At 39.4% G+C, this 124934-nt stretch overlaps 7 protein-coding genes and 2 long non-coding RNA genes across 12 annotated transcripts in view; 4 read left to right on the forward strand and 5 right to left on the reverse strand.

Annotated features, from left to right (window-relative positions):
* Nucleotides 1–241, forward strand: part of LOC122975450 — a 1632-nt gene extending 1391 nt beyond the window's left edge. Inside the window, exon 3 of the long non-coding RNA XR_006400672.1 lies at nt 1–241. This exon is cut by the window's left edge and continues 836 nt beyond it. This is a non-coding gene — a long non-coding RNA (uncharacterized LOC122975450).
* A 21119-nt stretch (nt 242–21360) lies between these two features.
* LOC122974773 lies at nt 21361–34595 on the reverse strand. 2 transcript variants are annotated; one of them, XR_006400437.1, is made up of 3 exons: nt 34519–34595; nt 28846–29130; nt 21361–21885 (listed from the first exon to the last, which is right to left on the reverse strand). It is a non-coding gene; the product is annotated as an uncharacterized LOC122974773 (long non-coding RNA). The 2 variants fall into 2 exon arrangements; XR_006400436.1 differs by lacking the exon at nt 34519–34595 and adding an exon at nt 29225–29331 and having other exon boundaries at nt 21362–21885.
* A 7240-nt stretch (nt 34596–41835) lies between these two features.
* Nucleotides 41836–43842, reverse strand: LOC122974826 (histone-lysine N-methyltransferase EHMT2-like). The gene has a single exon (XM_044342814.1). It carries the CDS (start codon nt 43781–43783, stop codon nt 43130–43132), a length of 654 nt encoding a protein of 217 aa, XP_044198749.1. The 5' UTR covers nt 43784–43842; the 3' UTR covers nt 41836–43129.
* Nucleotides 42045–59301, reverse strand: LOC122974825 (ATP-dependent DNA helicase Q1-like). Of its 3 annotated transcripts, none has more exons than XM_044342811.1 (16): nt 59184–59301; nt 58488–58575; nt 56441–56680; nt 56182–56361; nt 55950–56056; nt 54380–54578; nt 54092–54258; nt 53255–53336; nt 53006–53154; nt 52676–52793; nt 52440–52578; nt 52244–52335; nt 51163–51379; nt 49478–49607; nt 45497–45636; nt 42045–43843 (listed from the first exon to the last, which is right to left on the reverse strand). In XM_044342811.1, exons 2-15 carry the CDS (start codon nt 58510–58512, stop codon nt 45532–45534), a joined length of 1950 nt encoding a protein of 649 aa, XP_044198746.1. In that variant the 5' UTR covers nt 58513–58575; nt 59184–59301; the 3' UTR covers nt 42045–43843; nt 45497–45531. The 3 variants fall into 3 exon arrangements, with proteins under 3 accessions (XP_044198746.1, XP_044198747.1, XP_044198748.1); XM_044342812.1 differs by having other exon boundaries at nt 59102–59189; XM_044342813.1 differs by lacking the exon at nt 59184–59301 and adding an exon at nt 58840–58849.
* Nucleotides 59302–59773: 472 nt separating this feature from the next.
* On the forward strand, nt 59774–67239 carry golt1ba (golgi transport 1Ba). Its single transcript, XM_044342815.1, has 5 exons — nt 59774–59937; nt 61066–61157; nt 61800–61978; nt 62782–62863; nt 64547–67239. The coding sequence occupies exons 1-5, from the start codon at nt 59913–59915 to the stop codon at nt 64583–64585; spliced, it is 417 nt and encodes a 138-aa protein (XP_044198750.1). The 5' UTR covers nt 59774–59912; the 3' UTR covers nt 64586–67239.
* Nucleotides 67240–69298: 2059 nt separating this feature from the next.
* On the forward strand, nt 69299–72475 carry spx (spexin hormone). The gene is made up of 6 exons (XM_044343626.1): nt 69299–69605; nt 70150–70233; nt 70403–70460; nt 70566–70628; nt 71132–71218; nt 72255–72475. Exons 1-6 carry the CDS (start codon nt 69600–69602, stop codon nt 72317–72319), a joined length of 363 nt encoding a protein of 120 aa, XP_044199561.1. The 5' UTR covers nt 69299–69599; the 3' UTR covers nt 72320–72475.
* A 1403-nt stretch (nt 72476–73878) lies between these two features.
* On the reverse strand, nt 73879–100739 carry gys2 (glycogen synthase 2). The gene is made up of 16 exons (XM_044344147.1): nt 100108–100739; nt 96565–96746; nt 93693–93884; nt 90623–90808; nt 86484–86628; nt 86106–86223; nt 85787–85907; nt 85496–85602; nt 83910–83969; nt 83684–83762; nt 77046–77159; nt 76571–76697; nt 76391–76486; nt 76118–76281; nt 75594–75674; nt 73879–74274 (listed from the first exon to the last, which is right to left on the reverse strand). The coding sequence occupies exons 1-16, from the start codon at nt 100229–100231 to the stop codon at nt 74056–74058; spliced, it is 2115 nt and encodes a 704-aa protein (XP_044200082.1). The 5' UTR covers nt 100232–100739; the 3' UTR covers nt 73879–74055.
* A 4148-nt stretch (nt 100740–104887) lies between these two features.
* kiss2 (kisspeptin 2) lies at nt 104888–106734 on the forward strand. The gene is made up of 2 exons (XM_044343644.1): nt 104888–105093; nt 106400–106734. The coding sequence occupies exons 1-2, from the start codon at nt 104961–104963 to the stop codon at nt 106660–106662; spliced, it is 396 nt and encodes a 131-aa protein (XP_044199579.1). The 5' UTR covers nt 104888–104960; the 3' UTR covers nt 106663–106734.
* A 1140-nt stretch (nt 106735–107874) lies between these two features.
* Nucleotides 107875–118839, reverse strand: ldhba (lactate dehydrogenase Ba). The gene is made up of 8 exons (XM_044343172.1): nt 118703–118839; nt 112388–112524; nt 112033–112150; nt 111756–111929; nt 111468–111641; nt 111228–111345; nt 109543–109666; nt 107875–108833 (listed from the first exon to the last, which is right to left on the reverse strand). Exons 2-8 carry the CDS (start codon nt 112514–112516, stop codon nt 108666–108668), a joined length of 1005 nt encoding a protein of 334 aa, XP_044199107.1. The 5' UTR covers nt 112517–112524; nt 118703–118839; the 3' UTR covers nt 107875–108665.
* Nucleotides 118840–124934: the final 6095 nt, after the last annotated feature.

The raw sequence follows: 124934 nt of genomic DNA on the forward strand, positions 1-124934 counted from the left end.
TGATTATATGTGACAAATAAACTTGATTGATTGATTTGATGTGGCATTTCTGTGTGGAGATGCCACAGATTTATTTTTTTTAACATGTTTTAACTATGCATAAGAAAAACATTTTCAGTCAATCACTTTTAGAAGTAATACTACATTTTAATAAGTTAACCACTGTTGTAGAACTATGAAGATGTTGTATGACATACAGTACAGTATAAGTGAATATGTTATATGTTGTCACTTATACAAATAAATTGTTAGCCACTGTATTTGTCTTTGTGTGGCATTGAACTGGTATAATGATATATACATTAGCAGACTTCAAGCAATGCTGGAATCTTCAAAAGTGTACATTTACAGGTACATCAAGTGTTGTGCTTGACTAATTTGTCTCCTCACCTCTTGCTCTTGAGCCGCGAATATCTTAAAAAGACAGAGAAGATAGAATTGAGTAATTTACAGCACAGGAGGTCCAGCCATCACCCTAATCCATCCCAAAGCTAATTTTTTGGTTTTCCACCATACCAGCCCTTTAACATTACAGCATATTAAGAGGTTGTCTAATAGATTTATTTGTAAGTTGGTAATCGAGTAGTTAATTGTTAAATGGGAAGATGCGACACCACTAATCAAAACAGAAATAAGAAGCATCACAACTTTAAGTAGGATGACCATGATTATTACTGCGCCTTTGCATGTCAAAGTTCAACAAAGGTGAACCTGCTGTAGCTCGCACCAATACAGGAAACACAGAGTTGAATCTGTCAGATAGGGCTGCGATAGAAGTGACCTGGAATTGGAACAAATATTCATATGTCACAAGTAACATGGCAATGAGTGATCACAGAGAAAGTTTGATACGACAGAAAGCCCTACTTAACTTCTTAACTGGGAAGCAAACGTCAAAGTTTTGCAAAAGCTCTGTTTACCCTGTACACACTGAAACACAAGGCTGGCTTTTTAAGATTTACACACTCTACAGGCTGTTTTGGAAAAGCTTCATTTTGGAGGGAGAAAAACACTGTTCTTGTCTGGAGAAAAAAGATGCGTTTACAAATTTAACCTATAAGGTGTGGATGTACTCTAAGACCATGTGTTTGCTGGCAGTGCCTTTTTACACCAACCACAGAATATTTGTCATTTTACCACCAGCTGCAAGTGACACATTCAACAAGTGGCAAAAATAACAAAGTTTGTGTGTCACACACACACTGAGAGAGACAGGAAGACAAACAAATAGAGACAGAGAGGTTTTCAGTTTATCACTTTGAAAATATGAGGTTTAATACCACAATAACACAACACATTATTATTATTATTATTATTATTAGTTTGACACTTTTTAAAATATAGTTCCTAGTATAATATCGTACTTAGTTTCACATTTAAACACAGTCTAGGCTGCAGCTCCCAGAGGGTGAGTAACACCTGACTACTGTATTCTGGGCAGATAAAACTTGACTTTGTGTGTTGTAGAGTGAAAACAGGTCAGCCCCTCAAAGTGCCTGTTTCACTCAAGGATGTTCTGCTCCAGTTCTCTGAGTCAGTGAAAGCTGTATCCAGAACTGTTGGAAAATGCATGAAGCATTCAGCAGTACTACTACTATCATTACTGCTACTTCCACCATTCAGCATGAGTGAGCTGGAAAAGTTTTTTTTTTAAAAGCTGGAGTAGGCAACTTTGTAAATGGAAGCTTAAGGTAACCATTTGAAGTTTGAAGACTTCAAAGACTCCACGATAAAGTCCTATTAACACTGGACTAGAATCACCTGCAGTAAGAATGTAACTTCCACATTTGAGTTTCATGTAGCACATTAAGAGAAGACAAAAGTTGAGATGTCACAGCAACACTTCACTTATTCTCTTCACTGTTTCTCAATTAAATTAAAACCACAGGCTGTAGAGGAAATAACCATGTTGGAGGTGATTTTGCTCCATCTGCCACAGCAACAAACTCAGACGCTTCTATGTTTATACATGAAGAACAGCAGCTCTCCTCCTTTTCCTGCCATCAAATTATCCAGAAGAATCCCCTGAAACGGCTGGCTGCCGGAGTCGGCTGGTTGGGCAACACGGTCACACCAGATTGTGAAGTGGGGGGTTCAGATTGGGCTCTTATGGAGGTCATGGTGACCGTTGGAGTCCCGCTCATCATATGTCCTCCATGTTCACCCAAGTTTTCTTGTTTTTTTGGTTTTGTGTTATCTGGGAGGATTTGCTGCCCAACCGAGCCGGTCCGGCCACCAGTGCAATCTGGTCCTGTTAGGGTTAGGGTTAGGGTTTGGGTTACACATTCTCCTGGGCAAAAAATGCTTGGCACCACGCTCACAGCTGTTGTGTTCACTGTTGCTGTCGACATGAACACAAACGAGACACCCAGGAGGTTTTCTGCGAATGAAAGTGTTTCTATGGATGAAAGTGTTTTGGAGTGGGAACAAATGAAAGACACTTTATAAATGGTATTCACCCTCAATTTGGTCCATTATAGTCAGGCTACAGAGAAAAACAATTATTAATTTACCAACCCCTGCAATATGAATGATTGAAAAAACACAAACCAAATTAAATTAGTAAACTCAGGGGCATTGCTAGGCCTATTGTAGGGGGGCTTTAAGGGGGGGCAAAATAAATGTACATTATTAGTTTAAATCATCAATAGTTCTTTCTTCATTCATTTTTCATTAAAGTCGATCGAATTGTGCCATTGCATTTCCAAATTCACAATGTATCTAAAACGCCAGGGACTAGGACCTGGGAGAGGCTGCTGCTGCTCTAATGCAGCGTTTCCATTGGCTGTGCTGTCCACTCAGAACCCACAGAAGAGACTGTAATGGCAGTTGGAAACTACTGAAGTTGTGACAAGATGTTGGCTAAGACTTTACCAGGATAAACATAATATACAGAGTGAAATAGTAAGTAGTTAGGGAGTGAAGATACCAAACTCTAATATGAATTTGAGGCAAATGATGGTCAATGTAGTGAGCTATCAAGTTGTTACTCGTTTGTTACTTGCTTAACACTAGCGAACTGAGGAAAAGACAAAAGGATAGGCTATACAACACTAATGTTATACAGTGGAAACCGCTGATATGGATCAAAAAGCTCAGGACAGAATCAGTCCTATACAAATGCTGTTTAAATAATTTGCTAATAGTAATCAATAGTCCGCTTACAGTGTTCATTTTGGGTCTTTTCATACATGAAATGGGGGAAAAATTAAAATAAAATTACGGTAGCTATTTTTATTTTTCATCTTACTCCCATGATACACATATGATATTGTAATTAGCAGCTGCGGCACCATTATCAGGGGTGTGGGGTTTGGGTGTGTTTATTTGTAACCACCGTGAAACAATCAGAAAATAATGTTTTCTTCCTTTAGTCAATGGCTTTCACGCTACCACTGCTCGCTCTCCTCATCCACTCTCTAGCTCACTCAACCACTTCTTTTTTCTCTCTCTCATCTTAAAATGAGTCAGGAAGGTGTGAGCAGCGAAACAGCTGTATTTTGAAACAGCTACAGTAAATAGCAAAGGTGGCCATTTCATTACTTTTTTATTCATGTAATAAATATACAAATGTCAATTAGATGGTTATAATAATCATCCGCTCATAGTGATTGACCCAGACGGACGTGATCAGTGTAAGTGGTTTCCACTGTACTAACTAGCTGACGAGCCAGCCAGAACGAGCAAAAGAGATATAAATAATGTTATTGACAGCTCTTTACATACTTTGCTTTTATATGCCTCTCAAGTATTTGGAAACAATCATATCAGAAGGCATAGATTATAATCAGTTAATGTCAGTGAAGGTCACATTGTGTTGATCATAATGCAATTTTATATCCCTCAATTCTTTAATCTGTAGATGAATGTACGACATTTCTTCAAAAAAGGCGGCAGCTCCGCCCTAGGCCAGTCAGGTGAGAAGATTTTACCAGTTCAGACAAATGCAAATTTAAACTGGTTGATCACTCATTAAGCCTTGAGTTCTTCTAAATCTGAGTTTAATAAAATAACATGTTACTGAAAACAGGTGAAGAGAGGGAGAGGAGGAAGATGGAGACTGACAGGGCTGAAGGAGCAGGTCTGATGGAGGTTAGTGATCAGAAGAAAGTGAGTGGGAGTTGTTTAAGCTTTCAGTTAAAATTAATACTGAATTTTATGACATAAGCTTATTACTCATACTAGGCATAAACTAGCCTAAATGATTTTATGACATTTTTAGTTTTAGAGGTTCACACATCAAACATCAGTCTGTGTATCAATAACATATTTAAGACCTGCAACTTATCTAAGAGAGAAGAGATAGCATTCCTTGACTTCAATCCGTGCCAAATACAAACTATGAAGAGACAGATCTATGGTGTTGATTTTACGCCTATTACCACTCTAAAAATTCATGACAAACAGACATTTTGGGGCCATTTAAAAAAAAAAAAATCCTCCCCTCAGCCCCCCTGGTAAAGGCTTAGGCCCCTAACCATAAATCTCTAGTGATGCCCCTGAGTAAACTTGACTTTTGGTTTTCCACATTTGAAATATTTGGAGCTCCTAAATGTAGAACAGGAATCATAGTTCCCCTACTACTTTAACTGGCTGGTTTGCATTTGTATAGCTTACAGCATTATCATTTCCATGTGAAAGCTGACTTCTCTAACTGTGGTAGTGGGGGGTCGTTAGAGGAGGGGGTCTAAGCTGTTTTTCCACTAACTGGTACTGGCTCGACTCAACTCTTTCCTGGATTTCGTTTTCCACTGCAGATAGTAACCCCTCAAAGTAGGGCGGTTGTTTATAGTAAAGAGAAGAACATGAGATGAGTCTGAGACTTTCATCAGACAAATCTGAGAAGTATGATCCCTAAGAGATCTTATCATTGTTTCCTCCTTGTCTGATTTTTCTCTTAAATGTCCAACTGAAGCTATATATGAGAAGGTAGCAAGAGCCATATTTGAGAAATATGAGAAACAATTAAGAATTTAATTAACTGTAGTAATTAGAATCAGAATCAGAAATACTTTATTGATCCTGAGGGGAAATAAGGTTATGTTACAGTTTCTTACATTCTAGAGGAGAAATGTATAAGCATAGAAAAATTATAAGAAAAATAGACCACAGTGAATGCGCAAAGTGATGGATATCCATCTTCCACAAGCAGCCAAAACCTGTCTGTTAAGCTGTTAGCTGAGGAGTTTGTTGGTCGGCTCAGATTCAGTTGTCTCTGTGTGGAGAGCTGAGATGTTTCAGCATTTATTTGAGCTGTTTACCATCTCAAATCTTTACATCGCTGCTGACGCTCACTTTTTCTCTGACTGTTGATCTCCTGCAAAACTCCCAAGCCGGAAAGCGTGTTGTGTTACTATGACAACCCACAACCGTGATTTGTCATCTCAGCTGTGATTACCTGCATATTAAACAGAGTTTTTAATATGGAGATTTTGATATTTATTCCTTATGTATGGGAACCAAGTGGGTGTCCTACAGCTCAGGATTCATCCATATGGGCTGCTTTATTACAAACAATTCCACTGTATAAAGCTGGAATCTGTGCGTAACAGCTGACCTGTGTAGATGTGTAGCAGAACACAGAATATTCGTTCCTGACCAATCTGGTGTTAATCAAGCTGCCACTGCTGTGCCACGTGCATAAATGCACACATCGCTCTCAATTTAAAGATGCACTTATCATTATTAACTCTGGAAACAGCTGCAGAAACAACTCCACACACTGTAAAAATAACCCACAGGACCTACAAAGCTATGGCACCGCACTCACAGCTGCTTTTCACTGTTGCTGAACATGAACATAAACCAGACGCAGCAGGTCATACGCCAGGTTAGTCAGATTAACTCTAAATATTGAGGAGAACAAATCAGATTTCTTTCAGCTTCTAGGGGCATTTGATGTCCAGTCAGTTACAAATATTGGGGGAGACAAATTTCTGCTTGCTGAGCATGGTCGCCATTTTGTATTGACTACCCTAGAGAAAGACTGACAGACAGACACTGCATCTGGACTGCTCACATGTGCCACCTAGTGGTTGTTGGTGCACACTGCATGGCCTCGTACCAAGAAACTAGTTTTCTTCCAAATACGCTGATATTTTAAAGTATTTAGTAGTATAATATTTAGTATCTGCTTTTCCCTATCGCTAGCGTAGCATGGGATGGCAGTGTTTTTAGGAGAACCACATTTTACCATCCTTGAAGGCACCACTACTGAAAATGAGGAAACTTAGTTCGTAGTTTAAGGCAGATGTCCATTGTCCACTGCATGACGTTTTGTGTCACCCAGGAAATGAGCGGGGAGCTCTGGGTACCGACAACATGGGGGGAAGTTGGACATTGTTCATTTGCATATATACTACCCACATTGTAATGATACAATGCTGGTTGAAAATCGGCAAAGTTCCCTTAAACGTCTCACAAGGAATATGACAATTAAAACAAAGATAAAATTTCAGGTAGAGCAACACCTTTCAATTACTGAGAGGAAGTTTGAAGCAGATGTGAGTCAGCAGACAGTCAGGTGGAAATCAGCATTGTCACCAACACAACAAACAGAAGCACAGATGATGGGAGAGCACACAGTTTATTTTACTGGTTTCTGGTGCCAAAGCTAACTTTGAAGAAGCAACACAAACACATTCCTTGGCTGGGCTCCTCTGTTTCCTCAGTGCTGGTGTCTCACAACTCTTGACTTTTCTCTAGCAGCCATCCATCACACACTGATGCAGACCATGAAGCAAAGAATTAACAAACTCTTCGGCTCTGTGGATTCTTTTAGCATCTTTTAGCTCATTGTCTTGGATTTTACACATCATTCTGTCTGTGCTATAATGGCGTACTGATTATTTACTGTCAATTCTGTTACTAACATTAGAAGGCTTCTTCTGCTAGGTTGTAGTTTTGACACATGGAGGTGGAAGTGTAACTTATCATTTAATATATGCCAGTTTTTGAGTTTTGGATGCCACAACTACATCAACTTGTCTTTCACTCTGTGATATTGGAGTGTCAGAAACCACAGTGGAACCATGTGAAGTCTTTCCCTAAACAACTGTTTATCAAAGTAGGCCAGAATTTAGAAGACTACTTAAGTGCCCCAACCGTGCAGTAATTCTGCATGGTATTATTTTCATGTTTGAACAGCTGGTCAAGGAGGTAATCAGCCAACTGGTACAATGACTTAATGATTCATACAGAGACGTCATGAAAGGACAAAATCCTGCTCTTACTTTGCATATTAAACATCTACAGTACACGCAGAAGAGCTATGATATGACTCAGGAGGGAAAAAATGTAAATATTCCCACAAAAAGAGCACAATAACACAACAAAGGAAACACAATTTAATATGATGTTGATGATAATTTGACTTTTCTGTTAAAAAAAAATCTGGTATTATGGCCTTTTTTGACTCATTTTGATAAACACTGAGTCTATTTAAAACATATCTGTGACTTTTTATTTATTTTACTGATACTTTGTCTCCTGTACCAATTCATGTCAATGAGGAGCAGGTGTTTGCAGTAAATTATTGCAATATGACTTCTTCAGTCTCTTCAATAATAAAATTGTGTTTATATTGCTCTATTCTGATCAAAGTAATAGTGGTTCAATGTGTAAGAACTGATCCACACAAATGGGGGGCAGCATATCACCCCTTACCCCCAAACGCATCACCCCACCAATATTATCACTCACTGAATGTGTAACGACTCAGAACCTCGGAATCCAAAAGCACGACCTCAGAGACAGGAGCAGAGTCCAATATTCTTTAATCAGTCCAAAAAACAAGCAGGGATCACAAACCAGGCAGATTAGGCAAACAAACCCAAGGGACTAGGCAAATCTCAAGACTGGGAAACAGGCAGGATATCAGGTAACAGGTGAGGGGACAGATAGATAAAGAAATGCTGGAAAGCTAGGCAAACACACTAGACAATCTGGCAAGGAGCATGAGAATGTGGACCAGTATATGAGGAGTGACTGATGAGCCTAATGGGATCCAGGTGAGGAGATGGGTGGGGAAACTCAGGTGAGGGGAATGAGGTGAATGCAGGGCAGATGGGTGTGGCAGGATCTGCAATGACAGGAGAGTTAGTGATCAGGCAGGTGAACTAAGATGGTGAACCTGTGACAGAATGTAGTGTAAAGCTTATTGTTGTGAAGTGTTGTCAAGATATCAAAATGCTACAGAGACATTACAGACAGTGGTAAATTACAAAAGAGCTGCACAGATCAGACAGTGGTTTCACCTCGCAGATAAGTTACAACATAACTCTAAGTAACAACTAAATAGTTACACACATGCCTGTAAGGTAGGTGTAAATCATAAAATGTCACAGAACTCACTAATAGTAAAACAGCAGTTTTACTGCCACACAGCATCATTTTTTTATTAATTTCTGCCAATTTGCAACACAGTAATCCAGTAGAGACCTATTTTATTGATATGATATTTCAATATAGATCCAGCTTACAACAATGTGCTATGATGGCAAATGGCCAGCTTTCACACAGCTGGTGCAACCCAGTGCAGTTCATTGGATCACACAACCAGCTGATGTCTCCCCAGCCAGTGTCTGCAGCAGCAGCAGCAGCCAGCTGCTCTGACAATGACGGTGCAACTTTCCAAATAGGCATTAGTTGGATAAACTGACCACATATTGGGAATCTACATGGTTACTTTCTCGCCTGAAAAATTTTAAAACTTAATTAAGTGACATTAACAGTCCTACGCAAAAAAATTCAACAGCATTCAGCCTTGCTCTGCCATTGCTGCCGATGGCTCTGGGCAGTACCACTTCTTCTTCCTCTCATGTTGGACTGAGGGTAGACTCAACGTCAAAACTGTTGTTTCTTCACATTCTGTTGATAATTTTTGTTAATTTTGGGATGTTTTAAAATAAAATTCTGGCCAGGTCTTACACATTGAACCTTTAAAACACAGAAAAAAAAACACAATGTCAAATAAAGTTTGTTAATATCAACTGATGCTCATTCTCACAACCATGCAATGCATGCTGGGTAGTATGCGTGGCTTCAGTTTATGGTTTCGTCCAAAATCACTCCCTATTTACTATATAGAGCACTGTATTTACTGCCTCCATTTCATTTGAATTTCTGAATTCTGAATTTGTGAGTGTTTAACTGTATCCACTATAAAGTGGCAAAAATTCCATAAAAGTACAGCTGACATTTAATGCACTGCGGCGCATTTTATAGATGCAAAAATGACTGTTGTACGATTCTAAAGCTGATGCTCACTAGTGACTATTACACAGGGAACAGTGAACATGGGAGTGATTTCAGACCACATCTATCAATACTTGTTTTCATTAGAATAGCGATGTGAGCCTTTTTTCCTCCTTTGTCACCCCCCAAGCTCTTGATTCAGTATCCATTCTCTGTATCCTAATTTACATAAATGATTACTAGTGCTCCTCAACAGTATGTATAAACACAGGTCCAGTTCAAGCATTTAAGATAGTCATCATCATCATCATCTAATCTGGAAATGACATTCAGAGAAGTTAACTTTTTTGGGGAAATGCAATCATCTTGATATAACAAAAAACAAAAAAACAGGCTCAGCTGCAGATAAATGTGCTTTTCAGCAGTTGCACTGTGTACATTCTTCAGTGTAAGACCTTCAGTGAATCTCCTTCAAGTTGATCTGAAAAGTTTATAGCGAACTCCTTAAACAGCTCTTGATCCCCTAGGCTTTGTGCTGCTCCGCTTGGCGCATAGCAAGTAGTTTCACTGCTTGTAAAGAGTCTTAACACTCCTGCAAAAGAATTGCTGTGTTTAAATATAAATGTGTTTGTTCTTTTTGGAAGTAAGATGTTAGGTTGAACAGTCTCTGGAGTCAGCAGATTAAAACACATCCACGAGCAGAGCCACACACCAAATCTCCGCTCAGTGCTTGGCAACCAAAAAGCTTTTTAATGAAAACTCGCTCTTGACGGCCAAGGTCAGTGAGATAGTCGCAACGTGCACTACGGAAACCTGGAGCATTCAGCTGGTTTTGGAACCGCTCCCATGGATGAGGGACAAAGACATCAAGAAATCAACTGGCCAATGTGAAAATCCGTTCTTTTCTTCCTGCTGAGGAACAGAAGGATCCGATAGAGAGCCGAGAATAGTGGAATGAATGTCAGAGCAGAGAATATTAGCTGTCGGTCAGCCTGCCACCACTGTGAGCCAGAGAGGAGGCCATGTAATTAACGGAGGAAGGAGAGATGGAACAAAGAAAGGATAAAACCTGTTTGTCTGACAAGAGCAGAGGCACAGAGAACCTGATGTGTCCAGTCCCTGAATGCTGGTAAAAGAAGACAGGAAATGAGAACACAGACTGTTTTGGAAAGCAGGCCAGAGCAACTTTTACCCTCCTATAGACACACTCACGCACTTTCACCAGTCTTTCTACTGACTGCAATCACACCAGGGGCTTTGTTTATTTCATTCAACACTAATGCTCGTTCTCAAAAATATCCGCACTAATAAAACTATTAGTTTCTGTTCTGTATGTCCAGTAGGGGTGGGCCCAAATACAAAAATATTATTTGGCAAAGCACAAATAGTGGATTTTTTACAAATATTTTTAAAATTATTTGTTTTCAGCGCACGCAGGACGGTTACATCGCTATCTCAGTCTCTCTCCTCTGCTCCACTGTTACGTCTATCAGCAGGTCTCAACGAGGGGAGTCACATCCACCTGCTACATGATGCACATTTCCTCATTTGGACATCACTCCCGGAATTGGGGTTGTTCCCCAGAGATAAAGCTGAGCTACTGACACACAAAGTGCTCCCAAGGGACTCTCCATAACCTGTTGTCCCCCTTCTCCTTTCCACAAAGTTAGGTTGTAAAAAATAGGATATAAATGAAAAGTGCAAAGCAAGAATCACCTTTGAAGTTCTTCACTACACATTACACACTGTGCTGTCTCTGTGTTATGGGTGTGTAAATAAGTAGAGGTCTGTCTGCCCATTTGCGATGCACTTGGTTTTAGCTCAGTAGATCTGGAGAGACCCAGTGTGGGGACCTCCTTCATAAGATACTTTATTCATAAACACTTATTTTAACACTTTAATATCCTAAAATTAAAAGCGTAATAAAAATAAAAACTGTATTTTTACATCTATTTCCACTTTTATTTGAATAAAAGTATAAATAATTTTGCTGCCTCAACAAATATAGATACAAATACAAATGCTGGGCCCTCTGCACATCCCTAGTGTCCAGTGGTCATTCTTTTACAGGTGTAAAAAATGTAACCATCCACACACTGATCAAGATATAGCCAATCATGCCATTACCTTCAACAAAATGCATGTTTTGCATTTGTTGCCCTTGTTGTTTGGACTATATATGTGGGTCAAACATCACGTACCTCACACACCCTCATCAGCCATGCATAATCCTGTGGCTGCTCACTTAAAACATGCAGGGCATAGTGTAAGTGCACTTAGATATAGTGGTATTGAAAAAGTGGAGAAGCCAAAAAGAGAAAAAAAACTCCTCCAAACTGAGATATTTGGATTTATTTTCATTTATTTTTGTGCTGTATCTCCTTCTCTCAATAATGTATGTATTACAACAATAATTATACTTAAACAATTAAATAAATGAAGATATTTTGAATATATTTTGAGGGAACTGTGACTGTTCTTTGTGCTTCTTTCAGGCACTGATAATGTATTTTACCGTGATTATGTACAGGACTGCGTTTTGTAAATAATTCGGTGTCTCTATACTGTATACCTTGCTCTTTGTTGTTTCACATATTTAAGCAGCATTATTAGCAAGGACAGCAGGACACAAAAGGGCATAAACCAACCAATAAACCAATAAAGCCAACTACACATGAAAGTGAATGATGTCAACTCACAAAAAATAGAAAGAACTTAAGTGACGCTGAACCGGAGTTCGTAACTATGGACATACTCAAAGAAATGCTGGATCAACAAAAGACTCTCTATGAGGAGGTATTAACAGGGTGCTTCACATAAATGAACCTAGATTCGATCAACAAAAGGATTGATGGAATTGTGAGAGACTTCCAGGACTTGAGTAACAGTCTAAAATACTCTCATAAGGACAAATATGAAAATAAAAGCAAGACAGACCATGGATAAAATTGCTTTTAAGGAATTAAACAAACTCGTAAAACAACTTCACTCCAATTCAGTCTAATATGCTCCTTGAACATCTCGACTATTTTGAGAACCAAAGCCAAAGGAACAACATTATAATTGATGGAATAACTTCGGATCATGCTGAGAAATCGTGGGCTGAGACTGAGAACAGGGTGCATGAACTGTTAACCACCAAGCTGAAAATGGAGGCCAACTCAATTCAAATCAAGCAAACCCATAGATGGGGAAAATTCAGACAAGACGTTGAAAGACCCTGAGGCATAGTAGTGAAGCTCCTGCGTTTTAAGGATAAGGAACTCATTATGTAAAGAGCACACCTAAAAAATACCTTGATGTACATAAATGAGGACTTTTTTGAACAGCTGAGGAAAAAGAGTGCTGAACTTCTGTCTGCAATGAGAGAAGCCAGAGCAAAGGGTAATTATGCCATAATCACTTATGACCGGCTCATTGTGAGACCAAAGAGAAACACTGATGGGTCATCCTAGTTTTAATGGACATCAAATGACTGTAGTTGAGACTGTGCCATAAGCTGCTCGATGTCTATTAAACTACCAAAGAAAGGACTAAGAATTGCCCATCTGAATATAGAGAGCCTCAAAAATAAGGTGCAAGAACTGAGTTCTGTGCTGTTCGAAAATGCTTCACATATCACTGCCATTTCTGAGACACATTTTGATGCATCTATAGAAGACACTGAGGTGGCAACTGTTGCTACAGACCACCTAATACACAGTACCTTGAGGATAGTGACAGAGAAATATATTGTGTTGGAGACTTTAACATTGATTTGTTCTCCAATACAGGTACACTGAAAGAGAAGTTAAGTGATGTAGCTATTATATGTAATTTAACATTGATTGTGAATTTACAACAATTCATATCAGGTGTTCAGGTAACTACAAGTGAATGGTTTGTATTACAGGCTCTGCTGGGAATACTGCAAGTTAAAATGATACTGTTCAGATCAGAGCATTGTGACTGTCAGGTCCAGCTGATAATGACTGTGCAAGTGTGTGTCCCCAATGTTTTGTGCTGTCATCTTGCTTTGAAAAAAGGAGTTCTATTGTTGTTTTTACTGTTTTATTAGAATCTCCATTAGCTGCCAATTTAATGGCCGCTAGTCTTCCTGGGGTCCTTGCAAGAAAATGATTACAACAGAACACAATACAGAGTGTTATTGATAATAGATTAAAATAAAAAGAGAAGCTATTAACAATAATGATACGGTCACCACTCCAACCCGCCTTGCCCTCTCCTGGTGTTGAACAACCTGATGAAGGAGGTGAGGTGTTCCTGGGGCTCCCCTCACAAGATGCAGAGTAAGGGTTTCTGGCACAATTTCATCTACTTCCAAGGTGCACAGAGAAGGGACAGAAGTCTAAAGAGGTAAGAAACTCCAGCAACACTTGTTGCAACTCGTGCCTGAAGAAGCTTCAGCTTCTTTGTTAGAGATACAGATTTTTTTTGTTTTTTTTGTTCAAATCAAATAAAATATTTTGAATACTGTGATCACTCTTTAGCCTGATTAGATTTGTAGTTTGATCTTCTTGCTGTCTTGCGCTTATATATCTGTGGGAGTAAGTACAAGTTCAAGTTGGAGTTTCCACATTTACGGGGCCTTTTGGATGCAGAAGAAAAGTGCCCAAAAGGCTGAAGTCAGAGGTGGAAGGACTGTCGGCGGAGAGCTGTGCAAAAGTAAAGTCACAGTAAGTTTTAAATAAAATGATAAATATGTCTTTCTGCTGGCAATTGGTATACTTAACTATTCTCAGTTGCATGTTATGCTGTTATATTAGTTAACTAATGATGAGTCAGCAAATTGTTAGCTAGTGAACACATTAGTTTTCTATTTAAAGAGAAATTTCAGCAGCTCAAGGGCAAATCTTGCCATCTCTGGCATTTCAGGGAAAATGTTCAGTGTTTCTGCAGAGAAATTGGTTGCATAAAACTTGCTAGTAACCCTTCTGGACTACTATAAAAACATGGTGGTGCAACATGGCGGGCTCCGTGGACGAGGACCTGCTCCCTATGTAGATGTAAAGGTCTCATTTTAAGGTAACGAAAACACAACGATTCTTATTTTCATGGGATCATACACTAATTAAACATACTTATGAATATTATATTCCATTTCTGCCAAGTCCGTTCCACTAGATGCCACTAAATTGCTGCACCTGCACTGCACCTTAAATCTTTTGAAATGCGCTGTGGTGTGTCTGGTGGGATTGACTAGACTGGAATCAAGCCGTGACACTAACCATTAGTGATGCCCCCCTGAATACTGGCTCTGAATTGGAACCGGTTCTATAATTCTGAGAACCCGGTGTGTTTTTAAGGTTGATTCTTTTATCGGTTCATTTTTACGTTTTGGTGTAATATATTATCACACTGCAGCCTGTCCTCTCTGTCTTCTCCACTGCTCTCTGTGTCAGGGCTCAGGGGCCTGTTTCACAAAGATATTTTAGACTGGTCTGTAGTGTCAGGGCAGTCTTAATTTTGATCATAGGTTAGTCTAACGCAAGTTAGACTGTTTCACAAAAATAAAGACTGACTAATTTTAAGCCAAAAAAATTAAACCTTACCCCCAGGTTAACACAAGCCTAAGACCTATGTTACCATGGTAACAGTCAGTGACACCAACTGACCAGTAGCACCTAACAACAAAGAAGAGGAAAACATGGCTCATAGTTTGTGGCTTGCTAATATTGTTATGGAGAGAGCAATGAGAAGGGAAAGAGTTTTTAGAGACCACAGTAACCCCCTGGAAATATACAGCGGTGAGGACATCATCATTCGTTTTCATTTGCCCAAGGAAACTGTCCCGAGCCTGACTGAGGAATTAAAAGAAGTACTGAGCCCTGCCACATTAAGAAGCCACAGCATTCCAGCTCTGCTACGGGTTTGCAGGTTTGAGACTCTTGTCTCCCTTTCCTCCATCCTCTCTCCTGTCTGATCACCTGGGTCCGTTTCTCCTGCTCCCTGCCTCTCCTCTGCTGTCTCATCCATACCGCTCCAAGACAGGGTCACTAGGAACCGCTGTTGACCCTACATACTGCACTTTCCAGTCCACTTTCACTGCAATTTTTTTCCATATCAAATTTTTTATTTATCTATTTATTTTTTATTATACTCTTCGCTGAATTTTGCAAGTAAAATGTCCTTGTAATTCTTCCAAGGACAAACATTTTCTGATGGGGTAAACGGAGCTGTTGACTCCACATACTGCACTATCCAGTCCACTGTTGCTGCAAGTTTTTTTCCATATCAGAATTTTTATTGATTTATTTTTTGTTATACTTTTGGCTGAATTTTCCAACCAGTTGTTTGAATCTTTTAATGATGAGGATAATGGTGCTGAGAATAATATGATTGCCTTGTATTTATTATATTTGTCATACTGATTATATTTATTATCTTACACTGATGGCTTCTTATGTATTGTGTTGTTTTATGTAGTGTAATTGTTGTTCTGTGGTTGTTTTTTTGTCTACCTGCCCAGGTACAACAGATGTAAATTAGCTATTAGCTAACTCAAGGGCAATTACTTTTAATTGTGCACTGTCCCTGTAAATATAAACAGTAAAAAATAGAAAACATGAACATGGAGCAATCACTTCAAGCTCTGATTTGCCACCAAACTGGATCAGAGAGTTATGGGGAAAGTGAATTAGCCTAATTAGTGATGAGGATAGCCATATTGATGAAAGGGGGGATTTCCTAAAGACTATTTAGCGGGTTGTTTAAGAGACTGGGCAATACATTTTGGTGTTTCATTGATTGCTTTGTCTTCCCTTTTGTTTATTCTGAAAGCCCATCGCCCATCTTTCTCACAAGAACATTACTTAAAACACAGGTTTGCCATAGTGTTGCTTCCTTGGCAGGTGGCTCATTCCATTATTTTGGTATACAGAATATGTTCTGCTGAACATTTCAGAAGCTTACATCAGTTGTTCTGAGTCAGTTTCAAATTACAATTAAACATTGAAGGTCTTCCAATTTTTAAAAGTTCAGCTGTACAGTCCTGGCCCATTTTGGGAATACTCCAGGGGTGTAGTAGAAAACCTGTGCTGATTGCTCTTTTCTGTGGGAACTCAAAGCCTCAGTCATTGTCAGAATATCTGAAGGATCCGGTCTGTGAGTTGAAATCAATGAGCAGTGGATTTGTTGTTAATAGTAAGACCTTCTTGACTATGTGCTCAGTAATCGGTGAAGCTCCTGCAAGAGCCTTTTATTAAGGGTATTAAGTCACACAATGGATACAGTGGCTGTGATAAATGTGTACAGTCAGGCTTTTACATTTAATAATCACATGACATCCACAGAAGTTAATGCTAGAGCAAGAACCAATGTATCTTTTTCAAATGCAGAGGATGAAGACCACCACGTAAAACATTCCCCATTTTCTGAAACATCTGTTCATATTGTCAGTGGATTTCCACACGACTATATGCATTTGCTTTGGTGTGGTGCATCATCTGCTTGATTTGTGGATGGGCACTTACGGCAAGTTGCATTCCCGTTTTTCATCCAGTCTCTTTCATTTCAGGCAAACTGCTTGCTCTCAGAAGCCCTTGATGAGAGGTTATGATGGAAGGCAACAGAACATGGGCAGTTCTTATTTCACACTGGTCCAGTAGTCTTGAGGGATGTGCTGACGACTGAGGTTTATTAAAATTTCATGCTGTTGTCAGTGAGTACATACATTTTAGCAAGTCCAACATATTGTTTGCTGTTAAATAACTTTGCAAACACACTACTTATATCATTTAATAAGCATTTTGGTGAACTCTATGGTCAGGGTTTTTTTAGTGTACAACATACATGGTTTGAGTACTTAAACACTTGATTCAACAAGTTTAAAGATTAGGAAACTTTGAAAACCCACAAAAAATTTGAAATGCTGCGCTCAGATGGACCTGTTCCACAAGGCTTTACAGGAATCGTCTCCCAGCTTAAAGAGCTGTCAATAGATGAATTTGTCATCAACTCATCAGAGGGAACAGACGTATCAAGATGAAAAATAAGATATTCTTGGCTCAGAACTGTCTTTAAGGGTGAGGAATAACTTAGACATATCACAAATTGGTTTGACTATCCCATTGACTCCACAGATTTGGGAATTTGTTTTGTATCAGATCTGTCACCAAATCTGATGTGCTTAGAGTTAGATACCAACGTCCAGAAGTGTGCCCAGTTACCTTTGGAGGCTGTTTTTGTTGTTCTTCCACTTCTTCATGCAGACCCATCCTAAATTGCAGTCTTAACATATCTGGTGTGGTAACAGTCATTGGGGCTGCTGAATTTTGGATATGCCAAGCTTTTTATCTTGAGGAAAACGATCGACCATTTATGTGCAGATCAGCATTGACTATAGCGGTGACAGTGTCCAGCCTGCTTTCACTCATCTCTCTAGGTGTGTATCCCATATTTATACTACTAATATCTTGGGTTTGGAACATGTATTAATGAATATGCACTTAAATGAACAATATGTAATTTTCTGCCGCAGTGGTCTCTCAATCAGAACAATAAGAAGTGAAGTGGCGTGGGATCATGAGAGTTGTTGTCTTCATTGTTAAACAACCACCACTGCCATCATTGCAGTCACCTTCTCTTAGGATTCTTTCAGTGTTTATTGTTCAGATGGTTTTTACCAGAGCTGAATTATCCGCAGAGGTCTCCTCCTCTCCAGAACAAACACCTGGTGATTAATACCAATAAAAACACTGAATAAAGCAGTTCCACATTAAAAATCAGTGTTTCCCCCACACTGCTTGGCAGACACATGATGTAGGTTTGAAAATTGTTGGAAACATTTGGGATAATGTAAGTACACAACTCAACAAAATATATAGCAGAGGTCTGGTCGTTTTTTAAACATTTTAATGCAAAGTTACATATTGAGCCTTTAAGCCATCATTGACTTTTTAAAGCACTTAGGGTGATCATAAAAATAGACTTCTAATTATATGAATTTGTTTTCAGTTAAAAAAAAGAGTAAAGGTTACTGTGTTCATACTCTTGAAACTAGTAACTTTATGCCTCTTTCTGATCAAGGTCATTTTTCACATTGTTTAGTTTCTGGAAACCCAAGAGGTGGAAGTAGTACCAGCACAGTGGGTTGCAGATGAAATCTGTCAATGGCCAGCTCACTACAAATCTGATGAATTAGTAAAGGCCATACGAAATGAGGAACAGCCTGGACACATGTGGGATGCGTTTAGTATCTGGATTTTATATACAGCTGGTGCGCACATCACATATTTACTGTTGGGATTCAGTGATTTAAAAATTCATAATCCAATGATATTTGTAGCAAACGACAAAACCGCTCATCTAATACCTTCTCAAGCGGAAACCCACTCTGATCTTTAAACAGCAGAGGAAGAAGATGAGGATGACATCCCCAAGAAAAAGTGAAAAAAGGCAGTAAGTATTAAAGTATTACTACTGTTGTTGTAAATAACTTAAGTATTTGAACAAATATGTTAAAAAAATACTATTCAAAAAAAGATGCACAGAAGACTGGTTTTATTATAAAAGGTTAGTTTAACCAAGACAAGATAAGTCAACAGTTGAGTTTCTGGGAGGTGTCATGCGTTAATGTACAAAACAAGGAACATGGTACCAGCCAGGCCAGAAGCATTTCATTTTATACTAGCAAGGTAAATGTAATACTTTAAGACCTTTTAATGCAACAGTTTAATTAAATTTAAGGCAAATTTTTCAATAAAAATAAGCAATAAATGTGATAATGTAGATGGTTTCAATTTGACAACATAAACATTCTAAATGGACGCAAGTTAATTGATCGTTGCTGTGCTGCTAATATCAGTAACTGAAAGGAAATAAACTTGGGCTCAAGCTGTTCCTTAGCAACACAATTTCAGTGAAATCACTGCATATGCATCAGAGCTGAACAATTAATTGAAATTTTATCAAAATCGCTATAATATAATCGTTATAATAGCATTTTAAATTCAATATTTGCATGCTGCAGAGATGTCCTGGCCTAAACACCATATTCTACAGACTTAAGAAAACATCTTTGTTTGGTACAGATCCTCACAAAAATCACAATCAGTAACTCACAGGCAGTAACTCACCCTCACGACACTTGGCGCTGCACCAAGACCAATCGTACTCTTTTCTCTATACTCACACTTTTGTACACTGCCAGTTGTGTGTCACGCCATAGTTCACAGCATGACATCACAACACCACAGCTCCATCCCAGAACTTCAGAGGGCCTTAATAAGTAAAAAATCCACATCAGCTTGATGTGCAGATATAAGGAAGATGGTTCTGCAACAACATCAGCGCCAACAAAATGCAGGATGGCCCGCTACCTTGTCCCATCCTTTCCAGTATTGATGACAATACATATATGATGTAATATGTGTTTGATTTTGTTTTTAAAGATGACTTTTGGTTTTTGCAGTCCTTTGGCGAGATGTTTTGAAACCTATAAAAGTGATACAATTTACAGAACAATTACAACAAGGTGCCATAAAAACAGCAACTACAACAAAACAAGAATTCTCAAGACATCACACAAGCCATGCAGGGCAACAGGAAATAGCAAAGGATCAGTACAATAATACAGCACTAAAATGTATAGAATGAAGACAACAAGACCATCCGTTAAGGAAAACCAATAGGCGAGAAAAAAAACATGTTTGTGCCTTTTGTAAATGCCTTTTTGATAGAAGAGGAGACCTGGATTGTTTCTGTATTCCAAAGGGTTCAAGAACAGTAAGAACTTCAGGGTTTATAAATGGCTGAGCACGAAAACTGGGTGCTTTTTTAGGGATGAGTGATGGACAGGCCTTTTTCCAAACTTAAAAAAAAATGTTTTGATGCCTAATCTCTTTGAAATGAGTTATATGCTAGGGATATTTACACATGCTGTCTCATTGCTTTCACATAAAAACTTTCATTGAATAAAAAAGGTCAGCTTTAGCTGCTCCTGCAGCTTTAACACAGATACACACTGATGTCACTGCTCCTGATCAGTTTAGGATGGTTGAAACAGTAACAGTAAAACAGAAGAGAGGCCTGTCCCCTGCAGGATGAAATGAAATCCTGAGGCAGCCAACTTGACAGCTGAATCATTTGAAAAATAGCAGGAGGGCAACGACTCTACAGTCCCTGTGGGAGTTTAGACTGTGGGAGTGCTTTAAATCTCTCCCTTTTTCTATATCTCTCTTTGCTTCCTCTTGCAGATTGGAGATGAAATCACAGATTCTGCTCACTCCCATAAAGCTCACTGTCTGACTGCAGAGAGCGCCTGCCTCCTCTGTCCACCTGCAGCATCCACACAAACACACACACACACACACACACACACGACTCTGCCAGCCTTGCAGTCAAAGTCTTTGTGACCAAAAATAAAAAGCCTGTAATCATTTGAGTGTGTTCTCAGCCACAGCCTCAGCCTCTCCACAGTCGATAATAATCCTCTGTGAATGCTGCAAACATAATCAATATTTTTTACACCGACACGGTTCAATTAATCTCCTGCCTTATTGCACGCTCTGCTTCTGGGAAATAATAATATCCTGAGGAGAAACTTGTAGGCTGCGTGTGTAGATAGATTCAAAGAATCACAGTGAGAAGCATCGTTCGCTGGCACGATAAACTCACAACTGTTGCCCACTCTCTCATTCAGAAAAGATGCCCCGCTGATTCAGTGAGAGCCTTGTGGGCAGATGTGCTCCACATTGGATGATGCCAAGCACATTTGGCTCTCCGCAAAACAATCATGTAAAGTCTTTTGGCATGTGGGACCACGGGGTGTTTTTTTTCCCCATATTCTGCATACACATTTAGCTGGAGTTTACCAAATTGGTTTAGAATACAAGTAAATAGCTGTGGTTTAATTACTGTAGCTTTGTATATTCAAACTGTAAAGTATAAGGCGGCTGAAATAAATGTTTAACAAGGCATTCAGTTTCTTTCCCACAGTCACAATCAGCATGGCTTTATTGGTGGAACAGGTGAGACTGTCTTCACTAGGAAAACAACAGCAGTAGTTGTGTGTACTAATGATTAAAATGAAGACTTTGAACAAGGAAACTTTGGATATAACTTTTATCTGAACCAAAAAAATCCTAAAATAAAAGTTCTTTCTTAGTGTTTTATTGGTGGTTTCCAACCCATCTTACAGGTGCATTACCACCACCTACTGGATTGGAGCAGTAGATTAGCAGGGGAAAAAAACAGGCTTAAATTCTGTTATACTGGTTTCTTTTAAGTGGTTGATGTTATATTTAAACGTCAATAATACTGGACCAAAGAGTAGAGCTCAGACATGGAGGCGTTGTAAAAGTTCAGACAAAGGCAGTTTATTGTGGATGTAACAGATTCTGATTGGGAAGCGGGGCAGGCATTGATCAGTACCTGAGCCAGGGCAGGTAGTGGAATGCAGGTGGTGAACAGAGTCTTTGGCAGACCAGGAGTCAAACAAGGCACAGAGCTGAGCAGGCAGACTAGGGGGACTGGAGGCGATGACTCGGAGGCACAGGTAAACAGAGGATTAGCCAGAGTAACACTACGGAAGAGAGTAACTTCTTATCTAGGAAAGTCGGCCAATGTGTCTATACCATGTAGTACATGGAACAATCTGGCGGAGAGTGGAGTGAAGGACTTGGGTTTAAATACTGCAGGCCTCTGATGAGTGGATGAGCAGCAGGTGAGCTGTATCACCACACCCCCAGGCTGAAACACACACACACACACAGAAACAGAGACCAACAGGGGACAAACAAGAATCAAGCAGAAAACTGTGGGAGACAATAGAAATGAGTGAGAGATCCTGCCTAACCATAACACTTGGATTAAAAGAGTGTGTACTTTTGACAATGCCTTTCCTAGCAGACTCCTTAATGCAGTTTTTGATTGACCAAGATAAAGTTATCAACGGTATTACAGTCTTAAGTGGCAGGAGACCTCTCACAGTTTTAAATGTTGCTGTTGGGTGTTCCAATTTAGGTATTAGAAAGTATAATTCAACCCCTCATCTGAGATACCCGAGAGATAGAAAATACTCTCTCCTGCCCAAAATGAATTACCGACCTACTTTTCTGAGGTGTTTTAATACAGTGTCTCTTTGTAATCTTTGCAGTGTTCCTTTTGAATAATTATCCATACAACATATTTTTAAATGATAGTTCCCCCATAAAACAAAATAAAAAAATAGTAACAACAAGCATCTAAACCAATATTTATGTCTCCACAGACACAGGAATGAGTGCAAAAATATTAGCATCCTTCCAGCCATTTGTCAGTGAGAGGCAGATTAATGGCATCATACAGTGTTGGTCAGCAAGGAGAAAATGTTGTACTTAATCAGGGTTGTATTGATACCTTCCCCACTCCACTTTATCTAGCAAGTGGCTCTCCCTCAAACACTGAAACATATACTGTACATATACAACTGTCTCTTTCAGGTGACTAAAACCTACAGAAGATGGTGACACACAGACTCTTCTTCCTCTTCTTTCTCTCTCAAACACACTTACTCATGGTAACAAGCAAAGGTCACCTTTACTGCTATCAAAATGGACTCTATTCAACAACTCCAAATAATATCCAAGTATTTGAGAATATCTGTGAATCACTCTTGAATGCAAAACTTGACCTCTTGAATGCAAGACTCTTACTATTGTCTGCACCTATTATAGCTTATCCTTTAACACATTTCAGTTTAACTCTTGTATCTGTAATGATTCCTTAAGTGTGGAAAGCAGCACATGTACTGCCTCCGAATAAAGGCAGTGACACCAGTGATCCAAATAACTAGTGCCCAATCTCCAAACTGTCATGTTTACTTAAAAACTTAGAACTGGTCATCAGTAATCAAATGTGTCACTTTCTATCTGAGCATTGGATTTTAAACTCCCATCAGTCTGGTTTCAGACCTGGACATAGCACTTCGACAGCAGCATGTAAGGTAGTAAATGATATAATCTGTTCTCTGGATAAGGAGCGTTGCATTGCCTTTTTCATTGATTTATCTAAAGCATTTGACACAGTGGACCATACTCTTTTAGATAAACTTAGATCAACTGTTTTTGACACAAATGCATGTAACTGGTTTCACAGTTATCTTACTGGCAGAACTCAAGCAATAGTTGTAGACGGTCATCAATCTGACCTCCTTGAAGTTACAAAAGGGACGCCACAGGGCTCAATACTAGGTCTTATCCTGTTTACATTGTACATAAATGACCTGGGCTCATTGATTAGTAACAGCTCTATTCATTATTATGCTGATGACATAATAATTTACTCATCATCACCCTCTATTGACAAAGCTAATTATAAAGTCTAAGTTAGTCAGGTTTTTTAGCTATTCAAAAGGCCCTTTTACTGAGTCCAGATTAATTACATGCTCTTCACCAGATCCCAAATGAAAAATCCTCTAAATTTTACTATTAGTACAATATCTGTAACTCAAATTAGGTCTCAAAGTCTCATGTTATAAGTAACTGGGTATCTGGTTAGATGAAAATATGTTTTAAAACTCTTCTTGAGGAACTGACAAAGAAGCTTAAATTTCAATTGGGTTTCTTTTTTAGAAATAAGCAGTGCCTCTCAGCAATAGGTTGCAGATTGTACAGGGAACATTTTTATCAGTGTTTGACTATGCTGATGTAATTTACATGCATGCTGCTGCCCATACCCTCAAGCCCATAATCCTGCTGTGTATCACAGTTATCTTAGATTTATTACAGGTGACAGTTTTAGAACCCATCATTATATCCGCCATGAGAAAGTGGAGTGGACATTACTTTCCACTCGAAGGGAACAACACTGTCTTTTTTATTTATAAAGCAATCTTAAATAAGCTACCATTTTATTTATCATCACTTTTAAGACTAGAAGACAAGAATGCATTACCTTTGATATCCCATATATGAATACAAAACTGGGAAAAACTGCATTCACCTACTATGCTTCTCATGGGTGGAATAAGCTTCAGGACTCACATTTTTTAACCCTAGAACATTTCAATATGTTTTATATAATGAATATGTCTGTTTTATCCCTGTGTAATTGTACTTACATTACTGTCTTTTACTGTGTTCTTTTTGTATTTTATAAGCCATTTGTCTTGTGTTTGTGTTGTATTCATGTTTGGTATATATTTTATTAAGTTATTTATTTATTTATATTCATAATAGTAATAACCATCAAATTCTACAAATAGTACAGATAAATAATATTGTCATCATCATGATTCTATTATTATGTATAATACTGACAACAATAATGATAATAATAGGTTCATCATCTTTGAATAATAATGCATGCAATAATTGATAGTCCATTATTACATAAATTATTCACAGCAATCAAAATCATAATCATCATTCTATAAACGTGTAGTAATTAATAATAGTAGTCTATATAATAATATTAATATACAACATCATCCTTCTGATGTCAATAATGGCCTATGTAATAGCTTTCATGATAACTATTTCTATAATAACAATAGAAAGTGATAATGACAATAACAATGCTCATCATCATCGTGATAGATAATACATATGTAAATATAAATAATATAGATAAACAACTTATCAATACATCCTGATATACTATTTATCAGGATGCCAGGGCTGACCCTGGAGGGACAGTGGACCGCCACGTCATCCACCACTCCTCCCCAGCCAGCCCCAGCACCCTGACAAACAACACAGATAGATATAGTAATAATTATCATAATGACAGACAGTAATAATATAACAATATAGTAAAACTAGTATACTATATAGTATAAGTAATAATAATACAATCAAAACATACAAATAAAACCAAAACAACAAAAAAGAATAATAAAAGAAAACTTTGAGTAAGTCTAAAGCTAATTGACAAACAATCCAGTTTTGATGGCGGTAATGACTGAAAAACGATGGTTAACCTAGTTGTGTTGGGTAATGAAGTATTAATATGGGGGGAGGTGGAGAGAAAGAGAGAGAAAAAAAGAAGATACACACATATAATAAATAAAAGAAAGGACTTAGGGAAGGAAGGGGGAAGTAGATAATTAGCTTTGTAAATGAGTGTTAATGGTTGAGGTGTTGAGGGATTAAATGTGAGACAGTTTGGCAGTGAAATGTTGAGTGTATGTCATGTATATGCCTGCATGTGTATGTATGGGTAAGTCTGAGTATGGAGATGTGGCTGGTTTAGTGGCATTTGCTAACAGGCAAAATGGAAATCAAGATTGAGATTGGTGATAAATGGAGTCCAAGTTTTCAAAAAGTGTGACATTTCTGTGTGACACGTTTTCTTAGAAAGGCAGTTATTTTCTTTCATTGATATATCTTCTGTGAGAAGATTTAACCAATGATTGATGTTTACTGTTTGTTTGGTTTTCCAGTTTGTAAGGATGACTTTCTTGGTGATAGCTGTGTGTATTTTGTGTGTTTTGGTGGAAGTTCACCTGAGGATAAATCACCAAGTATGCATCATGAGGGAGAGTGAGGAAAGCTGCAGCACAGGATTGAGGAGAGCTTTTGTGTTACCTTAAGGAGTGGAGTGCACTAGAGTGCATTGTGAATATTCGTCTTTGTTGGAGACCCATTTTAAGCATTTTGTTTTCAGTGACATGTGTTCTATGGATTAAATGTAGATTTGTATTATTTGTCATTTCAAATACATTTCTGCAGAGCTGTGTCCAGAGGTTGGTGTCAGAGGGGAGAGATAAATCTCTTTCCCATTTAGCAGTTGGCAGGTGGATGTTGTTATCTATACTAGAAATTCATTTATATAAATTTGAAAGAATTTTGATGGATGTAGAATATTTCATGATCTGTTCTGCTGGTTGGGGTGGTTGGAGTGGATTACTTATTATTTATTATCTATTTTATTTTTAATGACTGATTGGATTTTTAGATATTGGAGACAGTTTCCCCCTCTGAGCCCATACCTCTGGATCAAGTCTTTAAATGAGATAAATGAGTTGTCTTGTAATAGATGGTGGAGATGTGTGATTCCTTTTTGCTCCCATTTGTTGAAGTGAAGTGGAGATTTCTCTGCAGAGAGGGGTGTACATGCAAGGAGTCAGTTGGGATGTTTGGTATAAGATTGATGGTTTTACACTTTTGTTATATGACTTGTTTTGGTCATGTTTTTGCAGGGCACCAGTGTAAATGAGAATGTTGCTCTCAGTTGGTTTCCCCTGAGTAAATAAAGGTTATCTTTCCTCATGTGTTTCGATCTATCCACACACACACACACACACACACACACACACACACACACACGTTGTGCTTCTGCAGGGGTTTAGCAGCCAGTCTAAGTGTACTGTTTGTTAGGAGGCTTTTAAAGCCTCCCCAGGTGGCTGTTCCCTGCTGTCTGTCTAAAAGGTTCTATCATCGCCACACAACCTGACCTCCACCATCAGCTCTTACAGTAGGCTGTAGTATTGTATATCTGTCAGCCCTGGAACATACTGCCTGTGTCCAATACAAAGAAGCATGTTTGTGTAATGACACAGCCACACAGCTTGATTTCCTACCTTCCAGACAGCAATTGCTGGTGATTGTCAAAGTTGTATTCTAGTTCAGACTAAAAATCTCTTTTGTTGGTACTGGGATTTGAAAGTCAGCTGCTGAGAAGCATTTATATAGAGACAAGAAAGGTCACAGTGGAAAAGATTTTGTCTGAATTTTCTGACCTCTCTATCCGGAGGAAGCTCCAACAGTAGCTGCAGACACTGGCTATGACCACAGTGAGAATATTGTGGTCTTTAATGTAGTTGGCTGTGTTATGGTCATGGTGTGTAACTCAGCTAGTTAGTTCTCTACACTGTGTTATGACTGGCTGCTGTTGTTATTGTGATTGTGACAGTGTAACAGTTGCTATTACAGAGCTTATGGCTATGGTTAAAGGTTGTGGAAGATATTCATTGAAGATTCCCTCCAGATATGTTTTAAGACATATAAACATACTCTGCCTGGAATAATAAAAAGTTCAGTTAACTAATTACTCATTCTCATTAGAAATTCTGAACCTGAATATGCCAATACTTTTTCATTTCAAAAGTTGAACTGCTGGACACAAGATGTCTCCTACTTCACTGTAAAGTCCCTTCTCAGTGTTTGTGCACTAGGCTTCAAATTTCCACATCACACTTGTGTAAGTTGCATACTGGATCTCAATGGCTCCAAACCTGTTGTGATGTCACAAATCATGCTTGTAGGTACACACCTTAAACTTCATCCAAGTGAAGTAACAATAAGCAAAACACATTTTTGAGTGGAAGGGGACTTTGAAGTTGCAGGAAACCTGAGCATTTTATGTTACTGAAAGCATCAAATAACAACTAAAATTCACTATTGTTTTGATTTTTCTCACAGAAGTCCAGATGCCAGGACAGTAATTCATGTGGGATGGAAATAAAATCCATGAAATAACAAGCACAGAAACAACTAATCCAGGTCGCTATGTCAACACACAAACAACACGGGACACAGTGTAAAGGTCACGCAGAAATCTCACAGTCATAAACCATATTTGAGTTCAACCCGACAAGAAACCAAATGAAAATTTGTGCTGAACACTGATGGAGTGTCAATAACCTGAGTATCAATACACAGATCCTCTCAACAACCCCAAGAATGACAAAACAAGCTCTGCGTTGCACTCTGTACCAGTGTGGCACAGAGAGACAGGGGACGAATTACCGATGCAACAAGCAGTTAAACATTAAATGTGCACTCCTACAGCCTCAGAAGTACAATTGGTGTAGGTGACATACATTGCTGCCGTGTCACAACTAATTAGAACAAAAACCCACCCATTGCTCAGTCCCACAAGTTTGTTTTGTATCCAGTTCTGCTGCACATAAATCTTTTTTCCCCTCATCAGTTGGAATAAAATCTCTGGAAGTTTTATGGTGAAAAATTTGCCAAATATAAGGTAATGGTTCTGTACTTCACTGAACTCAGGAAGTCACTCCTGTCAACACTAATCATAGTAATGACTGTCAATCGCACATCAAAGGAGATGCTCAAATGGAGCAGAGTTCCATATCTGAACTTGTTTTTCTGTGGCTTAATATCCAATGACTGAGCCAGGAAATAAAGATAATATAATTTAAGTAAAGACAATAAAACACTGAAGCAATTTACAGCATTTGATGACATATACAATAGTTTATGGTGAGCCCATTAGGATACAAATTCCAGTTTTGAGTTTCCTGTAGCATCTGGCACAAGTACCAGGTTCAAATCCTGGCAGAAGTAGCTTTACAATGCCTTCATTGCCACAGTCTTAGCTGCCAGCCAGTCTGCTGGCCACTGTAATTACCATAACAATCCCTCTGTTACAGCCCCAGCTATAACTTCACTTACAGCTGTCAACATTGCCGCAAGTCGTGTTTTAGAGTCCAACCATGGCTGCAGCGGCTGCAAAGAGCACGCCCACTTCAGCTATGGTTGCAGAAAAAGTTTCAAAAGCAATTTAGGTTTTCAGAAATTTTCACTGTGACAGTTCTCACTTTTGTTGTCAGAAAATTGAAACCCAACTGGCAAACAATAACCCATCACTGATTTTGTAGGAAGAATACTGTAAATGTGTTCTTGCTTTAAATTTCACCATTCAGCAACTGGAACACAGGTGTCACATTTTAGAGCTCAGCAATAAGGAGTGTTTTATCCTTACCTCCTGGAGACAACATCTGCAAGTTGCTTTTTGTGACAGACTCAGGAGGGACCCAAACGCAGGACAAGGACAGAGTGGTGTTGGTTAAGAAAAGGTTCAATGGAGGGGAGTTACTGGACTTGGAGCTGATGATGGAGAAGGGGATCCGTTGGCAGCATGAGAGAGAGAGAGAGTGTAATGGAGGTGTGTGGCGGGGATGAGCGTGGAATGAGAAGAAGCATGGCTGTCTGGGGTTAGCTTAGAGGCAAGGAGGCAGCTGGCAGACAGGCAGGCAGGAATGAGATCCTGGGATGGGAGACAAACAGGTTAGAATACACAATGCATCTGAAAACTTTACACAAGGAATTCACTAACTAATTGGCCTGGAAACGTTTACTACCACTGAGTTGAGACAACAATCTGGCCAAGAGTGAGTGAAAAACCGAGGTTGATATACTGGAGAGGAGATGAGCTAATTGAAGGCAGGTGTGCAGGGAGAGCTAGGAGCTTGAGGAAGGGAAAGCACACCAACACACAGACACAGACAAATAGGGACAGACAGGGTAGCACTGGAAACACAGAGGAGGGGAAAAACACAAGAAACACAAGAATCTGCTGGTGTACAGCTACAGCCATAACAATTTCTTCGAGGAACACTGAAATGAATGGGACAAGTGCCTGGAAAGCAGGAAATCACTCTCAACACTGAGGAAAACGCTTTGGAAAATATGGTAAAATAGTAAAATATAGTTCATTAATGAGCTAAGATTTACAAAGATATTATAATTGTCCCTTAAAAGTCTAACTGTGAACTTCATTTGAGGCAGTGTGCAGTTTCTCTACCATTTATCATTAAGGACACAAATATTACAGTATGTTTTTTGTTAGATGACTAACTGCCCAGTTGACAGCCACTGCTAATCTGTCTAACCAGTCATGCCTAATTAGCATGCCTTGTCATATTTAGTGACAGCCACGCTAATCCTTTTCCCCTGTTGGCTGCCGCTCCCTCAGGCAGGTCTGATCAAGGTCTGTCTCATCTTCCCATCAGCCCACTCTGCGCTGGATGTTATTGATTGGTTTGCCTGGTCAGGGAGGCATCAGGCGTTATGTATGAGCTCAGCAACAGGCCTCCGACTCTGAGGTCATTCAGGACATAGAGATAAACTATTGTATCTGTGTGTGTGTGTATGTGTGTAGACAGTATCCATACAGTGCAGAGCTGCAGTGTCCGGTGAGTCAGTCGTGTCCTGAGCAGTCACAGTGATTAATGACTTTTACTCTGTTGCCACACTCTTCTGTATTTCTCTTCTCTTCCTCTCCTGCTAACTCACTTTAATCACTGAATGGTGCACCTCTCTCTCTCTCTCTCTCTCTCTCTCTCTCTCTCTCTCTCTCTCTCTCTCTCTCTCTCTGCATGATCCTAATTTAACCTAACACAATAATAAACTAGAGATGTACTGTAAAATGGGTTTACTATACACTGTGATGAAACATACTGATATTAACAACGCTGTCTTCAATTTCTATTACTCTCATTTTCGTAATCACCAACATTTTAAGAGAGCACTATGAACACAGCTTCCTAAGCACTTTTATTTAGTTTAATCACAAGGAAGCACCCTTCAACTGGTTAGCAGGGGCAGAGCAAAGCTCCCAGGAACAGTCACAGATGCATTAAAGGTGCCCCCTTTTTACAAGGTGTTTTCTTGTAAACAAACATGTTTCCCATCAAAACTCATTGTGTGTATCATTGTGTGTCTAACAAACGAGTCAAACACATTTCCTCCCTCATAAAACATTTGCAAAGCTGGTATTGACTGAAGTTTGAATCCTGCATTATTTACGCCCATGTTTATTGGCTTCTTCTTCATCCCTGCCTTTGTTGACATATTGCTAAATTTCTTGCATTACAGCCACCTGTAGATGATCTGAATAGTGTGAAACCATGGACTGGAATGTGTGTCACATCATCTGCATGTATGCACACATGAATGTGCATCCTCATGTGCATGCACAAAACAAACAAAACGGAGACCCATTCATAATAAAAATGCTCCATAACGCTCCAGTCCACAGGATACCTTAAGAGAGCTGGATCCCAAGATGGTGCATCTGTAATTCTACTGAAAATCGTTCACCAGGTGCACACAGCATTCCAGGCTTCTGCGGGAATTTTGTGAAGGGAACAGTGGTACCCAGGGCCCCAACATGGCGAGGGCCCTAAAAAAGCCTGGAATTATAAGATTTTTTATCTGCATTTTTAAATTTTTTTTTTTTTTTTTTTTTTTTGCAATTTTACTCTTTCTGTTGGCTGAATAAATGGTTTGACACACTGTCTCTTGTGTGACAAATCCAAGGCCTGAATAACTTGTTTGATAGTTTGATGTGTCAGATATTTTGCACATCTTTTAATTAGAAACAAACTCTTTCCTATTTTAGTAACCATTCTCTGTACTTGATAATTAATTGATAATTCCCAAAAGTTTGTCTTCTTCGACTTGAATTATTAACATGTTATTTCTGCTAAGATCAAGCTTTGGTTTTGAACTTAAAGAACTATTTGTTCCTATTACAATAGTGGTTGTTTTAGAAACATTCAAAATAGGTTTAGTACTATTAATCCAGTCTACAACTAATTTCAATTCCCGATTGTATTTAAATCATTAACTGCTGTTCTGCCAAATATATTGTGGAATCATCAGCATACATTGAGACGTGTCTTTTTTAACACTAGAGGAAGATCATTTGTAAAAATTGTGTACAGGACAAATTTTTCTCTATATACGTGTTGGAAATTAGTAATTAATTTGCTATTGGAAAAATAGGACTGAATCTGTTCATACACAATTCTTTCCGTAATTTTACTCAAAACAGGTAATAAATTTAAAGGTGGACTGTTGGATTCAGGAAACAGTAACTTTTTATTTTTTTATATTGGCACTACTTTGGATTTTTCTATGTTTGGACACATAAATTACATAGATTAATAATATGTGTGACCGTAAATCATTCTTCTTATAAATCATTAACATTAACTGTACTTAAGTGACACCAACCTTCTTAAATTCAAAGCTACACTCTTTTCCTTCCATAGTGTGATCTATTAATATGTGTGTGTGTGTGTGTGTGTGTGTGTGTGTGTGTGTGTGTGTGTTTATATATATATGATAAGTCAGTACACCTTGACTGCATAGTGTTTTTTTACTTGTTTAACTTGGTTGTGAAATAACTATTTAGATGATTTGGTATGTCTTTTGGTTTAATGAAAAATTCCCCTCCAATTTCTAAACAAGATGGGATGGGCTTAGTATTTCCTCTCAATAAGTAATTCAAAGTATTCCATAATTGTTTACTATCATGTCTAATTCATTCATTCAATTTTCATAAAACAATTTCTTTTTCTTCTTATTTAATTTAGTAACAAAATTCCTTAGGTTACAATATATTTGCCAGTCAGATATAAGACCTTGTGAATTTGCTTGATTCCTTTCCATCATATGTTCTTTTAATTCCTTATCAAACCATTGCTGATGAGGTATTGATATTTCTAACAGTAAATTTCTTTAATGGTACATGATTGACCTACAGGTGGCACTAGAAAAGCCTGAAATGCTTCCTCTGGGTCTTTTTCCAAGAATACCTCTGACCAATTAGCATTATTAACATCTTCAACATATCTGTCCTGATTAAAATTCCAAAATGATCTTTTCATTATCACTTTTGGACCAGACTAAGGAACTTTTGTTTTCCTCACATTTGCGATGAGAATATGGTCACAACAGCATATTGGCACCGATATGGAGTTAGAGCAGAACTCTGGTGTATTTATAAAAATGTGGTCAATACAAGTAGCTACACTACTGCTATCACTCTTCAAGCATATTCTAGTTAGTTTGTTAATGACCTGTGAAGCACTGATTAGCTTCACTTTCACTGGACAACAAAGGGAATTTCAGTCAATGTTAAAGTTACCCATACAATATATTTCATGATTAGTACAAACATGTTCCAACATGTCACAATTTTTTTCAAAATACCAACTGTTAGCTATAGGGGTTTGTAACAACATCCTATCAGTGTTGGCTTCAGATTTGCCAATTCAGTTATTTGTACAGGTGCGGCCTATGGGAGACAGTGTGTGTCACGTCATGCTGCAATACAGACTATGGCCCCTATGCCAAAATTGCCTACAGTGGGAAAACCTTTATTCAACTTTCTCTGGTGTCTGATAGTATAAGTCCCCCAAATGATGTCAGAACCCATTAAAATACAGTCCTGAGGTAGTTCCCCTGGTTGTGGGTCACATAGAGATGAATCACACAAAATATACAACAGTAAAACACTCATCATCCAGACACCTCATGTTTACGTTCTTCCCCTTTGACCATATCCTTGGCTGACAAAATTCAGAAGGCAGGCATGGGTGAGTTATATATGCAACGTCTCCATCTATTGGATAAATCCAGTACTGAGCAGGATAACTCAGCATTTGATGCTTTGTGCTGAATGACCACAGCTAAGTGCTGCAACATCAGCATCAGACACACCATTTACTGACCATATGACGCTTGTGTAACACAATTACAGATGTGCAGAGAGAGTAAAACTGTGCAAGGTTCACACAGAGAGGACAGAATCACACATACACGTGACTACATAATATATACTGTATATATAATGTATACTGTAAGTTTTGTTTAAGTATTTCCTTGTTTTTAATCATGTAGCCACTATAATAAAGACTTTTAAATTTACTAGCTTCTTCAACATAGCAGTGAGCCTTGATTTTGGGGGGAATCAATCCCTTTCCTCTGTCATTCATCATTACAAACAAATATCAGTGTAAACATGTGTGTCATACATATAGATGTTTCATCTAAAAGCTGCTGTGACTAATATTTTATATTAACAATGACAATGTATAATGTGAAAGGTGTTGACAACCTACAGAGAATTTTCAGCACCTCTGCAGTTCTCTGCAGCTCTCCAGAGCTTTTTAGCCTCTTTTAGCTTGTTTTGGTTACAAGGCCTACAACTTTACTGTTTTGATTCAGTCTCATGGCTTTCATCAACCTGGTTTCCAGCAGCAGCAGGCAGATATTCTCAGAGAAAAATCTCCTCTGTACACTACATGCCCAGCACCAAACAGCAGACAGACGCAGTTAGAGACTAGCTGGTGAACATAATGGAGCATTTAGCAGCTTAAGAGACAAATATTTCCCTCAGGAGTTGGTGGAAATCAAATGAGAGCTAAAAGGAGAGTGAATATTGGACTATTCATCAGGTGGATACAAATGAATGCTCTCAAATTAATGTTACTCTTGGTCTGCTGGATGTGTGTACAGACAACTGTTTGCTAACAGGTTCGCCAACTTTGTAAAGTGATAATATTTCAGAAGTTGTGTTTTCAGTTTGTTCTTCTGCCCCCATGTGGCCAAAAATCAGTTACTGCAGGTTTAAAGAATGAGATAATAGATTAATTCAGGTGTGTGGACAATGACTGGATCTGCTGTTTTATCTGCACATGATGTGTACATAAGGATTTGTTATCTTAGCCTATGGATTTATTTATCTCAGTAACAACTGCTGACAAGGGAAGTGTACACAGGGTGAGTACATATGCTGTGTGAGTGTGTGTCAGTGTGTATGTACGTATGATTTGCCTCATATCAACACAGCGGCTTCATCTACCTTTAAGGGAGTTTATGGTCTTGACAGTTCTAGCGTTCAGCTGCCAGGAGTCTCCTGAGGCAGCGAGGATAAATACTGGGGGAAGAAATGGGAGACGGCACAAAAACAAAAAGAATTTAAATACAGCAGATCAAAAACTGAAGAAATACTCTTAAGCAGCAAGATACCAGAGGATGAAATGTAAAACGGAGATCAAGGATTGTCAGACTGTGAAACTGGGAATTATCTCTGCATGGTTTTCACCTCCTGGGGACTGCTGATCTGTGTGGATACTGATGCTGTTGGAGCTGTCAGAAGGTGAAACAGAGCGCAGATCTGAGCAGATGACGAAAGCCAAGGCCTCGGCGGCTCTGTTGCACTCCACAGACAAGATCCTGGGGCAGGGAGGAGCGGAGGGGTAGGCACAGAGGGGGAAACACCAAGAAGGAGAAGGAATCATTGTGTGATGGCATCACAGCCGAGAGGACGAGGTCTAAACAAACAAAAGGTGAGTGCTGAATCAGATGCTGATTTGTCTACATGTCACATCTGTATGATCTGTCAAACTGTGAAACTCAATTTCTTCTTACTTGTGAGAGATTCAGCATAAGGGAGACAGGAGTTTTGTTGTACTGGGGAAATATTTCATCAAAACGTTATTTTAAACATTATTTTTTGTATTAGAGCAGAAGTCAGTCGCATTCCTCTACATGATATCATGAATTAATTCTATGAATTAATATTTTTATTTTTGCATGATGAGTAAAATTATTTGTGATTATTACAGTGCTTAGTTTCACTATCAATTCAATTTAAGTTTTAATTCAATGGGCTTTTATTGGCATGAAAGTTTCAAGAACAATATCATCAAAGCATCAAAATACAATTTGTCCAAATATTTGGACAGTACAAAATAACAATAATATGAACATTAAAACAAGATTGATATATATTAATTATATTACATGTATATATTATACCACCTGCTGCAGGTTACAAGACTGTGGTGACTTCACATGGCTTGCTGTCTCTGGATATTTCGTAGTGAATTTAACAGTCGCATCTATGCAGGGAAAATCACTCTGCAAACGTATCTGAGATCTGTTATGTCAGTTGATGAGGTATGATCTCTGGTTACAGAGTTGAAGTGCTGGGAGTTGACTGAACAGTTTCAAGATTCTACATTGTTCAGTTTGACCTACCTGCCAGGTAGCTAATGCTAGCTAGCAGCAGATTAATTGGTGTTTGGACCTTTCTGCTCTGTGCTGAAACTGATTATTAAACTGGATGTGATTTACTTAGTTGAAGCATCTGGCATTGACAGAAAATAAAATATAATGTTTAAATCCTGATCCTTGAGTTCCTCGCAAAATGGATGATCACATACACTTTGCGCACTGACCGTACATGCAAACACATAACACACCTGTGTATAGTATGCAGGCCTAGACACCCAATGTAGTACAAACAGAACTGTCTGCATACTACCATATTGGCCTGAATGTAAGACTATATATATATATATATATATATATTTGTGGAGATTACGTTTGAAAAAGTGGGCCTCATCTTATATTCGAAGACAATCCAAGGAAGCATCCAAGGAAGTTGATCTCTTTTGGAATGGAGAGTGTGCCAGTGTAACACCGGCCCTTATAGAGTGTTGCATTCTGGGTTGTTTGTAGTTTTAATGTTGCTCAGCTAGCACATGTCTTCAAGTCTGTTTATAGTGTGTCTTTTAAGGTTAGGCAGCCCTAAACGTGTTCGGTTAGCTCAGTTTAACTAACAGGAGTTTCTGAAGGCTCGTGTAACGCGTCTGAAATAATCCGACAAGAGTTATCCCCTACATACAACCACCTGTTATCACATGACTGAAGATCCATAATGTCACATGATTGCAACTGAAGAGGGCTGTGAGATATGGTCAAAAGCACTGGAAAGAGCTTGTCCTTAAGCTTGGAATATTCTTTGCTAACTTCAAAATACTCAGTCACTTTACAGCAGGATTAAATATGATTTACTGAATTACTTGATTGGAACTCATACATACTTTTAGTCCCTTCTGGCAGGAATGATGCAACAACACAGACATAAACTAAGAAAGAGAAGTTTTTTCCGACAGGCAGAGATGAATTGTGTAATCAGGTGTTCTTAAACCAGTTATTAAACACACTCTGGGGAGTGTGTTTGCATCTGCCCTCTAGATGATTCTCTTTGAAGCTGAATCCAAAATCTATCTCATTAGTTATTCATTGGAAGCTCCATGCTGAATGCACCATCTACTCTAAATACAGTTTGGGGAATTGCATTGTGTGCTGTTGTATGTGAATGAATATGAGCAAGAAAGAGGCATGAAAAGCAATTAGAAAAGAAACGTGTGCAAGAGAAGGAAGTTAGCTATGCATGCACTGACTAATGCACAGTGATTATGTATATTTATGTAGATCATGGTTGGGTAAATGAAATTAAAGTGGCTGAACTTACATGTGAGTGTGTGTTTATGAGTGCGTTTGTAGCTGACAGCAGCCATCATCAGAGGGTAAGAACAACTTTCATTCCTGATTTCTTAGAGGAGCTGGAAACATTCTTGAAATACAACAGAATAAATAAATGTAATAAATAAATGTACCAGGATCCTCCCCCAGGTCTGGATCCAGGTGCGCTCTGTTTGTTGCTTTCGCCCCATGCACAATTCTCCACTGGAGGTCTGGACGTCCGGACCAAAAAACTCAGTCCACCTTGACGCCTTCATCCTTGCCAAAGAGCACAGGTTCAAAACCTTAACACAGATTTGATAGACTGCTTCTTTCCCTACAGCCTGAAGCTTGTCCAGGCGAGTGGCTGTAAAAGACAGCAGCTGACCTCCTCCTCCCTGCCACCCTCCCACAGCTGGGGTGATAGACAGCGAGGGGAAACTGTACTCATATTCATCATTCCACTGGTCAGACAGAATATGCTTTTCTGCTAACGCTCTCAGGGATTATGGCAGGGCGGCACAGACTTCCTCTACAACTCTGTTTATCAGCCTGATAGATGTGATGTTGCTGTTCATCTTCATCTGATGGCCCAGTTTGGTTCAGCAGGCCTCTCTGTGACTGGCTTACAGGATGGCAGAATGCAGTGTTTGGGTCCTTATAAAGCTGCTTATAAAGGTTCCTCAAACAACCAGTCCAGCAAGGTCCACTTCCTCAGCTTGTAAGAGGAAAAGCTGTTTGTCATAGCCCAAGCACCCAGCTCTACTCAGCAGCAGTCACGCAGTGTTAGACAGCTTGGACTGTCGCCATACAGCAGCTTCTGCTTACGCCGCAGATCAGCTGTTTGGGTCAGAAGTGCTATTGCAGCATAATACAGTGTGCAGTATGCAAAAATTCAGGCCCTCTAATAAGTGTGATGGTGGCCATTTTGGAAATTATTGCTCCATTAATAAGATTTGAAGACTTATAGTAGCTTTGATGTCTGTCGTGTGGACGTTGATTGACAGCTGTGATTGACAGTTGGTTCACCTCCTGCTCTCCCCTGCTCCAGGACTCACACTGAGTCAGACTGTTGTCACAATATTTCACTGTGACAGCTGTGGCTCAGGAGGTAAAGCAGGTCATCCACTAATCGGATGATCAGCGGTTCGATTCCCAGCTCCTCCAGTCTGCATGTTGAAGTGTCTCTTGGCAAGACACTGAATCCCAAATTGCTCCTGGTGGCTGTGCCATCAGTGTGTGAATGATTAGATTCCTTCTGATGTGCAGGTTGGGACCTTGCATGGTAACCCTTGCCATCAGTGTGTGAATGGGGAATGTGACTTGTGGTGTAAAAAGTGCTTTGAGTGGTCAGAAGACTAGAAAAGTGCTATATAAGTACAGTCCATTCATTTACTCAGTTTAACATTATGTGATTATGATACCTGCCCTGTTAGCAGAATTTAGCTAAAGTAGCTAATGTTAGCCCATGCGTGCAGCGCTCAGTGCTCCTTGTAAGCTACTGTTAGCTTGGGTCCCAGGTAGCAGGGCGTGTTTCCAGAGCATGAAAGGCAACACCCTGCACTCCTTATTTAGAAGGTCCTGGCTCCAAATAGAAAATATGGTGCTGACCATAAGCTGCAACTCTGGGCTTCAAACCAGCTCCAATGCAAAACAACAGGTGACATAACACTGCACTACATCCAGCTGTATATACAGTCTGTACTACACAGAATACTTGTTAGTAGATCAATTCATTGTTGGTTTGGCTCTGCACATTTGTTGACAATAAGAAAAATACAGAAAATTGCCAGAAATATCCTTTAATTCATGTTAATACTTAAATATATCATATATTTGCTCTTTGGCTAAATAGCGACTTGAATGTTTTGTGAATGTCTCTTTGCTAATTAAAATAAAATGGTAGAAGATAAAAGATTTGAAAAGATATTTGGTATAATTTATCTGGGCTTAATTCATCCAGGTATTTTACCAACTCGAAATCTGATCCAAAATGGAACTGGCCATTGGAACCCAACCCTATTCAAGACTTCTTTCAATGTGGCGTAGTGATATAGTAAATTAATCTACAACAACAGTGTCAGTGAGGTTTATAGCTACATGGAAGACATCCTGCAAAGCCCTCAGACCTTTCAAAACCTTGTAATGATTTGTTTTTGACACTTAATGGATTATTGGTCTGATATTCTTTATGTGTCTGTACAACCACAGCTGCCAATGTGTTGCAGTTTTACATGTCGCACACCGTTTCTTGACTCCTTCCACTTCCATGAGTCGAACTCTTGACTCCGACTCTTATCAGTGTTTTGGAGCCAGTTAGCCTCACGATGAACCCATAGTTAACAGGGTCTTATCAAGATGTGCTGAGCTGCTCTTCAAACAGAGTAGCAGCAGCACGTCTGTGTCAGTATTATATCACATAACCATATGTGGGGCCAGTTAAATGAACTCTGATACTAAGTGCTTATTTTAGCAGTGGAGGGGTTCAGGAAAAATTATCATTAACTAAAGAAATGAAGTATAAAGTAGGACAAGGTGTCATTTTACCAACAAAGTCAACAACTTCATATCTATAGTACTGTTCTATTGTGGTGTAATACAATAAACCACATACAGTAATATTCAATCAGTAAACTTTCAGGCAATGGATTTATGTTCACATAAAAAAGAGATACTGCACATATAGATACCTGACTTGCACACAGTGCTCATGTATTTTCTTAACATATGAAAATATACAGTACTACAAAGCTAATACTGTAATACAGGTACAGATCAGTACTGAACTGTAAAAAAAAAGATCAGTAAAAACATTCACAAATCTAAGTTTATTTATCAATGCATGTATCAAATACATGGTTTACATACTCTTTTCTATTTGCATGACATACAAAATGTAGCTTACAGAGCCTACAATGTTGTAGTAACTATGTGCTCGTTACTCATTATACAACACACCTTCAAAACAAACATGCAACTAGGAGCAGACCTCCTGCAAAGACTCATTCACAAATCACACACAGTCAGCAGGTGACTGAACAACCAAGAAATGAAAACTGAAAAAATTTCAAATGACATTCCAAAAGCCCTGCAGGCTCTGTCCCTGCAGCCAGCCAGCAGAATTAATACAACAGCTTCAGTGTCCAGAGGCCTGTGACAAAAATTGACGCTAGTAGGTAAGCAGCTTTCTTTGGGCCTCACTCAGGTTTTCCAGTATTACAAAGCTGGCTCACTTTTAACTAGGGTAGATCACCATGGTAACCTATGTAGAGCAGCTAACCTGCTCTGGAGCAGAGGATCAACAGCACAACCAGTGACCCATCAGATCACTGAATGATTCCTTTAGGATTCCCACATGGACAAAAGTCCTGAGTTCACAATAGAGTGACAAGTGAAAAAGATCAATATATATTTTTATAGATCAGTAGAATCATTTGATCAATCTAAGCTTCCATTTCCACTCTGGTTTTAAAACAGAGCTACTAAGAAACAGAGAGATCATTTATGACACTAAACACATAATGATGATTTTAACTACAATTTAACTTTGTTTCTTCCAGTGAGTGATCACTGACAGTGCCAATGTTTTTACACTCTTATTCCATCACTGCAGCTCAGGATGACATCAGACAGCAGTGTGATAATATTTGGAAATAAAACTTTCTATTGTTGGTTATTGGGCCAGATTGTGATTGGCTTCACAATTTGCTTCAGAGGTTCCTTTTCAGAGACCTCTCCATTCATGGATACGTAGAGATATGACAGTGACCGCATCTGATTGCCAAATTTTTGTAGAAGGATGACAACTGTCTTACCTGCAGTAGACTTCGGTAAGGCTGCAACACCATGTTTGACCACAGACACTGGCTAACGTTTACCAGCAGTCACAACCCAGTCCTTTTATTAAAATGAAAGTGACAGTTATTTTGTATATTGAGGGAGTCTTGGCTTTCAGTGGTTCCTCAGAGAAGGGGGGCAAGGCTTGTTACTGGCCAAGAACTGCAACAGGTTGTATTGAACATGAAAAAATGGAAGTTTTTTTCTGCATTCTTTTGGTCTGTGTATGAAATGGCTGCATTTGGAAGCCAGCGAGTACACAGGCCTGTTCCTGTTACTGTTACTGTTAGGAGACAGACATCCCTGCAGTCGATGAGAAGGTTACATCACCCTGACAGGAGATGGCGCTGCAGACCAACTGCAGGGAAAAAAATTCTAAAGTTTCAACTGCACTTGGTTACTAACTTCTATGGTTTGGTGTTATTTCAGTTTTCTTACTGCCATCAAATCACATGAAAAGACCAAAACAACACGCTGCACTGTAATTTATCAACACGTGAATTGATCCTACTACCAGCTATTGTTTGTGGATCCTAAGTTTGATGGAGGGAAGCCATGGGAAAAAAATCACTATGAAGTGAAGCCATGTTTTTGAAATGTTTGGGAACCATTGCTTTAATATCTTTATTTCATTTTAAAGATGTTAGAAATGTAACAAACTTTTCAAATTGTGTGGTCATTTTGGTGGCTCAATCAGTGGTCTAAGATGCCCAACCGGGTATCAAGTGGTCACAAGATAAATCTGTTTTCACCCAGGCTTGTTAGACGGACAGAAAGGCTAAAAAAAAATATCCAAAAAAATAAAATAAACATTTAAATTCTGTTCAAAATATACATTTAAATGTCCCTGGTAATGTAAGAAAACAATGGCTAAATTGATTTTTTATTAAATGCATTCATTCTTAGAGCTGAATTTTCACTATTCTACATTTACAATATGCTTTCCTTTGGGAATGATTCAAGCACAGAAATGGAAGTGAAACTGTCAGCTGATAACTTTTTAACAAAAAAGCAAAAACAAGAGATATTTTATGACAAATGATTGTGACTTTATTCCTTCATTTTGAGCCAATAGAAAAACATTCAGAGAATACAGTTTGAACAGTTCTGTTAACATGACGTTAACAAACAACATTTAACAAAAAATATTGCAGTGACATTGAATTTCCACCAGGGAAACTTACTATTTTGCAAATAACCAGAGAGAAGAAAGAAACTCCTGTGGCCAGTCAGTACAACTGAAATAATCCATAAACAACCTTTATTCTTCATATGATGACAGAAAACATTTACTTTTAACAAATCGGAAATAATTGGAATAAGTGGAATAATTACTACAAAGCCCTGTCTTTACTGTCCCCTGGTTGTCCCAGTAAATAAGGCATCTCTGCACTGACCTCTACGAGCTGAAAGATACTCCTCTGTTGTTTCTCTGACATCCAGCAGTGACCAGTGTGAAACTTTAACCACAAGATGGTAGCAAAAGCAGAGTTTATAAACTGTTCCTTCAACTGTAACTTCAGTTAAAGAGACATCTGAAGCTCACATTGCTGTTAGAAGTGAAATATTACATAAATGGCGTGACATCATCACCTCTAAACACAGATCATGACATGTGGAGTTACTAGATTGCCAGTTGGTGACGGGCGCATTCATGAAACCAATAAACATAAAATATACAGTTCTCCCTTTTGGTAATGACTTTTTCAAAATATAACACAAGTCATGTGACTTACAGAGGTGATATATATGCTGCAGCAGAAAAAAAAACAAAACAAGGAAATGTATTTGCAGTAGGACTGGTTATACATATACTGGTTCATCAATAATAATTAAATGCATATATGTAAATTCCTCCACTTCATTTAAATCAATCTCAATCTGTAATGAAAACCTTTCCCTTCACACATCTATACATACAGTATATCCATTACAACATTTATTATGTGGTAACATAATGAGACAGCAGCTGACGTAGGAAACATGGAATATTTCTATTTCTATGAGCCCATTAAGGGCATTTAAGGCCACTTTGTGTGACTTAAAATAAAATCTATTACAGTATATCTCAAATTATTCTCATGGCATCCATTTTTGCTGGTAGAAATTTTTTTTTAAGTGTTATATGTTGCTTTTAGTCCATAAGTTCAATACGACCACCGGGTGACTCCAAAATTTTTAAAATACTACACTTTAACTGTGACTGTAGATGAAACAGTAGTGATCACAATATAACAGTAGACGTACATTTTTCTTCACAGTGCACTTGGACACGTTGGTGAGTGGTTTTCAGTCTAATTGCAGCAGACAGGACCCTGATGTCACCGCTGGACCAGCTTCCTCCGCCCACTGACTCGTGTCCAAAGGCTACGGGCCGTCTGGGCGATGGTCACCCTGCTGGGCAGCCGGAGGCTCCTTAGCGGCTCCCTGATGCATGTTAGCACCCCTGGCTCTGCAGGCTGCCCTAGGTATTCATGGGAAATGTAGTTTATTCTCCTCAGCTGCTTGCTGTAGTAGTTTCTCAGGTTGCAGAGCTCCTCAGCTGCAGTATCAGAGATGATGGAGGCCTGGGACGGAGAGCTGGGTACGCCTGGGGACGGAGAGGGAACATCTGCTGCTGCTGCTGCTGCTGCTGCATTAGCACGGGGTTTCCTCCTCACTCTCTGAGGGGTGGTGGATTTCCGTTTAGAACAAGGTTTAACTGGATGTGGTGGTGTTTTCTGACCATCACAGATACCAACGTTATCTACTATGTTAATTTCAACATCCACCTCAACTACATGTTGGGGCATGATGGGTCTCCTCTTCCTTTCCTCCTCCTCCTCCTCCTCCTCCTCCTCCTCCTCTCCATGTCTGTCTGTCAGTTGTTTCTTTGCCCTCTCTGTCCGTTTATCTGTCTCACCGTCATGTTTCCTGGACAAGTTCCTCTGTTCTTTAACGTTCTGTTTGGGTTTTGGGGGACAACTGTTGTCCATGACAATGGGGTCAAAGGTTATATCAACCTCTTCCTCATTGGCTTTGACAGCAGATGTTTCCTGTAACCATGAAAACCAGTGTTAGCGAACAACAGTGGTAAGAAAGCATCATCACATTATCCTGGAATAAGCAGAGGCCAGTTCAATAGCAACCATACTGTTCTTTTCTTATTGGCCTTCTAAAGATAAATGTAGCTCAATGAGATCCAGTAACAGAGAGGTGAAAGTGATCCTTTATGTACTCAGTGAGAATAAATCAACCATGTTAGCAGAGCCAGTGTGATGAAATGTTAGTGACAGTTAGTTGAAGCATGCTCCTGAGCGTGAGTATGGACATTGGCACCAGAGACCATGAGTTATAGGCTTGGGCGATACTGAAATTTTATAGCTGTCAATAATGATAAACACACACATTTTGCTACAGAACTAATGTCCAGTGAACTGTGGAGGAAAGTCCAAAAGTTTCATTTGAGTTGTTTCTATTTTCTAGGATAAATCTGGTGGCGTTCTATGATTTTCTCCTTGTCAACAAATCTCATGTCCAGATCCAAACCAACAATAAATTGATCTACTAACTGTTGTGGCAATTTTGCAATTCCCCTCTGACAAAGAGGTACGAGACAAAAATCTCTACAACACTATCACACTTTAATAAAGCTCAAAGCATTACGTGTGCACACGGACTCAGTGTCTGTGTTGGACAAAGAGTGAAAAGGCAAAGTGAATCACAGATATATATATAGTCACCTGTCATGAAAGCTACAAACATTCTATCACTCCTAGAAGCAATTCAAATTTAACAGTTAACCCATTGTTTGTTACTTATCAGTGTTTCTTTCCTGAGGCACTTCTGCCTCCGCACACCTGCTGAGTTGACCACTTTCTCACACTTCTTTATCTGCACCTCAGCCTTGGCTTTTCTGAACCGTTAACAGTTTGCAAACTCCCTGCTCACACTCCAAAAGACTGAGACATCTTTGTCTGCTCACACTCCATGAACCCTTCTGTTACATGAATAGTACTTAGTAGTACTAGTATATAATCAGGCTAACATTCTTCCAGTTAGTGTTACATGGTTTACACGTTTAAACCTGTCTTTTTAGAGCCACAGATGGAAGGAAAGAACGAAAGGAAATAAGGAAGTCAATAATACTGCACATGGAATTTGTTGACAAGAAAAATATGAATTATCCAAATAGACTGACTAGCATGCTATGAGCTAATGGTAAATTTCAAATGTTTTTTTGTTTTTTTTCAAAACCAGGTTTTTGAAGGTTTTCTGAATGCATCAGTTTTGTGTCTGTAGAGTAAGCAATTTTAGCAGCCATTGACTTCCTGTTGCACAACATCTCAAGTTTTCCAACTTTAACAACAAACGGCAGCAATAATTCTGACAGCAGCTAGCTAGCTAGCTAGTGAGCTTCCACCACCCTGCATCCAGGGTACGCCTCGAGAAGCAGATTAGCTAACCTTCAATTTCCTGGAAATTAGCGTGCCAATAATGTCCTGTTATCGCCCAAGCCTGCTGGTTAGGAACAATCATGATAATATCATGTTTATTATTTTAAAATGATAAAAGCATTTAAAGTGAAATCAGTCCAGCTCCAGCACAGACAGACAGACTGATTCAGATGTGAAGCGTTGAGTAAAAGTCTGGACAGAGCCATGCTAACAGACGCAGTGATGAACAGAATAAAGAATGAAGGACTGTACTTTGTCAGCTTGTCTTCTGGGTGGGGTGGGGGGGACTAGGGGCGGTCTTTCTTGACTTTCTTGGACACAGGGGCGTCTCCAGCACTTTGAACTGATCTCTTTCCCTCTTTGGTTTTGCCCTGGCCACTCGCAGCTTTTACCTGCAGGTCATTGACAACAGCCTTTACCTGAGAGGGTTCAAAGACCTACATGAAGTGGACGAGGGGATTCTAGAGGGGAGGACATGGGACACTCAAGTCTGGACAAGTCAGGACGTACACAACAGAATCCTGCATTTATCTGGGGAGAACAAGAATCCCAGATGATTGGTAGGTTCCTTGCTCAGTTCCTTCCAGAACTACATGGAACATCTTCAGTTTTTCAATGAATAAGTAAATACAACATCATGTCTTGATTTTCTGTCCAATTACTTTACTGTCTAATCACTTCAGTGACAATTTAAGCATGGCAGGTTGCACAGTAATCATGATATATTAGTAAGGACATTTGCTAAGATCAATGCAATAAAGGTCATGTGTGAAAGGACTTTGAGCTATTTTTGTTCAGATGGACACTGTGTTCTCTGCAAAGACTCCTCAAAGATCATAAGATAGAAAAACACACTGGCATGGACATAGGTGTGAATGATTACTAAAGTGAACGTATGGTTCATTAAACCTTTCAAGTAATGGCCAGGTTAAGTGTTGATAGCTGTTCCAAACAGCCACACTTGAACTGTTTACATATTGGATAACAGAGGAGGACATTCCTAGTGTTGCATTTTTTGTTAACACAAACAGAATGAAAACGCAAAAGAAAGAAGTTCAAACTAGAGCTGCAACAATTAGTCAATTAGTCGATCAACAGAAAATGAATTGGCAACTATTTTGATAATTGAATAATAATTTTAATCTTTTTTTTAAAGCAAAAATTCTAAAAATTTGCTGGTTGCAGCTTCTCGAATGTGCAGATTTGAAGCTTTTCTGTGTCATGATAGTAAACTGAATATCTTTAGATTTTGGACTGTTGATCAGATAAAACAAGACATTTGAAGACATTTTATTGACATATTTTTATGACATTATTGTGATTATTAATCTGCTCTTTCATTGAGTGGATATATCACTATCTGAGACCCATCCTGTTTATTCCGAAGCTCAGAGGTTCACATCACAAGTCTTATTGTTGTAGCAACTTGATTTTCCCCTTTATTATGTTTATTGATGTAGCAATATGTGAGCTCAGTTTATGAATCAGTTCGCTCAGTTTAGTGATCCTTTTGCATTTCTACATCAATATATCGTCTTCTATCATATGGCTGAGGGAATCAGTAACATTTGTTGGGTAAAGTTGAATACAAATCAGAAGGTGTGGTGATTATTATCCTCTAACACAGCAGGCCCTGATCCAGTAACATAGCTCACCTCATACCTTTAAATCAGCTGTACCGATCACAGTGAAACAATGAGGTGATAAATAAGAAAAAACAGCAGTGGAATCTATAAACTACAGTGATTTCCTCTATGATTAATGAAGTTAGAGTACTAATGATCGTTATCAGAAGTTGAATGGTGGTGTGGAGGGGATTTTCTTTCACAGATTGTAAAATCTTACAAATAAAAACAAAGATCCAGTCATCACTACGTAGACAAACAAGGATTTTGCAGAGACTGCAGGATTATCAGCACACAGTGCAAAACATTCAACTTGAAATCAAATATGACTTACCTCTGTGGATATTTTGAGACATTTAGAAAATGAAATGTGTGACAACATTTGAAAGTGACATGGAGGAAAGACACATCAGCCAACACATAGGATGGAGGAAGACACTGATTACCCAAACTTCACAGAGAGAAGAGAGAGGACTAGAAAAAAATATCACGTTAAAATTTCATATCACAAACACAACACAGGAGAGAGAGAAAAAATGTTAAAAGATAGAGCCTGACATCTACTGGAGAATGAATAGGAGGCACTTGAGCTAATTCAGGAGGTTTGTTTACAGCAGCATGTGAGCTGGCAGGAGGACAGTTCATTATGTTGTTCATTATGTACAAATCCAGTATCAGTCATACTCTACCTAAGATTTCACATCACTACGCTAAAGTACACATGTGAACTCCCAAACTGGATCAAATTCTCAGCACTAGCAGCTGTCACACTGCAGGTCAGGTCAGTTTACTACTTCCTTTGTGATTGACAAAATATCTGAACTGTCTGGATATAGTTAGTAAAGAGCAACTTGTAGGTTTTTTGGAAATGACGTATTGAAAAGTTTATATGTGATTTCATATGTTTGTGAGCCATAATAGCAGGAAGTCAGAGAAAGTAGGAATGTCCTGAAAAACAAAACATCAGATGACTGTATGTTGAGTCTGTGCAGCTTTCATACAGTCAGTAATCAAACTTTTGACTGGTACTGTATATTTTCAACTTCTGTGTCAAAACTTACATAGGAATTTTATTTTTATTATTGTTAGACTTGACAGCTTTCTTTTATGTGACGTCCAGTTTCTCAGTTTTCAAGACATGAGTCTAGATTTCACTGTAAATGATGTAGGTTTTTATTTTGATTGTTTTAGTTTCTGCACCTTTTTCTGACACATTCATTTCATGAGGATGCCAACCTACAAGTTGCTCTTTAAAACTAAACACTAAGGGCCCTATTTTTGTGGAGGTGCAGCGACCAGAGCAACTGTTTGGTGTTTCCTGACCTTGAAGCTGGCTTTGCCCGTCTGTTTGGTATTTTGGTTGCCAGTTGGATCTTAGACATTGTGCTGAGAACAGACACCTCAGAGCTACTTCTACTTCTGGCGCAAAGACACTCAAGTCTGCTGCCAGTTTGTAATATAAATAAACTGTCTTCATTAAACACTTTCCAACCATAAATCAGCATCAAAGCAGTTGAATGTGGTTAAAGCAGGAACGTCAGTTAAGCAGACAGCTGTTATCTATAATAAATGAATGTGGGTGATTCTTACATTATCTGTTGTCTACAACTGCTTTATGTATTGTACTTTATGAGAAGCTTCTTGTATGAGACTGCATGAGAAGCTTGGTGTGAGCAGCAGCAGCGAGTGCTCCATATGTGTGTCTACACTGGAGGCGTTCAGGTACAGGTCACCTGTGTTTTGGATACTCAACACACAATGACTGTAGTTACAGGGGGAAAACACAGGAAAATAGTCTTGAAGCTGATTTGAGTCGCAGTTACATGCATATAGCGCAAGTAACACACAAACAGTACGGAGGCTGTGTACACAGCTGTACTGATTAACATTATTATTGATTATTGTGTATTTGTTCCGTCAGACACGCGTGAGACAGACGACTGAAAAACACGACTGTGATGCTTTCTGTGTAGACGTGTGAGACCATCATGCTGCGCTGGTCACTGCACCTGCACAGTTAAAATAAGACCCTAAGAATGATCTGCTAAAGCTATTTGAAGCAGGTCAGGAGTTCACTTCATAGTATTTGACTTTATACAGTACAGAGTAGAGTAGGGCTGTGCAATATGAAGACTATTACTGTCTATTTTTAATGGTGAAATCAAGACAGAAATACCTGAGAATGCAGCTGAAAATGATACTTCCAGTGTGATCATCACCTGGAACATTTAACTGTTGATTCTACTAAACATTTGAAGAAGGTCTCGTGGTTATCATCATATTTTTTCATGTTGCCCAACCCTAACTAAAGAGAGATTTTTCAAAACTCACTCACAGCACTATGAACAGTTCTTCAAAATGAGAACATCCAAGTAGGGAGATTTAGAGAAGTTTAGTAAAGTCACTTGTTGAAAAGGGGAGGGAAAGAAATTCTAAAAAAACTGAATATTTCAATAAAATCTTTGCTTTGATTTTGATTTGAGTTTTAAAAAAGCCCTCCTAATAACTGAACACATTCATACGTACAATAGAGAACAGACTAACTAGACGCAGTAGAACATCTGTTGGACTGTTCTGTGATATATCTCAGTAGACAGTGTTTACTCACCGTAGCAGATCCGCTCCCTGTCGTCCTCATCTTCATGCTGAGCGTGTGAGTCTGGCTTTTCAGCAGAGGAGCTTTGCGGCCCAGCTTCATGTAGAAGTAGGTGGTGTATGGAGTGAAGCTGAAATCCTCTCTGAAGTCCACACATAAAAGCCAAAAGAGCAGGCGAGTTAGAATCACAAACCTGTTATTAGTATGTACAGCTCATCTAAAGCAGATTCAGCTAAGAACAGTCCAAAATGTGTTCTTATCATCAAATAAACACGATGTAATGTTTGAAACATGTCACACATGGTTTTCTACATTATAGCTTTTCATATCTACTCAGAGTTGTCCAATTACCAATTCACCAATTTCATTAATAATTGTTATATTGGATCTGAATGTCTGGAGCGTTCCGTAGTCTTTCAAATCAGAAGAATGCTGGTTTTTGATGCAGTAGGTGATTATTTTGTCGACTTGGGGGGAGTGGAAACAAGTAGTGAACACAACACTGACATATTATAATCTTTGAAGCTGATATGTTGAACTCGTCAGCAAACAGTTGCTTATTTCCACATCCAGCAGTTATGGAACAACGTTATCATTCATGTGGAGTCGTGTTTCTGTCCACCTGCTGAATGTGAGTCCAATAGTCACTCTCTTTTAGCTGTTTCTGCTCTCTACCAACTCCTGAGGGAAATATGTGGCCCTTCAGGTGCTAAATACTCCACTATGTTCACCAGCTAGTCTACAGCTAACAGTGTCTGCTTGCTGTTTGGTGCTGAGAGGTAGAGGTACAGGTACAGTGGCTTTTTACAGCTTCTTCTCTGAAACCAGCTGCCTGTTGTGGCTGAAAACGATGCTATGAGAGCACTGAGAGTGAACCAAAACAGTAAAGTTGCAGCTAAACAATGATAACTTTGATAATTCATCCATTCATCCCTACTAGCAACACCTCTTATATTATTATTTCATACATTAGTATTATAAAAATATTGATTATAGCTGCTCTGTTGTATAAGTATCTTAATTGGTCATACCATCCTAATCTTTCATTTAAGAGACATTGTTGGAATTACAGATACTGCTCTCAAGTGTTTATCTCTCTGCCCCTCTGAACTGTGGAGTACCTCAAAGCCCTGTTGTAGGTCCCCTCCTATTGGAATCTACAGTATACTATAGTATAGCAGGGTTTCCCATACATTCATTTATTTGTGGCGGTCCGACACAATATCAACATTTACCGCCACACATTGATTTTCTACTTTTTTTTTACTATTTAAAATGGGTAAAATCTTATTTCATAGTAGAGCTGTGTACAGTGCATTGATTCGCTCAGCCCTCTCGTCCCGCTCTCAATCTCTCACTCTCTCTCTCTCTCTCTCTCTCTCTCACAAACACATTGACAACGGACCCGTTTTTGATTAGCCCCTCCTCTCTGTGTGCACTCTGAATCAAAACACGATCATGCGCAGGAGAAAGGATTGTTGTGTTATTATAGTCAGTGGAGGAACAGGAGTAGGAGGTAGGAGTAGTCAACCACTACGGACGACGTCCAAAAGAAAACCATTGCTCACAAAACTGCAAGATTAAACTTTCAATAGGTCTTGTCAGAAAAAACCACAATGTCAAGCCAAGTATGTAATCCAAATAATAAATTCAAATGTGTGAAAATCCTAACAAAATGAACAAAAACACAAACAAACCCGAGGTATCCCTTCAGCAGCAGGTAGACAATCACAGCTTCAGCCTGCGGCCGAGACAGCGTGGTGGTCTCAATCATCTTCCTGCGCTTGGCGGGGCCTTTCCCCATCCACGCCTCCACCAGCTTCAGAGGGGTCAATTTCTCATCCATGGATGCAGCCACCTCAACGATCTGCACCACCTGCCTGGCATGCTGGGTAATGTCCATGGTGGTGAAGTCTGGAGGGGCAGAGATCAGATGATTACCAACAGCCAACGTGCACAACATCCGATTCCCGTGGCTGCCGGAGATGATCCTCTGTCATTGTAGCTGGTGTGTGTGTGTCCACCGGCTCCACTATCTTTAAGCAGTGGGTCCTACATTTGACCTTTTGATCAATTGACCTCAAATGTATTTGTTTCTGACTGTCTTCACACATACAGCAAAACTATTTTTTCCTCTTTGTATATAGCAAAAGAAAAATGAGTGATCACAGAGAAAGTTAGAAGCAACAAAAGCTTGTCATATTAAATAAAATACAGCCACAAAGCATCTGTTACCACATTCAAATGAGCTGCAAATGTTGATTTATGCTTGCGATCCCCATCTGGTATCTCTGTAGTCGCTGTAGACCTGCTGTGTGTGGTTACATTTTTGAGGAGGCACACGTCAGCTACGTATCTTTGAAGCCTACGCACATTGACTCCTTAACGCAGAAGTAAAGATCCAGCTTATTAACCTCACACATAGTCTTGTTTGTGTCATTCCACTCATCAGTATTGAATGATTCATTTGGTAACTGAGCCATAACTTATCTTGGATTCTAATTTTAGTTTTGACTATCATGTTGATACAGTAGTGTAGTCCTGGTTTTATCAGTTGATTGTTTAAAAAATATATATTGTTCTGATCATTCCCTGACTATGCTTTCATCCTTTCCAGAATTGATAACTGTAACTCTGGTTACTGCCTTCCTCTTAACCAGAACAAATAATACAGACCACATATCCTACATTTTAGTCTCTTTGAATTGGCTTCCAGTTGGTTTTAGTTGAGCTGCAGCACAACCTGTGTACAGTACATTCAATCTAACTCACACACACCTTTCCTATGGCGGCAAATATCACACATCTTGTTGCATCCTTCATCGTCCCACACCTCATCAAAATGAACAGCCATGAGGGAGCGCCGACACCTTCAGACAGCAGACATAAAGAGACATTCAGGTTTATAAGGCAATATCTACTATACAGTATGAAGTATTGAGAATGTGTGTGTGTGTGTGTGTGTGTGTGCTACCTGTCAACATTCTGGCAGTAGTCAACCATTTGCAGCAGCTTCTGTTGGCCAACGTTCTCCATCACCACCATGGTGCTGATCCTGAAGATGTCAGAGAAGCCGTAGTAGACGATGCAGTCTGCAGGGCGGTCGTCTCGGCCTGGAGACAGAACAGGATTATAATGAGTTATACTTGCAGAGACACCGGAGCGGTATAAACCAGCATGCTGTCCTGATAGAAGCGACAGTGTTTCTACCTGCCCGTCCACTCTCTTGGTAGTAGTTCTCGATGGACTTGCTCATGGTGTGATGGATGACAAACCTGACGTCGGGCTTGTCGATGCCCATTCCAAACGCCACGGTCGCTACCACCACCTGGAGGCCGATGCAGTGATACAGGTTATAACGGTTTCAGCTGACTGATTCTTACACTTTCCTAAAAATTGCAGAGCCAACAACTGTGCTCAGATGATGAAGACATTATGTTCTTTTTTATTGTGATCATTACAATCGCCATAAAACAAAAGACAAATCAAATCTTGCTCCAGTGCAGCAGCAGCAGCAGCAGGTGCGTCACGTCCAAATACCTGGATTTTACCAGTGGTCCATTTGCGGTGAACACGGGACTTGTCGTCAGGCTCCATGTGTGCGTGGTACGGATGGGCCAGGATGTCTCTCTTCTGGAGTTCAGACGCCACTGACTCTGCATCCTTCTGAGAGAACACATACACGATTCCTGCGGGCATACAAATCACACAAAAACAGCTGTCATATGTGAAATCCCTTTTTTAAAAGCTTCTGATTTTGAGTCTAATCACTCTTGTTTGCTGCAGTACCTGACTGGTCCTTGTATCGGTTTTTAATCATGGAGGCAATGTCATTTATTGTTGCGTCATTGTCAGAATCTTTAATATGAACCTGAAAAACAAGAAGATTGTTAGTTTCACATCAAGTTTCACACAGTATTTGTAAAAAGACAACATTGCTGGTGATCACCATGTTTCTGCATGTTTTAACTCATTAACTAAAAGTAGTAGATTTGTGGCACAGCAATTGGTTTCAATTAATAACATGAAACTAACTTGTAGCAACTTCTTTGACATCAAAGAAGTGAACATTGTAGAGTAACTTGACACTAAATTCACTTTTTTGAGTTAGTAAATTAAATGTACAGTCACTCAATCATACCATCAACTGATTCTAGTTCTAGTCTTTAATGTTCTCTGTAACTTCTGCTGGAAATCATCGCATTCACAAGTTACAAAAATGAAAAATAAATTGCAGATGGTGGTGAGACAGCTACAGAAAACAAAATAAAACATCTTGCTTTCTCTGTGTGATGCTTCAAAGTTGCAGTTTGATTGACATCCATTGGCGCGTGTATTTTATCCTTTCCTGTTAGTGTAAAACAGTGTGAATGAAGCATGTTTTATGTTTTTGTACAATAATGACAAAAACTGCACAATATGATGATTTAATAATGGTATAATATTCAAAACACCAGTCTGCTCCTTTAACTTCTATGTCTTGTAAGCAGATGCAAAGCAGCTGAATTTAAAAGGTCAGACAGGTGTGTTAGCAGGTGGGAGCATTCGGTGTGTGTGTTCATGTACTAAGCATGTGGTTGAAAGGTGTGTGTGTGTGACAGAGAGCGCAGATGTCATGGTTACCACCTCGTAGTAGAGATTGGTTCGGTTGAAGGAGGCGGTGAGTGTGATTGGCTGTGACACACACAGGATCTTCTCACAGTCCTTGAGGACGCTGCTGGTTGCCGTGGCTGTGAGTCCAAGCAGCGGGACCTTGGGGAACTGCCTCTTCAGGATGCCCAACAGCTTATAATCTACACAGAAGATAAACCTATATGAAGCACATCAGTCTGACAAGCTTTACAGGCAACTGTTTTACTTCAAAGAATCTGATGTGAAGGGTATTAGATTTAGCTTATGGATGGAACTCCTCACCTGGTCTGAAGTCATGCCCCCACTGGCTGCAGCAGTGCACCTCGTCCACAGCGATACGACTCAGCAGGTTTGCGTTGTAGGCTTTCTCCAGACGAGACATCAGCAGCTTGCTCTTGGCGACTTTCTCTGGAGTCACGTACAATAGCTTGAAGGAGGCCTTTGGATCCGTCAATCCAGCCATGACTGTCTTAGCGTGTTCCTGTCAACACATTAAAAATACTCCTTTGAAAACGTAAAAATTCAGTCCACAAAAAACTTTTCACACCACATGAAAGCTGGCTTTCCACACCTGAGCATTCTTTTTAACCACACAGATGAAGAGAAATGTAAAAAACATGGTTTTTATATCCCTGGAGATTCTACCCACACATTTTCACTTACTTTTCTAAAAGTTTGACATCCACATTGACAATGAAGCGATAGAAAAACACATACAAACAAATAAAAATGTCACCATATCATCTTCTAGAAAGCAGAAAAGGAGCAACTTGTCTTTCATTGATAGTTGATACAAGACAATTTGTCAGATGACTCAACAAAATAGTGATTTCATGAGGGTTGAGGATGCTTTTGCTAACCAAGACTAACAAGATTATGTCATTATTTCATATGTTTGTTACTGTCAAATAATCCTCAAACCAACAATGTGTTAGTTCATCTCTCAAAACTTTCTGACTGTCTGTGGCTCTCAGCTCCAAGCACACCGGTTACTACTGAAGATGTAAATCTTTAAAAACAGCTCACAAATATATTGTTTCATTTATAAAAAAGAACAGTAATCTGGTCACTGTAGTTTTTAACATGTGTTACTCAAACATGAGGAAATAGTGTATTTGTTGTGGACTATTTTCAGTGGTGGATGAATCCACATTTGGTTCTGGCAGCAGGATGGTGTGTGAGTCAAAATAAACTACAGTGTGTGTGTTCATGGTAATGAAGGAACACTTATGTGTTTTGAATATTCATTAGTGTTTGGACAGTAATGGATCTCTACGGCACAGAGCAATAAGATATATCAGGCTTTGCAGGATGAGGTCATTGTTGGTTTGGTTAGCATATGAGATTTGTTGAAAATCACCAAACTTCTCCTTTAACAACACCTGACATACAAAATATGGCATCAAAGAGAGACTTGAGGATGGAAAGTTTAAACATCTACAGCTGTGTAACAAATGAGCGCACAAAGCTAATAAAAGACTGATGTAGCTGAAAGCTCCTGAACAAGCTAGTAAGTGAACCTTGAGATTAAATTGTCAAACTTCCCTCTAGTGGGATCTGGTCATGGAGATGTATTTTTATTTGTCCAGGTTTTGAGATATCCGTCTCTGAGATTTCTGTGTCTACCAGAAATAATGTCCTGGTTGTTCTGGATCACTGGTATACCTCACTGTCAAATAGTTTTTATTGGAACTACTTTCTACCGAGGAAATAATCCATCTGAAAACTATGACACTGACAGACAGTAGACTCAGAGGTTGGAGCAGTTTGTCTGCATGACTAGCAAAAGATCAACAGACTGAAGGCGAGCTGAAGTGAATTAAATAAGTAGGATGCTGATAAAAGGTGTTACCTTACTACTGGAAGCATTCAGCATGACTGCTGGTACATCAATGGACTTCAGGTACATGACCTGATCCTCCATCAGGGACAGCAAGGGAGTGACAACGAGTGTGAAACCTGCCACACACACACACACACACACACACACACACACATACATGTGACTAGAGTATGACAGATGGCTCGGTAGGCCTGTGTGTACTCACAGGACAAACAGAATCACAGTATCTGATGAACTGTACCCTTGGAGCAGACAGCAGGCAGCTGGTAGCAGAGACTTTTTCCTCGGCCTGTAGGCATCACCAGGAACAGATCTCTGCCTGCCAGCGTCAGGTTGATGGCTCTCAGCTGCAGTGGCCTGAACTTGGAGAGCTGGAAGGAATCCTTCAGATGCTGCTTCACATCTCCAGACCACGGAAAATCTACCAAACAGCAAAAGTTGAACACAGGTCAACACACAAACCTAATGACTCTAACTGTGTAGCCATGTGTGTGAAGTACCTGCTCCATCATAGCGCTGCATCTCCTGCTTGCTCATCACAGGAACATCTCCAGATGCTTTCGAAGAAGAGGATGAAGAGGATGATGCAGATGGCCGCGCAGCGTCACAGGCCTCCTCCAGGTGACACAGCAGTGCATTCTTGCGGGATGTCAGTTCAGTCTGCTTCTGCAGGAGCTCTGTGATCTGCAGCTCCACCAACTCCAGCTCTGCCTCCACTGAGTCCAGCTCTGCCTGCACATCTGAACAGCAACAAACACACCAGGAAGACTGTCAGCAGGATAAACTGAAGCAGTCTGCTGTGTCTCATGGGACACCCTTTAGTAAACACACTCTTAGCTAAGAGATAAACAGTCTAAATTCTCAAAGGCCCACATGTTCCCTGCCATATCATTTCCATCTATCCATTTCCAAATGGATACATGTTATGAGGTTGAATCACACTTTGAATTTCAGTGTAATATCAGGGTAAAAGGGAGATTTAAAAAGGTAAAAATTGAGGTTTGAAGTTTCAAACAAATGTCTGGGCTGCAATCATAATTGGATTCCTTCATTAAAACTGATCAGTCATTGGAAACAGGTAAGCTAAGGTCACCTGGCCAGTATACAGACAGGCTGTGAGTGCACTGCAGTGTGGACACAAGTGTCCAGCACCACATATATAAATAGAAACAATTGTATCATATGTGTTACCATTTAAAGAAACACATTTAGTTGATTTTCCAGTGTGTACATACCGCATGCTTAAAATAAAGATTTAGTAGGGCTGCAACTAATGATTATTTTTATTAATAAATATATTATATAAATCTATTTTATTATAAATCTACTAAAGACCAATCAGCTGTGTGACCACCGAGTCTAGTTTACATTATTAATTTCTAATTGACATTGTGGGTGTGTGTGATGTGCTGTTGTGTGTAGCTTTGTATTTTGTATGGTGTGTTCTGTGTGTTCTGTTTTTTTTTTGCTTTGTACTGTTTGTTGTTGTGCTGTTGTATGTTTTGATTGTGGGGGACTACGGATGCAAATTAGCTTCGAGCTAACTCCGGTACAGTGCATCTTTAATGTTTAAAACTGCACACTGCCCCAATCAATACATCAAATCAATTTACATTAACAATCAATCTGACAATTATTTTTTCAATTAGTCGTTTAGTCTATAAAAACTGAAAAATGTCCATCACAGTTTCCTTAAGCCCAGGGTGACGTCTTGTTTTGTCAAACCAATAGTTCAAAACCAAAAGAGATTCATTTAGAAGCTCTTAAGCTTTAAGATTTAGTGCTTGGTACAGTTACATATTAATACTCAGAATACCTTTAGTACCTACAGTGTTTATACAGTACGATCATATATTGAAAACTGTCAATTTTCGGTATTGTTTCTGGGTGAAACAATTAGGAGAATAATATGCTGTAATAATAATATATGTAATGAAAATTTCATCGCCCTTTAATCACTGATATACACAGATCTTGGTGATAGAGAAGGAAATAATATTTAACTGGGTTTATTTTATCAACATAATATTTCTAATGTAGTGGAAAACTTTCTTTTATAAGACAATTTCATAAAAGGCTGTCACATAAACTGCAGAACCATAATAACCAACCCTATTATGAAGTATCACCTTAGGACACACCACACCGTTGTAGAGTAACATGCATCAGGTTGTCTCAGTGGAGTCATCCTGATGGTGTGAACAGGGAGCAGACTGTCACACTGTCTCACACCTGCACAGGTACTTATCCTCTGGGCTACCACCTCCACAGCTAATCATCTCTTTCTCTTTGCACCTCTCCTCGTGTCCCTGAGGGGCTGTGGCTGTGTTATCAGCAGTCACTCCCCATCATGTCAACATCATATACCATACAAAACAACTGCATGATTACTACAGAGGACCCTGTGACTGTACACCTCAGCACTGTTAATTCTCATTTCTCGTGCAAATAATATACTAATGCAAAGTAATTCAATATCTCAACTGTTTGATTCACTTTAATTCACTTTCAAGGGCGCGGCTTTGATAAGTGAAAGTAAAAACTCACCGTTACTTCCGCTACAACCATCCATTTTTCTCAGACTGAGTTGCTCAGAATGGAGCCAATCTTCAGTCTAAAATGTTCATATGATTCCCTGTAAGACAAAAAACATGTCGAAGACAGATGTAATAGTATAGCAGAAAACTTAACGGGCCTCTTTGACTCTACAACAGTTTATTTATAATATAATTTTAGCATTTAAACGTTTTACCTAACTAATTTACCCATCGAAATTATTTCAATATATAGCAAAAATAGTCTTCTAAATTACCACCACTGACAGTTCACCAGTATCACCCAGGCGTAGGTTAGTGTAAACAAAAGTAACAAAAGTAAGTTGAATTCAGACCACCTCTACTTATCATTCATAAAAGAAATAAAGCAAAGTTAATGTCATTTTTTGTGTCAAACAGCTAGCCACATTAGCCATAATTACTTGCGCTAACTTATCTGAGACTCTGCTGCGTTGCACCTCTTTCATCTCTCAAGCAGCAGCAAGTTACCGTTAGCTGATAGCTGTTAGCTTGGTAATAGCAAAGCAGGATATTAGAGCATCCTGTTAACAGCAGTCTCTCTCACTCACTGCGCTCTTCTCCAGCTAATGAGATAAGTGGTGATACCTGGAAAACTGTTCCTCTGTTATGGGCTGAATGAGCTACCACGTTAAGCTAAGACTGTGAAAAAGCATAAAATATAACTCACTTATCATTCAGCTACTCTGTCCAGGCCTTTTTCTAGTTGCTCGCCCACTTCACGGTTACTATGGAGAGACCGCGCCGGCAGGAAAAACACACTTGACAGGAGTGAGAAAAGACGTGACAATTGGCCCTGCGTTTTGTCTGCCAGGCTGCCTATAGATTTCGCCTCCTGCTCCTGGGTGAATTGACACACCTCATCAGCCATTCATAAGTAAATCTTACGCAGTCTATGTTTAATATATAAACTGGGAGGTATATTTTAATGCAAAAATATCCTGCTATCTCAGGTCCTGAGCAGCAGCGTTGCCTGACAGAGTGAACTCAGGACCATAACCCCATAAATTTTCCGTGGTACATTCAAGAAACATGTTGGGTGGTCTAAGATAAAACCTCTCGAAGTCAAAATGTTCCTCCTTTTTAGTAAATATTTTTGTCAAGAGCATTTCAGTAAATATGTGATACCATCAGAGTAGATATTTTATGTATGCACTTTGTTGCAGGTGACGATAATATTAGTTATAACAATAAAGAACTAAGGTTTGAAACTTGCCGCATTGAATGCGATACGGCGCTGTTCCGGAAGATGACATCGCGAGAAGGTGTGTTTCCGGAAGACGTGGCTGTTGCTGCAGTGGCAGCTGTCATCTAAATTCTTCTTAGATGAGCACCGGTATAGCTACTGTACTCTTTTCTTTGTTTCTCCTTTATCGTCACCTGTTGAGTCAGCGCCAAGATGATTTCGCTAACGGACTCTCAAAGTAAGATGCTTTGTACCTTTAGGCTGCTTTATATTAGCTTCTTCTCAGCTTCAGTAGCTGGCTGACTAGCTATTAGCATTCAGTGCTAGGAAAGTTAGCCTTTATTTTAGTCTTATGGCATGTCACAAACGAGGAACCAACAGCCAACACCTAATTCTTAATGCTGACTTGTATAGCTGCTGGAAAGCCCAAGACTTGAAAGTACACTGAAGTTGTAACTAACCTTACGTACTGGAAAAGCTTCGATTAGCTTTAAATACAGAGTGAAAAACGTAGCTCATATGAAAGCTCCAGTGAAATGACCATTTCCAGTTTCACCGTGGTTCCCTCGTTTGTTTGTTTACTTGTTTATTTGTGTATTACTGGGGTATTTATGAACCAGGTGTTCATTTTAAATCCTGAATGCATTCAGTGAATAAGTTTGAACTTGTTCAGGAATAATGCAGACATGCAGGACTAAGCTTCTGTCACTGTGTATGGAAGAAAACAGGCGTACGGATTTGATTCTGATAATTGTCTTATTTAATCAAATAAATATAAATATAATTTTAAATGACTCAATAGCATGCTGTCACTACACCAGTAGTTGTTGGTTAGTATATGGTTTTATACAGGAGAACAGATAAGCCCAGCTATAAAGTAAGCATATTCATTCTAAAGTAAATCAAACCTAGTAATAAGAGCACCTACACAGTGGCTAGTTAAACATTATCAGTAACTACCAAATGAACAGCTTAAACTCCTCACTTTACAATATATAAAACATCTGTTGCTTAATTCTTATTATGTCTATTAGCAGCCATTAAAAAAATATGAAAGACTAAATGTTAATGCAGCATTTTTTTTAGTCCCACTCCATTTGTGTTTTGCTTATTGTTACTTCACTTCAATGTTTAACCATGACTGTACAGAATGATGTATGTACATGAGTTTGACACTAAAAGGCTGCTTTCACATTCCAAGTCCCGCTGATAGGGAATTATGAAGACTGACTGGTTAAGAGGACAGTGTGTGTTCATATCATTGAATCTAGATGCAACTAAGAGAAGCATGTTCTATGTTGTATCTTATGAACGATGTGACAAACCTAAGTGATCATTTATCAGCTGGTATATGTGTGTCCTGCAGAGATCGGCATGGGATTAACGGGCTTCGGCGTGTTTTTCCTCTTCTTTGGGATGATCCTGTTCTTTGACAAAGCACTCCTGGCTATCGGGAATGTGAGTGTTTCTGCTCCATTGTTATGATGTTATCTGAGATGCTGAGAAACATGCAGGTGCAACTCTCTGCCCGCCATATTAGCTGGTGTTGACAGGGAGAGAGAGATAGAGAAATGCCAGAAAGGCAAGATGCCTGTCTTCAAAGAAGTGATCTTTTCTAGTTAGAATCTGCTTTAGTGACTTGTGTAACAACATTTGATTATTTAGCAAATAAAGAGAAAGGGTCATTTCCTCCCTACACCTAATGGTATTGAGCCATGTGGGTAGTTCTGGTTTTAGCTGTTGAGATTTTAGAATATCTTTATCTGAGTACGCTGAAGGTGAATAGAAATTTGTTTAAGGACAACATGGAAAAAAGTTTAAAGAAACAATGTCTGAATTATTCTCAACAGTCTTTGTTGTGGATGGAATTTATGAGAAAAAAAAATGTGTGATTTGGGTGAATTGACCCTTTAAATTTCTTTCTCTCATCTGTACTCCATCACCTCTTCTTTTGTAGCTCCCTTGTTATATTAGGGTAATTGGCTACACTGTCATATAGAAATTCCAATCCCTACTCCTAAAATTGATACTAGCAGTCAACATGTGCCAGAGGTCAGTCAGTATTGGACCAGCCTCTAATATCCCCTTTTTTCGTTGTAGATCCTGTTTGTTGCTGGACTCGCCTTCGTCATCGGGCTGGAGAGGACCTTCCGCTTCTTCTTCCAGAAACACAAGATGAAGGCCACCAGTTTCTTCCTGGGAGGTGTGTTTGTGGTGCTGATTGGCTGGCCCATCATTGGAGTCGTGCTGGAGATCTACGGCTTCTTCCTCTTGTTCAGGTGAGAGGATGCAAAGGGGCACAAGCTGAGAAACAGACAGTCTGTACTATTACAAAGCTGGAACTTTGGAGGGCACAAGCAGTGTCTCCATGGTAGCCTCAGTGGTCAAACTGACCTCACGTAACCTCATATTTGCATAAAGGTGGTCACTGGTTAACCCATCAAGTGAGCAATACTACTTGCAAAGCCACAGCAAGTTTTAATAATGCTTATTACCAAGCAGGAATGTTTATGTCATGTTACCATTTTAATGTTGGTAACAAACCATTTATGATTGTATAGGATTTAGATTAGTTTTACATGTTAAAGTCAGTTTAGTAGTTATGGTGAGTCCTGCTCAGCCTATGAAAACAGTTGTATAATGTCCTCTGTGGCTGGATGAGCCATTCAGAGTTTGAGATAATTACCCCTGATGATGTCATGGTGATGTTATCTGTTAGCCTGCCTCACAAACTGGGGGCATTCATTTACAAGGCGTGGAGGATATAATAAAGTAATGCTATTGAATTATGGGAATTGTAGGATCCAGGGTTTTTGGAGCTTGACACATACGGTACTAAAAGTCAGGATATCTTAGCCTTGCTCCTTTGATTTTTGATGTACCATTATTTTTTTACTGTCAAAAGCCCCCCAACTTAATGAAAGTGCATTACTAAATCACTGGAGTACCCCTTTAAAATGTAATCTTATTATTGGTCCATGTTAATTTACCCCGCTCAGGCCTACACAGTTACTGTATAGACATGACATGACAAAGACTCACTTCCCTTTCTCTCTCTCTCCCTCTCTCTCGTCACATTCAGGGGTTTCTTCCCCGTTGTAATAGGCTTCATCAGAAGAATACCTGTCCTCGGCTCCATCCTAAACCTTCCCTTCATCAGTGCAGTGAGTATTACCCAGCGCTGCAACAACTCTGCAGCTCCGCTATGTTTACATGCAGCATGGCTCTTTTTCTTGTTCATTAATCACCCTGTTCAAACACCTCAACCGCAACTGATTAACCAAACTGCCCCAATCAGATGACAGCTCAGCTCCTGCACATCACAGCCCCTCTATTAAAACAATACTTTCAGGTAATCCTGTGGGAGACTGCCTGTAAACGCAGTTACTGAAGGGATTGATTCGATAGACATAAAACCTGAGTATAGACGGTTGTGCAGCTTCAACAACAAAAAAGGCTGTTTTGGAAATGAAGTGATGTCTGGGTCATCTGAGCTTTAACCTATAGTCTTAAAAACCTATGATATTTCCAGTGGGGACTGTCACTGTGTAATTTAGAGAAACAAATGAACAGACACATAGTTAGTTTTGTGGCTAATGAACATGCTCCTACCATGCTGTTGTGTGGGAAGCTTTGTTTTGAGGTGAATGTCTCTCTGTCTTTTTTTTATTAAAGCCTTCGTAAGGCTCTGAGGACAATCAGCAGTCGTGGTCAGTCACTGCCGATTTTCCCTTGCATGCTAACATGTATAACACGCTTTACAATATTCAGAAGATGGCTGTCTCACCATAGAAGGGAAATCATATATCTTAGTGTAGGGACCTGGTAATTTTTTTTAATTTTCTTTATGTATGTGACTTTAAAGGCACACACTACAGACAAACAGTGATTCGCAAATTGGTTACTTTTGAGACATTATATTTTTCTTCTGTAACTTAAACTATACAAAACAAGATTCAAAGGCAACTATGAAGACATATAGTACGTTTTCCATTAATGCCTGTTTTAGCAACTGTGCTGCCTTTTTTTTGTAAATTGTGTTCTTTCTGGACATTTTTGAGTTATTGTCCGCTCACATTAGAGACTGATGTAGCATATTCATCTGTGCGTCCTCACAAAATACGAGGTGGTGCTGGAAGTTTGATAACATATGACTACTAGCAGGGCTAGTTGGTGAATTACTGTAGCTGGCAAGCTAACTGGTAATATACTTTCTTGCCGGTAACATACTGGCAATAGCCCGTTACAATAGCTCACCAAGCTAGCAAGCTTGGTAGCTAACAAACAGTTAAAAGTTTATTCAAGAGACATCTTGGCCAGATCTGCCTTGCAAGAAAGTTTTGACTTCAGTGCCCTGACTTTGCCTGGTTAAATAAAGGTTAATAAAATAACCTCATCTATTTTGGACTAGGAGGCTCCCAAGGGGCAGCTACAACCTGCAACATGACCCTGGCCTTGCAGGTCGTAGCAGTCCCTCCAGAGACCCGCCACTTAGCTTTGCTGCCAATTTGTCCCAATGGCCCTGCGGTACTGCAACATAAAAATCCCCTGAATCCCAAACTCTCAGATGTAATTAGTGAGCAACCAGTTTTCAACTTATGTACAAATTTGCACAATTTCAATAAAATAGGGCATTTATTCTGTGTGTCCTGTTCACCTGTGGTGTGTCCCCTGAAGTCATGCATGCTCTCCATAAATGCTTAAGGATAGTGGCCAAACAGTGCAGTCAAGCCATTGGGTTAATTCTCACTAACACTTTGTATCTCATTAAAGATCACTGGTCTGCGTGTCAGATTGTGAAAAACAACCATATGACACTTAACACGGTCTCTCTCTTTTCTTTTCAGTATGTGGACAAAGTGGGCGAGAGCAACACCATGGTATAACACTGACTTTTTGTACCCAGAGAAAGCTGTTTGACTACAGCCGTTTTATAAAGCAACACAATCTCCCATCGAGCTGATTTAAAGCAGCTAAGGTTATACATTCAGATTCCTTCCCCCTCCAGCAGGCAAAGACTGCTCTGTTTGTCTATAATTACATTGGTCAGCGCTACCAATCAAAGGCTCATCAGAGCGTTGTACCACCAGTTTGTTACTAAAGGATGGCGTTACTAAGGTGACTACAATAAATATTTCAAATTCTATTGACCCCTTCACCATTGAGTGCATCTTGCATGAAAATGGAGGATGGAAGACACCCCCAAAAGCACCATAGACTCTATTATCTACGTGGCTTTCTTACTCTCTGGAGCAAACAGAAAAAAACTAACGACCCTCCTCAAGGATGAGAAGTGGACCGACAGCTTGCCATATGTTGTCATATTTCTGTGCCTGTGCTTTAACTTTATTTGGATGAGAGCTGTTAAGTCCTGCATTTTGTCTCTTTGCAATTACTCTGTGACTCTTAGTTTCTTTCTGTCTTGCAGCTATTTGAATACCGAGTGTGGCTATTGTAATATTTTCCCTTTGTTACATCTCATTTCTGTTTACGGTTGGCTAATTAGTACTTCAGTGTAAATTATTTTTTAAATTATCAGTGCTTGACTTCATGTATCGGGAGGTGTTTTGGATCATACTGGTATTTATTACGATGTTGTGCCCAAATAACTACTAATTGTATGTTCTTTGTATTAAGGCCTTGTTAAAAAAAGAAAGTGAAATGGCAAAGTTCATTGACATGTCCTTGTTGGTGCGAGAAGCTTGGTGACCACTAGCAGGGCTAGTTGGAAAACTCCTGTATCTGGCTAGCGCACTTGCTAGTCAGTCGGGAATGTCAGTCACAAAAGCTCTCCAAGCTAGCTGTTTTGCTAACTGTCACTTTGCAAGCCAAGCAGCTCAGTCGCTAACTGGAAGGTAAAGCAACATAGTTAATTCAAGAGATATATTTGTTCCATTGACTCCTGTCTCTTGACTGTCTGCCAGTCATTGCTCTTTTGTTGAACAGTGAGACTGTTCAACTGTCCATTCCCCCAGAAGGAATTCACGCGTCAAAGTTCACCAAAGTTAAACTCTATGTGAAAGATTCGGGCTGCTTTACTTTGCACCTGCAGGGAGTTTTGCTGATCACAGCGTTTCAACTGAAAGACATATATGTCAGTTGAAAATGTAACTGTTTTAAATACTACTGTGACCTGGCATTTATTGTTGTTTTCCTATCTCCCAGCAAACTATTGGTTAAAGGTGTTGCATATAGCTCATCTATCACAATAAACATTTTATCATTTTTCTTTTGCTGCCAAAGCTAGCTTATAAATGTATGATAGGTAGGAAACAAAACATGTCCATAGTATTGAAAATCTACCAAAGGTCTGCTCAGATTCCTAATCTCATTATGTATTCCTTGACTAGATACTTCCTGATTAAATCAAAGTTTTCCCATTTTAGAGCAGATGCTAGTGTTTAGGCAGTATTTACTATTTTGGTCTTTTAGTTACTTCTTTTCAATGAAAGAAGTGTATAAGCACTACTATAGAAACATTTTAAAGGATAATCTGCTTTATTTTCAAAACTCTTTGTTGTTAATATATCCAGCAAAACTCTTGACATGTGAGATGTAGAATCAGCTAAGAATCAACCTTTTTTTTATACAGGAAGCCAATAATCCATTTCTCTTCCTGTTTGTCTTCTGGGTTTGATATTCTGACATCAAAGCACACAAATGAAATGCTATCCAGAAGCCAAATCTTTATGACAGAACAACAAAGCATTTTCAAAATGTAATGTTCACTGTAGTGTGTTATATATGAGCAGCAGTGTTTTCATTCTCTGCCAGTTGATTTTCATAGCATACTGAAATGAACTGAAACCAATGGTTGCCTGCAGGGTAGGTATAAAGTGTACACCACTTGTTTTTAAAGGACAGTGTATTTCAACTTGGGTCTTATTAAGGCCAAATCTATGAAAAGAAGACCCAAATTGTAATAAACTTTATCCTTTAATGGGTTAAAACATGTAAAACACTGGTATGGTCCCTTTTTAAAGTGAAAAACATCTCAATTGAAGAACTCAGATAAGTTATTCCTTTTGTTTAGAGCAGTTAATTAAATAGGAATGTGTAAGAACAATTGAACTCTTTCCAAACTTCAAATTTTTTTCAACACAAACCTATAACACCATCAAGCTGTAAATTGTTGAGCTGCTGCACCAACACAAAATGGGAACAGCTCGTTTTTGTGGACGTACAGACCTTTATACAGTGTATAAATGAGAATTGGTTTTATTAGGTCATATTAACTAGATAGTCCCACTAGATGCTTTCAGAGTCCTTTCTTCAATAATTCATTCACACAGCAGTGTCCCTAAACCTGTGTTCAACTCTAACATTTTCAAGTTCTCCTGTCTCCTTGTGTCTTTGAGAAAGAATTCTTCATCGTCGCACACATCAGCCACAACAACCCAGGAGCTGAATACATGAATTCTTCAACTGTGGGTCTTTCTGTTCAAAGCATAGAGACAACTGAAGTTACCTGTGAAATGACAATGTTTTGCTGTATGGCACTTTTGTAAATATACTATGAAAGTTAGCTTTGTATCTGCCATCCATGTTGCTTCTGGTCATTCATTTCTGTTTTGTCACTGACTCTTTACATGCACTGCAAGTCAGAGGTTTTATGATATCAATGCATACTATGTATGTTTACGTGAAGCTCCAGCAGTGGAATTTTGAGGTAAATACCCTAAAATCAAGAAGTACATAAGTGTAGGTGAGCCTACAGATAGGCTAGAGAAACAATGTCAATCAGACAGTCTACCCATAGGAGAAGTGGAGAAACACAATGAATGTAGGTGGATGCTTCCATGCAGAAGGTCACTGAATGGTTTGACAGGATGAAAATGATGTGAATCATATGTTATGGCCTTCACAGTCATCAGATCTCAACCCAACTGAACACCATCTGTATGCTCAACTACCAGCCAGTTATACTATTAGATATAGTAGGATCATACTAGGGTCATCAGAGGATGAATGGTTTTGGTGATGCCCCTGACCTTTTCTCTAGTACCACCATCAGATCAAACTTTCCAGTTGTAAACATGAAATCTCAAAATCTAACTGGCCAATTAGGATCAGATTAACTGGACATATTCATGCTCCACAGAGGAAGGTCTGAAAACTTACCGTGAATATCCATAGTCCTCAGAAGATTCAAATAGATGTTTTTTTAGTCACTTATGCTGCACTCAAATCATGGGATGTATGGTACAGCTTTCAAGCGCTGATGTCATTAGCCAATCCGAGATGGTTGTATGATTGGTGATTCAAGTTTTAAAAATACTGTGCAGTGATGATATTGTACTATATCCATTACATTTTAGTTTAATACCTTTGAACTCCAACTGATGTGAAGCATCCACATTCATTTGCTTTTTCAGGCATTTCCATATCATTAGGCAGTAAGTCAAATATATTCGAGCTTTCAGAAAAATCTGTTTCTTAGTTGAAATTTGAAACCTGGATATTTACCTGAATACTAAAAGTTAGTAATTGGTAATTATGATAACTCCCACATGGCATGAATGCAGCATTAAGCTGAAAGGAATTAATTTGTACAAGTGTCGTCCAACCACGTCTGAAGCGAAAAGTGTTTATAGCGGTTGTAAATGGCTATTTGAAGGTGAAAAATCAAATGAGGATAAATGCGCACATTTTCAGACAGTCTCCTCAAAGACAATTCATGGTGTTGCACTCATTAAAATGACAGAAGTAGTTGCATGTAGAATGAAAACAGAGCTTGAGAGAGATGTTAAAACCCTGCCTACTTTTACACCTCCACACACCTGATCAATCACAGATTAAAAGGAGTGAGCTTTTAAAACTGTTGTTTTTGGAAAGTTATACAAATTATTGGATGCAGCCTGCCCCAGTTCCCCCCCAGTGACACATAGTTTGAAGCATACTGGTTTCTTCACACTTAAATGTTCATCTTGCACACAAGATATGTGATAATGTATCCTCACTGCATAAAGACTTACAGCCAAGAGCATATTCCTGCTTCCCACAATATGGTGATTGCACAACCTATAGTGCCATCCTGGGATCAGTACTTTAAGACTCAGTATGTATAAATTTGACTTCTTTCAACCCATAAGGAATTCAGTGTTCATCCACCAGCACTTCTGGGGTCTTTGAAAGAGCATACAGACCCATAGGGAAATACAATGTACCGAATCTATAATTTAAATATAACTGTAAATTAATAATAATAATAACAACTACACATCATTGTCAGTGTTTGGTACCTGTGGTGGATGGGGGGGACACTGGGGGTACTTGGACCCCTCAGGGTCCTGGCAGCTGCCCTGATAGTTAATGCTGCAGTAAAATTCTGTTCTCCCACACTAACTCAACCTGCAGGCTTTGGATAATTCCATTCATTATTGGAAGAGTGGCCTTTGGATTCATAAAATCCACTACTCATCCACCCGTGTTCTGCTTCAGTGAGCAAGGTGCAAACATATCAATATTGCTGCAGAGGAGGAAATATTACTGCTCTTACCGACAGTGAAAACATCAGCCAGAAGCAGTCCAGATTTCACATTAACTGCCTGCGGCCTCCAGATGAGTTATTTTGAAAAACTACCGCAGCCGCTGGTGGAGCTGGAACTGCTTATGGCAGCTGTTTTAATTCAAAACTATTTACAGTGTACTGCAGCCTTCTAGGAAAGGAGCAGAATTGATCGGTCCCTCGTTCATTCACTCTCATACCCGCCCCCGTTTCATCAAATTGGCGTGCCCTATCGCTGCTGGCATCATGAAGGAGCGCGGACCACAGAGGGTTCCCGCCCCGGAGGATAGGCTATAAATACAAGGAGAGTGGAGCAATTACCCTGAACCTTTCACTCTGCTGGTATCTGACACGGAGCCACTGCACACCGAGCCCACAGGATCTCTGTCACCATGAAAGTAAGTACAATACACACAAAGTCCGTTTGAACAGGAAGTTTCCTTTAATTAGGTGGAAAAATCTGCTATTATTTATTTCACCTGTTTCTAGAAGTGGTATCCACACTATTGTGCAATCTAAAAAATAAACAAATACAAATAAATACATTTTCAGCTGGACTGCTTTAAGGAAAGCAACATTTTAATAAAACACTACACTTAGCCTATTGACTTTATGAAGACCGAGATTTGTCATGTATCGTCCAATATTTTCTGGCTTTTCATGGAAGAATCGCCTGGCTGCTGGTGTAAAACATGTTGTTGTTGTTGTTGTTTTCTAGACGAGGTTCGTATCCACAGATATATTCAGAGTAATTTTATTTTTTGCACTTAAGTTTCAAAGTTTAATTTTTGTTCAGTGAAATTTCTCTTGGTGCGTATCCTGTGCGTAATGCGTTATTTACGCACCACGTGTCGGATTCTGTCTTTCTTTGAGAATGATGTTGCTGTGCTGCAGATTGTGAATTAAAATGATGATCTTCATATCTTATCTTAACTCCCACAGGGTTTGAGGACCATCACATTAACTTATGTACTCACTCTTTTACTACTGGCAACGTTTGTCACACAATCGTGGAGTGCACCGAAGGTAAAGCTGGTTTCTGTCTTGTAATAAAACTACTGACAGTGATATTTACACTCAATAATTTGAGTAAAAGTGCTAAAAAAAAAACAAAACAAAACAAAACAAACAAACTGACTCTGGTCTTATGGAAGAACAGGGTAAAAAGCAAGTTGTCTTTGTCTCTTACAAATAGGGCTCTTTCCAAAGGAGAAACTGGACCCCGCAGGCTATGCTGTACCTCAAAGGCACTCGTATGTATCCACTGATCACACATGTTATTACATGGACAGTAACTGATATTATGCCTTCTCAGAGAAATAATGTGTGCTGGGTTTTAATTTTGTGCACTTTTTCAGAGGGACGCAGGTTCATCTCAGAGGACCGAAAAGAAGGAGACGTGTATGACACATTACACTTAGGTACAAAGTTTTACTGAGTTAAAAATCAGTTTTGAGTTTTTTTTCTCATATTGCTGACTTAAGTAGAATGTGTTTCATGTAGCCTTAATCTTCTGTGTCAGCCAAATGCCAAAAGACAACTAAATATAAACAATTTAAGTGATTCAACTTCATAAAACACAGCAGTTGGTTTAATAAGTAAGATATGACTGCAGGACATAAATGAGTCCCTGTTATACTCAGCTGTTTGTTTACAGCTGTTGTATTTTAGTCTTCTCATCCTGGATACATTTACCTAATCTCCCAACTTGGTTCAATGTCGATGATTTAATTTCAGTACAAACAGCAGCTGCCTGCTATTATTTTATGGATATAGTTGATGAGAATGTTTTTCAAAAGAATCTTGGCGCTGGAGGAACCTTTGGCCCGTTTAGTGTAATAATGTGAAAGTGGTTTGGGTGAGGTGGAACAGCAGGGCTGAGTGGTGTAAATTAATGCAGTGTTTGATGTTTGTTCCCTCACAGAGACCCGCAGTCAGAACACAGAGAAGCTGAGCGTGGACCAGGCAGCCACCCTCCTGCTCAACTTCCTGCAGCAGGCCAGGGAGGGAGGTGAGAGCAGCAGCTGGGCCAGACACGGGATGTTTCTATCAATCTAGCTGTATTATTAACACTAAATTTGAGCTTCATTTGTAGAAAATGTTGTGTTTGCATCTTTATAACAAAGATCCTTGACTTTTACTGCCTTATCTTTGATTTTTTTTGAACTGTTAATCAAAATACAGATAAAATCATCTTTTTGTCCATTTGTTTTTACCTGAAAAACATGCAGAGAAGGCAGCAGTACTTTTTTTTTTTTTTTTTTTTTTTTTTTAGCCCTGAATGTTGTTGCAGCTCTTCTTCCCAGGCTGCCACAGCTCCAACAACCTCCAGGGTTAGGGCAGCCTGAATGTAGCCTGAGAGGCAAAACCCGGGGCAACAGTTATCAGAACACTCACTGTTGCATAAAGCTTATTGCTATGAGCTCACAGGTGAATCAGATGAGAATAGCTTCATTTTTAACCGACTCTTCCTGTTTCTCATCTGGATTTTGGGTGCTGGACAGCAAGAGAACACTGCTAAGAGAGATTTCAGTGAACTGTAATATGAAAGGAAGGATTTTGTAGAAATGACACCTTTGGTCATACTGGATAATCTGTCCATCAGCAGCAGCAGCAGTTTACACAGCTAGTTTTCTTAGCACGGTGATAGCGTTTAACATAAAAACTTATTGTAACCCTGCACTCTGATCATCTACTTGAAGAAGCAGATGAAAATACAGGTTCCCACACTTATATTTTCCACAACATTTTAGTTATTTTATTGATGAAATTCAAATAAACTGTAAGGTTTAGGTAGAGAAATAACAAAACATCATCAGTGTCTAATTATTGAAGACATAAATGGTACAAATTATTCAACTGGTGCTATACCTAGTTGTCTTTTGAATTTGAAGTGCTGTTGTTACAAATAGCTCTCAAAAACTTTTATTTTTGTCCTCAAATTGACAAACGTTGTGATTTTTGCCATATTTCCTGGTGAAAGTTGATGGTCTAGCCTTCTCAAGACTTCCCTATATTTTATCCTCTGTCTGTCTCTGTCTCTCTAGCTGATGAAAACCCAGATGAGGTGTATTTCCAGGAGCTGCCAGTGTGGAAGAGAGAATACTTCTGATATCTGTCATACCTTTGTAAAGCTGCCAGACTACACCATGTTTGTGTTTGAATTTTCTGTTGTTTGTGAGGAAGAAGACACAGCTGTTTTGTAAATATGAATTCTCTGAGTATGTTTGAAATGTGATGTTTTAATAAAGAGTTTGAATTCATAGCACTACTGGTCTGAGACTATCTGAGGCTCTAAATTTACATGGACTTGGCCCTTTAGTTCCAATGACGGGACATTTTATTGCTCAGTAAACAATGATATTTTACACAACAGTTGCCTCTGACTTTGTGGCAACAGTTTCCTGTTTAACCACTACAGTGCCTCTGTGCACAAATCCAGCTCCATAAAGAAGCTCTTCCTAGTGACTGACCTCAACTCCATCCAACACCTTTGAGATGAAGTGGAACACTGTTAGCTGGACCTCATCATCCAGCATCAGTGTTGGACCTCACTAATGCTGTTGCGGCTGAATGGGAGCAAATCCCTGCAGCCAGGTTCCAACATCTGCTGAAAAGCCTGAAATCATAAGAGCGGAGGCTGTTTGAGCGTCCACATATTTACCACACATACAGTATATTTTGCTCCAGAGAAAGCTCTTAACCAATATGTTTGCAAAGGAATAAATCCCAATAATTCATTTTGAACAAATTCAAACTCTGTTCAACACAAGATAATGACGTGTCATGGAACAGTTTTTGGGAGTTGTCATGTTTTAGTTTCAGCTCTAAAAACCTTCTGTGTTTCTCAGTCTTATGACTATCTGTCAGATAAACATGAAAATGACGAGAGGTTCTTTGATCCAAAAGATACGAGCTTTTCATCCAGCAGTAGCAATACGTTACGTTATAAATAACACATATTGAACACTTTAGTGGTGAAATCAATTCATCTGACCTTTGGTGCATAATCATCAATAGATTAGATTAATAGAGCACATATCTGAAGACTGAAGTTGTTCTTGTCTCGTACACAGTGAAGCTTCAGCAAAACCCTCACAATCAAAAAGTTTCTAAATTCCTTTGGACATAAAATCCAAAGACTTTTCAATGACGTGACCTTCAGAGTCCACACAGATATTTATTGATTTCAGCAGATGAAAATGCATTGTTTAAAAATCTGAATTCTGCATAGTAAGTGATAGAAACTAATCCATAAAGTTTTGAGCAGCTGAGGAACATGTAGGACATCAAATGATGTCATAGGTCATTTACAACCATGTCTATTACATGTGAGAGCTTCCAAATGATGTGACTCAACCTCTCAAGCTATATGATGGCAGACAAACATACAATACATGTTCTGTAGGTTTAAAAAAAACTTGACATAAAAATATAATTTAGTCTAATTTCTATATGTGAGAAGAGAGAGCAGGGTGAGGTAAGTACTGTATGAGCATGGTCAACTTTTTGAAGTTGAAACAATTCAGAGCTGAAAGGGTTAAAAGATGTTTGGTGAAAGGGAAGGAATTGGGGCGACATCATTCATGTTAAATCTGCTGCTATATGATATCACTCCATCCCTTAGAATATATTTCAATAAAATACAAACAAAGTTATCAATGTTCAAAACACTTTTAAGGACTTTATTTCGTCACAAATCCACAAACTTGAAAGAAAGCTTGAGTTTAGGTGATGAGGAGTTTTAGGGTTTGGATGTGTAGCAGAGGTGTGAGTATGGCAGGTGATGAGAGTATGAGAGTGGAGCTGAACTTCTTCTTCACTGGTGTATATCAGATGGTGAAAGTCTCAGTTTCCTGACTCTCCTGGTTGCTTCTTCTTGCCCTCCGGCACGGCGCCCAGGACGAACGGAGCCTTGATGTTCAGCCGGTCCCTCTCAGCCTCCTCGTCTTCATCGTAGGGCTCGTCATCATCGTCCTCCACATCGCTGTGGTGGGGGGTGGAGTGGACGGAGGTAGAGGGAGAGGGAGGCACCGAGTGAGGCCGGGGGTAGCGGAAACCCTCCGTCTGTGGTCACAAAGGAGTCCAAGTTATTTATGTGTGAGTTTTTAAATTTATGAGCTGGTTTCATTTGCTCTCTTCCTGTCTTTCCTCCCTTCTTCCTTTCTCACATCTTTTCTTTCCCTCCTCCTTCTTTTCTTCCCTTTTTCATTTATCCCTTTTGTCTTGTTCCCTTTTTTTCCTTTCCTTATTACATCTATCACTTCTTCAGTTCTTCCATTCCTACCTTACTCAAGTCCATTCCCCCTTTCTTTCCTTATTCTCCTCTTTCCTTCCTTCCTTCCTTCCTTCCTTCCTTTTTTTTAGTTCTGGTTTTGGTTCTTTGGTCCTGTCTTTCTTTCTTAATCTTCCTCCCTCATAGTTCCTGTTATTTTCTCCAGTAAATGCATTTTATTAGATAATTACTGCTGTTTGAATACATTTCAAAACATAAAAGATCTAAAATTGAATCTTAATGTGACCATATAATCCAAATTGTATCACATAAAAAAATTGTGTATCACACATAATCCTTTAGTCAGAGCAGGGAGAGCAAAAGGAGGAAGGTGTTTGATGTAACAATGCAGCGATCAGCATCAGCACACTTCAAAATGATGTCTTGTCATTCATCCAAATGTTAGGCTGTCAATTAAAGCCTGACAAATGTGGGTCAGATTCAACAGGGTCCACTCTGTGTGTCAGTCAGAACATGTGAGGGATTGTCATGACTATGAATGTGTAAAAGGAATGTTGTGTTCCATGTGTTTTAGTGTTTCACTGAGAACCAAAGTGTTTTACAAAAAGCGGATTCTCAGCTTGTGATGCTACTGAGAAATCATGCATAAGAACTCAACTTTGCATACAGAAAACGTACAACATAAAATAAATCAACCAGGTACGTTGTGCTGGCTGATATTAGCACATATCTGCAGTATTATCAGCTGTTCTTCCTGTTTCTGATCTGTTGTTTCATTCATTTGTCTGCATGTAACACATTCATGTATTATTCATTCATTATAGTTTCATTCATTCACTCATTGCCTTTACATGGAAGCTGTTTGGTTCTGTTAGAATGATAGATAGCAACATATTTCATATTTCAAAATGGAATTTTGTGAATTAAGGTCATGGGCCATAGATTAAGTGATTATTTATTGATTTGGAGCAGATACAGCAATTTTGTAAAATAATAATAACGTAGATCATTTTAACATTTTAACATCTTCGATAATTTCTCATAAACTATGAAATAAGATTGGTGCATTTATCCAACGAGTCTGTCACTATGTGTATTTTGATGCAAATATTCAAATGACAGATTTAGAGGATTGTGTCATTTTCCTCACCTTCGGAGGGGTCAGGGGGTCCACGGTGAACTTGTCAGGGAAAGCTCTGCTGAGTGCGAGGTGCCGGGCGTGTATGTAGAACTGTCAGTAAGAAGTCAGCAGAGATAACCATCATCAACAGTAAAAAAAAAAAAATCAATGAATCACATAAAATCTGTGATGCTCTCAGCATAAGTGCTCTTAACAACAGCTCTGTCTCTATCATAGTGTGCATCCCAGCCTGCTGTGCTTTTAAATCTCTCTCTAACTGCATCATGTGAATTGGAGTGCATGCATCAATACCATGCACAATGACATTGTTTTCTTGTCAGGTAAATTAGGAGCCATTCAAAACCAGCCTGAAATTTCCTTTTAGTGGACATCATTAAAGCTGTATCTAGCAAATCCCCCATTTTCACAATCTCTACAGTGAAGCCAGTGAGTGAAATGTTTTCCTAAATGATGCCAAACAGTAGTGAGAAACTGAATTTTCCTGTCCAATCATCCCTCCTATCAGACGGTGATTTAGTGCGGCAGAAACAGACCCGTCCCAGGTATCTCCAGTCCAACAGGTCAGACAGCCTCTCAGTTCTGTTGCGCTGGATGATGCGCTGGCGCCGAGACTGCTGGCAGAAACTGAACATGAACTGCGTCAGCTGGTTACAAGACTCCTCGGGCGAACGGAACCGCCGGTCCACGATGTAGATACCTGAATATGAGAGAGAGTGAGAACAGAACAGACATAGACAGACAGAGGCACAAAAGAGATGAAGGAGAAATATGTATACGTCTTTGTGTGTGTGTGTGTGTGTGCGCACCATATGCAGCAGGGTCTGAGATATGCTCCTCCATGAAGCAACCGAAACCTGACAGGTTGGTGGTCACACTGGGAATGCCCATTACAGTACATTCACCTGGGGAAGCAGAACATAATGGATGGTAAAAGCTGATAGAGCTGACAGACTGACAGTCTATGTAAGTCTATGGTAAGAGGTTACCAGGTGTGTATCCCCAGGGCTCATAGTAGGAGGGAAACACTCCAAGATTACAGCCACGGACAAAGTCCTCATAGTCCATTGGCAGCAGAGGACTGGTGGAGGACAGGAACTCGGGGTGGAAGATAACCTGCGAGGAGGACAGACAGGGAGACACTTACAGAGAGATCATGAGTAGACATATCACATTCTGGAGGTGAATTATTTCCCATTTACTAACTGTAAATGAAAATAAGACAATGAAGATGTTCTGATCTAACACTTGCTATGGATTTAGACTTGTAGTCTTCAGCCTCAACTGACACTGACTCAAGTGACATTACACTACCAAAACATCAAAAACACAGCTGGTTACATTATTATGATGGTAGTCTGGTAGTCAGCCAGAGGTTTGGTTTTCTGTGACTAGGAAATTCCCTCAAACTGACAACAGAAGAAGAACACAACATAAAGGAAGCATACAGGATGTGCGGTCTACCTTCACGCGGTCGTTCCTGGAGTTGAAGAGGCCGATGCGTCTGACGTTGCTCAGGATGGGATCGGTTGAGTCGTCCAGCATGTTGTGAGTGGTCACTGGAGGGAGGCTGTGTCTCTGCAGTGGGAAGTGTGCATTATTTGTTTCAAACTATTAAATGTACAGACATAAAGTGAGACAGTCTGTGGTTGCTATGTCACTTTTCCAAACCTTATAACAGATTTACATCACCATGAATGATCCTGATTTGATTTATATATGGGTTGTGGGTTATAGGATATGACCAATTTGAATTGTTCTTTACTTTGATGTTGCTTTGTGTTCTTGTGCCCACACTGCAAATCAATTAATAATAATGTTATTCAATTAATCCATAAATCAATCTAATGCTTGTTGCATCAGGATTAAAGACTGAAACATGCTTCAAACAGCAAACAGACAGAGAATTCATGTGTGAAGTCAGTGTGGTTTCTCTGTGAGGTTGAGAGTGTTCACTGAATCCCCATAAATGTAAATGTTTACATTCTGCATACTTTATGTCACGCACATTCAAACACACACGCCTAAAGCGACGGAGTGAGGAGAAATGACATAATGAGTGTTTGAGTCAGCGGTCCGTGACTGGTAACCTTTCAGAGTGGGATTCTGAGAAGTATTGACCAGCACAGGCATCGTGTAAACCTTGGGCTAATGATATTTGATTACAGTCTCCCAACACAACACAAAACCAATTATTATTTTACAGCTTCCTAGTTTTCCATCATTTCCTTGAGAGAGTCTGTAAATTCACAGGAAGGTCCCCGACTTAAGAAGCACTACTATTATGGAAAAACAGTGTTCAATTGGCATACTTCCAATTAATTAATTATGATTAATTGCCATTGTTACTCATAACGTATTTTAGTCAGCAGGTCAGCTGAATTTGAAGAAATGTGATGCACAGAGAGTAAAGTTTAATAATAAATAATGAAACATTCTGTTCTTTCAAGGAAATTCCTCTGAGAATCAACTATTTGCTTGTAACCTGCATGTAAATACAACACAACTAACTAAACTCTTAACAGTCTCAAAACTTTGTCTCCATTTTTCTTTTAATATAGTTCTTTAGGAAACTTCCAAGCAAATTATTAGGAAATTACAGATTTGTCAAATTCAGTATTACCTAAAATGTTTTTAGGGTGAAACCCTGATTTCTTCAGAATAAAGGTTTTCCAATTCCATTTCATTGGATAGATATTAGATATAGAAGAAAAACTGTTTGTTTTTGGGTTTTTTAAAATAAATTTATTAAGACTTAACTCATATTAAACTGCTGTTATGCAGAGGACTGTATTCTAGTTTCACTATCAAGAATTTGTGTACAACAGGAGGTTAGCAGACCTATCAGCTAAAATGAAAAAAAGAGACAATATGATGAAACAAAGCACACAGATAGGATAACACTTTGCTTTGAGGCTGATATTTAGTATATTTAGTGACACAAAAACCAAAAAACTAGTACGCACATTGCACAAGACCCACCTCAAACTAATCTGAGTCAGGTGTAACTCAACAAATCAGAGAGCTAAAAGGCAGCTAGATCCAACCACTGCCTCCCCAGGGGGTTAGTATGAATGCAAACTTGACCAAATCTACTGAAAAATGAGTCTAAGTCTAAACATGGAGGATCATTATGTCTTGTACGAAAGAAATAACAACAACATCCACTCTTGATAGTGTAAGGTTGAACTTTAGCTCACATGATTGAGCTATGAGAGTATGTCAGACAAAAAAAAAGTTGAACCACTTTTTGTCTACGCAAACAAATACAAAAGTGACCTGACTGGAGTCAGACTTTAGAGATGTGCTCTCACAGGTCGCACCTTATGGTTTAAAAACTGGATTGTAACCCTGATTTGGCTGTTATGACTATTTTTAAGATCATAGAGTCTTCACTGATTTGCACATAGTAGAAGAGATTACCATAGTCAGTCTGAGCATGTCAGGATATAAGAGTTGAGTTCTTCTAAACCTTGCCATCTCCTCTTTAACTTATTATTTTTCAATGCTTTGAGAGCTCCATTCACCTCCATTTTATTGGGGTAGAGGCAGAAATTTCAGACAGATATCTCAATACCTGGACGAATAAAACCAAAAGTATCTGCATTGATAGATAGTTAGCACCAGTAGTGAGCACTGACCCTTTAAAAAGAGTGACATGACTGACTTTAACCTGCAAACAGAGCATTCTTGGCTGAAGGAGGAGCAACTTTGCAGAGTAATATCCTACTATACTGGTCATGAAACTTTGTGAAATAAACAATGCTGTAATTGAAAATGGGGCGTGGAGGGTAAATGGGGGTGAGGGGGTGCAAATGAGAAATGACAAAGAGAGAAATAATCACAACAGCACTTCCTCCAATCACTGTTCAGAATGGGTCTCCGTTCCATCACTCCCCACATGCTTGTGGTCAATACCACTCGCACTCCATTTCCCACCATGGACATATTGACATCAGCGTAAATTCATTTAATTGAGAAAGACCTTTTTATAGGCACTTTGCTTGTAATGTTCTGCTGTAACATACATCACCTCGACACAGCCACTCTATTGACCCACGGTCTGGAGTGGAGGAAGGTAATTAACCCACGCTGGGCTTGGTTACAGCTCTGATGCTCATTCATGCTTTTTTTGCTCAGGGGAATCCCCCTCATGCTTCTTTTTCTAATTCATCAGCAGCAGGGGCCATCACTCACATTGATTTCTATGTGGGGAAATGCCTTATCCATTCATAAAAACAAAGCTGAGCATATGAGTGCGCGCTGCTGGAGATTCATCTTCCTTGGCTATTTTTACACTGCTACTGTATGATGTTGGAGCAGTTCAAAACCTTAAAGACACAGAAAACCAACCTGATCTATAATTGTTCTGGCATCTGAAGTTACACAAAACTACAACAGTTAAAAATCTCTAAAGTTAATACTTTTCTCAAGGAATTCCTGATGGCGGATGAATATTTCTTGGTTCTATTTCTTTGGTAGAAACTTGTTCCAATGAAAACTGTTCACAGTGAGTCAGTTATCCAAAGTAACTGCAACGCTCTTGCTGTTAAGTTCGTAAGATGTCATTTTTAAATGCTTTGACCACCACAAAAGAAGTTGCATTCACCTTATGTTGATATCTCAAAACATGGGCACATAAAACCAAACCTTTCTTGTTTTGATCACAGCAACATTTATTTTATCCTCTGTCTCAAATCTTTCAAGGTAAACAGTATAGAAATACCCCATTCATGTTACAGATAATCCACCAGGAATATGAGCTTGAATGTATTTGATTGGCCGTTGTAGTGCTGGATGGCATTGGAATTTGCCATAAAAGTTGAGTCAGGTTGCGTTTCTTTCTCTCGGTGTTGGCACCACGGCTGCATTGACACAGTGACCTCACTGACATTGATGAGGATTCTGTTTTTAACTGCTACTGTCCAGTATAAATCAACAGTACAGGCTAATGGTTTTTAAGGTGGCTGTAAAACCCCCTCCCCTTTCCAATAGCAGATAAGGTGGGGTGACTCACGGGCAAGCTGACATTCACCCCTGCTTCATGTAGCAATTGGTCAGCTGTGTAGAGGTGAGATAGGAGCCAGGGTTTTTAGCACTCATGACACAATTATTTTTGTCACTTTTCATGTGAATAGCTGAGTGCTACACTATGACTGCCTTCAATCTTTTAGGTAACACAGTTTCTGTACTCCAACACAACAAACTCCTCCTGGCACTCCCCTCTTCAACTCAAGAAACTTGCAGTTTTCACCACAATTAAAATAATAATTATAATATTATACTTGTTTTCAGCGCTTACATAGATGTTTATCATATTTTGTCCGACATCATTATTTTCAGTTGCGCACGGTGGAAATGCGATATAAAAGATGATATTAAGACGGCCAAACATAAGCGTTTAACATTTCCCTGACAGCTTCAGAAAAGAAACTCTAACTAAGAAGAAAGACTGCAAAGTGTAAAATACCTGGCAATCTTCTTTAAGGTAACTTTCTTTAAAGACTCTTTCTCGATTTTTGTCATTAACAAGGTGCAATTGTGATTTAATGTTTTGATGTTTTAATCTTTGTAAACTCAGGACCAGCTTGTGGAATAGCATTGTGAAGATGTAAGTTAAAGTTATTTTTATGTTATAGCCTATAAAGTTATTTATAGACCACAAAGAGATTTGTACCTTGTTTTGTTTGAAAAAAATGGCAGAGAATGTGTCACAGTCGGCCATTTAGCCAGCAGCCTGCACTTGTGCACACTGAAAAATACTTTGGTGGATTTTAGGAGACATAACATAATTTTTCATCTGCTGAGGTTCTGTTGATGGTGTTGAAAGGTGCGCTTGGTAGGTGTGCTAAGTGCTGAAATAATTATCCCCCATCTTGATGAAAACGCCTGTGGTGTTTTACATGTGTGCGTACAGTTAAGGGTCCCAGTTTGGGGGGTTGAAAATATGGTCACCCTACCGTTCCCTAATGTTGTCAGACATTTATCATAACAATCTGAGCCTGTCAGTGGCAAAACAAGCTCTTTTAGTGGACATACATTGAAAGGCGCTATTGCCCCAAAGGATTACATAGCAGCCCGTTTTGTAGCTGCCAGCTGCAGCGCTCTCGCTCAATACTGGACCAATTTCAAAAATCGTTGTCCCCATTAGTCACTTAGACACAAAATGATGGGAAATGATGGGAAAAAATTTTTTTTCTCTTTAACCTCACCTCACACACATCTAACAAACCGCAAATGTGTCACAGCACATGTAAAACTGGAGAAATCATCTGTTGCTATGTCTACGTCTGGGGGAATTAATGAACACTAAGCCTTGCGTAAATACGAACAGTGGCTTTGGTTGTCCACACCTTAGAAATCATGCAGACCTCAAACCAGACAGACACTGTACAGATTAAGCCAAATTTTAACCCACAGACTGTATATAAAGACAGATGTAGCAAGATGTGACGTCACCCATTGTTTTGCATCGGAGCCGGTTTGAAGCCCAGAGTTGCTGCTTATGGTTGGCTCCATCTTTTCTGTTTGGAGCCAGGACCTTCCAAGTAAGGAGTGTGGGGTGTTGCCTTTCACACTCTGGAAACACTCCCTGCTACCTCGGACTCAAGCTAATACTAGCCTACTGGGAACACCGAGCAGTGCACACTTGGGCTAACATTAGCTACGTTAGCTAAATTGTACCAACAGGGCAGGTATTATAATCAAGTATCATAAAACTTAAAACTTAAAAGTTAAAATATTGTGATAATAGTCCAACTCAGTGTGAGTCCTGGAGCCATGGAGAGTGGCAGGTGAACCAACTGTCAATCACAGCTGTCAATCAACATCCACACAGCAGACATATAATCCTTCAAATCTTATTAATGAAACAATAATTTCCAAAATGACCACCAGCACACTTATTAGAGGGCCTGAATTTAGAGATTGAGACCATAAACACTCATTGAAAAAAAATGATTGACTTAGTATTTCTAGAGAGAAGTTAAGGCTTTTGGAATGGCAGTCAGTTAGAGCATCTAGTGGCCGTTGGTGGTATTGTACTTTAAGGTACTTCCACAGTGGCTTCAGCCTCAAGACCTGGCAGTTGCCACTGGTTTTAACCCTGAATTGGACATCCCAGATGAATTTTAGAGTCAGGAAAAAATTCTTACTGATCAATTTTCATTTGATGTGCAGTTTGAGGTCATGATGACTGATTAATTGTCTGAACAATCAACAGTCTGGCTGGTTGGATTTCTGATAGGTCAGACATGTTGCTTAGCTGCAGTTTGAGCAGTTCTACAGTCTTATCTCCTACATGGCTCCTGTCAAAACATGCTTTTTAGTGAGCTTGTCTTAATATAATTGGAGTGTATTTTACATGATGTAGCTAAAACTGTAGTCTTGACTGAGACTGCTGTGATATAAAACTGAACTTCAGCAGAACAGACAAATCCATATTTAGCTCCATATTTTTCTTTTTTCTTCTTACTTTTTGTTCACAGTACAATTGCAGGAAGTAACAGTGCCTTTCTCTTTATTGTCAACATTTTCGGGGACACGTCGTCTTGTTGGAATTGTCACTGGACAAACTAACAGAGGGTTCTGTGCTTACGTTCAGTGTGAGCTCGACGTCGTGGCTGCTCAGTTGATGCATGCAGTGTTAGCATAAAAGTCGCAGGTTCTGGCTCTGCAGTAATGAATATTAAAACATATAGTGTGAGTTAACACAGCATACAAGATTAATAAAAATGCACAGTGTCTGTCCAGCGCATCTCCCTTTGTGTCACTTCACTCAGGCCGGGCCCTGCATCCTCTTGTGTCACCAAACAGCATTGACTGTTCACAGCTCGGGTTTTGTTTTCAGTTCAATTGGAGCTTTCAACAGGACTGTGTGTATTATTTAGAAATACAGCTTTGGCAGGAAAATGGAAATGCACATGGTTGAGAGACAAGAGTGCCTGAACAAAATGTTTTTCTACCAGCTGATGATGGAAGACTACTTCAAAGAATAAGCTCAATAAAACAGGGTCTAGATTATAGGAAGACACACGGATCAATACGTTTGTAGATTGTAGATGCCAGTAGATGTAAACAGAGGAAGAAGAAGGTTTCAGTACCTGAGTGGCGTAGATGGCTCTCTTCATAATGGTAAAGTCATCTCGGTCCAGAATGGTGTTCATATCAGGGATCTGCCCTCTGAGGACAGAGAACAACACTCAGCAGACATACATTCTCCATTTATCACAGAGAACCAGTGTTTATGTACACAGCACTTTCACATCAATATCATCTCTCATCAAAATCAATAAATCTGTGGGTTCTCTACAGTGTCCATATACTTACTTTAACAAAGCATCATACAGCTTTTCTCCAAACTTCTCCTTCACAGTGTGAGCTGTATCCCTGAGAAAGATAAATCTGCTTTAGAAATGTTCGACCCAACCCAACTTCACAACACTCTCTGGAATATCTGCACAAGCCAACTACAGTATGGTTAAGATGAGGTCAAGATTGTCGTTATGGCAAATAAACAATGGCTAAGGTTTGGCACTTAAAACACTTAGTTGGGGTTAGAGAAAATGTGTTTCCTGCAGATCTGTGGCAGGACACAAACACTGGTTTCCTGAATTAAAGTCAAATGAGTTATAAGCCCATCTACCCCTCTGACCTCCACACCCTAACTTTCTTTCTCACTACATAAAGACCACACCACTTCTTGTATTGGCACTGAATGCTGGCGTTGGATGTAAATCGTGAGTAGAAGGATTGTCTAGTATGGCCCCAAACTCACAACAATGATTCAGAATGGAAGACTGAGGCAGCCATAATGAAAATTGCAAGTGAATTCCTTTCAGCACAAAGGTTTTAGAACAGGATGGCAGGCTGGCCTAGTGTTCAGTGAGACTTTCCTGTAAGCAAAGGATCACAACACTAAATCCTCAGTGTTAATTCAAAGTTTAAATTCATGACATTGACACAGTGTCTCTCTTTCCAGGAGAAATTAAATTATGTTGAAAAAAGGATGTTATTGTTGGCTTTTTGGAAGTCTTTTTTATTTGAAATTGGTCATCACAAAATTTAGGAGATGTCCCAACAAGTGCATGCTACCCTGGTTTAGGGAATTAAAACAAATATAAATATGGTGCTGCTGAACATTTCCCACAGCATACCACCAGCTTGTAGAGCCTCTGGCCTCACTTTTTTTTGCACTTTTGGTGCATTCAAATGTTTGTAGAAAGTTCTGACATGTGGATTTGAGGGCATACTTAGTTTTCCACCAGCACATGCTATGACCACATGCATCTCCTCTGCACTGTCAAAGCCGGGGTAACCACTCCTGCAGACATATAAATGTATATGACTTTCTAATACTGGCCTTGAGTTTGAGAGACCATCCTGTGAGTGGAGGTCCTATTTTTTTTAGAAGCACTCGGGTGACTGAAAGGTTTCCAGTTTGATCCCCAGATCGACAGAATAATTCTGGGTAGGAAAAGAGAAAGATCACACTCACACAGCAAGGTCCTTAAAGGGAAACTCCACCAATTTTATGCATCAAGTGTGTCTCCAGGTGTTTGGGAGTATTACGGCATGTGTGAAAAAGTAGTACCAAGTATTTTGTGTCTCCAGAGGGAGCTGTGTGAAATCTAGTAATTGCCTCAAGTGATGTCACTTGAGTCAGCGTAAGTTGGGGCTGAAGACTACAAGTTTGAAGAGTAAAAAATCTGGAGTTGTGGAGTTACAAGTCCATCACAAGTCCAACAATGTTATAGTGCAATGCTAAATGAGTATCTTTTAATCCTTGTACATGAATCTGGATTACAGTGTTAGTCAAATGCTTTATATATGATGTAAAATGTGGATAAACTGCATGTACAGCATTTTCTAATTATCTTAGTATTAGACTGTTGTGTAAACACAGCAGAAAATACCAGAGCTGTTTGCGTACTGCCTGCCCCTTCAGTGACTCCACATTGAAGTTGTTGGTTTGAGCTGGCATGATGAAGAAAACGACCACTGTCACATCATTTCTGTGGACCTGTAAAGAGAGTGAGGAAGGAAAGAGAGAATAGATAGAAGAAAGGCTTAACAGAAACACATGCTGAAGAACATATACATTTCCTCTCTCTTTACAAATGTAATCATGTCTTTCTCTTTTAGTAATCTTGACTAAAACACATTTAGTAGAGTAGTCTTGGATGCAGAGGGCCTAAGGACCTCACCCGCAGCAGGTAGTTAAGTCTGGACAGTGATTCAAGGAAAATATCAGCCCCCTTGTTGGAGAACTCGTAGCGTCCGGCGATGAAGAAGAAAAGGGTTTTCTCCAGGTTGAAGTCCAGATGACTGTCAGAAGAACAAGGATAAGAATCAGGTTTAAAGGAGGAATAACACTGCTGTTCATAAGAAGTTTCAGACAATATGTGAACACCCTACGCCAGTATTGAGAAAATTATAATCTGATGGCCCCTAACTGAAACAAAGACAGTGTTACCTCTGCAGCACATTGGATGGATCAGAACTACATCAGTAAACCAAACCCACCCATAGAAGTGTCCTCTGACAAACTCCTGGATGCGGACCTTTCTGGTGGAGTGCAGGTTCTGAAACTCATGCATGGCCGAGAACTTCTTCACATTCAACCCATTGGGAGTCACCACATCTGTACCATCAACACACCAATAGGAGAGGTTTAATGGCTGGGCAGTTAGATTATTGGTAAGTTTCTGATGGTGCTGCTAAAGAAAGACAAAAACTTTGGATTCATCCTGTGGGGATGTCAGTCTGTTCAGTAAATATCTCACTCTGGACCATGTCTTGGACAGATGGACAGACTGACCGACATCACTATCCTTAAACAAAACCACATCTCTGTGGAGACAGTGCAGTATTGAAGTACAGTGAACAGCTTCTCTTCTCTACCTGGCTTCCTGTGCAGCATGTGATTGGCTTCCACAGCAGTGATCTGGGATACTGTGGTGAAGACATGAGCACAGTGGACCGCCGCTCTCTCCAGGCAGTAGCGATGGTAGATCTGTCTCTCACCCGCCTCCTTGTCAATGTCGAACTACAACAAACACACACACACACACACACACACACACACACACACATACATTCCCATTTTTTTATGAGAGTAAAGTTAATTCACAAAAAAGTAAAAGTCCCCTCCATTCGAAAATCTGTTTTTCTTCTTGTTCCTTCAGTCAGATGTTTTCTCTTCACTGAGTAGAATGATGTATGTGCAGAGTTTGTTTTCACATTCATCTACCGAAAGTTTCTCTGAGCTCACCTTAAATCTCAGTTTAAGACATGTACCTATGGGGGTGATTTGTGACATCACAAATGATTTGGAGCCAATCATGGTCCAATATTCAACTTACACAAGTGTGTGATATGGAAACTTGAAGCCTCTGGTGCGCATGCACTGAGAATGGACTTTACAGTGAAGTGGGAGACATCTTGTTTCCAGCTTTACATATGGAGTAGATGTCATTTTAAGAATTTCTCACAAAGTAATTGAACTGTTTTGTGGAAATAACATATCGGTTAGGGTTTGGAAGAAAATCCAAAGGGATTAAAATGGCCCAAAGGTTTAAAATGCTCCAGTTTAATCAAAGGAGGAAGTCCCATTTGTTGTATTTTTGGTATACCAGTTTCTGGCTCCAGTTTACTCTGGGTCTTGTGTATCTCAGTCATTTAGTTACATTTAGTTAAAGGCCAAAAATGACTGAAATATTGATGCTGATAGTTTTTGAATCATCATCATTAAGTAACAGTCTAGTCTAATCACTGTGTTGTTTGTATGAGTAATACATTCATAGGATAGACTACAGCTATCTGCTTTGTGTCTTCTATCCTGGCTGTACAGTGTGTCACAGTCAACAAAGCTGAAAATGCATATTGACATGATTCCATCGATACAATAGATTAAGTAGCTCTACACTTCCTGCTCAGGCTGAGGGTTACAAACACCTTGTCTGTCAATTATCCATTTTAGCCAGTGAGTGGCCTTTAGGTCCATGTTGACCTTTAGGATGTGAGCAGAGGAGAGCCAATTACAAACATCACACTGACCCTTCCACATGCAACCCAACATCACTAATGATGCTCTAAGTGGCTGTAAAAGGCCTGAACCTTTGAATCTGAAAATTAATCCAAAAGATGGTGTATATGTGTGTGCGTAGATGAGAGCTGTGTGTGTGTGTGTGTGTGTGTAAAACGCTGCAACCATGTTTTTGGTGATTTTAATATTTTGCCCAGATATGTGGAAAATCCCACAGGGTTTCATATGTGTTGACAACATGTGGTCCGATCCACATGAGCAATATTTTCTGGCATCTGAAGGCTGGAAAATGCTTCTCCAGGCTGCGCAGGGAGGAGTGTGCATTGGGGGGTTGTTCAGAGATGCTGGCATGGCTCTTTCTTTTATACTTGTATAGAACATATATGTATCTTTTCTTTTTAATTAGGAACACACAACCCAACAGGGGCTGAATCAGTTTACTTGACACTAATATCAGTGTGATGGGTTGTTGAGATTAGGAACGTGTGCACAGCTCCTCTGAAACCTGCAGTGAGCAATAACACCCTCTTCTACATAGACCTGCAGGGATATTTATATGAATCTTAGCCTAAGACTTAACTCAAAATGCTAGTTGTTGCTTAACTGCCATCAGGCAACAAACATGTCTCTTTGTCATAGCCTCTGTATCTGCTTCTTGTATCTATCAAGCTTAGTATCCCAGAATGCATTTCGCACCAATTGGCAGCAATGGCGGAGATTAAGCTGTTGTAATTTTTGGTGTAGGACTGTTAAATATGTCACTGTATTAAGTTTGAATATTTTTTTCAGGCGAGAAAGTAACCATTTAGATTCCCAATATGTTGTCAGTTTATCCAAATAACACCTGTTTGGAAATTTGCTGCGATGTTTTCAGAGATGTGAAGGGGCTGCTGGCTCGCTGAGACTAAGGACAATGCAATTTAACACAGTTCCAATACAGAGCATGCAACTGATGTGCTGTACAGAGAGTTTATAGCTATTTATAGCTTAATTTTAACTCTTGTCCCTAGTTGGGCTTTACATAAACAGTGTACTGAAAAGGCAGTACATTAGTGTGCGATTCCAAATGCAGCCAACTGACTTCAGTCAAAGCCTGGCGTACTTCCTGGGGGCTTGGTTGCCACCAAAGACTGTAGAAATCATGACACACCCACTTGGTTAGGTTTAGGCATGAGCAGTGAGATGGTTAGGGTTAGGATTAGGGGTCAGGGCTGTGTGTCTTGTAACGTGCTGTTACGGTGACAACATCACAGGGGTGTGTTGTGTACTAAAGTGACCATTGCCATCTTGGATTTTTGGAGCCAGAAGTGAGCATATTTGTTTTAGAGGATGGAGCTAACCGTAATGCTAGCTGCTAGCTTGGTTAGTATGGTGCATTTATAGTCTATAGTTAACTGTGAGAAAAGCTAATGCTAGTTTTCACTAGTGAAGGCTTAAAATCATTAAAACAAAATGTACTTACCAGAAAAACTGAACATCCAACTCCTTAGAGGGTCTTTTAGTACAACCAAACGCTGAACAAGACTTTTTTAGGCAACCAAAATGTTACAATTAACTTTCATGAACTGAAAACACACTGAAATAGCAATTGCTATAGCTAAGCCTATGCTCTGCAAATCTGAGGTTACATTACCTAACCAATGTTGTCGCCATGGTAGTCACTTGTCAATCACAACCTTTGAATATGGCCCTTCAGAACATGTACTGTGTAAACACTTTTGCCTTTAGATGTGGTCGGACAATATTTCAAACAAACTAGTCAGTTTGAAGCTTAATACTTTTTTGAAAGTCCGTTTTAAAATGACGAGAAAATGGGCTCCTGGGCACAGACATGTAAAACAATGTTAAAAGCTACATCAAACATATTTGAATTGGTTTACACAATATATAGTAGCCTTTAAGTGTCTCAACAGTCATATCACAGAGGGTCTGGATTAAGGGCTCCTAAAATCTCGGCCCCTGGGCCTGTGATTTTATGGTTGAAAGAAAAGCAAGCTTGTATACTAAGTGAAGTCTCAGCCTTGTCATTAGAGTCAGCTTTTGTTGCAACAAGGCAGCAGCAAGGGACAAGAATTTTCGGCTGCATTAAATTTCTAAACTTCAAAATGTCATTTCAGAAACCCATGGCCAATTCTAAAGCCCAAACTGCCTTGACACCCCTACTCTGACCTTGTTTCGATTTTGGAGCGTCAACGGAAGACCAAGGACCAAAGCATATTTTTTCTGTAGCCGAAAAAGAGAGATGAGGCTGAGAGCACCAGCAAGACAGACAGAGAGAGAGAGAGAGAGAGAGAGAGAGAGAGAGAGAGAGAGAGAGCGTGTAGCAAGAACAAAGCCGGTGAATTAGAGTAATAAAATGTTATTTTCTGATTGTTTCATGGCAGTTACATAATAAAGCACAAATAAATAACCATCAAACACTCAATAGATGATTTACTGTGGAAACAGACGCTCTCAGTTTCATTTTCCTCCTCTTCATTTCTCCTTTTCATTCATTCATTATATCCAACTAATGCAGCAGTTAATACAAAGAACAACAGGACAAATCTGTGTTGGTTCTCTGATGTTGACATTTCAAATCTGATGTCTGCAGTGTGCCACAGGATCAATTGATGCACATCAAATGTTGTCAATTATCAATTATCGCTTTCAGTGCATTGGGGCCTTAGGGGGCAACAATGAGGTGTTGGGTCCCTTCAGACTTCCACCTACTTTCTATTAGTTATCAATATATTCTGTCACCATCAAGTATATGTATGTATATATCTACTACAGTGACCCACAAAAGACCACATGTGACAGCTTTATTGTAGCAACCAGCGCTCCGTCAGTATGCTGCAGTACTACAGGCCCATTCTTCGTGTGTGTGTCAGCTATTTTGTATTTTGTAATCATAAAGCTATAATTAAGTGCCTGTGTTACATCCATGTTTGTTACAGTCTAGTTTTAGTGCAATCATCTATACACTGCATGGCCAACCCTCCTGACCTCTCACCTTGTCCAGGTTGTTGTAAAAGTCCTCTTTCCCAGCGCAGAGGTATCGTCCCAGCAGGGTGGCATGTGTAGTGAAGACTGTTGCCATGGGAATCTTGCGGGAGCGACACAGAATAAGCCCCGGACCTGCTTGCCACTCATGGAAATGACCAATGACATTTGGCTTGTCTCCGAGATGATCTGTTAACTGGAAAACAAACAAAATGAGGATGTGTGACATTTACTTTAGTTGATTGAAATTGTAAGTAAAAGTTAAAGCTGCACCAGGTGAACTACATATTTAAAGCTGTTATATATATGAGATTCTGAGCATCAACATAGCAGCAAACAACTCTTTGCTATATAAAGCTATATTAGAGTAATTGGCGTCCTGAGCAGAGAATGAAGTCACATTCTGTGTGTGTTGTAATCTGAGCATCTTTGTTCTTTGTTTTGGTAGCCAGGCCAGCCGCATGTGCATGTTAGTGCATGTGAGTCCCTCCCTGTGAAACTGTTGGCCCTCCCCACGTTTATAAAGAGACTGAGAGAGTAACCTCCCACACAGCATTGTAAAAGCGAGATGGCAGAGTGCAGTTCGAAGCATTCAGCTGAGGGCGATCTTCCAGAATTTCCTCCACCGAAGAAATCACGTTCTTCGGCTAAAAAGGCCTCTGACAAAGATAGAGATAAGACCAGAGTCAACATTGGTCTGGCTTTTTCCGAGATGGAGAGTCGTACGAGCTGCTAAAGGGTTCCAACTTGACTTGGAGCTTGCTTTTCTTCTCCTTGATGCGTAAGTAACTCGATGAGTACTTGATGAGCCATAATGTAACATGTCTGTTTTCATTAGTGACCGGCTAGAGTAGACATGATAGCTAACTAACTGCTACCAATATTCTGAATTTGTTCTGTAAATGTGGCAATCACTAGTTGGTTTACTTCAGCATATCATCCATTCAATGGATTTTACAATGCTAGCGTGGGCTATTGGTTGTGTAGTACAGCAGCTGTGTTGTGGAAGACCAGGGGGATCTGTGGGAAAGGCAACGCAACGTATCACTGGGACTATGCTACCACCTCAGAAGGACATTTACACTGGCCATCTATTCAAGAGCTGTAACCTCTGTTTACCCCCACTGCCAAAGACTGAACAGAACTGATTACTGTGAGCAATAATCCCCCAACCCACCCATCACACACACACACACACACACACACACATACACACACACACACACACACCTCCATTATGCACTACACAGTTTACAGACTCACCAAAGTTTATCATATTGTACTAATTGCAGTATTTCACATAAGCACATCACCACCAGCTGCTACTTTATCACTACTGATGTCCACAATAGCTCTAATTTCTGTTTAGAATTGATTTGCATAATGTAACTTGCACAGTTGCTCCTTTCTAGTCTAGGTGGTTACAACAAGAACAAGAACACACTCATTGTCCCTGTAATTGTACATAACGAGTGAAATGTAAATTGATCTACTTTTTTACAACTAAGCAGAAAAAACATATTATATGTGGTATTTCACAAAATTTAGAGTATTTGTAAAGGTAATTGATCAAAACATTTTTTTCTGAAAATAAACTTTATTGACTTTTGATGCAAAGAAAATAATACAGTAATGAATTGTAAAAAATAACACATTAGTTAAAAAAAGGCTCCACGAAATGACAGAATTGTTAGGCTTTTGGTGGCCTGACAATGCATGCAGCCGTGGATATTGTGTGTCTGTGTGTGTGTGTGTGTGTGTGTGTGTGTAGGAAATGAAGGATTGCCACAGATCTCAGAAAAGTATGCTAGTGTACAGGAATAGAACCAGTATCAGTTCCTGTGAATATGCAAAAACCCTGCATCAAGGCAGTACAAGGAGAACGATGGCAATGGGCAGGTGCAAAGGGCTGGCTCCTGGCCACAGCACTTCCTCTCCAAGTCTGTGGGCATCTTCCTGCAGTTTATACCACCTTGTCCCCTTCTCCCTCTCCCCCGATATGGCTGCCACTGGCTGCTGCTGGCCTCAGCAGCGAGATCAAAATATGACTGCACTGATTCAAGGGGGGTTCAAATTTGTAACAACAACAAAAATACTACACTGTAGGAATTACTACGTCTTGGCCATATTTTCAGATTAGCATTAAAAAAAAACACCCCAAAGAAATATACTGTAGTCATAGCCGTTTGCTAGCGGTGTCTCAATAATTCAATTGAAACCATCAAACTTTAACTACCTAAAGCACATTTTACTTGCTGTTTTAGGTAGCTAGTGTTAGCAGCATAGCTAGCAAGCTCCTAATTAAGTTACATGGATTTAGGTCACTCAGCAGATTGAAGAAATAGCTCTTTACCAAGCTGAACACATTACTAATGTTACTAAAATAACTCTACACTGTAAAAATCAATATTCCAACCAGTGAAATAAAAGCCAAGATCTACTGGCTTGCCTAGTGTACTCACCTCGTCACTTGAGATTGTTCACAAAAGGGTAACTTTATTCTTTTGTTTATCTCGTTGTGTATTCAGGGGCTGCTTTCTGTGTGTTTCACAACACCTTGCTGAGAATACAAATGGAGGGGGGAGGTGTGGCCAACGTGCCCATTTGTTTTGGTCTGAGATGCTGGTGCTCCAGTGCAACAGCTAGTGACTGAGAATGTTGTATATAGCACCTTTAAACCTGCATTAATTGATTTTTGGCCACTTGGGGGCAGAAACATCTGTAAACACAACACTGATATATTATCACAGAATACATTTTCTTAGGATATAAGCAATAAAAGTTGTGCTTTCCACACAGGCTGCAAAGTTTGTACTGTGAGCTGCAGTCTATGATCTATGTCTATGATGCTTACCAACAGACATTAAAGTGATGAGAAAGGCAAAAATGAATTCCTGCAAAAGAGAGGCTTCCTCTCAGTGAGACTTCCCTGAATAAAGAAAGGTTAAAAAAAAAGATCTAGAGAATTCAATTCTATAGATCCAGAAAACTGCTGCTCACTACACATGCACCGCACTTCACATGAAAAAAAAACTAAGTGCATTGAGAAGTGATGAGCACTGTGCCGAACATCAGCTGACCTCTTTGAAGAACCAGGCGATCAGGGAGCCCAGGATGAGTGAGTCGTTGGCCTCTCGGTCATCGTACGGCAGGCCGATGTTGCAGGTATGCCACAGGTCTCCCTTCCAGCGGTCCAGGTTCCAGGCTGCAGAGCCGATGTCAAACAGGATCACATAGGGACTGCCCTCGATCAGCCAGCGGCCAAAATGAACCTACAGCAAGACGAGATTCAATGATGATAGGAAATCACCTGCACACTCCAATCTGTGCAATATTTTTTTTATTGAGGCCTTATGGAATCAATTTTCAAAATTTATTTCCTCTGTTAAATACAACAAAACACATTGTCATTAAAAAGACAGCAGGCACTTTGGCAGACACAGCTGCTGATGAATAAAACGTACTTTTCTGGCCAGTAACAATGGTACAAAAAGTTGTTAGCATCTTTACTTAAAGCTGCAATAATGACTATTTTTAACATTAACAATGGATCAAATGACTATGTGCAATGTGAAAAGTGTCACTTGTATTGATGAATCCACATAACACCAACTCTGCAGTTCCCTTTAGCTCTATACAGCTTTTTTGCTTTTTTTAGTTCATTGTTTTGGTTTTACAGCCAACAACAACTATATCAACTATAGTTTTTTTTTTCAATTCCTGATTTTCAGCTTGTTCTGCTGCCCTCAAGTGGCAAAAAATATAAAAATAATCATGCAACTTTAAGTAAGAGAAAAAAATCCTATATACAATAGTACTTTGTAGAACTAAGTCAAACTTTTACAATAAAAATCAGATTTAGGACTAAGTCATTGTTTAGCCATTCTTTTTGGATCAGGTCTAAAAAGTCAATACTGTGTTTAATAAAAGCACTCATCTGACTTTTTCCTTAAATGTCCCCCTATGTAACTTTGAACTTAGAAAACTATTTTGCTCACATAATACAACAATATCACATGGATTGTTTGCTTCTTTTACATGTATGTAGTTATATTGAACCCATAACATGTGAACATTTAAACCCAAGAGGTATCATTGTGGCTGCAGTACTGTATGAACCAAAAAAAAAGTCTAAATTTGTTGTGCATCATTTCCCTGCTATTGAGCTCAACATACTCAGTATCTTTGAGAAAAAGAATTAAAATTAATCTTCAGGTAATCTTTATGTGGTCAAGCACTGTTGACAGCTTATGTTACCTTGAAGTGTTGGATATAAAAGTGAGAAACAGTCATGTAAAGTAGCTCAAAGTTGTACCTAAAGACAATCTTGAGTAACAATTCTTCATTAGGCCAGATTTTAATACAGTTGTTTTGACTCAAGAGGTTGCAGGTTTTCATTTCAGAAGACTGATCAGCTGTCCAAAGCACATGGATTAAATGGTATGGCTTTCAGCATTGGATATATTGGACTATACAGTATGTCGCACAACCTCGATCATTTGGATTTGTGGCGTATGATCACCATCTAGTGGCCAAAGGTTGGTGGATAGACTGCATCAGTCCCTTCAGTGAGTGTAGCAAACATTCAGCACAGTGACAGACAGCATAGTCAGCAGTGAAAGTGATGGAAAAAGGAAAGTTATTTTTACTTCTGTGAGGTCATCAAGCCATATGGAAATGTAATATATTTACATATGTGCAAAGAACACCACATACACATCCAGATATGCAGAAATATTGTCAGAATACAGAGTCTATAAAAAGTATTCACCCTCCTGGAAAAATGTTGTATTTTATTGTTTTACAATATGTAAAAAGGTAGATGTCAAAGCGAAAACCAACATGATCTAAATTAATCACAAATATAATACACAAAATGATATTTAAATCATTTTTAAATGATAAAATTTATCATAATTGGTGCAGCCAGTTGGTTTTAGTCACATAATTAGTTAACTGGAGATCAACTGTGTGTAGTTAATGGGGTTTATGTTGACTGTAGCATACAGCTGGATCTGGAAGGTTCCAACTCTGCTGAGTCAGTATTATGACAAAACTTACTGTCAGTAGTGATGGTGGTAGTGATAAGCAGTAGACTAGTAGTAGCTGTAATACTTGTTGTAGTAGTGAACAGTGAAGATTTTAACTTGTACTGTGTAGAGAGTTTTGCAAAAGTGAATTCCAAATTACATTATTAATTTATGCCTTTGTCAAATTTTCCATCGTGCATACACATTGGGAGCAATTTGGAGCTCAACACCTCAACATGTGGAGATGAGGAGCCAGGGATCAAACCACCAAGACTACAAATAATGGACAACCCCTTCCAGACATAACTTGTCAGCAATTTTTAAGACAATATAAAAATATAACATTTTGTGGTAATACTAAGGGCACAAAGCACATCATGATGATTTAATGCATGAATGCTCACTATTAAAACATGGCCAAGTTCCTGAGTTTATGTAATCAGTTAATACTTTACACTTACAAGAATTTATATGGCACCAAATTAACTGGAATCTAGATACACAGAAAAATGCATTTCAGAGCCATGTATCCAATCAGTGTCTCTGAAAGCAGAACAGGACCTGATCTCAATGAAATATGATGCGGTTTTTTGTCAAACTGGCTGTCAGATGCAAACATCTACATATTTCTGCATGAGCCAACTCTAATAATGTTAACATATCACAGTCAGATTCCTGACATGACATTAATACCTACTCTTTCTTCCTCACTTTAGTATGTCAACAGTAATCTATTAACATAATGAGAATTTCTGTCCATTGTCCCCTGATTTGTCAACTGATGGATGGTTTTGGTTTCCTCTGTGCTACACTCCACTTCTTCCAACAATAATAAAAAATATATATGAATAAAATACATAAAACTCATATTCTATCCCCTAGCTTGTAATCCCCCCACCCTCCCCTCTCCCTTTCCTCGCACCTGGCAGCCGTTGTGGATGAGAGAGTCCATGGCCTTCCTGATGGCTGGGTTGGGCGGTTCGCAGGCCTCCACCTGGGTCTTGAAGTTGTGTTCAAAGTATGGCCCCATCATGTAGTAATTCTCCCCCCATTCATCCACTGTGATCTTGGCCTTGGTCTGGATCACTGTGTAGATTCCTCCAACTGCAGGTACACAAACAGTGAAAAGCAAAGATAGCTCTAAAAATCAGCCAGATATTTTTGGCAGCTGCTGGGGAACAGTCTGTTATCTTGTTAATGCTGCATGGACATGACGACACTACTGGTCTTCCTCAGATAAAGGTGATGGTGCGAGCACATTTGTCTATAGATGAACTGTGTCGTTTCTGTCATTTGTGAATTGTATAATTGATGTACACTGTAAACTGTGCACTGTATGTGCCTAATATTTTCATTAATGGTAGTAGTGATATAATATCCATATAAATATCACATCAACTTTGTGTTACAAGTCCTGGATTAGATGTATACACACATAGAAAAATAAACATATTCTCATAAATTTGTTTTTTATGAGTAGATTTATGCTCATGAGCTAACAAACAAATCAAGAACCAAAATACCAAAGCTAAAATAGAAATTCAGATACATTTTCATAAAAAGGATGTGCAGAAGTCACTTAATTCATCAAATTTTATTATAAACGAGATTTGCAATCTGGGCACTCGGCTGAGAGCCACTGAGAAGTATCCACCTGCTATTTTACCTCAACATACTAGCAAAGGTCAAAGGTTACATGACTTCAGCAGTCAGGACCAATAATCAATGACTAGTGACCATTCTACAATGAACTGTGAAAGCTCTAAAAAAAAAAAAAAAAGTAAAACGATTTTAAAATTATTATTAAGAAGCAGAAAGCTGCACCTCAGACTGTTGTTTCCAATTTATATTTTAATTTTGTGGCTTGAAAAGTAAAAAAAAAAAAAAGTCCGGATTCAGATTGAGAGCAATCTAATTAAAATTAAAAAAAGAAACTGACACATTTTCAAATGCCATCTCATGAAATCCATTTGTTAATTCAATATCAAATGTTCTCTTTAGTGTTGATACTTGATTATCCCTAATAGTTGAGCATCTTTTCATTTTTCATTTAAAATATAAGATGCACATGTAAAATGATGATGCACACTTATCATACTTTATCAGAATTTATATTGTGCTCCTCAGTTTCAAATTTTAAACCACCAACTCACAAACACTATAATAAACCAGTGAAAATGTCTCGGGGTAAGTTCATACAGATTTAAGGTTAATGAGGTTAGGATACTTGGCTATTCTGTGCACTTTGTCACATGGACAGGATCTGTTATTATGTTGTGACATATGAAAACACGTGCAAATGTTTTCCCCAGTCTCTCACAGTGTTTGGCACCAACAAGACAAACACTGATATGAACAACCATCAACAATTACTGAGCCCAAAATGACGTCTAAACTGCATCATAGAGCGTCAGTAATATAAGAGCAGCAGGATGTCTGATAACCTATGAACTGTTTGACAACATGAGCAGGTACTGTATTACAACCAACTCATACAGAGATCCTGACTGAGAATCACAAACGTGATCAAACTCTCTGCTTTCTGTCAAGCTCTGTTGACAGACTGGACATCACCTGCATGTTTGCAGGTGTAATTAAGGTTGAAATGACTATTTATCATTGCGGTGTGGTAATACATAAACTGACAAGCCAAAGTTACACAGTTTGTTGCACTGTTTAACCTCTAATCTGTGCCCTTGGTTGACAAAAAGATGAACAGAATGAGTCCCATGCTGAACAACTGGAGGTATTTTTTCAAAGTGCAAAGGATTTTTGGAGTTGAACTTCTCATACGTATGCATGAACAAGGGTGAGGTTAATAATGTCCACATTTTAGCTTTTGTTAAGATTTTTGGACATCATGTAGAATATCTGATGAGAAAACCAGTGGTGAAAAGTAACTTATGCAATAACTCATGTAAGATTTGAATGCAGGACATTTACTTTCACATTGTGGTAGACTACTTTGACTTTAAGGATAAGTCAGGTGACAGTCAGCATTTCCCTCAGGCCAACAAATCTTGTGTACAGACCCAAACCAGCAAAGGACTGATCTACTAACAAGTATTGTGTGTGTATCAAAACCTGATATATCTCATTCCTCTGTGTTATAGAGCTCCACTGTTGTCCAGAAACTATTAAAAGACATCAGTGAGCCACACAGCTGTACTGGGTGACACATTTGTTTTGGATTCAATCCCACACACACCGTCCTGCTGCCAGAAATACTCACTAGAGCACCAAATGTGGATTCATCCACCGCTGAAAATAGTCCCCAACAAATGCAATATTTCCTCCTGTTTGAGTAACATTTGTTAAAAACTCCAGTGACCAGCTGTTTTTTGTTTTTTTTTAAAATGAAACTATATATTTGTGAGCTGTTTTTAGAGATTTATGTCTTCAGTGGGAACCAATGAACTTGGAGCTGAGAGCCACAATCAAGGTAGACTGAGAGACAACAACTGCGGGAGAGACTAACACATTGTTGGTTTGGGTCTTTTCATGGTATTTGTTGACAATAGAAATAACAGCCAGTTCAAGAATCTGAATAATTAAGCATAAAAGTTCATTCTTGACCTTGGAAGCTGTAGTTTTAGAAAAAAGTCCTCTAACTTCATTGGCAGTGGAAGACATCACATTGTCATGATTGTTTTTGATGTTTTTTTTTAAGAAATGATGAATGCAAAATCTTGTTTTAAAGTTTTTTTGGGGGGGGGGGGGGGGGCTTTCTTTGACAGCTGAACATGCAGAGAGATAGGAAACGTGCAATAAAGGCCTGGGATGCCCCATGGTGACCCAAGAATTTACATTTCTCAGTATTCCACCATCTAGGCGGCCTACAATCATGATTGTTGTCATTAATTCCAGTAATCCTCTCTGTTTACAGGGACAGTGGATGCTCTCATAGTAATCATGATTGATTTGAAAAGCTTCATTCTAAAATCACTGGCATGTGGTGCAAACACATGACAGGCGACACACTGTCACTCACCAACGCTTGCTTTTTTTTTTTTTGAGCTTATTTCTAATATGCTTGTGTTGGTGCATTTAACTCTATTATAGCCAGACAGCCTCAGTCTGAGCCTCAGTAGGCTAAAACAGTCTATAATGAGAGCCACTTATCTGCAGATTAATGTTTAACTCTTCAGAGGGAGCTCTCACTGGATTGCAATATTTGCTCTTTGAGGGGCAAAGAGTCACAGTTTTACACAAAATATGAACAAATACAGCCAAGCATTCGTGGATTCATTTCAATTATTACTTTTAATAAAATGTTCTGCTTGGAGTTAATGACTGTTGGTATTAGGCAACACTACAGAGCAAACATGCAGGGTTTACTTTTTACCTCATTATGGCCATTGTGATCCAAAATGAAGAATTATTCAAACAGTTGGAATTATCAGGCTCTGGGTGTATCATAAAATGTAAAAATACAATACTTGCATGTTTACACTTGTGATCTGACCTTTATTGGTGACCTCCCAAGCCACCTCAAAGAGCAGCAGGTCCTCCACAGGCAGCTCATCCTCCTCCCACGCCGGCAGCACTCCGCTTAAGGATGTCATAGACAAGGAACGTGACAGCGGCATCTTGAAATGTCTGGAGGTCCAACACACAGCGCTGAGACTCTGAGGAGAAATCCTTCAAACAGGCCTGCAGGTGGAGGTCCTGGGCTCAGTGGGGACCGTCCTCCAGGACGCAGCAGGACAAGATAAAAAGGAGCTTCCACCCCGCCTACCGAGGCTGACCTCCTGCCAGCAGGAGGGGAGGTTTACCCTCCACATACACACATACAGGTCAGGGTGAAAGGTTTGGTGGAGTCATGTGTGATGAACTGATTGTGAAATGTAGATGAATGAAAGTTGGTCCATGTACAAGGACAGGGGGAAACACTCCCTGATGACAGATATTTCCAGAATATTCCCATAGACTTATTATGTCAGCATGTCATTGAGATTTAAGGATCTTCACTCACAAGTCATTGCTACTTCATTCTTGTGTCCTTTTGTTGTATCTACTGCAAAAAATCACAGCATAATTTTGCTATATCACACACGTCATGCTGGCTCAGAATGTGAGGTGGACCTGCCAACCTGCTTAAAATATAAAAGATGTATTCAACAACAAGCTACAAGTTCTTATATAAATACCCACCAGCATCTAACAGCACAGAACATTGATCTCATACAGTACTGTAGGAGAAGTCCAGCAATGGAGTTTAGATCAATATGTATACACAACCTCACATGGATACAAATACACTGCAGGCAAACATATCCAAGACATACAGTACAAGCCTACCTTTAAACACTAATTCATGTCAGATAACACAATGTAAGTCTGATTCAGTTCATAAATAAACAAAATATCTATAATATGTACTGTGGTTCTTTTTGTCTTCCTGGTTCAAACTGTAGAAATATATTTTGGACACAAAAAACTTGTCATCAAGCTTTTCTATTAAAGCTCCATCCTACATTTCTAAATTTTTTTTAATCAGTGTTCATGTATTAACATCTTCCAGTTTCAGTGTGCACTGGCAATAATCCAAATCTTATCCGTGCACAGTGATCTCATTTCAGACAAATTATACTTACAGTATACTTTATTTATTTGTAATCTCTCTTTTCTTTTCTTTTCTTTTTTTCTTTTCTTTTCTTTTTTTTCTTTTCTTTTCTTTTCTTTTCTTTTCTTTTTCTTCTGCACTTTTTGTATTGTATAATTTACCACTGATCTGGTTGAACACAGTTTTTGGGAGATAATTCTCCTCAAATCCATATTTCTATAATAAATGTAATATTTCAGAAGCCCATTCATCTCCAACAGAATCCCTTTAATAGATTTTACTAAAAAGCCTATTTGTTGGTAAATTCAGCAACTGTTCCACAAACTCCTCAATGCTAGCTGTCTGTCTAATCTCACTGAACTCCCATCACATATGTCTTTCAGTATGTGCATATTTATGATCCTAAAAGTATCTAATTTGCACTGTTATGGACAAGTCAATCATTATCTGAAGTTGTGATGTCATTTAGACACATTTCCCCATGAGGGCAGGATCATTTATCTACTCATATCTGTTTAAGAATATTTAAAATTCATGTTACTCTTTAGAAATGGACAGATCATATTGTGCAGTGACACCCTTCATGGAGAACAGCATGAAATAAAATTTACCTCAAAAACATATAGGCCAGTGGTCATCATCATCTATCCTGGTACACTGTTACCGACACCTTCACTGACATTATGTCGAGTGTTTGTTCACCGATGTCAATGAATGGAAATGATAAAACCCAACAATCTAATACCAAAGCTAGATTACTAACTCTGCAAAGTGGGCAGCTGATGTCTAGCAATTACTTTGTGCAGTAATATCTTACCTAGATAGCATAAGGAAGTGGGCCACTTCAGGCAATGATGCAGCACTTGGCCTTCTTCTGGCCCAGACAAAATGGATGGGAGCCTGAAGTGGCCTACATGTAACATAGCAAATATGGCCCAAATATCCAAAGACAAATGTGGGCCATTTGTGGCAAAGATGTGATGCTCTCGGTGATGTGTAAACTGGATGTGACCCTAAAGTCGCCCATGTGATACATAGTGAATATGTCCCAGATATCACAAAACAAATGTGGGCCACCTTTGGCAAAGATCTGGCACAGTCGACAATAGTTAATGTTGCTGCACCACATATGGTGTAGCAAATGTGGCCCGGTTATCTTAAAACATACCGAGGCCAGTTCTGACAAAGATACGGCACAGTAAGCACTGGCTTGGCTTGATGTGAACCTAAAGTGGCCGACATGATATGGCAAATATGGCCTAAATACTATACAACAAATTTGGCCCACTTTTGGCAATTGTATGGCACAGTCAGCACTGGCTGTTATAGTGTGAGCCTAATGTGGCCCACATTTGAAATAGTAAATATGGCCCAAATATTGCTGAACATTATTGGACCACTTTAGGTAAAGATGTGGCACAATTGATACTGGCTTATCTGAATGTGAGCCTGAAGTGTGCACAAAGTGTGCACTGGCCTCCTCCTCTTATAAACATGGAATTTACTGTTCTATGTTACTCCAGGGATCATTGTCCTAACAGTCCAGCCACAGTCCCCAGTCTCTAGTCTAAGAACTGGTTTCCACTGCCTTGTTTGGTGCAATTAGCGTTGAACCCCACATGTACCCGATTGAACTGATTAACTGATAGCACCTTGTTGGGGGCTGCACAACTTAAGGCAGCTGTCTTTCCAGTGACACACAAATGCTTCATCCAACGGTCCCGGAATTTGCAAACCATGTTGACTGTGGTGACTGCAAAAACAATGTTGTTAGGCCTCTTGCTGGCAAACAGGAGTGCATTGCCAAAATGCCACCATTCCATGCAGGATGTAGGCTATATGAACATTAGGAGTGTGGGCCAGTTCTTGTTTATTTGGTTCGTTCTTGGTTGACATGCGGTATTGCTATGGTTTTCTTGTTGCCCGGATCTGGCAAACAGGAGCGGAATGCTTCAGTGCCGTCATTCCATGCAGTGTTTGGGCCAAATCAGGATATGGAATGTAGACCGGATCAGGGCCAGAATAAAAATGAACTGTGGTCAAGATTTGGGCCAGATATTGTGTATTTGGTTTGTTTTTGATTGAATTGACTGCTATGGTTTGCTTGTGGCCCGGATCTGGCAAACAGGCGTGGACCACCCAAATGCCATCTTTCCATGTGGTATGTGGGCCGGATGAGGATATGGAATGTGGGCACGATCAGGGCCAGAATAAAAATGAACTGTGGTCCAGGTATGGGCCAGATCTGGTTTATTTGTTTAGTTTTTGGTTTGCTTGTGGCCCAGATCTGGCAAACAGGAGCGGATCGCCCAAGTGGCATCATTCCATGCGGTATGTGGGCCGGATGAAGATATGGAATGTGGGCCTGATCAGGGCCAAAATAAAAATGAACTGTGGTCCAGGTGTGGGCCAGATCTGGTTTATTTGTTTAGTTTTTGGTATACATGTGGCATTGTTATGGTTTGCTTGTCGCCCACATCTGGCAAACAGGAGCGGACCACCCAAGTGCCATCATTCCATGTGGTATGTGGGCCACATGAAAGTGTCAGGTGTAGGCCTACAGCAATTTTGCTATCTGGGTAAGGCCTGAGATATTTTCTGTATTGTTACCTACAGTATATTGAGGTCCTGAGGTCTTGTAGAATGGCCCTGTCAAAAATCTAGTTTCATTACCTTTAACATTTTAGTTAACATGCTGCACTGTGCATATTCCTAAAGAAATTTCTCTTTAATCAAATTGTCAGACATAACCTGACTTACAGCAAACCTGGGCAGGGTTGTATCACATAGTAGGAATACTGCTTGGTGTCTTCACTCTTGGTAAAATGTGTCTAATACAAAAAGTAAGTGTAAAAATGAGTTGTGGAGAATTCTCCAAATGTATTCGGTTCAAATTCTGATCTATTGTATTCTATTAAAATCTGTTGAATCTGTGTTGTTCTGTAGGCCTACAGGGTTTTGAGACCATCAACATGTAATGTGCAGGTGACCTTTGTTGCATGTCATCCCCCATCTCTCTCCTCTAAACTGTCTCTTGTCTAATAAACACAAAAATGCTCCCAAAAATATATGAAACCTATTTGCTCTTTGAGATTTAGATTTAGAGATCTTTTATCTATTAATGCACCTATTGATCAGATCCTGTCCTAATTTCAAATAAAGCTGCATTTCACCCCTGTGAAGTCTTCAAATGTACATCCATCCAACATGCAGCAGCAGCAGAGCTTGTAAAGCCATCAACACTGTGATGCCTTTACTGGTTTGGGGTTCCCTCCGTGCACAGCATGGACTTGGTGTATTACACACATGGAGTTCTTAGCCAGAAAAAACTGAATTAAAAAAGTTTTTCAGTGACATCTAAGTCTGATGCTGCTGCAGCTTTTCTCATGGCTGAAGCCAAACCCAAAACCCTACAATTACACGTCCTGGCTTTGCACCCTTCTTCCACCACTTATTTAAAAATCCAGCACACATTATTGTGTACTGTACTGGATGTATGATCCCGAGCAAACTGAGCTGTCAACATTTCCGAGAAGAGCTGATGAATGATGCATTTCAGCACCGTCAGCAGCGGACAGCTCCGCAATTTACAGCCTCAGAGATGCAAACGGTTGTGATTGGCTGTGAGCTGCAGGAGCACGAGGTCACCTGGTGGGAATATAAAACAAGTGTGAATGGAGTGAACGTGTCAGTACCTGCTGAGTAGATGAACATTAACACTTTAAACTGAGCAGTTTGGACACACAGGGAGGATGTGGGTCTTCTGTCCAAAGATGAGGCTTGTGGCTCTGGTTGTTGTGTGCGGGCTGATGCTTGGTCTGGATGGAGGGAGTCTGGCTGAAGCTCTGCCAGGATTTGACTCTGAACAGAGGACACGGGGAACAGGTAAGCTGCCTGAACACATGACTTGTGGAATTTTTTACCTGGAAGATTTTGTTTTATTTTTTCAAATGACAAACTCTGGCTCTGATAATGGACAGTAGTGAAAGTAGTATTTACTTAGGCCTACTGTACCAAAAGTACAATTTTGAGGTACTTGTACTACTGAGTATTTTTTATGCTACTTTATACATCTACTCCAGTGCATTTATCTGACAGCTGTAGTTACTTTACAAATGAAGATCTTACATACAAAACACATGATAATCATAAAGTCTGATTTATTGTTTTAGATTAACCCAAGGATGACTGCCCATCATTAAAACACTGCTTCATTATAATAATAGAATATACTATGTCATATATAATATCATATCATATCATATCATATCATAGTAATATAACTTTCACCTTTGGTAATTTAGGTATTTTGCTGATGATTCTCTACTTTTGCTTAATAATTGTATAAGCATAATAAATTTATTGTGCTCATTTGTTTGACTGTAGTATTTGTGTTAAGACTTTATTGATTCACAGGGGAGAGATATTTATATACTTACTGCAGCACAAGTAACCTGCTAGGAGGTAGGAAACATAACAAAAATAATTATATCAATCTGAATTCATTCATTTACTCATATAGGTGTACATCATATAAATACCTTAGGCCATTTACATCATTTGTGCAAATATTTGTTCAAATAGGCCCATTACTCTATGTGCAAAAATAATAAGTGCAGCAGTGAAAGCTGCATTGAGGCAGTTTAGAGTCTGTACCAAACGCAATAAATAGCTATAAAGTAATAAATACGATAAACATGACAAATATGACAATATTTTCATGATATGCACATATGCAATATATGTGCATGTACAACAGAAAATAATAGTATAATATAATATACAATACAAAGAATATTATATTGTAGCACAATATGAAATCACAGTTCCTATTCCTGTGTATCATTTGTCAACATAAACATTCATATTCCCAAAAATGAGAGCACCTGTTGAGAGCAACTTGTTGAAAAAAATTCAAAATCAAATCATAAAAGTTAGAAATCATATCAATTAAAAATAAGTTTCTCCTCTATTGGAAGAACTGACAAATATTCTGATAGATATTCTGTAGGCTGGTAGAGAGTACGTGAATTTGTCTTCCTCTGTGTTTTAGAAATAGTGATCGAGAATAAATTCCTGTTTGCTTTCAAAGTGTCCTGATATTCTACCAGCAGCAGGCTGCAGGTGTGTGTGTTCAGCTGAGATCAGATGTGTTTAAAGTCTGAGCTGATGTCTGCTGCTGTTTCCTCAGCATCAGTCCTCTCTGCACTCAGGAGAAGCACTGCAGGAGATTTCCTGGAGGATCCCAACCTGTGTTTCTCCCTGAGAGAGAATGATGACCAGCGGCAGCTCCTGTGCAACGACCGCAGGAGCAAATTCAACTTCAACCCGTTTGGCCTTCGCTTTGGGAAGCGCTACAATGGCTACATTTACAGAAGAGCCGTTAAAAGAGCCAGGACAAATAAATTTTCACCCGTTGCTCTGTTTCCACGAGAACTGGAGGTGCCCATCTGAAGCACAAGTGTTTCTTCCTCTGAGGACTTCTGTCCCATGTATCAATGGTGAAAAAGTCACTGTGTGTGTTGAAAGGCCTTTCACTGGATAACAAATAATATGATGTTTCCCTGAATAAAACTTTTGTACCAACCTGTACTGTGAAATCATTTTGACATCTACAATAATGGAAGAGTTATAAGAGGAAAAACCTCCAAATAAAATAAATAAATGAAGGAAACACTGTTTGCTCTCATGTGAGGCTACTTATGGCATTTATAATAAAACCAATAATTATGTCAGTAGTTTATAGGAAATCAAGATGTAGTATGATATAAGAAAAAAAAAGTATGGTTATTAAAAAGCTAAAAAAGTATTCTTTGGTAGTGGCTTAATTCAACCACAAGGTGGCAGCACAGTACATTTTTAAATGACTAATTATTTTTTTAACGGAATAACATTATTAAACATTCAGATGTACTTCAGCAGCAGGATACATGATGCATTGCCAAATAAATATGCAATAAGCATAATATTTAACAATAATACTAAAAATATAAAAAGAAAATGAATTAAGATCATGGGGCTGTATTAAGAAGCTGTTTATATCAGGGGAAGACTTAGTTATATTTTCCGCACAAGTCCAATTTTACTGAAAAAAAAGCATATTTGTCCAAATCGTACTTAATGAAAGGAACTCTCAATAACTGGTTCTCCATATTCCGTTGATATCAGTATATTTTGAATTGTCTTATTATAGGGGCATATATAATGCCCTAAAATAGATCTCCATTACTTTATTAAAAATGCAAACTTTAAATATAACCATGCCTTAGCTTCCTATCAGTAAAGTTTGAGCATTTTGGATTTTAACTTTATTCCACCAACTTTTAGACATGTTAATATGGTTGACAACCTAAATATTTCATTAACTCAGATATTCATGTAGAAACAGCCTTAATTACATAAATAAGTTTTGTAGTCAAGATTCTCATACATCTAAAAATGAAACCCCATTCCATCCAGTTCTCCATAACAATAATCTTACTGTTGTTCTAAATAATTTCATTATGTGGTGAAAAATTATGAACATACAACAAGATACAAGTGAAGCCTGCAGGCAGATTTTTTAAACTATATTGTCAGTTTGGAAATACTGTAATTGCACCCCATTAGAAACTAACAAAATAAGACATTAGACATTAGAAAAATAAGACACTCATACACACTGCGTTTCATGAGGTTGAAGTTTATTAATTAAGTTACACGTTGCTGTTTCCAACAGATTACAACACAAGGTCAGACAGTCACAACTGATTTTGTTTTATGGTTAAAAAGACATTTCCACTCTCCCCCACCGCTCCGTCTCCCTTTGACAACACCGAGGAAACAGGAGAAGAAAAACCCACATTAAACTCACAATTCACTATTTGATGCGTGTTGACATAAATGTGTAGCCGTCTCTGTGCTGTACAGTCTCACTTTTAGACAAAGGCAGGAAGAAAACAAGTGTCCTTTCGGATTTTTAGGGTCTTTCTCTGGACGTTTATGGTCTTTTTCTCAGTGATTCCCTGCAGGGAGCTGAAGGAACAACTCAGTACAAACAGGAAGAGAACAGTGACACTTTTGGCTTTGAGGGTTGTGTTTGATCCAGCTGAAACACAAGAATCCATACAGAGTACAGTAACACAGGTCAGCCTACACCTCCTACCACAGACACAATAACACAGCAACTTCAGCCTACTAGAGCAGAGAGATGGGGAGCAAATGTGCTTTTTTTCTTTTTTTAAAGGAGAATACCAGTCATTTTTTATGACTTTTTTGAGGTGTTGATGATTGACAGGAAATAGACGGTGACATAATGCATACTGATGACATACATTATAAAACTGAACACTTAACTGACATCATTTTTTTAAAAACACTGGTATTGTCCTTTAAAATAAGAGTCTAAAAGAGAGTGTGTGTGCGTGTGGACAGGCCTCTCCGGATCATTGCTGTGTGTTATATATGTGTTGGAGTGTTCAGAGGTCCTTGAGGTCCTTCTGGATGCCCCACAGTGTGTCGGCGCTCTTCCTCAGCTGGCCAACCTCGGCGTCTGTCAGGGTCATGTTGATAACGCTGTTCACGCCGCTGCTGTTCAGCACGCAGGGTAGAGACAGGAAGACCTCCTCACTGATGCCGTACATGTCCTGAGGAAATACACACACGGTTATGCTGTTAGGCTCAAACAAACTTACAAACCTTGACAGTATTAAAGGAAGAGTTCGAGAGTTAAAGAGCAGTTCAGGGTGTGGTTAGCCTAGCTTAGCATTATGACTGGAAGCCGAGGGGGGGGGGGGGGGGGGCTAGATACATTGTTTTTGTCAGTCTCCATCATGAAAACTTCAAACTACATCATAAATAGTCATTTTTATGTTATGTATGAACTTAATAAACACGATACAACGTGTTAATAAACAAGCTGTAGAGGTCTTGTTAGGCTAGCTAGCTAGCTGGCTAGGGGAAGCTGTTTCCCGCTAAGCTAGGCTAACCACACCCTGAACTCCATGACCAGCTGAATGCAAACACCAAACACCAGTAACAACAAGATGGTCATGACAGAATTCTCAAAACATAACAAACTCATGAGGAGCATCCAAATGTAGCAAAATAAGTGACCAGTGGGCAAAGGATTATGGGATACTGAGTTCCATTAAGTTGTGTCCTCGAGGGCAAAATGAATCCACATTTCTTGGATGCACCACTATTATTATTTTCCAATAACAGTGAAACATTTCTTTATTTTCTTAGGATTAGGGTTGCGTGTTTCCAGTATATGAGTTCTCTGTTCAGCCTTCAGTATGTATGAGTGTATTCTGTGTGTGTGTGTGTGTGTGTGTGTGTGTGTGTGTTTCTGACCTTGACCATGGTGGAGACGGGGTGGACGCGGCTCATGTTCTTGATGATGCTCTCGGTCAGGTCGGCCACACTCAGACCGATGGCCCAGTTGGTGTAACCCTTCAGCTTGATCACCTCGTAGGCACTGAAACACAATGTGGCACTCTGTTACCATCTGTGTGTGTGTGTCACTACATGTTTTATTCCCTCTTATCTATTGTATTTGTCACTCTGTTTTATGTACTCTTTTTTATCTTGTGTGCATTAGTCTCAAATTGTCTTGTACTGTCTTATTATCAGCTTGTCAGTCATCTGTAAAGCACTTTAAACTGCACTGAGCTGTATGAAAGGTGCTATACAAATAAAGTGTGACTGACTGCATATTGAATATATTATAGAATGGGACAGTCAGATCCAGTCTGATTGGTCTGACAGATATAACTGAGTATCTGCCTTTGTAGCACAGCTCTAAATGTACATTAACGTGTGAAGCTTACATTAACAGTGGCAGGATTGGAGGTTACATTCCCACTGGACCGCCTGCACTAAAACTGTAATCAACAGTGGCCTCAGATAACAGGAGCACTCACAGCTCCTCCACTGAGAGACAGTGTTAAATACTGATACACACAATCAATTCCTGACAGGAGTTATCTTTTCACTGCATGTAATATTTTCATTCTGATATTTTCTCTCCATTTAATAGCCACAGCAGGATTCAATCTGTGCTCTGACAGTTACAACTGTAGTGATTTTTATGGACATGATCCCTGACTGTGTCTCCTCATATAAACTAGAATGATGTAAATAACAGCTGAATATTTCTACAAAACTAACCTACATAAGGATTTGTATTTGGTTCTTTTACAATAAGAACTTGGCAGCAGTGTCTCCTCTTCTCTCCGAGGTATGTAAACTAACAAAGGGTCATGTGAAGGGAAGCTAATCCTTCCAGACAGTGATCACAAGTCCCTTATGTAGGCACAGTGTTGGTTAATATTAGCTGGCAGCAGAGTTCAGCTGCAAGAGGGAAGAATTCAGCTGCTGGAGGCTTTAAAACTGCTCTAAAACCAACAGTGTTCCACTTTTTTTAACTTTTAGAAATAAATGATTTGTTTTGAAGACTGTATGGTACATTTAAAGTTCTGTAAAAAGCCAGTAAGTGGACCTTGAGTTGGGGATTGTTACGTCAAACTACTTCTAAGGTCAAGAATAAACTTTCATGCTTAACTTTGAACCAGTAAGGACAAGATGTCCTTAAACTGGTAGTGAAGTCATAACAACTGATAAATGAGCAAACTCTCTCTGCTGATGACGACAGTGTGATAAAGTTGAAAGTTCTGGAAAAAGGTGGAAAAAGTTGAAACTTGCCAAATACCGTAGCAGAGAGCCGAGGTTCACTGAAAAGAACTTTGTACTGCTCTGGATATAATGGACATACTGTACCCTGCAGAGCTGGGACAGACTTCTCAGTTGCTCACTATTACAGTCTGAATTACATAGTGCAAGTACTGGTGTGGCTGTACTAATTAACAAATGATGAATTATCTTAGAATATAGAGAGTAAACCCCAGGAACACACTTGATAGGATGATCAGAGAAACCCTCAGAGTCACAGAGGCTTGAGGAACAGAGGTTAACTCTTAACTCACAACTTCAACTCTGATATCTTTATGGTGAGACACACTGAATCACGCACTGCGTACCTGTCCACCACAGCCTTGTGTGTGGCCTTCCACTGCTCCTTGTCAGCATCAGTGCCGATCTCAGGGTTCAGCTTCTGCAGGTTGACTCCTGCCACATTGGCACCGCTCCACACAGGCACTGGAATAAAGAGAAACACACAGTTACAACTACAGTATGTGTGATTTTGATATGACATCACATTCACTTGTTCAGCACAACCTCCAACAGAAAGAAACGATATTCTGACATGTATCACCCACCGCTGGTGTCTCCGTGCTCGCCCAGCACCCAGCCGTTGAAGGAGCTGGCGTGGATGCCGAGACGTTCGGCCATCATGTAGCGGAAGCGGGCGGAGTCAAGGTTGGTGCCGCTGCCGATGACGCGGTGTTTGGGCAGACCGCTCAGCTTCCAGGTCACGTAGGTCAGCACATCGACTGTGGAGAGGGGGGTGTTCAAACCAGGGATTATTCATATGCAAACATACACACACATGCAACAAACCTGAATTATTATTAATGTTGAAATAGAATATAAATGTGTGTATTCACCGGGGTTGGAGACGACGATGAGCGTGCAGTTGGGGCTGTACTTCATGATCTGGGGGATGATGGCCTTGAAGACGTTGACGTTCCTCTGCACCAGGTTGAGGCGGCTCTCGCCTTCCTGCTGGCGAACACCAGCTGTCACCACCACCAGGCGAGAGTTGGCTGTCACCGCGTAGTCTGGAGGAGGAAGAGAGTGAGTTCAGATGTGATGAGTGATGTTAGGGGGAAGATGAGAAGTTATCAGGTGCAGCGTAGCTCTGTGCGGGCAGCAGGTCCTCACCTTTGTCAGCAACGATCTTGGAGGTCTTGAGGAAGAGGCTGCCGTGCTGCAGGTCCATCATCTCTCCCTTCAGACGATCCTCCATCACATCCACCAGAGCCAGCTCGTCACACAGGTCCTGACAGGAGGAAGAGGAGGAGGACGGTGAGCATAAGAAGATGTTTGTGGCGGAGAAATGCAGAGTCCATTCCACATTCAACAAAACTTCAACTTCAAAACTTCAAACACTACAAATCTTTCTCCCCATGTGTTGCAAGACATTTTTGCTATATTTTTTAAATAGATGTTTTTGTATAGGCTGTTTTCTATTTCTCTCTCATAATAAAAGCCATGCTGAAGGTGTTGTGTGTCTTACCCGCAGCAGGATGCTGACGGCGCAGGCCATGCCCACCTGGCCCACGCCGACCACCGTCACCTTGTTCCTGGGAGGCTCAGCGGAGCCGCTGGCCATGGGGCTGATCAGCTTCTGCAGTACTGACGACATGATCAGAGCTGTTGGGGAGACACAGAGACGATGTGTGAGCGCTCTGCTTTCATCTGTCTCAAGTTATTTCATCTCATAAATATACTGCAGCCTCCTGGCTTTGTTTTCTACACAAGAAGATGTGTGTCAGTATCTTGAAACGAGACAGAATTAGACCGATGAGCGAACTTGGATCAATAAAATGACCCAAATGTTTTCACCATCAGGGACATATTCTCCCTCTTTGGAAAGAAACCCATGGATATTTCAAAAAATACATCCACAGAGTTCAGCACCCTGCAGCTTGCACAACAGCAGTGAGACACAGAGCTGTCTTTTATAATAATAATAAAGGACTGGGCTAGTCAGAACACTGTCTCAAGGAGTTCATCTCACACACACACAATTCTACTCATAAGCATCAAAAATGTAGATAAACAGTAGGGCTGTAACTAATGATTACTTTCATTATCCACTAATCTGTTGATTGTTTTCTGTCTTCATTTGGTCTTTAAAATGTTTGAAAATGGTGAAAAATATTGGTCAGTGTTTCCAAAAGCCCAAGATGACGTCCTCAAATGTCTTGTTTTGTCCCGACCAACAGTCCACAACTCAAAGATATTCAGTTTACTGTCAGAGAGGACTAAAGAAACCAGGAAATATTCACAGAAGCTGGAATCAGAAAATTTGTAATTTTTTGTAATTTTTAAATGATTATTCTATTATAAAAAGATAATCGATAATAATGCATTAATTTTCTGTCAATCAGTAATCAACTTATCATTGCAGCTCTAGCTGTGACTTATGATTACTCTTGTGATCATTAGCATATAAATCGTCAACCATAATGATGAATCATCTCAAATAACAAGAACCTGAAGTGATTTTTGGTGATTAATGATGAATCATCTCAAATAACAAGAATATGAAGTGATTTTGAAAGGGATCATGATTGCACTTCCAAAAATTTAGAAGACTCACAAATCTGTGCTGCAGACGTCAGGATGTCCTGACTTATAGTCCCTATGGAAAGTATCCAAAAACACTGGATCCTACACTTCCCATAACGCAACTCATTCGTTAGACCCTCTCCGCCTGGTAAACACATCTTTTGAACTGCAAGCCCCCAGTTTGTAACACAGCCTTTCTGTTATAAATGTGTAGTCTACAAACCTCAAAGTCATTAGCTTTAATGACCACTGATGACATTACTATGACATTATTTCAGGGTTAACTTCATCCAAACACACTTTATACAGACATACAACTTTTGAAAGTGTCTTATATCACTGTTATGCTGATGATATTCCGCTGTATGTCTCTTTTTGAGACTGATAAACTACATGTTTTGCACAATTGTCTAACTGCCATAAAGGACTGGATGGCTAATAACTTTTTACAATTAAACACAGATAAGACTGATGTCCTTATCATTGCTTCACGCAGCATAGCTTCCATGGTTGCTCATTGTATTGGGTCCCTTTCTTCAGCTGTACAGTCTAATCCTATTCCTTGTATCACAACCAGAACTAGAGATGATTATTCAGGCTTTTTTATCATCCCCGCTGGACTACTGCAATTCCCTTATCACCTGCCTCAGCAAGTCATCCCTGGACCGTCTACAAATGGTCCAGAACCCTGCTGTAAGACTGTTGACCAGGTCCAACAGGAAGACTCGCATCACATCCATCTTACCATCTTTACATTGGCTTCCCATCCAGTTAAGGATTCATTTTAAGGTTCTTGTTTTCACATATAGAGCTCTGCATGGTCAGGCACCTGTGTACATCTCTGACCTGCTCCATCCTTATATCACCAGTAGGTCACTTAGGTCTTCTGAGTAGAGCTTACTGGTTGTCCCTCACTCTCAACTGAACATACAATCTGCAGTCTCTGTAAATGCCTTTAAAAAACAGCTGAAGACTCATTAATTCAAACTGGCCTTTTGTCTCACCTCATAGTGTCTAGTGTTTGTATTTTGTGTGTTTTTAAGGTCTGTTGTTGCTTATGTTTTATTGTTTGATTCTTTTATTTTATCTTATATTGTACTATATTTATTTCTTTAACAATTTTACTCTTGAGAAGCACTCAGTTTTTTTGACCTGCTCTGGGAAAGGTGCTATATTAAATAAACTTACTTACTTACTATGATGAGTAAAATGATCAGTGATGTAAATCAGTGAAGTTTCCTCTTAAATGGCTCATTTTGTCTGACAGTTAACAAATAACAAGTATTTAATTTATAATGCTATAAAATGAAGGGATAGCAAACAAACAAACAAACAAAGGAGCTATATAATACTCACAGTTCACTCTACAGGATTCAGTCCAAATGTAAATGAGCACAAATTAAAGTCCACAACCAAAATGGAGAAGTTAAGTGAATAAAAATGAATCTTCCTGGTTTGTGCGCAAGTGAAATTAAAAAAAAAAAGTTAAGCAGTTCAAACAAATAAACCGCACATGAAGTGAGTAACCACGGCAACACTTACAGGAAGACGAGCGAATGGGCGTCAGAAAGCGAGACATCATGGTGGTATTCAACGCAGGAACCAAAGCCACAGATCACCAGCGACTAACTACTAACATACCTACAGTGCATCATTCATTTTAAATACTGTCTGATAGAGATGGGTCTATCCCATCACTATCCCATCATAAACACAGTGTCAGCTAATCTGTACAAACATGATGTGTTAATGTAGGTTAGTCATATCCATCACTGCAGCAGCTTCTGTATTATCTGCTGTCAGCATTATCATTCCTGATGATGTCACATTCAGATAAAACACACTCACAGACTGAGATTTATCATGCCAACATGAAGATAGGGTTCTTTATGGATGCTTGTGTGAGGCCCAGAAAAGACACGAGAACATCTGCTCATCCATCCAGGAAGCAGTTCACAGTGGACAACAGGTGGCTGGGTACATCCTGCTCCGGTTGCCAGTCTACCATGCTCACCAAAGAACCTGAAGGGTTCCTGCAGTCACCCATCCAAGTGCTTAGGCCTGAACATTTTTAACATTTGAGTTCAGATGATATCTGGTGTGCTCTGGGTGGTAGGGCCATAAGCAAAACTAGAACAGTTCTGCTGGTTACCTGGCAACCCAAGAAATGGTTACAGCACACAACTCCCACAGACCACAATTTGTCATTTTTACATTTTTGTTTGTGTACAGATTTAACAAACTAGATGTAACGTGTTAATTAGTGAGATGTCAAGGTGTTGGTACTCATGATAGAAGGTTTGATACATTCATGAGGGTAATAGAGTGGCAGCTGTTCAGTCCCAGAAGGTGGAGTTGACCCCCCCTCCCAGCAGCTCCCATCTGGAACAATGATGATAAAATGTATCATACAGATACAGAACACTGACAGATACAGAACATCTTGTCCCAAGATAAAAAAGAAACACATGGTCCCTCTGTCTCTCTCATTGTTGTACTACACATATACAATGTACCCAGAACACAGGGACAAGCACAGAAGTAAATACTATACATGCAGGTCTACAAACATATTCCACTAAAGACCTTCAGCCTGTTACATTGTACATTGTCCACATACTGTACATACAGTATCTGTGCTGTCCTTGGTCTCCAAAGGACAATTCCTATATTTTTAGCACAACTATCAGGCTAACTCAATCTAATCCAAGAGGGAAGCCTTTCATTTTATACACAGAGAGATTTCTCCATGTGACACCTCTTGGTCAAATATTCATTCAGTTCATTAAACAAGAAATAATGTAAAGGGAAAAATGGGAGGAAAACTCAAATGAGCTAAGGGGTAGACTGCAGATGTATTTTTAAATCATAATTTATATCTATTGTCTGATTTTAGCACTCTTTTTGACAATCTAAATAAATGTAGAATTCCTCGTTTAAAAAATTGAAATAATGAGGTCATTGGTTATTTTTACTTGATTCTACTTTCTGTTTAAGTTTCTGGTGTCTATTTCATCACTATTTCAGTGTGTTTTCAGTTCATGAAAGTTAACTGTAACATTTCAGTCGCCTAAAAAGTCTTGTTCAGTGTTTGGTTGTATTAAAAGACTCTCTAAGGGGTCAGATGTTCAGTTTTTCTAGTAAGAACATTTTATTTTAATGGTCTTAAGCCTGTTTTTCACTAGTGAAAATTAGCATTAGCGTTAGCATTATTGCAGTTAACCATAGACTGTAAATGCACTGTGGTAACCAAGCTAGCAGCTAGCGTTAGGGTCAGCTCCACCCTCTCGTCCAAATATGGTCACTTCTCATTACTTCTGGCTGTATGTTGAAACCTGTTTTTCTAACTGTTGCAACTAAACAAACAGAAACACATCAGTCTACCACAGCTGCCTTCTTAAAATACTACTAGTGCACACACACACACACACACACACAGTGGTGCTGCTACAACTTCTGGGCTCTCTGAAAGGCCCATTGAATTACCCTCACAGACACCTTGAACACACACACACACTTCTCTAACTGTAATTCCACACCACTATGCTATAAATGTGCAACTACACTACCTCCATCTAAACTCTGCCTTTCACTTCTCTCACTTCACTGTGCTGTTAACATTTCATTTCTGTCATCCAGAGCTACAATCTCAGTTTACAGTGGCACATGCCAAATATGCATGATGCTCAGGACAAAAACAATCACATCTAGGTGACAACATGGAAGTAAATGTATAATTAATTCTATAATCGATAACATACGGCGAAATGTTTCACGCCTCACAACAGGAAGTTTGGTTTACGGCCGCGTGTTTACAACTTTCATGTTGTGCTTCAGTGAAGTGAGTTCACAGGACGATAGCCTGAATGAAGGTCAGATGGACATTTAACTGCGGACGAGCTGATCTGCACAGCGCTGTACAGCTGTCACTACATCAGCTGTAGCAACAGGCAGGTTTCATACTATATCAAGGTCAGATGAACATTTAAGATGGCGGGGGACAGAGAGGGACATAAAAATGGGACACAACGTACAAAAAAAAAAGGCTTTCCCAACTTTTATTTGTCGCCATCTCCAGAGACATGATAGTCCTATTTAATAAATTGTTAGATATGAGAAATGATTTTCACATCTACTTTAGATGATAATAGTCAGATAGATATCTATCATGAGAAAAAATAGAACTAAGGTCACCCTGGAGCCCCATGCAGCAGAGACTGAGACAGAGAGACAGAATGTCCCTGCATGGCCTCTGTTTGGGAGCCACTGAATAAGTTATAGTATGCATGGAGAACAAAGCCTGTGAGCTCATGTTGCCCTGTAATATTCAGCCTGCTGGCACAGACTGACAACAAGTTAAGACATCGGCTCATATCAAGGTCAAAAGCACACTGGAAATAGGGAAGGGGAGGTGCTGCACCTCGTGGCTGTAAACTGGGCTGACAATTGTTCAGAAGACAATAGAGCCTTTCAACACAATGTCCCATTATAGCCTCCTAAAATCAATCAACTATTTCATAACCAGCTCAGCCGCCTATGTCCTATAAACACAATCTGTAAAGTGATATGCCGCTTTCAGTCCTGTCTTGTGCTGTTGTTTTAGTGGAACTGGGGTTATGTAATAGCTGGGTTGAGCCCTGCCGTCGCCCTTCATTCCCCCTCAGTCGCCCCTCAGTGATGCTGAGACGCAGAAATAACTGCAGCGACATAAAAGCTTCAAATAAATATTTACAGAGCCTTTTTAACAGCGGAACAGGATTCCACCTTCAAGTTCACTGCCAGCTCATTGGGAGGCTGTTTCCTGTTTACGCCATATTACAAAACATGGCTACAAACATACAGGAAAAGAGCTACGTTTGCACGTGGACACACATGTACCGACGTTCACGTTAAATAATATCCAGACAATATGTTTTACATCACAGAGCCGCTTACTGAGCTGCACTTTGTACAGCTGAGGCTGTAAATGAACAACATGTAATTAAAGGTTATATTAACTCGTAACGGTACCTGATAGCTTTTAAACAATCTAAAGTGAACCATAACTTTCAATAATCTTCTCAAGAATGTTGATTCATAGAGTTTAACTATAGTTCCGTTGAACTTTGCGGAAATTCAGATGGTTTCCTGCAGCGGGCGTTCCAGCTCTGAGCATCCATTGCTGCTGAGGCGTTCAGCACGCATCACTGTGGAGCTGTACCAGCCCCGGAAATAAAATATATAATCATATATTGAAAATAATCATCAGATTACGTACATGTTGTTCGGTTGTTTCTAAAGGGTGATATCCGCTATCTGGTCCGGTGGAGGAGAAAGGAGGAGTCGTTGCAGCGTCCGGCGGCTAACGGGAGATGCAGAGAAGTGTGGAACTGAGCTGATTGCAGTGAGGAGGAGGAGGAAGAGGAGGAGGAGGAGGATGGTTGGTTGGTTTGTCAATGTGACCAGGCTGGCTTTACATGTTAGGAGGGGTGCAGGGGATACCAGGCTGCTTGCGTGACGTGATAATAAAAATTAGAGCTGAAATCAAGCAATTCTTCATAAATGTGGTAGTGGAGAGGATGTCAACGTGTAAAAGTGTTCTATTAGCTGTTTGTTACAGAGGTTTAAGCACAACTAAACCGAAACGAAATGAAATGCATAATAAATCAATACATTTGTTCAGCATTGGTGTACATTTGCCTGTTATTGATGAGCAGTACTCACTTTTCGAGGTACATGAGGTACTATTTTCATTTTATGTTTCTTTATACTTCTACTTCAGTACATTTCAGAGGGAAGTATTGTAGTTTTGCCTCCACTACATTTATCCATCACCTATAGTGAACAGATCAATTTTACATACGAACTGTGTCATCAAATTATAAAATACTATATATTCACACATACTAACAGATTCAACTACAGAATGTAAGCAGTTTAAAATAGCTCCAACTTAACCAGATATAACATTTAAATTAAAGTGTTGCTTATATGTTTATGCATCAGTAATAATCATACAATCTTACACTGAAATGGCTGATTTTGCCTGAATATTAAATACTTGATGTAAATTTGACTTATTATAGTTCTGTTCTGTCATTTAATTGTGTGTGCTGGACTTTTTCTTCTAACAGAGTAGTTTTACATTTTGGTCTTCCAACCTGTATTTAAGTAAAAGAACCAGATTCAACCATTCAGAAGGTTTGTAGGCTAACGAGATATTTATCTAACATTCAAGGCAGTTTTCTTCATTGTAAACTCGACAGGTCTGTTTACACCTTATCATGGGTGGACCCGGACACAGCTGGACTTTCACCTGTGAATGAAACACTTATAATGCTTCTGCCCCATTTAACTGGTTCAGTTTGTCCAGTCTGCAGAAACATGTGGTTCAACATATTAGTGAGATATGACCTACACGGAGAGTCCATGCCATCAGGATTAACTGACCACATTAAATACACCATCTTCATATCAGCTTATGAATGAGCATGAGTGTCACTGACTAACACTGAATATGAATATTCACTCTGTAGAGTAAAAATGTCTTCTTGACTGTCGTGGACCAGGCCCATGCACGTCTGCACGTCTGCACATGTGAATCATCGTATTCATCATCCCTTCCTGGAAAGGTTCAAGGGAAGCTTACTTTATTTCATCATCCTCAGGAAGGGCAGATGACTTATTTCATAACAAGTTAGCTCTGGGCTTTCTGTATATTAACGAGGTTTGGAGGTAAGTGTTTTATGGGTTCAACAGTCACTGTGTCATAGAGTGAAAGAGGAAATGAACAAAGGGCCTTTCCCTCCCTCCTTGCTTCAGACTTCACTCTCAGTTCAAGAATATCTTCAATCATTTACTAAATTTGTATTCATTCATTTACAAATGATCCTCTGCAGGCAAAAAGACATACTGTGATTAGACATGTTCTAGAATAATAATCTTGAACTTTTGTATGTTAGCAGCAAATTAAAGGACATCCTGATCATTTCTGCACATGCTGAATTTGGCTCCAACAATCGAGAAAAAGGCCAATGGCGGCCGTACATTCATGTGAACATGCTGTTCCCTGCATCCCCCCTGCTGATGCTGCATGCATGTAACACATGATGATGATGATGATGATGATGTTGGCGGTGGTGATACAGGCTGGTACCCAATAGGACTCTGCAGTCATGCCTCTCCCTCCATCCAATAGGATGAAAGGATGCTGATCCCTTAAAGGTGACCATTCAGCTGCCTCAGGAGCCATTGTGTGCGTGTGAGTGTGTGCGTATGAGGGCTGAGTGAGGCCCTTGCATGTGAACAGTGAGGAGAGTGATGGAGGGATTAGATTGGCTGTTGGATGGAGGCGGGGCTAACTAGCAGGCTGTTGCATAACACGAAGCTCCCACACAGGAAGCAGCCTCACTCTCTTTCTTTATCTGTCGGCCGCATTCTGTCTCTCTATCTCACCACGTGCAAACATCCTCAACAGCTGAACATATTTCTCACAATATTCAGTATAAACAGTTAGTTGTTTGTCCCAGTGAGGAGCTTTATCCTTGAGGCTGCTGGGTTAGGTTTATAATAAGGTTTCTTGAGGGAGAAAAAAAAAAGAATAAGACATAACAAGTTAAGGCTGCAACTAACATGATGCTGAAGTTCAAGTTCACACTATTTAAGTTCATTTCAAGCGACCTTTGTTTGCCATTTGAACAGACACAGAGTACGCTCAGTTCTTGCACAGTTCTCCCAGTCCTTTAAAGAAGAAAAAGACCAACAAAGAAGGCAGGAGAGCACAAAGAGGAAGACAGGAAGTAAATAGCACAAACACAGAGAACATTCAGATCACAGCAAACAAACAAGAAATAAAATAAAGATGAGCCAATGACTGGCTCAGTGCAGGTTTCACCAGCAGGCCTGCTGCACTATTTCACATTGACTTGTGTTGCATGGTCTGAACTGTACTGCCTCACTGTTTATTGATGTTATGCATGTAGATATATACAACAACACTATGATATATACAGTATATATTATTCAACAAAAAAAAATCTTCACAAGCTCTACTTATTTGGTGGAGAGCTGTATGACATCACACGTGACAGTGACATCAGCAGTAAATACTCTGGACACGAGAGTGAATGAACAGCAGACCAAACCACTCACAGCATCCACTGAGAAGAGGTCAAAGGTCGTTGAGCAGGAGTCAGAGGACGACTGGAAAAACATCAAGGAGGACTGTGATCAAATTTAGGTCACATAATAAAACCATCTCCATGACAACTGAGCAACTATCTGCTGAGGAAGGCCACCAGATGTGACTGGGTAACTGTGGATCACAGAGCAGCCAACGTGCACATCTCTCAAATCTCAACAGTACATTATGTGGACCTGTGTTGGTTTATCCAACTGCTGTCTGGAGGCAGCTTCAAAACATAAAAAATATATGTTAAACAAGTGTTATGTACAGGTATAAAAGAAACACCTGTGCAAAGATCTCTGCACGACCCATGATATCTTGGTGAAAACATCTCATCTGTAAAATTGGAATATGAGATTTTAATTGTATCACCCTCATTTCCATGTCAAAAGGTTCAAAAGCTCACTACTCTCTGTCTCGAGGGAATAGTCTGTGAGAACACAAAACTCACCAGGAACTAAACTTACCATAACTTTAAACCAAGACTTCACCCTAAAATTTAAGATTTATGTTAAGAGGCTTTTTGTCACCATAAGGGAGGCGAGTCCCCACAATGTAAGGAATACCTGGACCACACACACACACCACACACACACACACACCTAATATTTATCCATAACCTTTTATCTAATCAATTTATTCCACATTTGTCCTCATGTTATTCCTCATCAATAATACATTTCCTTCTTTTTCCATGATTATTACCACAGCCAGGGCATTTGTCTTCTCTTCTAGTGTCACCTCAGATCAACTAGTCTGTTTGTTTCCAACTTTCTCTGAGGTCACTTTCCCATCAAAGAAATCATAACCTCCCTGTTGTATAACAGTATGCTGTATACACCATTGTCTTCTTTCACTGGAAGAATTACAGTGAAAGGATTACAATTACAACATGGTTAAGGTTAAGGAAAGATCTTGGTAATGAATAAATAAACCTGGACTGCAGGTCAGTGATTTTCTCCTGCATAGAAGTAAGACGTGCTACACTGCCCTCCACCACCTCCTTACTCTCAGCCTCACCACACAATCATGAGTGTGCACTACTTCCTGTTTTGGCACTGATTGTTGGCACAGGATGTAAGTCATGCGGTGCAGAATTATTAGACATGATTCGTGATACTGGGCTGAAATATTTGAACCATTGTTCCCTGAAATGTACAAAAGAAATGAATCCTGGCTGTCTTGTTGGTTTCTCTTGTTTGAAGACCAATCAACTATTCCTGATGAATAATAGTGATCAGTATACATGAGGCTGATATCAGCCCAAACAAAAGGCAAACTGATAGACTTGATAGACTATCAGTCTATCAAGTCTGTTTATTAACTGTCTGTCCTGATACATGCAACCTTGGACTTGTTCATTAACTTATCATGTGCTCCTTACAGATCAAAGGCCAAAAACTGATTTAATGAAAGAGTGGAGAGTAGGTCCAGTGAAACTGGATGCTGAAATTCAAGATGAACAAAGCAACTAGGGATGTGCAGAAGGCCCAGTATTTGTATTTGTATATGTATTTGTTGAGGCAGCAAAATTATTTGTATTTGAATTTGAATTAAAGTGGAAAGAGGCTTAAAAATCCTGTTTTTCTTTTTATTACACTTTTAATTTTAGAAAGTTAAAGTGTTACAATAAGTGTTCATGAATAAACTATCTTACAAAGGAGGTCCCAACACTGGGTCTCGAACTGGAGTCTGTGAGATCATAGACGACTGTGCTGACTACTGAGCTAAAACTTTACTCATCGCCTCAATACAGACAGACCTCTACCTATTTATACACCCATAACACACAGACAGCTCACCGTGTAACATGTAGGGAGGAACTTCAAAGGCGATTATCGCTTTGCACTTGCACATTTATTGCCTATTTTTTACAACCTAACTTTGTAGAAAGGAGAAGGGGAACAACATGTTATGGAGAGTCCCTTGGGAGCACAGCTTTATCTCTGGGGAACACCCCCAACTCTGGGAGTGATGTGCATCATGCAGCAGGTGGATGTGACTCCCTTCATTGAGACCTGTTGATAGTCGTAACAGCGGAGCAGAGGAGAGAGACTGAGATAGTGATGTAACCGACCTGCGCGCTGGTATTTGACTTTTTTTTTTTCTTCCCAAAAACAAATAATTCTTAAAATATTTGTATGAAACAAATATTCATATAAAACATACCCCTAAAAGCTGCTGTACAAGCTAAAATCAATTATAGCTGTACATTTGTGATGAACCATAATAATAATGATGACGTTTATTTATATAACACTTATCAAAACCTGTGCATAATCAGACATAATCAACAATCACAGATTTACTTCATACATACATAAACCAACCTGCCTACACACACATGCAGACTGTACAAATGTACTCAAACTGAATAAGGGTTTTAAAAAGGCTTACTATATGTTCAGAATCATTTTTAAAGAGAAAAGTCCATTTAAAATGTAGTTTTTGAGAAGCAAGTTAAAAGCAGATAAAAGTTTTGCAAGCCTGGGTTTAGGTCTTACACCACAACATGTGAACCGCTATCAGCTTCCTGACTGATGACCTCAGACCGTGTGCAGTAATTCACAGATATAGTCTGGGACCAGACCATGGTGTGCTTTAATGGTAATGAGTAAAATCCTAAAATTGATTCTTTAACAAACTGGTGGTCAGTGTAAAGACATTGAGAGGAGAGTAATATGATCTCTGTTCTTGGTTTTAGTATCTTAGCTGCTGCATTCTGTACAGTTTGCATTCTGTGAGTTGATCTCTAGTCTGTACCAGTTAGGAGACCATGACTGTCATCTACACATGATGGATTCAGTGTCTGACTGACACTCAGAAATGAACAGATTTTTTAGCATTTTGTCATTCGTTTGGAAGACTTGTATAAGGTAGAGGCAGAGAGAGTTCAAATAGAGTGATGAATAAGAAAAGTCGTTTATTCTGTAAAGTTTCACTGATGTTTTGGAGAGATTCAGAGGAATATTCAGGTGATTTAGGATACATGATACAACAAAGACACTGACCTCATTACAGCCACCCATTCTGAAAGACAGGACTAATGAGTTTTTCCTTATATGTACTTAATAGAGGCTTCTCTGTGTTGTACAGACTGTAAAGTCTTTCAGGCAGATTTGAGATTTGTGATTTTGGGCTGTAAGTCAAACTTGAATTAATTAGATAATATTGCTGAAAAAAAATTCACAGTAACATGTTAGAATATCTCATTACAAGGATTCTTTGAAAGCAATTAAGGTCAAGGAAATATTGCCTGACATTGTATTAATCTCTTTATTTGTCATTTGACAAAATAATCTTCACTCAAGGTCCAACTTACAAG

The sequence above is a fragment of the Thunnus albacares genome, chromosome 23 (genome assembly GCF_914725855.1).
Source record: "Thunnus albacares chromosome 23, fThuAlb1.1, whole genome shotgun sequence".
Lineage (NCBI taxonomy): Eukaryota > Metazoa > Chordata > Actinopteri > Scombriformes > Scombridae > Thunnus > Thunnus albacares.

Coding starts and splice junctions, on each gene's coding strand:
- LOC122974826 (XM_044342814.1), bottom strand. CDS start 43,783: ATGGACAACAGTTGTCCCCCAAAACCCAAACAGAACGTTAAAGAACAG.
- LOC122974825 (XM_044342811.1), bottom strand. CDS start 58,512: ATGGATGGTTGTAGCGGAAGTAACG. Junction 52,579..52,675: donor CCAAGAGAGTGGACGGGCAG/GTAGAAACACTG, acceptor TTCTGTCTCCAG/GCCGAGACGACCGCCCTGCA. Junction 49,608..51,162: donor CTGCTGAAGGGATACCTCGG/GTTTGTTTGTGT, acceptor TGTGGACTTCAG/AGAGGATTTCAGCTTCACTC.
- golt1ba (XM_044342815.1), top strand. CDS start 59,913: ATGATTTCGCTAACGGACTCTCAAA. Junction 59,938..61,065: donor TTCGCTAACGGACTCTCAAA/GTAAGATGCTTT, acceptor TGTGTCCTGCAG/AGATCGGCATGGGATTAACG. Junction 62,864..64,546: donor ACCTTCCCTTCATCAGTGCA/GTGAGTATTACC, acceptor TTTTCTTTTCAG/TATGTGGACAAAGTGGGCGA.
- spx (XM_044343626.1), top strand. Junction 70,234..70,402: donor AATCGTGGAGTGCACCGAAG/GTAAAGCTGGTT, acceptor TCTTACAAATAG/GGCTCTTTCCAAAGGAGAAA. Junction 70,629..71,131: donor GTATGACACATTACACTTAG/GTACAAAGTTTT, acceptor GTTCCCTCACAG/AGACCCGCAGTCAGAACACA.
- gys2 (XM_044344147.1), bottom strand. CDS start 100,231: ATGCCGCTGTCACGTTCCTTGTCTATGACATCCTTAAGCGGAGTGCTG. Junction 93,885..96,564: donor TCATCCACAACGGCTGCCAG/GTGCGAGGAAAG, acceptor GTCTTGCTGTAG/GTTCATTTTGGCCGCTGGCT. Junction 83,970..85,495: donor GCAGTACGCAAACAGCTCTG/GTATTTTCTGCT, acceptor TATCTTTCTCAG/GGATACAGCTCACACTGTGA.
- kiss2 (XM_044343644.1), top strand. CDS start 104,961: ATGTGGGTCTTCTGTCCAAAGATGAGGCTTGTGGCTCTGGTTGTTGTG. Junction 105,094..106,399: donor ACAGAGGACACGGGGAACAG/GTAAGCTGCCTG, acceptor CTGTTTCCTCAG/CATCAGTCCTCTCTGCACTC.
- ldhba (XM_044343172.1), bottom strand. CDS start 112,516: ATGTCGTCAGTACTGCAGAAGCTGATCAGCCCCATGGCCAGCGGCTCC. Junction 111,930..112,032: donor CAAGATCGTTGCTGACAAAG/GTGAGGACCTGC, acceptor TTCCTCCTCCAG/ACTACGCGGTGACAGCCAAC. Junction 108,834..109,542: donor CCGTCTCCACCATGGTCAAG/GTCAGAAACACA, acceptor GTATTTCCTCAG/GACATGTACGGCATCAGTGA.